This window comes from Stenella coeruleoalba (assembly GCF_951394435.1).
Source record: "Stenella coeruleoalba genome assembly, chromosome: 8".
Classification (NCBI taxonomy): Eukaryota; Metazoa; Chordata; class Mammalia; order Artiodactyla; family Delphinidae; genus Stenella; species Stenella coeruleoalba.
Window position 1 is genome coordinate 65,898,639 of NC_137154.1, and position 129,188 is coordinate 66,027,826.

The window sequence follows — 129,188 nt, forward strand, 5'->3', positions numbered from 1 at the left end:
CTTTGCTTTTAATAATTTTCCTACACATTCATTCATTTGTTCCAATATATTTTTGATGTCTCTCATATCCTTAACCAGGTGTTTCATCCCTGGAATGTGGCTGGGAAGAGGACTAACGTTGGCCTTCACTTCTTGCAGTCTGCAAACTAGAAAAGAAGACCCAAAATCTATTGTGAGTTTTACAAAGAGAAAGAATAAGTTGTTCTTGAGGTCATATTATAATTGACCTAATCTAGTTTGGTAAACTGAGGATTAAAAGAGGAATAGGATTTAGCCAGATGAGTGCAGGGAGAAGAGAATTCTACGCTGCCCTTGAGTTTTGACAAGGACTCTCTGGAAGGAGAAGCCTCTGTGCTTTTTGTTCATGCATTTGGCTGAGTTTCCACACCCATGTATTCTTTAACCTCTAGCAACTTCAGATGGCAAATGAAAAGTACGTGTATCCTACCCAATAAAATAAAAGAGATTACTTTTATTTAAATAAAACAGAAAAGACAAATGTACATCGTTAACATTATTACCACTTTAAAAAATAACGCAGCCATGATATCTCCTGAAGGTAAAATGAAGTTAAACACAGTGAAGTATACTTGATTTTCCCCCATTCTAGAAGTCCCCAGGATAGAAGCCCCTCAGCTATTAGAATTGCCAAGACCTTGGTCAGGTTTGGGAGCTGTTCCTGATCATTTGGGTCCACACCAAATGAAAGGTCTGAGAGGGAAAGAGAAAGAGCGTGAGAGGAAATTACAAATGAGGGAACTTCTGGCAACATTAATAAAGCTTATTATACCACATTCATAATCTAGAAACACCCCTATCCAGCCCTGGGGTCTTTGGATATAGTGGGGTAAGAGTGGGCATGTAGAAAAGAGACTGAAATGGTCCTCCACGCTGACACACAGAAGTAGAAAAATATCCTCAGAGTTAAGTAGCATATCATTCCTACTTGTCCAGGATTCATTGCAAAGTCCTATAATCCAGGTGCGAGAGTTTCCCACATTCACCTCCCAGTAATGTTTGCCAGTGGTGAAGGTCTGAGCACCCCATGAAGGAGTATTCTCTGAACTTGCTGGATTACGGGGCATGTCTTGATGGTCAGGACTGCACTGCAAACGTCTCAGGTCTTCAGTCAGAGCCACATGACAATTTCTTATTTTATGATCCAACGTAACATACACTTCAGTAAAAAGAAAAGAGCAAAGTCAAAGAACAGAGTTTTAAAGTTCTGAGGGACGGACAAGTGTGGCGGTATTGTGGCAGAGGTTTAGCAACCAAATCTCTGGAACAAAGCAAAGCTGGTTTGCCTTATTTGCTGGGAATATTCCAGCCCACCGTGACCATTTTCAAGGTGCCAGCCATTCAGTAATTGCTCCTAAAATTCTGGAACTTGTAACAATTCGCTCCCATGAGTGTGTCAGTACGAGCTAGCTCCAGAACACCCCTTTACCAAAGGTGACTAGACAGAGTGTGTCACTGGAAATCCAGAGAAAGAACAGGAAGGGCTTCTTGTCTATCTAAAGAGCCAGAAAATCTCTAATCGTACAACTAGATGAAGAAAAATTTTGAGAATACATAAAGATGTGGGATATCAGGCTCTGGCTTATTTTTACTAACTAACTCCTCAAAAACTGAGGAGTTCATTCATAGATGTCAAGAAAATAGCAAAACAACAAAGAAAAAAAAACCAAAAAACAAAAAAAGAAAATAGCAAAATGGCCCTTAATTCACTTAAGTCCTCTCATTAATCCACTCTCACAAAATAAAATAGTAATAAATATATTATACATTATACTTTAAATATGATATTGTTTTTATTTTTAGTCCTAAATAGTGATCACATTGCTTAACATTTAAGGAAGCAAAAATAAAATAAACCAAAACCCATCTGTGCCTTTTTTTAGAAGTGATTTCTCTCTTAGGATTTCTAATGGAGCCACCGCTGAATCAGAATCCAGCTCATCCCATCTCAGGCCTGCTTCTCCTTTGTCTGCCAGGCTCACCCTTCAGTTGCATTTGTCTTAAGGGGCCCTCTATGCAACAAATCATGGGTTCAATTTGTTTTGTGGTTGTACTTGTTGTATATAAAAATACTTTTAAGCTTTTTAAAAGTCTTGTGATTTTTCAAATGTAATTATTACATTCAATATTCAGATAAACATTTAAATAACAACATTAAGGTGATTCTAAGAATCTGAATATCCACATATAACCACAGTTAACTACAAGATGAAATACACTGAATGGATATGCAGTTTTATAGGGCAGAGTGTTCTTTTTTTTAAAATTTTAACTCACCACAAGTAACTATATAAGAAACTGTCATATTCGATTGATTGTTTTTGACAGACTTCAGTCAGCTTTCTCTGACTGATAATTAACAATAAACTATAAAGTTAGTTATAAAGCAGTGCCTGCTTCCCTGTTCTCTGCAAAGAACAGACAGAGCAATGAAGAGAGATCACCAGCATGTATCTAGCCATGAAGGAAATATTACTGCCTTCACCCAGAGAGCTGCCTCTTACCTCGGAAACTGTTAAGCCTTTCCAACATCCCAGTGATGGCCCATGTACTGAGCTGTGGGTCCATAGGCTGAGGAATGTACAGCTGCATTAACTGACTCCTGTAAAAAAAAAAAAAGACCCACTTACTAACAGGGCCAAAGGTACCATTAGCAGTCCACTGATGGGGCTGCATCAGAATCCTCATAATTAGGTGTGAAGGGTGTGAATTTAATTCCTCAGATGGAGGAACACTACAGTTGCTATTATATTTTACAATCTGTTTCCCTGCTCTTAGCATGTCAATCTTAGAATATGTCACCTCAATCATAATTGTGTGTTTCCTCTCTTCTAGCTTCCCTAGGGGATCCACAGAGCAATTCCTGAAATCTAATAGGTGGCAAATAGTTAGAATTTGCCATCTGATACATATGGATCCTCAGCACTATCATATGTTCTTTCTTGATGATTCTACCTCCCTCCTCGTCTCAGCATCCGCCTACCTTCTGCCTCTCTGAGCTTATCTGCCTTTCCCATAGATGACCAGAAATAATCCTCAAATATCGATAATTAGAATTTGGAAATTAGGGGGGCAGGAAAAATAGTTGTCTCTTTGCAACTTCTACAGTAAGGCTTGCAACTGAAACTACACTCCCCTCAACCCTACTTTCACCTAAGGGTAGACTATATAAAACCTGGCAGACTTTTAGAGAAGGAAGGAATAAACGCAGACAGAAAGAAGCTTCTCATTAAAAAGGGAGGGTCCATCTCAACAGAAATAGCCTGATCACTATCACAATTACCATGATTTGAATAGGGGGCAAACTTACCTTTTCATTGTGTCTCCCACATCCTGTAAAGAGAAAGACAGGAAGGCTTAGCTTTCAGCAAAAGCTCTCCTGTTTAGTCTAGTTTGAGGATATGAGATTATACTGGGAAATTCACTATCTCCAGTTTTCTTCCTTGGGGAAAATCATTTGCCATTTCCCTTATCCTTAAAAAGATGAAACCCAGTCTCACATTTACATACAGTTGATAAAATCATACTCTTGATAAAATTGAAAGTCAGAAGATGTTCTTAGGGTGCACGAATGGCTGTGCTTTGTTGTAATCTACAGCAGGATTCACAGCGTTCCCCAAAGTTCTTATAAGGGTGTGAAAGCTGGAACCTCACAACAGAAAGAAGGCATACATCCCATATTCACACATATTACCAAGTACACATACAAAGTTAAATTATCTGCTCACAAGCTGCTCTCTTGCAGCTGGTCAGAAACTGTAAATATAGTTGTCCCTGAGTATATGAGGGGAATTCATTCCAGGACCCCTTGTATGCCAAAATCCATGGATGCGCAAATCTCATATAAAATGGCACAGTATTTCCATATAATGTATGCACAATTTCCTGTATACTTTAATCACCTCTAGATTACTTATAATACCTAATATAATGTAAATGCTGTGTAAATAGTTGTCAGCATTGACAAATTAAAGTTTTGCTTTTTGGAAATTTCTGGGTTTTTAAAAAATATGTATTTTCCATCGGCAGTTGGTTGAATCCCCGGATGTGAAACCTATAGGGATATGGAAGGCTAACTGTATAGTAGAGGAATAGAACAAGAGGTTTGGGAGATTTTCTTCTGGATCTGTTACTTGAACCTTTCCACACAGTTATCCTTCTTCCATATAAGGCAAAAGTGATGTTTCGTCTCCAGATTATACTGGAGGAGCAAAACCCACCATCATAGAGGCAGAAGAAGAATCTGGACTTTGGAACCAGAAAAATAATGGAGGTCGAAAAGGATGTAACTCCAGTGGATATAAATGCTTTCCAAGCAGGTTGGTGTTCAGCACCCTAACGTCCTTCCTTAGTCCTTACCTGGAGCATGTCCACGTCTGCTTTAAGGCACAGTTCCTTCAGCTCCTCATATATTCTTCTCAGGAGTTTCCCCATATGAACCATTCTGGCTACATTTCTCCTGAGTCGCTGAAAAACAATCTTGCCTTCAATTGCCAACATCTCTAAATGTTTTTGCTTTTCTTCCTGGAGATATTGATATACCTTAGGGTATTCAGCTCCTATCATCACCATCCGTAGATTCACAAAACCCTGCAGTGACATTGGAATAATTAGATCATGTATCTGGATGGTTTTATTCTTCTCCTATCATCTATTGTCTACGTGTTATGTATAGAATACTTGTCTTAGTTTGTTTGGGCTACTATAACAAAAGCACAATAGACTGCATAACTTATAAATAACAGAATTTACTTCACACAGTTCAGTAAGGTGGGAAATCCAAGATCAGTGCCAGCAGATTTGGTGTATGGTGAGAGCCACTGCCTAGATAGCTATCTTTTTTTTTTTTTTTTTTTTTTGCTTAATAATGATTAAAATATATTCTACTTTACAAAGCACATTCACATACTTGGTTTTCATTTTTTTTACCATATGCATGTATCTTTTTTATTGAAGTGTAATTGATTTACAATATTGTATTAATTTCAGGTATACAGCAAAGTGATTTGGTTATACATACATATATATATATATGCATATATCTATATTGTTTTTTCCCAATTCTTTTCCATTATAGGTTATTACAAGATATTGAATATAGTTCCCTGTGCTATAAAGTAGGTCCTTGTTGTTTATCTATTTTTTATATAGTAGTGTGTATATGTTAATCCCAAACTCCTAATTTATCCTTCCCCCCACTTTCCCCTTTGGTAACCATAAGTTTTTTTCTATGCCTGTCGGTCGATTTCTGGTGTGTAAATAAGTTCATTTGTATCATTTTTATTTTTAGATTCCACATATAAGTGATATCATATGATATTTGTCTTTCTCTGACTTAATTCCCACAATATGGTAATCTCTAGGTCCATCCATGTTGTTGCAAATGGCATTATTTCATCCTTTTTCATGGCTGAGTAGTATTCCATTGTATAAGTATACTACGTCTTCTTTATCCATTCATCTGTTGATGGACATTTAGGTTGCTTCCATGTCTTGACCAGATAGTCATCTTTTGGTTGTGTCCTCACATGGCAGGAGGGCCAAGCCTCCACAGGGCTTCTTTTATAAGAATCCCACTCATAAGGACTCTGCCTTCATGACCTAATCACCTCCCAAAGGCACGACCTCCTAACACCATCACTTTGGGGGTTAGAATTTCAACATTTGAACTTGGTCGGGGGGGAGACCCAAACTTTTGGACCATACCTTCTGTTTTCTCTGCTCCAGAAGGATGGTTTCTCAGAGAACTGCTGGTTCACTCCCTTCGCTTCTTTAGATCTCTACCCTGATGTAACGTTCATAATGAGTCTTCCCTGACCAGCATACTTTCTCCCCAAGCCTGTACTATTTATACACATCCCTGCTTTAATTTTCTCCCAAGAACTTTACAAATGTGAGGTATTATAAATGTTACTCTTTTTTATTTGTCACATGACTTCTCTTACTAGATTATAACCAACTGGGGTCAGTGATTTTCTTCCTTTTGTTCATTTCTGTATCTCTTTGTGGGCCTAGAACAGTGAGCAATGCATCATATGCCCTCCTATGAATGAGTGGTTTATTAGGAAATCCATCCTAAATGATCAAGAAAATTTTATTATTGCCTTTGGTATTTTCACAGCACTGTATACAAATTTCTGTTTAATGACATATTCTATACCATAGCCTGTTGATATGTCTTCTTTAGAAGTGATTGAGTTCTTTGAAAATAAAAATGTAGTTTATTTTTATTAAATCTTCAGTTTCAGGTTCCCAGTTCATATATGTGAATCAATGAATGATACAACCCAAAATCCTTAGGTAGACGTTCACAATCTTGCCATGGTTATAATTACATTTCTAGCCGTAACTCTCACTGCCTGCTTCATACCCTATGTACTAATTAACAGGAGCTACTTGCAGGTCCCAGACAATTCCATGATTTGTCTCATTTTTAGCTTTCTTGTCCCTTCGGTGTCTGTGTCATAAATACCCAGGAATTTACAGATTCTACTAACACATTAGCATTGGGATGATTTTTACTTGTTTGAGAAGCTTTTCTTAACATTCAAAGTTTATTAATCTCCTACAGAACTCTATTTTTACCTCCATCGCAGTGACCATTGCATTTTGTTTTGTGATACTGCATTTTCTTGTCCCTGCTAAAGTACAATATTAGTGGTAGACATTGCTTTATCAAGAAAATCAGGAAAAACCTTTTAGTTACATATTGGGTTCATTCAATATGAACCCAATATGTATGTAGCTCTCTCTGATCACTCACTCAGGGGACATTATGATTTAATTCAAGTTCTTCCACTGTAACTTACGAGGATATTTGTCCCAAGCTGGTTCCAGTGGATACAGGGTCTACTGCTTACCTCCCATACTCTGAATATGTTGGTCACTTTTTTTATATTTCTCTGATTTTCTTTTTTCTTTCTCCAAATAGATTTCATTTGCATCAGAAGCTTCTCCTGCAAAATAACTATAAATTGGAGTACTAGAAAAGCAAAGGTAGTACATTTCAGATACTTAAAACAAGATAGAAGTGTATGAACATGGGACAAACAGTAAAGAGAGCAGAGATGTCAGTGATTTTCCTGGGGAACACTAACTGATAAATCAGAGATCAACCAAAAATAGAATGCCTAAATTTAGAAAATGTAATCTATTATCTGAGGAATCTAACACTGATATTGTAGTAACCTGGTCAATTTTCAGAAGTGAATCTTGCTTTATATTTAATTGTGAAATATTAGCCCTCAGTTTTCCTAAGGCACTATAAGAAAATATTGGCCAGTGTTTCTAAATCTGCTATAATTAGAACAGGATCATCGTAATCATAGTTGTAGGAGCCAATGACTGTTACTGAAACTAGAGATTTATCCAGCACGTTACTTACACTGAAATACCAGCACCCTAATTCTCATCAATTTCATCATCATTCCTGTCTTTCAGCCCAACAGAATTTAAACTTCAGGAGAACAAGAATGTTGTCTAGTTTCTTCACTGCTTTATCCCTAGATTTCAAAATAGTGCCTGGCACATAGTATTCAGAAATTCTATTTGTTTCCTACATAAAATAATACAATCAATGTATTTGCCTCATTGCCTATCAGATACAGGGTCGTCCACATTTCAAAGGCATTCAGAGATATCACTTACCCTGTAGTGCTCTGCAACCTGCTTTACTGGATAGTGTTCATGCGTGGCATGCTCGGGGGAATGAGAGCAGAACAAACACAGCAGGCTCTTGTCAGTTTGACAGAAGTAGAGCTTTATCACTTGGTGTATCCTACACATCTGCTTGGCAGAGCTAGGTAACTGGCAGACAACTGATCCTCTGGTAGGAAGAACATGTTCCTTAGCAAAAATAGTGCTTTTGAAGTCCATTTTCGGAGATACTGCCTTGCACACAGGACAGCAAGGACCTGTTTGGACATCTTCCCACAAGAGACAGAGGCAAGGAGTACAAAATCTGTGCCCACAGCTAATGGTGACAGGGTCTGTGAAATTGTCCTTGCAGATGGAGCAGATGAACTCACTGGGGAAACACTGCGTGAAAGCAGATTCCATGTTTCTGAGAAAATAAAAGGAAAGGACATTCTTTACCCTTGGCATGTGAGTTGAGCTTTGAGCCTTCTCTCACTAATACACATATGTACTGTAGGAGGACAGGCCATGTTTTGAATAGGATGGCGAGGCACAAAGAGAGTCCTACAGACTGGTAAAATGCATTATTATTTTCTTACATTGGCCTCCCGCACTACTTCTCATTTCCCTATTAGAAATCCAGGATTTTTCACATATATTATCTCTCTTTCAAAGACAAAGAAATCAGAGGTTCTGGGCTCATTCATAGGCAGTGGGTCATATTGTGTCCAAAACTATCACAATTTTCCCCTTTTTTCCTCTCTCTGATTGGTTAGCACAGGGTATTTGTTCCAATTCTGGCCAATGAAATAAGAAACTAAGACTCCTAGGACAATTCCAGAAAAGATTTTCTTGCTTCAGAAGAGATGTGTGGAATTAAAAAAAAACAACACTGCTTTTTCTGTTTCTGGACATTTTTTGGATACAATACCCATTTGCATAGCCATCTCGTGGTCACAACGTGAACTAGCCTAAGGAGAAAAGACAATAGTCTAAGGATAACAAAAAAGATGGAAAGAAACTGGGTTCTTAACAATGACATTGAACAATAGTTACCTAATTCTGGAGACGCCAATTTCTGACTAAATTAACACAAATCCCTATACTAAAGGCCTAACAGAAGAAAGTTTGTGCTCACTACCACATAAAAAAAGAACTTAGCACAGTATCTACTGTCATATGTGATACGTCAGGGGTTCAACAAAAATTATGAGGCATATCATAAGGCAAGAAAAATGTAGTCTGAACAAAGCAGTCATCAGAACCAGACTTAGATACAACACACTTGTTAGAACCATCAGACAAAGAATTTAAAATAACTGTGATTAGTATGTTAAAGGCTTTTATAAAAAATGCAGACAACATGCAAGATAGGTAATTTCAGGAGAGGGATGAAAACTATAAGACAATCAGATAGGCTAGATATAATATATGCAGAGAATTTTGTGTTTGCGTTCAGGAGTAGTTGCAATACAAGAAAGAAAAGTATCAGTGACCATAAATGGTAGGTCAATATAAAATACCAAAACTAAACACAAAGAAGAAAAACGAAGAGTAAAAAATTAAAACAGAACAGAGCATCAAAGAGCAGAAGGACAACATTAAATGCTGTTTAACATTGTTTAGCATCTGTGTAATTAGATTTCCAGAAGGAAAATAAAGATATAACAGAGCAAAAGAAACATTTAAAGAAATAATTTGAGAGACTCTTCCAAAATTAGTGACGGACACTAAAATAAAGATCTACGAGGGAAGATGGCGGAAGAGTAAGACGCGGAGATCACCTGCCTCCCCACAGATACATCAGAAATACATCTACACACGGAACCGCTCCTATAGAACACCCACTGATCTCTGGCAGAAGACCTCAGACCTGCCAAAAGGCAAGAAACTCCCCACGTACCTGCGTAGGGCAAAAGAAAAAAAAAAACAGAGACAAAAGGATAGGGACGGGACCTGCACCAGTGGGAGGGAGCCAAGAAGGAGGAAAGGTTTCCACACACTAGAAGTCCCTGCGTGGGCGGAGACTGTGGGTGACGGAGGGGGGAAGCTTCGGAGCCTTGGAGGAGAGCTCAGCAACACGGCTGCGGAGGGCAAAGCAGAGAGATTCCCGCACAGAGGATCAGGGCCGACTGGCACTCACCAGCCCGAGAGGCTTGTCTGCTCACACGCGGGGACAGGCGGGGATGGGAGCTGAGGTTCCGGCTTCGGTTGGAGCACAGGGAGAGGACTGGGGTTAGCGGCGTGAAAACAGCCTGACGGGGTTAGTGCGCCACAGCTGGCCGGGAGGGAGTCCGGGAAAACGTCTGGAGCTGCCGAAGAGGCAAGAGACTTCTTCCCTCTTTGTTTCCTGGTGCACGAGGATAGGGGATAAAGAACGCTGCTTAAAGGAGCTCCAGAGACGGGCGAGAGCCGCGGCTAACAGCGCGGACCACAGAGCCGGGCATGAGGCACTAAAGCTGCTGCTGCCGCCACCAAGAAGCCTGTGTGCGAGCACAGGTCACTCTCCACACCTCCCCTCGCGTGAGCCTGTGCAGCCCACCACTGCCAGGGTCCCGTGATCCAGGGACAACTTCCGCGGGAGAACGCACGGCGCGCCTCAGGCTGGTGCAACGTCACGCCGGCCTCTGCCGCCGCAGGCCCGCCCCCGCACTCGCTGCCCCTCCCTCCCCGCAGTCTGAGTGAGCCAGAGCCCCCAATCAGCGGCTCCGTTAACCCCGTCCTGTCTGAGCGAAGAACAGACGCCCTCAGGCGACCTACAGGCAGAGGCGGGGCCAATTCCAAAACTGAGCCCCAGGAGCTGTGAGAACAAAGAAGAGAAAGGGAGATGTCTCCCAGCAGCCTCAGGAGCAGCGGATTAAAGCTCCACAATCAACTTGATGTACCCTGCATCTGTGGAATACCTGAATAGACAATGAATCATCCCAAATTGAGGAGGTGGACTTTGGAAGTAAGATAGATTATTTTTTTCCCGTTTCCTCTTTTTGTGAGTGTGTATGTGTATGCTTCTGTGTGAGATTTTGTCTGTATAGGTTTGCTTTCACCATTTGTCCTAGGGTTCTGTACGTCCGTATTTTTTACTTCAAAAAAATTTTTTTTCTTAATAATTATCTGTTATTTTAATAACGTTATTTTATTTTATCTTACTTTATTTTATCTTCTTTCTTTCTTTCTTTCTTTCTCTTTCTTTCTTTCTTTCTTTCTTAGTTTCTTTCTTTCTTCCTTCCTTCCTTTCTTCCTTTCTTTCTATTTTTTCTCCCTTTTACTCTGAGCCATGTGTATGAAAGGCTCTTGGTGCTCCAGCCAGGAGTCAGTGCTGTGCCTCTGAGGTGGGAGAGCCAACTTCAGGACACTGGTCCACAAGAGACCTCCCAGCTCCATGTAATATCAAACAGCAAAAATCTCCCAGAGATCTCCATCTCAACACCAAGACCCAGCTTCACTCAACGACCAGCAAGCTACAGTGCTGAACACCCTATGCCAAACAACTAGCAAGACAGGAACACAACCCCACCCATTATCAGAAAGGCTGCCTAAAATCATAATAAGGCCACAGACACCCCAAAACACACCACCAGACGTGGACCTGCCCACTAGAAAGACAAGATCCAGCCTCATCCACCAGAACACAGGCACTAGTCCCCTCCACCAGGAAGCCTACACAACCCACTGAACCAACCTTAGCCACAGGGGACAGACACCAAAAACAACAGGAACTATGAACCTGCAGCCTGCAAAAAGGAGACCTCAAACACAGTAAGATAAGGAAAATGAGAAGACAGAAAAACACACAGCAGATGAAGGAGCAAGGTAAAAACCCACCAGACCTAACAAATGAAGAGGAAATAGGCAGTCTACCTGAAAAAGAATTCAGAATAATGATAGTAAAGATGATCCAAGATCTTGGAAATAGAATAGACAAAATGCAAGAAACATTTAACAAGGACCTAGAAGAACTAAAGAGGAAACAAGCAACGATGACCAACACAATAAATGAAATTAAAAATACTCTAGGAGGGATTAATAGCAGAATAACTGAGGCAGAAGAAAGGGTAAGTGACCTGGAAGATAAAATAGTGGAAATAACTACTGCAGAGCACAATAAAGAAAAAAGAGGGGCTTCCCTGGTGGCACGGTGGGTGGGAGTCCGCCTGCCGATGCAGGGGGCGCAGGTTCATGCCCCAGTCTGGGAGGATCCCACGTGCCGCAGAGTGGCTGGGTCGCTGGGCCTGCGCGTCCGGAGCCTGTGCTCCGTGGCGGGAGAGGCCACGGCAGTGAGGGGTCCACGTGCCACAAAAAAAAAAAAAAAGAAAATATAATGAAAAGAACTGAGGACAGTCTCAGAGACCTCTGGGACAACATTAAATGCACCAACATTCGAGTTATAGGGGTCCCAGGAGAAGAAGGGAAAAAGAAAGTTACTGAGAAAATATTTGAAGAGATTATAGTTAAAAACTTCCCTAATATGGGAAAGGAAATAGTTAATCAAGTCCAGGAAGCACAGAGAGTCCCATACAGGATAAATCGAAGGAGAAACATGACAAGACTCATATTAATCAAACTATCAAAAATTACATACAAAGAAAACATATTAAAAGCAGCAAGGGGAAAACAACGAATAACACACAAAGGAATCCCCATAAGGCTAACAGCTGATCTTTCAGCAGAAACTCTGCAAGCCAGAAGGGACTGGCAGGATATATTTAAAGTGATGAAGGAGAAAAACCTACACCAAAGATTACTCTACCCAGCAAGGATCTCATTCAGATTTCATGGAGAAATTAAAAGCTTTACAGACAAGCAAAAGCTGAGAGAGTTCAGCACCACCAAACCAGCTTTACAACAAATGCTAAAGGAACTTCTCTAGGCAAGAAACATAAGAGAAGGAAAAGACCTACAATAACAAACCCAAAACAATTAAGAAAATGGGAATAGGAACATACATATCGATAATTACCTTAAATGTAAAGGGATTAAATGCTCCCACCAAAAGACACAGGCTGGCTGAATGGATATAAAAACAAGACCCATAAATATGCTGTCTACAAGAGACCCACTTCAGACCTAGGGACACATACAGACTGAAACTGAGGGGATGGAAAAAGATATTACATACAAAGGGAAATCAAAAGAAAGCTAGAGTAGCAATTCTCATATCAGACAAATTGACTTTAAAAGAAAGACTATTACAGGAGACAAAGAAGGACACTACATAATGATCAAGGGATCTGTCCTAGAAGGAGACATAACAATTGTAAATATTTATGCAGCCAATATAGGAGCACCACAATACATAAGGCAAATACTAACAGCCATAAAATGGGAAATTGACAGTAACACAATCATAGTAGGGGACTTTAACACCCAACTTTCAGCATTGGACAGAGCATCCAAAATGAAAATAAATAAGGACACACAAGCTTTAAATGATACATTAAACAAGATGGACTTAATTGATATTTATAAGACATTCCATCCAAAACAACAGAATATACATTTTTCTCAAGTGCTCATGGAACATTCTCCAGGATAGATCATATCTTGGGTCACAAATCAAGCGTTGGTAAATTTAAGAAAATTGAAATCATATCAAGTATCTTTTCTGACCACATCACTATGAGACTAGATATCAATTACAGGAAAAGATCTGTAAAAAGTACAAACACATGGAGGTTAAACAATGCACTATTTAATAACGAAGTGATCACTGAAGAAATCAAAGAGGGAATCAAAAAATACCTAGAAACAAATGACAATGGAGACACGATGACCCAAAACCTATGGGATGCAGCAAAAGCAGTTCTAAGAGGGAAGTTTATAGCAATACAATCCTACCTTAAGAAACAGGAAACATCTCAAATAAACAACCTAACCTTGCACCTAAAGCAATTAGAGAAAGAAGAACAAAAAAAAAACCCAAAGTTAGCAGAAGGAAAGAAATCATAAAGATCAGATCAGAAATAAATGAAAAAGAAATGAAGGAAACGATAGCAAAGATAAATAAAACTAAAAGCTTGTTCTTTGAGAAAATAAACAAAATTGATAAACAATTAGCCAGACTCATCAAGAAAAAAAGGGAGAAGACTCAAATCAATAAAATTAGAAATGAAAAAGGAGAAGTAACAACTGACACTGCAGAAAAACAAAGGATCATGAGAGATTACTACAAGCAACTCTATGCCAATAAAATGAACAACCTGGAAGAAATGGACAAATTCTTAGAAACGCACAACATGCTGAGACTGAACCAGAAAGAAATAGAAAATATGAACAGACCAATCACAAGCACTGAAATTGAAACTGTGATTAAAAATCTTCCAACAAACAAAAGCCCAGGACCAGATGGCTTCACAGGCGAATTCTATCAAACATTTAGAGAAGAGTTAACACCTATCCTTCTCAAACTCTTCCAAAATATAGCAGAGGGAGGAACACTCACAAACTCATTCTACGAGGCCACCATCACCCTGATACCAAAACCAGACAGAGATGTCACAGAGAAAGAAAACTACAGGCCAATATCACTGATGAACATAGATGCAAAAATCCTCAACAATGTACTAGCAAACAGAATCCAACAGCACATTAAAAGGATCATACACCATGGTCAAGTGGGGTTTAACCCAGGAATGCAAGGATTCTTCAATATACACAAATCAATCAATGTGATACACCATATTAACAAATTGAAGGAGAAAAACCATATGATCATCTCAATAGATGCAGAGAAAGCTTTTGACAAAATTCAACACCCATTTATAATAAAAACCCTGCAGAAAGCAGGCATAGAGGGAACTTTCCTCAACATAATAAAGGCCATATATGACAAACCTACAGCCAACATCATCCTCAATGGTGAAAAACTGAAACCATTTCCACTAAGATCAGGAATAAGACAAGGTTGCCCACTCTCACCACTATTATTCAACGTAGTTTTGGAAGTTTGAGCCACAGCAATCAAAGAAGAAAAAGAAATAAAAGGAATCCAAATTGGAAAAGAAGAAGTGAAACTGTCACTGTTTTCAGATGACATGATACTCTACATAGAGAATCCTAAGGATGCTACCAGAAAACTACTAGAGCTAATCAATGAATTTGGTAAAGTAGTAGGATACAAAATTTATGCACAGAAATCTCTTGCATTCCTGTACATTAATGATGAAAAATCTGAAAGTGAAATTAAGAAAACAATCCCATTTACCATTGCAACAAAAAGAATAAAATATCTAGGAATAAACCTACCTAAGGAGACAAAAGACATGTATGCAGAAAATTATAAGACTCTGATAAAACAAATTAAAGATGATACAAATAGATGGAGAGATATACCATGTTCTTGGATTGGAAGAATCAGCATTATAAAAATGACTCTACTACCCAAAGCAATCTACAGATTCAATGCAATCCCGATCAAACTACCACTGGCATTTTTCACAGAAATAGAAAAAAAAATTCACAATTTGTATGGAAACACAAAAGACCCCGAATAGCCACAGCAATCTTGAGAACAAAAAATGGAGCTGGAGGAATCAGGCTCCCTGACTTCAGACTATACTACAAAGCTACAGTAATCAATACAGTATGTTACTGGTACAAAAACAGAAACATAGATCAATGGAACAGGATAGAAAGCCCAGAGATAAAGCCATGCACATATGGTCACCTTATCTTTGATAAAGGAGGCAAGAATATACAGTGGCTAAAAGACAGCCACTTCAATAAGTGATTCTGGGAAAACTGGACAGCTACATGTAAAAGAATGAAATTAGAACACTCCCTAACACCATACACAAAAATAAACTCAAAATGTATTAAAGACCTAAATGTAAGGTCAGACACTATTAAACTCTTAGAGGAAAACATAGGCAGAACACTCTATGACATAAATCACAGCAAGATCCTTTTTGACCCACCTCCTAGAGAAATGGAAATAAAAACAAAAATAAACCAATGGGACCTAATGAAACTTAAAGCTTTTGCACAGCAAAGGAAACCAAAACCAAGACAAAAAGACAACCCTCAGAATGGGAGAAAATATTTGCAAATGAAGCAACTGATAAAGGATTAATCTCCAAGATTTACAAGCAGCTCATGCAGCTCAATAACAAAAAAACCAAAGAACCCAATCCAAAAATGGCCAGAAGACCTAAATAGACATTTCTCCAAAGAAGATATACAAATTGCCAACGAACACAAGAAAGAATGTTCAACATCATTAATCATTAGAGAAATACAAATCAAAACTACAATGAGAATCATCTCACACCGGTCACAATGGCCATCATAAAAAAATCTACAAACAATAAACGCTGGAGAGGGTGTGGAGAAAACGGAACATTCTTGCACTGTTGGTGGGAATGTAAATTGATAGAGCCACTATGGAGAACAGTAGGGAGGTTCCTTAAAAAACTACAAATAGAACTACCATATGACCCAGCAATCCCACTACTGGGCATATACCCTGAGAAAACCATAATTCAAAAAGAGTCATGTACCAAAATATTCATTGCAGTTCTATTTACAATAGCCAGGACATGGAAGCAACCTAAGTGTCCATCATCGGACGAATGGATAAAGAAGATGTGGCATATATACAATGGAATATTACTCAGCCATAAAAAGAAAGGAAATTGAGATATTTGTAGTGAGGTGGATGGACCTAGAGTCTGTCATACAGAGTGAAGTAAATCAGAAAGAGAAGATCAAATACCGTATGCTAACACATGTATATGGAATCTAAGGGGAAAAAAAAAAAAAGGTCATGAAGAACCCAGGGGTAAGACGGTAATAAAGACACAGACCTACTAGAGAATGGACTTGAGGATATGGGGAGGGGGAAGGGTAAGCTGTGACAAAGTGAGAGAGTTGCATGGACATATATACAGTACCAAACATAAAATAGATAGCTAGTGGGAAGCAGCCACATAGCACAAGGAGATCAGCTCGGTTGTTTGTGACCATCTAGAGGGGTGGGATAATGAGGGTGGGAGGGAGGGAGATGCAAGAGGGAAGAGATATGGGAACATATGTATATGTATAAAACTGATTCACTTTGTTATAAAGCAGAAACTAACACAACATTGTAAAGCAATGATACCCCAATAAAGATGTTAAAAATAAAAAAACATAAGTAAGGAATGAAAAAATAAATAAATAAAATAAGATATATTAAAAAAAAAGATCCACGATTTTCAGAGAATATGAAACAGAAAAATACAAAATGAATAAGCAAACAAAAAACACACTCAGGCAAGTCATATTCAAACTGAATAAAAACCAATAACAAAGAGAAATTCTTGAAGAGAGCCACTGAAATAGAAAAAAGAGAAATGAAGATTATATACAGAAGAATAAAGACAAAAATTATGGCAGAAAGTTTATCAGAAACCATGCAAGCAAGAAGACAGGTAAGTGACATCTTTAGATTGCTGAAAGAAAACAACTGTCAACCCACAATTCTATATCCAGTGAAAATATACTTCAACAGTAAAATAAATATTAGAATTTTCCAAAAAAAGACAATGAGAGAATTCAGTTCCATCAGGCCTAATCTGTAAGAAATACACAGCGAAGTTCTTCAGCAAAAGCATATGATGCTGGGAAGAAAACTGATCTACAAAATGAAGAACACTGGAAATTCAATAAAGACAAAACATATGCTCTTATATTTTAATTTTTTAAAGATAACTTACTGTTTAAAGCAATAGTTTAACAATGTATGTGTTTATGAAACTTATGACAACGATGACACAAGAAATGGAAAAGAGGAATTGGAAATACTATAAGGATTTTACATTACATGAAAAGTAATATAGTATTACTGAAGGTGGATGAAGTTTGTTTAAAGAGGTATATTTTTAACTATATGTATTCATAGATGACATGACTGTGAGTGTAGAAAATTCCAAAGTATCTACTAAAAAAATCCTGGAAGTAATAAGTAAGTTTAACAAGGTCAGAGAATAAAAGGTCAATATATAAAAGTTGATTTCATTCCCATATACAAGTAATGAAAAACTTGTATTTTAATTTTTTTGAACCTCATATTTATAATAACTTGAAAAAGTGAATTAACAAAATGCAATAAGTTCTAGAGGTCTGATATACAACATTATAGCTATACTTAACAATAATGTATTATATAATTAAAAATGTGTTAAATGGGTAGATCTCATGTTAAGTGTTTTTATACTACAAAAAGAAGATAAATTAAAGAGGCAAAGGAAACTTTTGCAGGTAATGTATTGATATGTTCATTGTCTTGACTGTGATGGCGGCTTTGTAAGTGTTTACATATATCAAAAGTTTGTCAAATTGTACATTTTAAGTATGTGGAGTTTATTCTTTGTCAATTATGTCTGAACACATAATTTTAAGTTGTAAGAAAGTGAATTAACTAGTTATCATTTTAAACAAAATATGTGCAGGATCAGCATGGCAACAGCTACAGAACATTGATGAAAGAAAAGAAAGATCTAGATAAACGGAGAAACATATCATGTTCATACACTGAACAATTTAATACTGATAAGGTGGTAATTTTCCTATATATGATCTATCAATTCAGTGTAATCTCTAACAAAACTCTAGAAAAATTTTGTAGGTACCCACAAGATGTTTTTAAAATTTGTTATGGTATACCAAACAAATAGAATAGCCAAAACAATCCTAAAAAATAAAATCAGAATACTCACGTTACTTGATTTTAAAACTTAGTGGAATTCCACAGTATTACAACAACACAGTATTGAGAAAAGGATAGACATACTGATCGTTAGAACTAAACAGAAAGTGAAGAGGAGACCTGCAGAAATACAGTCAGCTGATTTTTTACAAGTGTAATGGCACTTCAATGGAGAAAGAACAGCCTTAGATAAAACACCAAAAGTACAACCCATGAAAGAAATATAGATAAATTTGACTTTATCAAAATTTAAAACTTTCACTCTCTGAAAGATATAATTATAAGAATGTAAACCAATCCACACTCTGAGAATATATTTGCAGTCAAACAACTGATAAGGAACTCATATGCAGAATATAAAATGAACACTTAAAACTCAAAAATTAGAAAGCAAACAACCCAATTTTTTACATGGGCAACAGATATAAACTTCACTAAAGAACATATTTAGATGGCAAATGAGCATATGAAAATGTGCTCAAGCATTAGTCATTAGAGGCATTGGAATTAAAACCACAATGACACATTGCTACATGTCTGTTAGAACGGCTAAAATAAAATTTTAAAAACTGACAACATCAAATGCTGGTAAGGATGCAGAGCAACAAGAACTCTCCTTTACTGCTAGTGGGAGTGAACAATGGTACAGTCACTCTGGGAGACAATTTGGCAGTTGACTTTGTTTGTTTTGTTTTTATAAAACTAAACGAAGAATCATCACACAGCTCAGCAATTTCATTCCGAGATATTTATCCAAATGAACTGAAAAGCCTGACAAGACAGAAGACAAGACTTCTCTGGATCCACAAAGATCACAGAAATGTCTCACTCTTCCTATTAAACCTGGAACTACTATGAAGGGAGACACTGCAGAGGTTTCTCCCCTACGAGTCAATAGGGAACCCCCTCAAAATTTGCCCCACCTCCTCTCCTGGCTTCCTTAAGTCTCAGCAAAGCCTAACCATGAAGACATTTAGCCTGAGAATTAAGATACTATATCCTAAAGAAGCTGGGAGAATTATCCAGCATGTACTTGAAGAAATTGTGAGAGTCCCCTTAGGACTGGATTTTGAGCATGCCTGATCAAGGGGGCTAGAACATAAAACAGGATAAAAGAGAGTTTATTGGTCTGGGAGCACCTTCTCAGGATATAGGATATAACACTCTGGAAGGATATTAGAAGATTAGAACATTTGTGGCTTGCAGGCTCCTACAAGCCTGGAAAAAGCAATGGCCCATGCTTAGTAACAATGAAATGCATGAATTGCTCTGTAAGATGGGACAGGACGGGATTAAAAGGCAAAAGAGGCTTCCCTGGTGGCACAGTGGTTGAGAGTCCGCCTGCCGATGCAGGGGACACGGGTTCGTGCCCCGGTCCGGGAAGATCCCACGTGCCGCGAAGCAGCTGGGCCCGTGAGCCATGGCCGCTGAGCCTGCGCGTCCGGAGCCTGTGCTGCGCAACGGGAGAGGCCACAACAGTAAGAGGCCCGCGTACCGCAAAAAAAAAAAAAAAAAAAAAAAAAAAAGGCAAAAGGGCATTTGTATCTTGGAGTGGATATATTATGAGGTCAGAAGGTCAACCATAGCACTGTGTTTGTCAATAAAGAGAATACGCTATTCACCAAGGTTATCACAAATGTGCCGGTGAGAGGGATCTAGCATCAGAAAGAAGTTCAGTGGTAGCTATCCTCTCCAGGATTGGGATGATGATAAAAGTGCTTACAGAGCTTGGCTACTGATATCACTCAGATGATAGGGCATTTAACTGCCAGATGCCAGCAGACTGCATTTTTGTAATGGCCAGCAAGATTAAGCAGGAACCAAGATGGCTTGGCCCACATGGAATTGCAGAGATGGTTAATAAAATGAATAGGATCCCCGGGGGCAGAACAGATACAAGAGAAGCCAAGAATACTGCTTTAAGATATAATCAAAAGAAATCAAGAAAGTGTGATCAGGAGGCAGAGGGTTGTTTTCTCCAATTAATGTAATGATCCTTTTTTCCAGTTCCCAGGACTGAGACAATTTTCAGACTTACAACTCCTTGATTGATGAGGTGACCACATCCCTAGGCGTAAGTTCCCTGTGACACCATGACACAGTATTATATACTGTAATGATTACCCAGTCCTAATCCAAAGGGACCTATGGCTAATAACTCAAGTGACTGTTCATTAGGAAAATAGGAAGATGCATACATTTAGATTTCATACAGGGTATGAGATTTCATTGATACCTGGAGACCTGAAGCGTAACCCTCACCTCATGTTAGACTGGGAACTAATGAGAATCAGGTAAGAAATGCAGCTCTGGAAAATCCCAGAGCATAGTGAGTCTGTTGGGTCTGTAGACCCACCTAGTGGTCATTCTCTTGGTAACTGAACATGCACTGGAAACACAGAAGACCTCACGCACAAGTCTGGCAGTTGACGCTCTCTGAGTTACCTCAGCTGGGGCTGTTGCCCAGAATATCTTCATATAACCTCTTCATGTAGTTGTTTGGGGGCTTCCTCACAGCATAGTAGTTTGCTTCCTAGAGCGAGGATCCCATTACTGTCAGATAGAAGTTATTCTACCTTTTGTGCAACACAGAGTGTCTTATCTGTTATTGCCACAACCCTACCCATGTTCAAAGGGACGGAACACTTTCAACGGGGAGCAGTATTGAAGTTACATTGTAGGAAGAGAATGAGGGATGGGATATATTGTTGAGTCTATTTGGGGGTAAGGAGGGGAGGAATAAAACCCGCTATATCTGCTCTTCCTAAGAAGCTGATCTCAGGGATCTGCATCCAGAGAGTGAGGGCCCTGGATATAGTGGATTCAATGAGATAGCTCCACACTTCAAGCTCCAGATTTCTATTAAATGCATCTCTAGTTCTCTGGAAAATTGGCACAGTAAATATTTCTTCTGTTGTGGGGTCCTTCAAGGACAACTGGACAATTACTCTGAATACAACATAGTAAAAGAGTGTTGACACAGATATGCACAATACTGAGTGGGAGAGATGTTCATCTCCTCATACAGCACCAGGAAAAGACTTGGTGATTCTAGGACTGAGTGGTGAAGAAGGTCAGTACCTCTCCTCTGCAGGAAACCCCTTCTGATGTCTCCATATTTCACTGAAAGTCTTATTAATATGGGCCTTGTGGACTTCTGTCCATGGGAGTATTTCTGAGTAGAGGGTGGCATATCCTGCCTTTAATAGACAGATGTTAAAAACCCATAGCTGAGTCATCCACTGGACTTTACCAGTAACTGTGGCCTGAAGAGACTGAAACTTGCCCCCACTCTCAGACAGAAATTGCTCTATTCTCACAGTCCCCGTGCCTCCCATACTCTGAAGGGACAGTCAGCCTAGTTCTTGTGGCCTCCCACTCTTCTGGATTGTGGAAGTTTCTGATGCTGGCTCTGAGACATGGCATCTCTTTGCAAAAATCTAGTGTCTATATTACCATTCTGCTGTGAAGGAACAGGCCCTGTCCTTGCCACAGGCTTTTGACTGTCTTCTTATATGCACCTCTCCTCTGGCCCTACTGAACCACGATGTCTGACAAAATCACTCTGACATCTTTCTCCTTCTCCTTCAGTCCTCTGTCTGGCCCGGATCTCAGTACAAAAGTCTGGAATGTCTCTACCCACATTCCAGGGCTCCGCCCTTGCTCTTCACTTTCATAACGAAAGATGTGTTGATCATCTAAATATCCCAGAGTGAGAAATGGCTGCTGCTTGTTCTTACCTGAGACCCAGCAATAAAGATGTAGGATCAAAGGGAGGAAGTGGCAAAAGAAGTTTTCCAGAATGTTCAGTCACGTTCCTGTGATGTGGCCTCATTTCCAGAAGCTGAAGTGAAGGTTCTCCTGTCCTGACTGATTCCACAAACATGTGAGGAGGTCATGCCTAACAGGACAAGGGGTATTTGGGATTATGTAATAGGAAGAGAGGAAGAGGAAAGTAAAGTCCAGGTGAAGGATCAGAGATGAGACTAGAACAATAGAGACATGAGGAGTAGAGAGGAACTTAGAGAAAGCAGTGCAAAAGAGATGCATTTGTAGAGAAATTAGCATAAAAGGGTTACTGTGACCCTGCGGGCAGATATAGAGAAAAAGAGGTTCAAACAGTGCCTGGACCAAAGTAAACTGTCCTTACTTTATTTGATGTGCCAACAAATCCAAAAGAAAGATAATCCTTGGGGAATTTCAGCAGGGTTGTAGACAATATGAGATACGGATATGGGAGGCAACAGGCAAAGCTTCCTGCACATTTCAAAATTATTCTCGGTGGTAGAAAATCCCATTTCAAGGAGTTGGCATGAAGCTTCTGCTGTTTCTTAACACCCAAAGTGAAAAAGACAGTGGAGAGCACTGTGGCCCGTGGTTAAGAGCACAGGCCCTGAAGCTAAACTGCTGAGTTTGATTCTCAGACCCATTGTTCACTAGCCCTGGTCAACTTGAGATGACATGCGACCATGTTCCCATTTGCAAAACAAACTAGGTACCTATCTCAAAGGGGGGTAATTGGATCAGTGCCTTGCAGAAGTTTTAATTACTACTATTATTGAGTACATGAACAAAATGACAACAAAAGAGAGAGGGAGCTCACTCACGAGAAAAGCAAAAATACAGGAATTGAAGCAAAGGTAATAAAAATCGAGCAAGAGAGAGAGAGAGAAAACCCGAATGTGAGACAGTAGTTGATGAAATAGGGAAAGCATTTAAAAAATTTTCAAAACTTTAAAATTTGTTGTAGAAGAATGATGTAGGAAAACAGACATATCTGTATATAACCCAGAGTGGAGATTTCATCTGTTTTTCACACTCAGCATTCTAAGTCCCACCCCCACTCTCCATATTATGACCCACAATAGTAACAGATCTCAAGTATCTCTACTTGGAGCTCTTCAACCTGGCTTAAAAGACACAGTAGGAAATGGCCAAAGGTCTCAGCTAAGGAACTCACAATCAAGGAGGTGGGCTTTAGTTAGTTGGACCTTCTTTCATTTAGTTCTCAATTTGTAGGGTAGCAGTAAAATGCTTTCTCATGCTCCCACACCTCCTAAAATGAATCCCTAGACGGCTCCACCACGCTCTTGAACCTTGGTGTGGCTTTTAATAAGAGTTTCTCAGAGCCACAGAGGGTCTCAGCTGCCCTTAGAGGTAGATGACATCAGGATCCCTTTAGGCTCCTAGTGGAGCCACAAAGAGATGGGAGACATACTGAAGCTGTGTGAGGACTCTAGGCATAGTAAAGCATGAAGAAGTGAGTTCATGAGTCCTGGGATCCTCTTTTCCCCCAGAGACCCAACTCAGCCCACAACCAGGACTCAAGTTTCCTTTTGCTTGATCATGCCATAGCCTGCCAATTGTCTCTGAATACAGCTCCCTTAGATTAGCGAGTTCTGCATCACAGCCCCCGTTCTAGCATTGAGAACAAGCACCCTACTATTACACAGAGCAGAGCTTCTCATAGCTTCTCCCCATTCCTCATTCTTTTGGAGATTTGGCCACTGCAGCATGAGTACAATATTCCTAGGTGGGAATGCCCACAAGCCCCATCCTGGGTTTACATGAAAATAGACATTTAAGAAGCCTCCTGGTGTCAAAGTTTCTAAGTGGGGCTCTTCTCCCCTCTGTTCCTTGAAATAAGTAATAAACTCACAGAAACAGGGAAGGAATAACCACAAGAATGAATTGGATGAATTTCCTCCTTTATACAAACCAGTTCAGTGAACGATAACAGTAAAAAAAAAAAAAATCTGTACTATTCCTTTCAAAGCCATTATATGAAATCTTTCATCAATAATCACCCCTGCTTAGCCTATCACTTACCTGAAACCAGCTTCTCACAATTAAAAAAGAAAAAGAAAAAGCAGATAAAAGAGAAAAAAAATTTCCCAATTTCATTTATCCTTGAAAAACATGGCCTCTTTTTCTTGCTATTTTTCTCCAGAGACAAGATCCCCTCAAAGACTAAAAAGTCTTTCAGAAGGGTGGGAATATCTGACTTTCTTCTCTCCCCTTCTCATTTGCATGTGTGCCTGTAAGCTCACACACACTCAGAGGTTTTCAAAAATATACAGAAATTGCTGTGATATGTGAAATACATTTGAAAACATCATCTAATCCCTAGAAGATTTGCTTCTGAATTTTTCCCAAGAAGGATATCAACACTGCAACTGATATCACACCATGTGGATATTTTCTTTCTCTTCCCCTCAATCCTTCTTTCAATATAGATAAAAGCAATCTTACCAGTCAATCCCAGTAAATTTTGTTGGCTAATTTTCTTAATAAAATTTTCTCCAATGGAACACAAAATTTAAAAAAAGTATACAAAAATATTAACAAAATCATTAATAAAGGCTACTTATGTGTTCTGGGTTAAAATAGTTTATTTTTGTTATTTTGTACTTTACAAATTTTTTGCAAGTAGCAAAAATATGAGTGCAAGATTGTATTAGAAGAGGAGATGTAGTTGGTTATCCCTATAGTACCCACAGACATTTGTAGGAACTATAATGAAGCCTCTTTCATTAATAGGAGCAAACTCAGAACCTGCCAAAGAGGGGAGGGGAGTCTCCAGGTGCAGAGGCCAGTTCTCACTCCAATTCCACTTCTTTGAAGGTTTTCTGGATAACCCCCATTACCATCAAGGTGACCACAGGTGGGTTTTTTCCATATAATATGGTCCTGGTCTAATTTTTATTCAAGCAAGGGGCAGAGATGAGGTTGGAACTTTGATTAAAGGCTTAATTCAAACTACAGGGAAAGACAAACTAACAGTAACCAGAAGCAAGGTAATTTTGTTTTATACAACTCACTTTTCTCACCTTCTAGTTGATGCTTCGTCTCAAGGAACCCCTGTTGCCTGATTTTGTCTGTCCCCAACACCAGGAACTGATTCTCTGTATCCCTGCCCACTGTCCACATTCAGGAAGGGGAGGAGACGAGAGAGGGCAAAAGAAGCTGCCCTTCCCAGCTGTGCTTTGTTTCCTTTATAAGAAGGGATCCTAGTCAGATTTGATGTTAATTATCAAGACTGACTTAGCCTAGTAGGTGCATCAGAATCACCTGCAGGGCTTGTCAAACCACAGCTTGCTAGGCTTCAACCACAAAGATTCTTTTTTTTTTTTTTGTGGTACGCGGGCCTCTCACTGTTGTGGCCTCTCCCGTTGCGGAGCACAGGCTCCGGACGCGCAGGCTCAGCGGCCATGGCTCACGGGCCCAGCTGCTTCTCGGCACGTGGGATCTTCCCGGACCGGGGCACGAACCCGTGTCCCCTGCATCGGCAGGCGGACTCCCAACCACTGTGCCACCAGGGAGCCCAACCACAAAGACTCTTGATTCAGTAGATCTGAGGTGGAGCCACAGAGTTTGCACATCTAACAAATTATGAGATGCTGCTGTTGGTGCTGGACCATAGTTTTAGAATCTCTGACTGAGCCCATATTCATTAAAGATGATTCTTTTAGAGACTTCCCTGGTGGTGCAGTGGTTAAGAATCCACCTGCCAATGCAGGGGACACGGGTTCGAGCCCTGGCCCGGGAAGATCCCACATGCCGCGGAGCAACTAAGCCCATGCACCACACCTACTGAACCTGCGCTCTAGCCCACGAACCACAACTACTAAGCCCACGTGCCACAACTACCTAAGCCTGTGTGCCTAGAGCTCATGCTCTGCAACAAGAGAAGCCACTGCAATAAGCCCACGCACCACAATGAAGAGTAGCCCCTGCTCGCTACACTATAGAATGCCCACACGCAGCAACAAAGACCCAATGCAACCAAAAATTAATACATTTATTTTTTAAAGAAAAGAGCTTCTGTGGTTTCTGGGGTGGAGGGTCAGATAAAGTCACATTTAGCAAAGTCTTCAGTCGTCATGGGCTCACAGATTGAATACCACGCATTGGTGGGGAATTCCTCGCAGGACTCAAGAGAGGCAGGTGCCTCTAGCTTTAGCCCCAGGGGATCACAGTCAAGGGTGTGCGGGAGACTGGTCTCTGCAGCTGGGACAAGACTCTCAGAGGAATATGATTGGTCCAAACTTAAATCCTCACAGAAGTTCACGGGGGCCCTGCAGTTCCCAGCATCGTCCCTGAGAAACACTCTCACAGTCCCAGGGACGTAAGGAGGAATCAAAGGGAGGCTGTCAAGGACACTGGATGTAATACCCTCCAGAGATGGCAGGCATGGGCCAGGGTGCATCGGATTTTCGGGATCCAATGGAGGACCCAAGGGTTGAAGATCAGGGGCGCAACAGCACCCGGAAGGCTTAGAAGGATGCTGCAGCCATGGGCTCAGCAATGCAGGGTTGTCCATCAAGGGATCGCCAGCAAACGGGAGCTGAGCTTCTAAGTCCAGAGATGGGTGCGTTGTGTCTAAGGACAGGCGCCTCTTAGTCCGGGCCCGGACAGTCGGATCCTGAGTCCCCTCTTCCCGAGGACGACGACGAGGACCGTATTGTCCTGGTAGGTGGAGATCCGCAGCAGATGGACCTGCGGTCAGCGGCGGAGTCAGGCCGGGTTCCGCGGAGCTGTAGGCAGCCGCAGCCCCGAACTGGGCAGCAGAGCAAGAACCCCGGGCCGGCGAGGGGGGCGGGGACGCAGGATCCACAGGGGCTCGACAGCGGGTCCCATGGCAGGCGGCCACGGGCGGACGGCGGTGCGAGCCGCTGCGGGACGGACAGTGCCTCCGGCGGAGCGCGGGTCCCCCAGGCGCGCGGACCTCCCTCCAGGCGTTCAGGAACTGGCTGCTGGGCTCCGTGGGCTGCGTGTGGTCCACCACGGTCCGGTCCTGCCCGCGTTTCCACAGCTCGTAGCGCTCCGGTTGCAGGATGCGCACGAAGGCGTCCATGGAGAAGGCGACCTGCGCCTCCCCGCAGCTACACTGCGATGCCACTTTGCCGTAATCGATCCAGCGCGGTGAGGCGAAATTGATGGCTTCCGCGCAGTTGAAACCATGGTTGAAGCCGGAGTGGTAGCCATAGGGAAACGTCACTATGAACTCTCCAGCCTCCTGAGTGACCCGACCGAAGGGGATGCCGTTGTCCTTGAGGACTGTGGGCGAGATGAGAGCCACCTTGTGCCGCAGGAAGGCCTTACAGCCCCGCGAGCTGCCCGGGAAAAGCTCCCTGGCCAGGCCTTCCAGGCGCCGGCCGTGCTCCGGGGGCACCGCGTACCAAGTCTTGGGCTCCCCGAAGTGCACGTAGTTGATGCTGTAAAGGTCCATGTCCTCCGTGTGCCAGGCGAAGGCGGTCTTCCACATGCCAAAGTAAAGGTAGGGGGTGTTGACGCCTTCGATGACCACTCCGCACTCCTGTTCCAGCAGGTCCTGAATGGTTCCCAGATGTCCAAGGTTCCACTGCTTCGTGTTTTCATTGAATAAGGAGCCACTGACGTCCGCACCATATACTGGTGAACCATAGGGGCGTGTTTTCCAATATTTTCGCTCCAGATCCTCAAAATCAGAGTAGAATGGAGTCTGGTGTTTTTCACTGTTTGCCAAGCGGCGATACTCGCTCACAGTCATGGCTTTCTTCTTTTTGTGGTGCTGAGTAAACACACCTGCCTGCCCAGAAATCACCTGCTGGAGGGGAGCGGCTATTAAGATGTCATCGATGTCATCATAGGTCTCTCTGGCTTTCCAGTCCTGGGGTGGAATGATCTTAGCCAGGCCTGCTCGGTGTGCACCTTGGGATTCCATATAAGCAATGTATTTATTGAAATCATTAAACTCTTCTTTGGTTGGACGAAATACCATTATGCTACAACTTGGGTTCTGGGCCCAGTTGGACTTAGACTTCATAGCTTTCATTAATAAGCAAGAAACTCCCAAGTTTTTACTTATGTTCTGGATAGGTGAGGATGCTGGTAAACACTACTATTTCAAAAATGGGTTGGAGTATATCAGCAGGAACCCCCAGCAGACTTTAGTGCAGTGAGTTGATAATATTTCTTAGGCTTGCTGATTCTACAGGGGACTCCATGCTGGGCAGAAGCCTTGCTCAGGACTGATGCTGGCTGAGCCTGCAAGTCTGTGATGTCCTTGGTTGACACTTGGCTCTGGTCTCTTGAGCTCTAGTGAATCACCACCCAGCCCTGGGTGGGTATCCCAAATGTGTCTTCAGGGCAGTATTGGAAACAAAACCTAAGAAAAAATACAATACAGACAGGTTGCAAACTAATGTTTGGAGATAGTTACTAGGGAACTACAAATAACACACCACCATGGAATATAATTGCATATCCAAAGAAAGGCTAAAATTTCATAAGATTGACAGTACAAGAAATGGTGTTGTTGTGAACAGTGGAAATTCCTGTACTCTAGTAAGGAGAATGGAAATCATTACATTCACTTTGAAAAACTATTTGGACAGTATCCACTAAAACTGAACTTACCCATGTGCTATGATTCATGCCTAGGATATGTGTATATCTGTGCAATGAAAGTCAAGTCCAAAAATGTTCAGAACAACATTATTTCAGTAGCCAAACACTGGAAACAACTCAAATGCCAGTCAACATTAGAATGGTTAAGTACATTGTAGTGTATTCATACAATGGAATACAATACAGCAATGAAGATAAACAAGAACTACATGAAAATATAAGAATAATTCTATAAACAGAATACTGAGCAAAATTATCCAGACCCAAAAGAAGACCTATTCATTGCTTCCATTTATATAAAGAGAAAAAGGAGGCAACGTAATCTATGTCAGAAGTCAGAGTAGTGGTTACCTTTGTGAGGGAGAGAGGTTGTGAGTGGGAGTGTGAGGAAGTCTCTAGAATAATGTGAATATTCTATCCTGAAGCCAGGTGCTGGTTACACAGCCATCAGAATGGCTCACTGTCATAAATCATCAAGTTATGATGATTTTTACAAATTTCTGTGAAATAAAAAAAAATTTCTGTGAAATAATTTTTTTTTATTTATTTAAATTATTTAAATAAAATTTAAAATATAGTTTAGGGTGAAAAGCATTAAAGGAGACAGATATCTTTCATTGTACCAAAAGGAAAAGGAAGGGTGATTGAAAATATATGAACTAAACATTCAATTGAAGAAGCTACAAAATAGAAGAAGAGAAAGAAGGGGTAGGAGTAAAAAATAACAAAGAATAAAGAAAAGTTAATGAAAGAAAACACATACAACACCAAATACTGATGACCAAAGTTATTCTTGGAAGAAATTAAGCATAGCAATAAAACATGGGCATAACTGCGCCTAAGAAAGAAGGGGAAAATAAACCACTAGGAATGAAATAGTGTAAAAGAACTTTTAAAATCTCAAAAGAGAATCTTAGGAGAAACGTGACAGCAAGATTTTCAAAAGATAAGAGAAAAGAATAATTTTCTGGAGAGGAAACATATCCAAAATGGATCCAAGAAACACCAGAAAGCTTGAATAATACCCCAGTATAAGAAGCTGGTTCAAAGTACGACACCTGAAAGTCCAGGGAACACATCATTTTATATGTGAATCTAGAAAAGTTGAAAGAAACAGTTAACTCTTACTGTGCAAATTGTCTCAGAGTACAGAAAAAGTTGGAAAGCTACTCAGATGAGGCTATTCTTATCTCTGATAGCAAAACGAAAAAAGGACAATAAAAAAATTAAGCTACAGGCCATCATTGTTTATAAGCATAGATGAAAACATAAACTGGAATGTCATCCAATGAAATACAGCAATATAATAAAAGAATAATACATCATGACCAAATAGAAAGGAAGGATGATTCAACACTGGAAAATTTAATGATATAATTCAGAATATTAACAAAGTAAATGAAAAATACCATCATCTTATAGGTACCAAAAAAGCATTTGATGAAATGCCAAATCCATTCACGATTTTACATTCTCACTTGCAAAGCATCAAGAGAAACTTGTTTTGTAAGATAAAGAATTTCAAGGTAAAAAATAGCAAGGATCATTCTTAACAGTGAAACAAATGTAACATTCTCATTAAAGTTAGGAAAAAGAGATGCATCAACATGAAAAGCTTCTCAACATCACTGATTATTAGAAAAATGGAACCCTTTTGCGCTGTTGGTGGGAATGTAAGTTGATAGAGCCACTATGGAGAACAGTATGGAGGTTCCTTAAAAACTAAAAATAGAATTACTATATGATCCAGCAATCCCACGACTGAGCATATACCCAGAGAAAACCATAATTCTAAAAGACCCATGCACCCCAATGTTCATTGCAACACTATTTACAATAGCCAGGTCATGGAAGCAACCTACATGCCATTGACAGATGAATGGATAAAGAAATCGTGGTACATATAAACAATGGAATATTAGTAAGCCATAAAAAAGAATGAAATTGCATCATTTGTTGAGACGTGGGTGGATCTAGAGACTGTCATACAGAGTGAAGTTATTTGAAAGAGAAAAACAAATATCATATATTAACACATGTATGAGGAACCCAGAAAAATGGTGCAGATGAAATGCTTTGCAGGGCAGAAGTTCAGACACAGATGTAGAGAACAAATGTATGGACACCAAGTGGGGAAAACTGCGGTGAGGTGGGGATGGTGGTGTGCTGAATTGGGCGATTGGGATTGACATGTATACACCGATGTGTATAAAATTGATGACTAATAACCTGCAGTATAAAAAAGAACATAAAAACAGCTAATACTAAACTTTCTTTAGGTTATTTGTATGGAAATACGTTAAAATAAATGTTTCAGACATTACACGAAACTTCTAAATATCTTATATGTTCTGGTATAATATTATAAGTCATAATAGTAGTTATTACTTTAAAATGTATATCTCAGAAATAACTAAATTTCCTTGTCAGTTGCATTATTATGAACTTTCAACAAACCTTCAACCGTGGTCATTTTTAAGTCTTTTGTCATTTACAGAGAGTACTGCGGTACTCTGATGCTTTTGCAAAAATATTCCTATGAAAGGGTTTCATCTTCAAGGAATTCATGGAAAACACTCTGACAAGTACAGGTTTTTGGTAACTGACTATACTGTGTAACTGAATGAATAAGCATTTTCAGAACTCTAATGGCAAACTGATGAATTCATAAAAGTGCCTTACAAAACATCAAGAAGAATAAAAAATTAGTTACCTGGGAATGAGTGAACTGATGAGGATGATTATAATTTTTGTGACTTTCTGTTTGAATAAAAAAAAAAAAATCCCACAAGAACTCAGAGGCAAAAAATATACAAGTCAATTTTCACTGCAAAGTAAAGGAGCTGTTACAGTGGAAGATTACTGGACTGAATGTCACTATTATGACATAGTATGAGTGTGTTTCGTGTTTGGTAATTGCAATCATTGTTGCTTTTCTTGTGGTCATCCATTTACAATGCTTTGTGTCAGTTTATTTCTCTCTTGTAAAACTAAAATACAGTGTGTGTGTGTGAAAAAAACATATAGAAAACAATGTCAAAAATAAATTTCACCATGTATACTCCATGTTCAACTTGAACTCTATGGAGCATATGTAATAGTTATAATTTTAGGACAGAAAATACATGTGTACCAATAAAGAAAAAAAAACAAAGCAAACTATCTCATTAACCCAATTTCAAGTGCTCCCTTAATACTGTTTCCTAATCCTCTTAAGCTCCCTTAATTTCCACCATTCAAATATTCTCTTTCACTTTTCCCTGTCCTCAAACATCAGGCACACCTATTCCACCCCACTTAGAATCCTTCGAATGTCCTAAAAGTCCCTAAGTGATCTGGCCCACCAACACCTCTTGACCTCACCCCTTTCTACCCTGCTCCTTGCTCTCTCCTTCCAAACACATTCCTGTCTGTGTCTCAGAAAAGGCCGGTATACTCTTGTCTGATGGTCTTAGCACCATGGCAACTCTCAAGCCTCAGCCCAAACATCACCTTTTCAGTGAAGTCTCCTCTGATCCTCTTGCTTTGGATAAAAGTAGAGACAATTTGCCTTCCACGAAAACAGGTACTCTCTCAAGAGAACAGTTTCAAGTGAAACTTGAACTGATGGTCAGTACCCATGTATCTCTCCCAGATTCTACTCAACTCAGCCCCACCCTAACTGCATCATTCCTGAAGCCATCACAATTGAATGGCATCAGCTCTTCCAACTGTCTACTAAAAGGCTTCATTTTTAAAGTTATCAGCCCACAAAACACAGGTATTTTGCCTGAAATTTTTCCTTTAAGATTTCTTACAAGAAAATATATGGCATCTAAAGGTTATACAAATGTCAGGGTCCTTTTAGATACAGAGGGACTTCCCTGGGAAAGCTGCCAGAATGGGCGGAGCTAGCACAGTGCTCAGGGCATTAAACACCACTAGTATCTGGTCAGCACAAGAACCAGGGAGAGGAGAAGAAAACCACGCTAAAGAAATCGGTGAGGAAGAGCTCAACTGCCTTTAGAGAACAGAGGCATTGAACCTTCATCACCCTGTAGTCTCCCCAATAAGACTAAGATCAGCTGGCCTGCCATTGTTCCAAGTAATAGAAACTCCCCACATCTCCTATGGTCTGCAAGAGGTGCCAGAGGTCCCTATATGTTATCTGGGGTCCATTCAAGACAAGAGGAAGCTGGGGCTGGGGCCCAATCCTCTACCACCTCTCTCCCCAAAGAGACTCCCCAAAGCCACTATTTGGCTTAAACATAACACCTTTATCCTTTGGGTCTGGGATCAGGGACAAAATAATAACCAAGGAAGGGCTTGCTCTCTGTGACCCCTGCTGGTAGCTTTTGTAAGAGTGCATCAAATGCAAGAGGGAAGAGATATGGTAACATATACATATGTATAAGTGATTCACTTTGTTATAAAGCAGAAACTAGCACACCATTGTAAAGCAACTATACTCCAATAATGAATAAAAAAAAAAAAAGAGTACATAAAACGAATGTTTCCTGCAGACCAGAATACTGATGGCAGGGGCCCCTTGAGTGAGCAGTAGTAGCTCTTTATACCTCTGCCCTGGAGCCTCATGCACCATGGAATATGCAGAAGGTAGGTAATGGAGGATCAAAAGAATTCGCTTTTCTCCTTTTCTAACTTTAATGTCAACGACAGAAGAAACAATCTCGAGGTCTCTACAGAATGTATTGGTAATAAATGGTGGGGAGGGGAAGTGGTTGACAATCTAGCCTATCCCTGAGGGAGTATGACAAATGCAGTTAACTTAGCCTCTAAAGATTGGGTGGAAGTCAAATAATATCTCTCTTCCTATTCCAGAAACACCTGAGGAGCACTCAAGGGTCTTGGGGATAGATTGTTATGAAGGAGAAGCATTGTTCAAAAATGACCCTAGATGTTCATCCTAAGATGCTTGAACAGCAGGCTAGCCTAGACTCCTTCCATGACTGGACGGCTATAGCATCCAAAAGGGCCCAAGGTCCCCAGGTGCCTCCTAACGTACAGGGCTGCTGGCTTTCCCAGACAGCTCCTGTAAATGGCTGGCATGATATCTAGGCAGCTTAATTCCCCAAGCAGTCTGAAGGTCCCTTTCCTAATAAAGTGGCTGTCATCAAAGCCCTATATGAAGGAAGAGCAATGGGGAAGGGGCCTCCACTACAACAAAGCCCTCCTCCACATGGGATGCCCCTCCATGTAGATGCTGAAGAAATGCAGAGCCTATGTGTGCCTTGGTCTTGATGTGTTTCCTGAACTCATATTGTATGACTTTGTGGAATTTTCCTCCAAGCAGAAGGGGACTCAAAAGATGGGAAGAAAGCAAATAGTACGGTTTCATCAGGGTTAGGCTTAGGGTTTTCCAGTAAATTTATCCTGGGTAAAAAAGGAAATGAGAACATGAGGGCAATGACGGAGAATGAAACAGTGTTTGATTCATGGGCTGAATGTCTCCATTAGGTCAAATACTTCTATTAGAACACTAGGAAATGTAAGCTAGAAAGAGAATGGGATGCTTGAAACATAGGTGGTACTATCTTATTCCCATTTTATGGAGGAAGAAACTGAGGTGTAGAAAAATTTATATTTAAGCTAATAGCTTGTGTTCTCAATCCCTGGAATTATTTTTGTACTTGACTTATCTTCCATTTAAAACTACTTTGAGAGCATTGTCTAGGGCTTTTTCATCATCATATTTTCCAAGGGATCTTGGTACTTCATATAGTGCACACTCCAAAAATGTTTATTAAAAAAATAAATAACTAAAATCATTTGGTGCCCACTGCAATCTCTCTCCTCTTGGTTACACCCCATCTTTCTTCCTACTCTCCAGTGTCAGGGTAAAACAAGATACTTCCCCTCTCCAGAGCTAATCTTGCCATTTAAACTCCTTAAATTGACAACTCCCATGCATTCCAAAACTATGGTCAATCAAATGATCACTATCACCTCTGTAAAGAGTTAAGTCATCAGTCATCAGTCTGCTGATTTAAGCTGCATCCATTCTCTTACCTTCATTTCAATACCCAACATGTCAAAACATAAACAAAAATAATCTACGTTTACAAAAGCATTTTCTCATCTCTCTAGGCTTCTGATTCTGACCCCACTTCTCCACTGTAATTCATCACTGTAAATCATCACATCGTCTCCCAAGTGCTGCTCTGTGGGTTACACTTTCTCTCTCTACATCATTGATTCATGGCACACCTCCTTCCTCCTAAAATGTCTCTGATCTCCAGGGCACTGATAGTCTTCTCCGGTTCTTCTCTTTCTCCTTGGTTCCACTTCTTTTTCTACTATACAAATGCAGTCTTATTTCAAAGCTGAATTCTCATCTCTCTTTCAACTCTTTTTATTTCTCCCTTTAAATTTCCTTTTTATGTTCACGGCTTTCTTTAGTATCACACTCTCTCTCTCTTTAAAGATATTATTTAGTGACATAGCTTTCTCGAACAGCACTGACTCTCTCCTGCGCTTCTGATTTGCTTTTCCTTCTTGACTGGCCACTGAGTCCCTGAAAATCAACTTGTTCAGTACAAAATGATCATCTTTATCCTGAAATTAACTTCTTCCTTTAGAAATCTTCTTTTCTAAGGAGGGTAATACAGTATCCTAGTGTCCGTTGGCTATTACATCTCCCTCTCCCTAGACATAGAGCCGCTGATGTCAGGAGATCCCATGACAGTCTACTGTGAGGCCTCAGGGACATCTGTATACCCCAGGGAGGCTTCCTGTGCTCTCCTTCCTTATATAAGGAGCCAAGGATCCAGCTTGCCTTCCTCTCCTACTTATAGCTGTCACCACTCAAGCTAGACCCTGAGGATCTACAAGTACTGCTCATTTGTATCATGTGATAATCTCCCCATCTCACCCTAATTTATAATCTTAACAATTCTTCTACAATGATTTTATTTAAAACTATATAAAAATATAATCAAATTCTTCATTCTATATGAAAACTTCCTCTAAAGAAGTGAAAAGAGAAGAGTGAAACAATTTAGAAGGAAAATTATGTCAAAAATTTAAATACCATGCTAAGGGTCTTTCCTCTAATAAACAATAAAATGCTGATTATGAATATCACACAGGTCCTCATTTCTTATTGAATTATTAATAGACAATGAAAACAAGCCTTGAGTTGAGTTTTTGTTTTTGTTTCTTTTTGGCTTTGCACGTGGCATGTGGGATCTTATTTCCCTGACCAGGGATCAAACTCGTCCCAAGGCAGTGGAAGCACAGAGTACTAACCACTGGACTGCCAGGGAAGTTCCCTGTATTTGTTTTATAAACTAAATTATTTCCTTTTTACATTTCTAAGGATCCTAGGAGGAATGATGCCAGGCTACCATGTATATAAAATAAATAATCTAGATACACATTAGTCTTCAGATATTGAGCATCCAAAGGAAATACTCTGATTTTGTAAGTGTAACTCTGTGCTCTCAAATCAAAACTTCTCAGAATTTGCCACGTACAATTCCGGTGATCCTTCAGTGCTCCAGACAAATGTCTTCTCTATGGGTCTCAGATGGTTGCTTTTACTGTGAAACCGCCTCCATGTTTCTTTCAATTGGAACCACAGGTACTAGTTGAGAATAAGTACCCTTTCGTTTCAGTTACTCTTCCATTTTACCCTTATTCGTGGTAACCCCAGTAACAGAAATTCTTCATCTAAGGAAACTTGACAATTCTGACAATTGAAGAAAAGTATTTTTAGCACAATGATTAGACTTGATGGACTTCTGGAAATTTGGAGTCTTTCAAAAATAATTCCTCCAAGCTTTCCTGGTGTGTGTGTGTGTGTGTGTGTGTGTGTGTGTGTGTGTGTGTGTTAAACTGGGGAAGGTAAGAAGTGAAGTCAGTTTAATAAATCCTCTCACTGTGGCCATTGTCCAGTTTGCTTATTGTACAGATTGCTCAACAATTTCAAGACAGCAGGAAAGCCTTCTTGTCTTTCATATTCCGTGCATATTTCAAAGCTATCATTTCAAATGAGGATTGTTGACAGAATGCCTCAGACCTTAGCCCTTGTTTCTGCTGACAGTCAATATCTAAATGCTGTGTTTAATAAATTTCCTCTCAAGTTAGAAAGTCTACTTACTGTTTATTGAAAATAATTATAACCATAATATTTGATGGCTAAATAAATTCTATTTGATGGAGATAAGTGACTCAACATTCCCCCTATTATTGGACAGTTATTTTGTTTTTTACTTTTCCACAAGTATTCCTAATCCCTTATAAATATCCTATATTTCAATACCTAGATCAGTATATTTGGTAAAACATTAGTTAAATAATGAAATTCATTGGATTAGATTTCTAGAAATGGAATTACTTCATTGCAAGATTTAAACATTTAAAATCCTTAACATGTATTGCCAAAACTTTCCAGAAACATACACTTTACATCCTCAACCATTAACTTTACTCTGAAAAACAATCTTTAATAATTTGTTAAGAAAATTATTGTGAAAAATTTTGGTGAAAAACTGTAGCTCAAGTGTTAATTTATACTTCTTAAATTACAACTAAGATTGACTTTTTCGTCTTCAGTGAATCTAGCCATTTGTGTTCGTTCATATCCTTTGCCCATTTTTCTCTAATATGGTTCTAGTGTTTTTTCTCATCTACTTACATGAACATTTTATATATTATGTGACTATTTCGCATATTTTACACAGTATATGAACATTTTACGAATTGCTCATGTGAATACTTTACATGTTAAACCCTTTGTTTAATGTGTTCATAGTTTTTTTCCAGTTTGCCATTTCTTCAATTTATATTTAATTTTAATTTTAAACAGTTTTGGCATATGTTTCAGTTTAGTATATTAAAATGTTGAGTGGGTCTTTTCCTTTGCCAATGCCTTTCATGGCCTTTATGTTTAGAAAGTTAGAAAGTTATTTGCCCATCCAGAGACAGAGAAATATTATCTTATGGGGTTGTTCCTCTTTCCATGTTAATTGTACTTTTAATTTGGACTTCAGTTATACCTTTAATTCTAACTGGGGTTTTTGGGTTGGTTTTATTAACTTTTTTATTGTTTTGTGAGTATGGTATGAGGAATAAGGGAGATGTAAGTGTGATTCCTAGTCCTAGTGTGTTGTGTTCCTCTCTATTAGTTTATAGGAGCTTTTCTTTGTCTCAGTGCTCTTAAATTTCTTCCGTCTCAAAATTCTTGTTCTTTAGTTTTATGAAAACTTTTTAGTTCCTTATTTGACAACTTCCTCTAGTTTTTCTCTGTGTACATTTTCTCCTGTATTTGGATATCAGACCTCATGGACTGGACCTCCAATTCTTGTGTCTTTTCTTCTTCCAATTTTCTATCCCCTTATCACTATGCTTTATCTTCTGAAATTTTCTCTCATCCTTATCTTGTAAACCTACTCCTATTGTCTTTTTCATTTCTCCTATCAAACTTTTAATATCTAACAGCTCATTTCTGTCCCCTTAGCTTTTTCAAGTGTATATAGCTTTCTTACCTGCTCCCCACCATTGTCCTACTTTTATTTCACAGGTGCACTTATTTCTTCTCTCAGAAAATACTAAAACCCAGACCCATATTGAGAAAACAAGCTTCATGTAACAATCCTTATGCTTAAAATTGATACTGCAATCTAGTATTTCTGCTGTGTTCAATTTTGTTCCCCTTTAAAAAGTATGCTGCTGGTAACCCACAAAGTTGTTTCTATGACCCACTAATGGCTCATGTCCTGCAGTTTGGAAAGAAATATTATATAAATCATGTTGAGGCTTTTGATCTTTCAATGTCTGAGACACAATCACATTTGTTTTCTGTGCAGAAATGGACAGACTGGAGTGGCCCAGAATAAATGAAGACAAACATTGATAAAGATCCAGATGAGAGATGGTACCTTCACTGCGGTGGTGGTAGAGACACAAGCAGAGAGCCTACTAGGGTGCATTCACTCACATCGTATTATTTAGTCATATTTCCTCAGTGTGCCACGTGGGGAACTGGACCAGAGCGTTCAGATGCTTGTCCAAGATGGCATAATCAGTGAGTCCTGAGCCAGATTTGAGCCAGGCCCGTCTGCTTCCTAAGCTTGGCCTTTCCTCTAAGTCACAGCAAATCCATGAGGTGAGCCTATAAAATAGGAGAGAAATTGTCAGAAGAGCACATTTTGGAGCTTCGGAACCAATTCCTTGGAGGCTTCAATACCTGAAAAGGTTGACTATGTTTGGCCCCTGAAATGAAACCTAAATTTATTTCTTAATTAAAAAAACAAAAAAAGGCACATACAGTGTGATGTCACAGTAACAACCTGACTTGGAGTCCCCTTTGATCTGGAGTTGATGACCCTGGTCATGTGGTACTTGTCCCTCAGCCAGGTCATCCTTACCCTTGTACGCCTCTGCCATGTCCTCCATGCGAGGCTGTGAGGATTAGGGTTTCCATGGGATTTTTTAATATTTATATTACTATCTAGGATTATACATGTTCCCCAAAGTCGATTCATGTTGTCAACTCTAAACACAATTAAACAACTAGAAATCAATCCCTCTCTTTCTCATGTTCTTTATACATGCTCTATTATACTACTTGTCATGTAAGGGTATTAATCGTTCCTCTGTCTTCTCTACTAGATCATGTACTTTGGGGGACAGGGTGGTCCCTTCTTAGTCTCTGGGTCCCATTGGCTACCACAGAGTCTGGAGTGATAGATGTCAAATTTGATAATTATGTTGTGTTTGAAAAAATGCAGAATATATAAATAAGTTCTCAGTTTTTATGACTAAAGCATTTATATGATTTTAATTCACTGTTTTTCAAACTTTCTTGATCCCTGCCCCCCCTCTTTGATAAGCATAATTATCTCTGCCACTACTCCCCCACCCTCTTCGGCAAATTCTAGTTTTTCCCCAGACCCCTGTCAGTGACCAACACGCACACAACACAGAACATTTGCACATCCCACAGCCAGGCTGATTTTGTCTACTTTAGTTCCTTTTACTTTATAGTACAAACAAGATAGCTTCTTTTTGTTTGCCTGCTTTCCAAAGAGAAGTTATATGATGATATTGAGTTTACTATTGCAAATTACAAATGTCCTCACCCCAAGATTCTAGAACACAGTACGTCATGGGAGTACCTTGATCTAATTAAAGTTTTTACTGACAGCTCATTCTAGGGGAAGCCTGTCTTTCCCAGCATCTTTCTTAGCAATAATTGGCTGTCTCCATTTGATCACCTCTGGTCCCTTTTCTTTGCCACTGACTCTCTTCTCCTGCAGACGAGGTTTCAAACCAGATCCTCTTAGGCCTCTGCACTCACACCCATGCCAATCCAACATGTGTCAATAGCTGTCAGCAAAGACCTGAAGGGGAAGAATAATGGCTGATGTGGAATAAAATGACATTCTACTTGGATTTCAGTGGTTTTGTTGATTCTCTTCCAAGCTGTTTGAAGACATGAGTCAAACTAGACCCTTCTGCAGCCCTTCAGTCCTCACCACCTCATCTCTCATACCCAGTTTTGAATCCCTTCATCCCCGCCAATCCATTCTGCAGCTGGAGTGACTTCCTAAAATAAATCTGATGACATCATTCTACTCTTACAGCCCATCAATCGCTCTCCATTTGCCTTAGGATGAAACCCTGCTCCCTACCTGACCCCCAAACCACTGAGATCTGATCCCTTCCTCTTGGGCCTCACCTCTGGCCTGTGCCACCTGGTCGTCTTTGCTCTGAGCAGTACTATTCAACTTCTTGCAGTTTCTACCAGAGACAGTGCTCTCTCTTGTCCCTGAGACTTTGCATCATAAAATACTTCCCTTGGCCTGGAATTCTGAGCTTGTGTTCCCATCCCTTCAACTCTTTCATTTATCTTTTTTTAAAAACACAATCCAGCTAAACATTAGGTCCTCAAGCCATCCATCTTCCTAACAAGCATGTCCTCAGTCACCCCTTGCCCTCCTCCTGCCCTACATGATGTTAAGGGCCCTTTCTGATTGTGCCTTTTTTTTTTTTTTTTTTTTTCTGCAGCTTGTGGGACCTTAGTTCCCTGACCAGGGATCGAACCCAGGCCCCTACAGTGGAAGCACAGAGTTCTAATCTGTGGACCACCAGGGAATTCGCTGATTGTGCCTGTTAATCCCAGCATTTCCCCTGTATCTAATTGCTACCTTCCCCCTCAGACATATACATAGTGTCTATTATACAGTAAGTCTTCAATACAGTGAGTAAATAAATGAATAAAAGAAAGGGAGAAAAACCCTTCCATGAAATTTCATTTGGAGTCTCATGGCTCTAGTTCATTCATCCATTTTCAAAATGTTTTTAAAACATCTACCATGAGCACTGGCTAGATGCCAAGTATTCAGGGAGGAACGAGGTTAGAATTGATCCCTGCTCTCATGCCAGCACCTCGCAGGGCTCCATGGGTAACCAGAAGAGAAAGCAGAATTTAACTGATGCTCTGCCTTAGGCAGGGAAGGGCAACGCTGGGGAACTTTCACGTCACCAGTGAGTTCTGTAACATAGACTTCATGCTGTGTCACCTCTAGCCCAGGGCAAGACAGATACAGAACTTTGTACCACAGAACTTGAAGTAGGTAGGGAAGACAGACAGACAGACAAGGAGTTCCGATTCAGTGTGAGAAGTGCTCTTTAAGAGAGCTATGTGCTATGAGGGCAAAGAAGGGTCGCTGAAGCTAATCTGGGGAGAACTAGCTCTGGAAAGGCAGTAGCAATGGTGTAAAATCATACTTAACGATGAGATATGTTGAAACTGTGGCTTGTAAACTAGAATAATGATTAAATTTCTAGCTCCCTGAAGCTACTTCTTTGTCACTCCTCTCTGTTGATTGTCAAACCCTTGTATGAAATTGACAGGTAGTGAGGAAATGAACCCCATTTGGATTATCCCTTAGAATACTGTCGCGTGATGGAGGTGGTTCGAGTGTTAGAACAGAAGTCGGATCTGCGGGCATTGTGCGCGGGTCTTGGTGAGATTCAGTGCTGAAAACAAGGGCGCGGGCCGTTAAGCCAGCGGGGATTCGCGGTACCTTTGTGCTGCGATCTCATCTCGGGCTCTCTTACCTAGCTCTGCCGGACCTAAGCCTTCTTCCTGGGCGAGGCCCCAGGGGGGGTTCTTTACTCAGAGGGTCCTGTAGGGACCAGGGACCGCTCAGGGAAGCCTGGGAGCTGCCCAGACATCCCAGGCCAGGTGCAGCCGACAGGGGGCAGGCAAGAGGCAATAAGGTGCTCCCAGCGCTGGTGTTCCTCTGGGGTAAATACAGCTGGGATTTCCTGATTTTTTTTTTAAACTCAATATTATAATAACTTAATTCATTTCTCTTAATAAAAATGTGTTAAGGGGGCTTCCCTGGTGGCGCAGTGGTTGAGAGTCTGCCTGCTAATGCAGGGGACACGGGTTCGAGCCCTGGTCTGGGAAGATGCCACATGCCGCGGAGCAACTATGCCCGTGAGCCACAACTGCTGAGCCTGCGCGTCTGGAGCCTGTGCTCCGCAACGAGAGGCCGCGATAGTGACAGACCCGCGCACCGCGATCAAGAGTGGCCCCGGCTTGCCACAACTAGAGAAAGCCCTCGCACAGAAACGAAGACCCAACACAGCAAAAATAAATAAATTAATTAGTAAACTCCTACCCCCAACATCTAAAAAAAAAAAAAAATGTGTTAAGTTCTGACTGCCATATAAAATATGAAGAAGTGAGATAGCACCAAATTGCTGGCAAGGATGTGGAGTGACAGAAACTCTCATTCATTGCTGGTGGGAATGCTAAGTGGTACAGCCACTGTGCCAGAAATTTTGGCAGTTCTTACAAAACTAAACATGCTTATGTCCAGCAATCTCTCTCTGTTATTTGCACGAAGGAGTAGAAAACATGTATCAAACACCTGTTCAAGGATGTTTGCAACAGCTTTATTCATAATTGTTAAAACACGGAAGCAACCAAGTCTTCCTTCACTAGGTGAAGGGATAAATAAACTGTGGTACTTCCAGACAATGGAATATTATTCAGTACTAAAAAGAAAGGAGCTATCAACCACAAAAAGACATGAAGCAACCCTAATTGTATACTACTAAGTGAAAGAAGCCAATCTGAAAAGGCTGTATACTATATATCATTCCCACTATATGACATTCTGGAAATGGCAAAACTATGGAGATAGTAAAAAGATCAATGGTTGCCAAGGGGTGGGAGGAGGGAGGGTGGAGCACAAAGGATTTTTAGGGCAGTGGAAAAAAAAACATTATGATAAACATTCTGTATACACTTATTCAAACTTACAGAATAAGTCAGTATACATTTATTCTATTCAAATAGAATATACAGCAACCAGTAAACGCTAATTTTACACTATGGACTTTGGTGATGACATGCAATGTAGTTTCATCGACGGTAACAATCATTGCTTGTGAGGGAGGCTGTGCATATGTGGGAGCGCAGGGCGTATATGGGGATCCCCTTGCTCCACTCAATTTTGCGGTGAACTTACACTGCTCTAAAATATAACATCTATTTAAAAATAAAAAACAAAGCAGCCTTAAGAAATAAAGTGTATCAATGGCCTCAAAATTCTGGCCACATTTAAGACAATAACTTCCTTAAAAAGACAATGGGATAGTGTACGGTCAATAAAAAAAAAAATCAACTTGTTTTTCCACATGTTTTGAAAAATACATATGTACATTTGTCTGAAAAAATATCACCCAGATATAAGTCATCGTTAACCATAATATTCTCCAGTCCACCACAGGTGCATTTTAATGTAATATTTCCTTAAGAATGTGTACTCCAAATAAGCAATCTCCAGCCATCCAGAAACAAATAGGGAATTTTTTAAATGCCAAAACACAAGCACAAATAATAAAATTAGTTTAAAATCCGTTTTCTTTTCATTAAAAAAAAAACTTTCAATACTACTTAGAAAAGATAGACAAAGGGAGACTTCTTAAGATGGAGTAATAGACACTGGGTTCACCTTCCTGCATGAGACAAAAACCGAAATAATTCATGTCTCGTAGATGTATACCCACATTACAATGAATATAAACACAAAAAAATGAAGAATACCAGAAATTATAACTGCATGGGTAAATATATAAGACTTTTTCTTGTGATATAAAGCTCTTTTAAAGTAATTGATTACTGGGGAATTCCCTGGCAGTCAGTAGTTAGGACTCAGTGCTTTTACCGTGGTGGCCCAGGTTCAATTCCTGGTCAGGGAACTAAGATCCCTGCAAGCCAGGGATATAAACAGATATATATATATATATGTTTTTGTGCAAACATAAACCTATTTCATATCTCTAGGATAAATGTCCAAGAGTTCCAAAGATGGGTCATAGGGTTAGCACATATTTAGTTTTGTGGGGAACTGCCATATTCTTTTCTAGATATATTATACCATTTTATATTCCCACCACAGAATGTGAATGATCTACTTCCTTCACATCCTTGCCTGCATCTGATGTTGTCACTATTTTTTATTTTAGCCATTCTGAAAGGTGTGCTGTGACGTAGCATTGTGGATTCAATATGCATTTCCGTAATGGCTAACGATTTTGAATATATTTCCCTGTACTATTTACCATCTGTATCATTTTCAGTAAAAAGTCCATTCATGTCTTTCACTTATTTTTTAATTGAATAGCTGGTTTTTCTTACTGTTGAGTTTTCAGAATTCTTTATATATTCCAGACTCAAGTCCTTTGTCAAATATGTGGTATATAAATGATTTATCCTGGTCTATAATTTGTCTTTTCATTTTCTACAGGTTCTTTTCCATGGTAAAGTTTTTAATTTTGATGAAGTTCAATTTTATAAATGTTTTTCTTTTTGTGAATTGTGATTTTGTTGTCAAGCCAAAAAATTTTTGCCTAGCACCAGGCCCCAAGAATATTTTTTTCTTTTCTTTTTTCTAAAAGTTTTATAGTTTTACATTTTACATTTAAGTCTGTGATCCACTTGAGATAATTTTTGCAAAAGCTGTGAATTTAAGTCAAGGTTCATTTTTGTGCCTATGGATATCCAATAGCTCCTGCACCATTTATTGAAAAAACAATTCCCCCTTTGAATTGCTTATGCACCCTTTTAAAAAATCAACTGGGTATGTTTGCATGGGGCTACTGTTTTTAATAAAATAAAAACTTAATATTCATCAGTTATCAAAGTTTAATATTTTGTAGAAGGCATACTTCTGAAAGCAGAATAAAACACCTTCCCAGGTCAAATGGGTCAATGTGCATAGTACTACTTCCTTTAAAATATTAAAATGATCAGCCAAGACTATAATAAAAACTTACTGCGTGAAATTCCTTTTTTTCTATACATTAGAATGAGTTTTAAAAGGCCCATTATAACCTTGAATCAGTAAAACCTTAGTTCAGAGGCTGAAATGGATGCATTACTGCCACCTTGTGGAAGTGTTCTCCCTTTACAGTCTATCATAAAAAGCAATGAGGGTGTGTGATCCTTGCAAGAGCCATTTTCCGCTTTCCCAATTTCTTAAATATGATGCAACTTCTGGCCTTTTTCCCTTTCTTAAAAACACTTGTAGATATTTGCCTCAAGAAATTGCATTTATGATAATATATTTTAATAGATAGTTTAATTTGTTAAATAACGTGTCAGATAATAATAATACTGATTAAAATTAAAACTACAAACCAAGCAGGTTTTTTTTCCTGTGAAATTAAAATTATAAAAAATATTCCAATTAATCTTGAAGAACACATTTTGAAGGACTTGTACTCAGGATATCCACTTATTTTAAGAACTTGAGTCCCATTGGAGTTTGTATGTTTTCTAGACCAGTGCATATCTAAATTAAGGTGCATTTAAGTTACCATGTGTCTTGTCAAACTGCAGATCCTTACCGCGTAAATCTAAAATGAAGCCTAGGAAATTCCCTGGCAGTCCAGTGGTTAGGAATCGGTGCTTTCACTGCTATGGGCCTGGGTTCAATCCCTGGTTGGGAAGCTAAGATCTTGTAAGCCACATGGTATAGACAAATAAAATAAAATGAAGCCTAAATTGCTCTAAGGTGATACTGATGCTGCTGCTCTTTGACCAAACTTTCAGTAACAAGGTTAAAGACTAGTGGTTTGCAGACCTAGCTGCATAGTTACCTGGGTAGTTCTTTTTTTTTTTTTTAAAGGAACATTTATTTATTTATTTATTTATTTATTTATAGGCTGCATTGGGTCTTCGTTGCTGCGTGCGGTCTTTCTCTAGTCGTGGCGAGCAGGGGCTACTCTTTGTTGCGGTGCATGGGCTTCTCATTGCGGTGGCTTCTCTTGTTGCGGAGCACGGGTTCTAGGCGTGCAGGCTTCAGTAGTTGTGGCTCATGGGTTCTAGAGCACAGGCTCAGTAGTTGTGGTACACGGGCTTAGTTGCTCTGTGACATGTGGGATCTTCCCAGGCCAGGGATCGAACCCTTGTCCCCTTTGTTGGCAGGCAGATTCTTAACCACTGTGCCACCAGGGAAGTCCCCGGGGTAGCTCTTAATTATACCAACACCTGGGATCAGACCAATTAAATTAGAATCTCTGGGACTGGGCTCCAATCACTGGCATGTTATAAACTCCCAAGTGATTCTAATGTGCAGTCATTATGTTTGAAACCTAAGAAACCCCATATGTAGAAAGAAACAGACATCTATAAGTTTACTAACTGTAAGGGATATCATTGTCTCTAGCCTCCTCTTGGAAACCTCAAATGAATGTCAAAGTTGAGATAGGATCATACAAAATGATCCTGAAAATACCTAACATTGAACACATTGATAGACATTTGTATACAACCTGACCCATAGGGCGTGAGATCAGTTTCCTCAGACCACTATCAAGAAAAATGTCTAATAAATAAATGGAAAGGTATCCTGTGTTCATGGATTAGAAGAATTAATACTGTTAAAATGTCAACACTGTGAAAAGCCATCTATAGATTCATGAAATCTCTATGAAGTTTCCAAGAGAAATTTTTTTTACAGAAGTAGAAAAAACAATCCTAATATTTATATGGAACCACAAAGATCCTGAATAGCCAAAGCAACCCTGAGAAAGAACAAAGCAGGAGACACGTCCTGATTTCAAACTATACTGCAAAGTTATAGTAATCAAAACAGTATGATACTGGCATTAAAAACAGACGAATAGGGCTTCCCTGGTGGCGCAGTGGTTGAGAGTCCGCCTGCCGATGCAGGGGACACGGGTTCGTGTCCCAGTCCGGGAAGAGCCCACATGCCACGGAGCAGCTGGGCCCGTGAGCCATGGCTGTTGAGGCTGTGCGTCTGGAGCCTGTGCTCCACAACGGGAGAGGCCACAAGAGTGAAAGGCCCACATACCACAAAAAAAACCCCACAAAAAACAGAGTCCTCCTGCAGATGCAGGAGACACGGGTTCATGCCCCGGTCTGGGAGGACCCCACATGCCGCGGAGCGGCTGGGCTCGTGAGCCATGGCCACTGAGCCTGTGTGTCCGGAGCCTGTGCTCCGCAACGGGAGAGGCCACAACAGTGAGAGGCCCGTGTACCGCAAAAAAAAAAAAAAAAAAAAAGAACAAGTAACGGGTGCCCTTGCTCGCTTCCCAAGGGTGGAGAGCAAGCTGGTTCCTTAAAAAAAATAAATAAATAGGACTTCCGGGAAGATGGCGGAAGAGTAAGACGCGGAGATCACCTTCCTCCCCACAGATACACCAGAAATACATCTACGCGTGGAACAACTCCTACGGAGCACCTACTGAACGCTGGCAGAAGACCTCAGACCTCCCAAAAGGCAAGGAACCCCCCACGCACCTGGTTAGGGCAAAAGAAAAAAATAAACAGAGACAAAAGGATAGGGACGGGTCCTGCACCAGCGGGAGGGAGCTGTGAAGGAGGAAAAGTGTCCACACACTAGGAAGCCCCTTCACGGGCGGAGACTGCGGGTGGCGGAGTGGGGGAGCTTCGGGGCCGCGGAGGAGAGCACAGCAACGGGTGCGGAGGGCAAAGCGGGGAGATTCCAGCGCAGATCGGGGCCGACCGGCACTCACCAGCCGAGAGGCTTGTCTGCTCGCCTGCCGGGGCGGGCGGGGCTGGGAGCTGAGGCTCCGGCTTCTGTCGGAGCGCCGGGAGAGGACTGAGGTTGGCGGCGTGAACACAGCCTGCAGGGCGTTAGTGCACCGCGGCTAGCCGGGAGGGAGTCCGGGGAAAAGTCTGGACCTGCCGAAGAGGCAAGAGACTTTTTCTTCCCTCTTTGTTTCCTGGTGCGCGAGGAGAGGGGATTAAGAACGCTTCTTAAGGGAGCTCCAGAGACGGGCGAGAGCCGCGGCTAACAGCGCGGACCACAGAGACGGGCATGAGGCACTAAAGCTGCTGCTGCCGCCACCAAGAAGCCTGTGTGCGAGCACAGGTCACTCTTCACACCTCCCCTCGCGTGAGCCTGTGCAGCCCGCCACTGCCAGGGTCCCGGGATCCAGGGACAACTCCCCCGGGAGAACGCACGGTGCGCCTCAGGCTAGCAACATCACGCCGGCCTCTGCCGCCGCAGGCCCGCCCCGCACTCCGTGACCCTCCCTACCCCCGGCCTGAGTGAGCCAGAGCCTCCGAATCAGCGGCTCCTTTAACCCCGTCCTGTCTGAGCAAAGAACAGATGCCCTCCCTCGACCTACACGCACAGGCGGGGCCAAATCCAAAGCTGAGCCCCTGGGAGCTGTGAGAACAAAGAAGAGAAAGGGAAATCTCTCCCAGCAGCCTCAGAAGCAGCGGATTAAAGCTCCACAATCAACTTGATGTACCCTGCATCTGTGGAATACATGAATAGACAACGAATCATCCCAAATTAAGGAGCGGTGTGGATGAAAGGCTCTTGGTGCTGCAGCCAGGAGTTAGTGCTGTGCCTCTGAGGTGGGAGAGCCAACTTCAGGACACTGGTCCACAAGAGGCCTCCCAGCTGCACATAATATCAAACGGCGAAAATCTCCCAGAGATCTCCATCTCAACGCCAGCACCCAGCTTCACTCAACGACCAACAAGCTACAGTGCTAGACATCCTATGCCAAACAACTAGCAAGACAGGAACACAACCCCACCCATTAGCAGAGAGGATGCCCCAAATCATAATAAGTCTACAAACACCCCAAAACACACCACCAGACGTGGACCTGCCCACCAGAAAGACAAGATCCAGCTTCATCCACCAGAACACAGGCACTAGTACCCTCCACCAGGAAGCCTACACAACCCACTGAACCAACCTTAGCCACTGGGGACAGACACAAAAAACAACAGGAAATACGAACCTTCAGTTTGCAAAAAGGAGACCCCAAACACAGTAAGATAAGCAAAATGAAAAGACAGAAAAACACACAGCAGATGAAGGAGCAAGATAAAAACCCACCAGACCTAACAAATGAAGAGGAAATAGGCAGTCTACCTGAAAAAGAATTCAGAATAATGATAGTAAACGTGATCCAAAATCTTGGAAATAGAATAGACAAAATGCAAGAAACAGTTAACAAGGACCTAGAAGAATTAAAGATGAAACAAACAATGATGAACAACACAATAAATGAAATGAAAAATACTCTAGATGGGATCAATAGCAGAATAATTGAGGCAGAAGAACGGATAAGTGACCTGGATATAAAATAGTGGAAATAACTAATGCAGAGTAGAATAAATAAAAAAGAATGAAAAGAACTGAGGACAGTCTCAGAGACCTCTGGGACAACATTAAATGCACCAACATTCGAATTATAGGGGTTCCAGAAGAAGAAGAGAAAAAGAAAGGGACTGAGAAAATATTTGAAGAGATTATAGTTGAAAACTTCCCTAATATGGGAAAGGAAATAGTTAATCAAGTCCAGGAAGCACAGAGAGTCCCATACAGGATAAATCCAAGGAGAAATACACCAAGACACATATTAATCAAACTGTCAAAAATTAAATACAAAGAAAACATATTAAAAACATCAAGGGAAAAACAACAAATAACACACAAGGGAATCCCCATAAGGCTAACAGCTGATCTTTCAGCAGAAACTCTGCAAGCCAGAAGGGAGTGGCAGGACATATTGAAAGTGTTGAAGGAGAAAAATCTGCAACCAAGATTACTCTACCCAGCAAGGATCTCATTCAGATTTGATGGAAAAATTAAAACCTTTACAGACAAGGAAAAGCTGAGAGAGTTCAGCACCACCAAACCAGCTCTACAACAACTGCTAAAGGAACTTCTCTAGGCAAGAAACACAAAAGGAGGAAAAGACCTACAATAACGAACCCCAAACAATTAAGAAAATGGGAATGGGAACACACATATCGATAATTACCTTAAATGTAAATGGACTAAATGCTCCCAGCAAAAGACACAGATTGGCTGAATGGATACAAAAACAAGACCCATATATTTGCTGTCTACAAGAGACCCACTTCAGACCTAGAGACACATACAGACTAAAAGTAAGGGGATGGAAAAAGGTATTTCATGCAAATGGAAACCAAAAGAAAGCTGGAGTAGCAATTCTCATATCAGACAAAATAGACTTTAAAATAAAGATTATTAGAAGAGACAAAGAAGGACACTACATAATGATCAACGGATCGATCCAAGAAGAAGATATAACAATTGTAAATATTTATACACCCAACATAGGAGCACCTCATAAATAAGGCAAATACTGACAGCCATAAAAGGGGAAATCGACAGTAACACATTCATAGTAGAGGACTTTAACACCCCACTTTCACCAATGGACAGATCATCCAAAATGAAAATAAATAAGGAAACACAAGCTTTAAATGATACATTAAACAAGATGGACTTAATTGATATTTATAGGACATTCCATCCAAAAACAACAGAATACACATTTTTCTCAAGTGCTCATGGAACATTCTCCAGGATAGATCATATCTTGGGTCACAAATCAAGCCTTGGTAAATTTAAGAAAATTGAAATTGTATCAAGTATCTTTTCGGACCACATCACTATGAGACTAGATATCAATTACAGGAAAAGATCTGTAAAAAATACAAACACATGGAGGCTAAATAATACACTACTTAATAACGAAGTGATCACTGAAGAAATCAAAGAGGAAATCAAAAAATACCTAGAAACAAATGACAATGGAGACACAACGACTCAAAATCTATGGGATGCAGCAAAAGCAGTTCTAAGAGGGAAGTTTATAGCAATACAATCCTACCTTAAGAAACAGGAAACATCTCGAATAAACAACCTAACCTTGCACCTAAAGCAATTAGAGAAAGAAGAACAAAAAACCCCCAAAGTTAGCAGAAGGAAAGAAATCATAAAAATCAGATCAGAAATAAATGAAAAAGAAATGAAGGAAACGATAGCAAAGATAAATAAAACTAAAAGCTGGTTCTTTGAAAGGATAAACAAAATTGATAAACCATTAGCCAGACTCATCAAGAAAAAATAGGAGAAGACTGAAATCAATAGAATTAGAAATGAAAAAGGAGAAGTAACAACTGACACTGCAGAAATACAAAAGATCATGAGAGATTACTACAAGCAACTCTGTGCCAATAAAATGGACAACCTGGAAGAAATGGACAAATTCTTAGAAAGGCACAACCTGCCAAGACTGAATCAGGAAGAAATAGAAAATATGAACAGACCAATCACAAGCACTGAAATTGAAACTGTGTTTAAAAATCTTCCAACAAGCAAAAGCCCAGGACCCGATGGCTTCACAGGCGAATTCTATCAAACATTTAGAGAAGAGTTAACACCTATCCTTCTCAAACTCTTCCAAAATATAGCAGAGGGAGGAACACTCCCAAACTCATTCTACGAGGCCACCATCACCCTGATACCAAAACCAGACAAGGATGTCACAAAGAAAGAAAACTACAGGCCAATATCACTGATGAACATAGATGCAAAAATCCTCAACAAAATACTAGCAAACAGAATCCAACAGCACATTAAACGGATCATACACCATGATCAAGTGGGGTTTATTCCAGGAATGCAAGGATTCTTCCATATACGCAAATCAATCAACGTGATACACCATATTAACAAATTGAAGGAGAAAAACCATATGATCATCTCAATAGATGCAGAGAAAGCTTTTGACAAAATTCAACACCCATTTATGATAAAAACCCTGCAGAAAGTAGGCATAGAGGGAACTTTCCTCAACATAATAAAGGCCATATATGACAAACCCACAGCCAACATTGTCCTCAATGGTGAAAAACTGAAAGCATTTCCACTAAGATCAGGAACAAGAAAAGGTTGCCCACTCTCACCACTCTTATTCAACATAGTTTTGGAAGTTTTATCCACAGCAATCAGAGAAGAAAAGGAAATAAAAGGAATCCAAATCGGAAAAGAAGAAGTAAAGCTGTCACTTTGCAGATGACATGATACTATACATAGAGAATCCTAAAGATGCTACCAGAAAACTACTAGAGCTAATGAATGAATTTGGTAAAGTAGCAGGATACAAAATTAATGCACAGAAATCTCTGGCATTCCTATACACTACAGATGAAAAATCTGAAAGTGAAATCAAGAAAACACTCCCATTTACCATTGCAACAAAAAGAATAAAATATCTAGGAATAAACCTACCTAAGGAGACAAAAGACCTGTATGCAGAAAATTATAAGACACTGATGAAAGAAATTAAAGATGATACAAATAGATGGAGAGATATACCATGTTCTTGGATTGGAAGAATCAACATTGTGAAAATGACTCTACTACCCAAAGCAATCTACAGATTCAATGCAATCCCTATCAAACTACCACTGTCATTTTTCACAGAACTAGAACAAAAAATTTAACAGTTTGTATGGAAACACAAAAGACCCCAAATAGCCAAAGCAATCTTGAGAACGAAAAACGGAGCTGGAGGAATCAGGCTTCCTGAGTTCAGACTATACTACAAAGCTACAGTAATCAAGACAGTATGGTATGGGCACAAAAACAGAAACATAGATCAATGGAACAGGATAGAAAGCCCAGAGATAAACCCACGCACATATGGTCACCTTATCTTTGATAAAGGAGGCAGGAATGTACAGTGGAGAAAGGACAGCCTCTTCAATAAGTGGTACTTGGAAAACTGGACAGCTACATGTAAAAGTATGAGATTAGATCACTCCCTAACACCATACAAAAAAATAAGCTCAAAATGGATTAAAGACCTAAATGTAAGGCCAGAAACTATAGAACTCTTAGAGGAAAACATAGGCAGGACACTCTATGACATAAATCACAGCAAGGTCCTTTTTGACCCACCTCCTAGAGGAATGGAAATAAAAACAAAAGTAAACAAATGGGACCTAATGAAACTTAAAAGCTTTTATGCAGCAAAGGAAACCATAAAGAAGACCAAAAGACAACCCTCAGAATGGGAGAAAATATTTGCAAATGAAGCAACTGACAAAGGATTAATCTCCAAAATTTATAAGCAGCTCATGCAGCTTAATAACAAAAAAACAAACAACCCAATCCAAAAATGGGCAGAAGACCTAAATTGACATTTCTCCAAAGAAGATATACAGAGTGCCAACAAACACATGAAAGAATGCTCGACATCACTAATCATTAGAGAAATGCAAATCAAAACCACAATGAGATATCATCTCACACCAGTCAGAATGGCCATCATCAAAAAATCTAGAAACAATAAATGCTGGAGAGGGTGTGGAGAAAAGGGAACCCTCTTACACTGTTGGTGGGAATGTAAATTGATATAGCCACTGTGGAGAACAGTATGGAGGTTCCTTAAAAAACTACAAATAGAACTACCATATGACCCAGGAATCCCACTACTGGGCATATACCCTGAGAAAACCATAATTCAAAAAGAGTCATGTACTAAAATGTTCATTGCAGCTCTATTTACAATAGCCCAGAGATGGAAACAACCTAAGTGTCCATCATTGGATGAATGGATAAAGAAGATGTGGCATATATATACAATGGAATATTACTCAGCCATAAAAATAAACGAAATTGAGCTATTTGTAATGAGGTGGATAGACCTAGAGTCTGTCATACAGAGTGAAGTAAGTCAGAAAGAGAGAGACAAATACCGTATGCTAACACATGTATATGGAATTTAAGAAAAAAAAATGTCATGAAAAGCCTAGGGGTGAAACAGGAATAAAGACACAGACTTACCAGAGAATGGACTTGAGGCTATGGGGAAGGGGAAGGGTAAACGGTGACAAAGCGAGATAGAGGGATGGACATATATACACTACCAAACGTAAGGTAGATAGCTAGTGGGAAGCAGCCGCATAGCACAGGGAGATCAGCTCCGTGCTTTGTGACCGCCTGGAGGGGTGGGATAGGTTGGTTGGGAGGGAGGGAAACGCAAGTGGGAAGAGATATGGGAACATATGTATATATATAACTGATTCATTTTGTTGTGAAGCTGAAACTAACATACCATTGTAAAGCAATTATACTCCAATAAAGAGGTTAAAATGAAAAAAATAAAATAATATGAATTATATTGCTATTATCATGAGTTATACTGCCCTTGGTCACTCTAGCTGGTCAAGAAGAGGTACCAGTCTCAGCTCACTGAAGGAAAAACATGAAATAATTTTAGCTTTTCCAACAACTGCCTCCAATTATAAAATTGTTGAAAACTGCTTTTTTGTTATTTTGTGTTGTTAGCAAGCCTTGGACAATACTGTAGAAGAAGGCCAGGAATGCCCTTAGCCACTGGCCATTTACCAATGCCTTCATCTGTAGGCATATGGACGTACTACACTAGCGCTTGGAGAGCACAGTACCACAGGCCTCCCTTGGGGACTGCCTGCTTCTTTGTGATGCTGGTGATCTCTGCTGATGTGGTTGTTTCCTGGTCTCTATGCACTTGGTCTGCATGTGTTTCCTTAGTGTTGTCTTCCCTTGAAGGGAGGCAAGCTTCAAAAGCTAGATCAAGTAGGTTTAGCTGCCACTCTAAGGAGTCTGAATTTTGTTTTTAAGTTTAATGAGAAAGCTTTGAAGGATTTTAATAATAACATGATCTGATTGACTCCATAGAGTTTTCTTCCTAAAGTAACAACAGGAGCAACAGTGGAGGAAGAGCCCCGCTAGGGGTCTGTTGCAGAAGTCTAGATGAGAGATGACTGTGGCTAGGATTAGATGAATACTGGTGGAGCAGCTGGATTCATGATATATTTTGATTGCAGAGCCAATAGAACTTACTGGTGGATTAGATGCAAGATGTGAAAGAAAAGGAAGAGTGAAGGGCCAGAGGTGCACCAAAAATCTACAAGACAGCTGTTAAAACCATTGCAGAAGGTGGGAGAATATCTTGGTGCTCAACTGGGGACGATGATGTGAATAAGAAGCAGATGATATAATCAGAGGGTAGTAACTTCAAAAGAGAACACCCAGTGATTTATGAAGTCAGAGCAAAGGTCCATCCTTCCTTTCTGACCCCATGAGTCCCTATGTGAATCATTCCTACTTCCCCATGAAGTGGATTTTTCTCTGGTTTTAGGACAAGGGGTATCATAAGTAAAAACAGGTGTCAGGTAAGATGGAATAGAGAAAGTGCTGTCAGAAGGAAGATCAAAAATCTGGAGAGGGCTTCGCTGGTGGCGCAGTGGTTGAGAGTCCGCCTGCCAATGCAGGGGACACGGGTTCGTGCCCCGGTCCGGGAAGATGCCACATGCCGCGGAGCGGCTAGGCCCGTGAGCCATGGCCGCTGAGCCTGCGTGTCCGGAGCCTGTGCTCCGCAACGGGAGAGGTCACAACAGTGAGAGGCCCGCGTACCGCAAAAAAAAAAAAAAAAAAAAAAAAAAATCTGGAGAGATTTATTCATAATCTAATGATAGGGAAAGTACACAGGGACTGAGGATGTAAATGAGGATAGAGGATGAGAGTGTTGGAAGAAAAAGCATGAGTGGTCCCCTGATCCTAGCACTATTACGTACAAGCTATCATGGAAAATAGGCTGAAGTTACATGTTAATTATAAGGGATGAGAAATACTGGATAGGAAAACATGGTTTAAAGGCCAAATAAATATAACTTACCAGCGCCAGGGTACCACCTGGAATGTTAGCATCATGGTACACACACCCTGTATTGATAGGAGGACATGGGTGGCAGCCCTCTCTCTGTTTTACACTTTAACTTGGCGGATCTTTTCTAATTTCTACACTTACTGTTGAGTAGAGTAATTGTGACATCAGGAGGAAATCATCCAATCATGGTTTTCTGCTTTTCTTTTAGAATTTCTTCTCACTTACTTTTATTAGTCTTTTACACTTTTCACACTACACTCCTGTCTCACTTCTCACCTGCTTTATGTGTTATGGTTCATTGTACAATATACTAACATTCTCACATCTTAAGTTTGAAACTAATTTGGGGCAGTTTTTGGACCCAGGATTTTAGAAATACTCAACTGGAATGTATTTTTTGTCATGAATCTCAGCCATCATGACATTAACTTTTCACTTTTTTGGGAAGAGAATGTTGCTATCTTGATGACCAGATCATCCTATCACCTTGTGACATCATTAATGGCATCATGTCTATATCTGTACAGTGAGCATCTAGGCGATCCCTCTTTTATGAAAGATAATGCAACATCTTCAGGGAAAATGTGAAATTTGACACTAGATATTATTTCTTCTCTATTAAATCTTAATTATTGGTATGTTTATTAAGAAACTTACATATACTGCTTTATTAGTACACAAGTCACACTTTGTTTTCCAACCTTGCTGTGACCCATTTGATAGAATTTGGACTTTGAAGTTACAAGATTGCCTCTTCTAGGATGTGAGAGGAGAAGGGAAAAAAGGATTATATAAGAACAATTTAACTTCATGAATGGAGAAGATAGTGAGATCCTGTCATGTTAGAGACTCTGAACACTGAGCAGATCAAATGTGTTAAATACTTTTACTGAGAGATTGATTTTCCAATACTAGAAGTTTCCTATACAGCTTTTAGCTTTGCAAGAAAGACTGAAAGGGGTTGGCATAAATCAAACAATGTTGCTTTGTTAAGTGTGCTTTGTACGATGCAAATATCTTCTAAGATGCTAATAATTAGAAACTGTGATAGCAGCATTCTTTTATATGCTTAATTAAGAAGATGAAATAATGACTCTGTGTCTCTATTTCTACAAAGGTGAAAGGCTTGCTGAACCAGCTAACTGGACTATTTACAATGGATTGCCAAGATCAAGATTGCAGATGCCACCTATTAAGGCAGCGACAACCTTCACATTTAAGGTAATACTGCTCCTTCTTAGAACTTCTTACATTTAATTACCTATTCAATATTTGCCTTCTCATTGTTGTAGGCTTCCTAAAGGCAAGGACCATATCTTCAGAATTTTTCACAATGTCTGGAATGCCATAGCCTCATTGAATGAACGAATAATCTAATTTTAATTTGGGAATATTGATCAAGTTGGGAACTGATCTCTTCTATTAGTCAACATATAATTAGCTATAAAAATTGAGATAGGAGTAGGAAAAAACAAATTTCACAAATAACTTAGTCATTTTTTTTTTTAACATGTATAGATGGGAGAGACCCAGAAGAATTGAGTAATTCCCCGAAATGGCCAAAACCCTCACCTTAAATACCATCTTTAGCGAAAGACAAAAGGGGGAAGTAGTTTGGGACTTCAAAGGGGAAGAAAGTAATTCACATGGAGATAGAAAGCAGATGTGTAGTAAAAAAAAAAAGTTTGCTGAGCCAGGCAGAGACAATGGGACAGAGAGGAATTTTAACAGATTTTTCCAGGTTCCTTCCAGTGTACCACACTTATTCATCCTATAGTTATCTACTTGATATCTCCATTCCTGCAACAGGTCCTCTAACTACATTCTTTTAGGCAGTTAGGAGGAAGATCAAAGTTTATTCCTGAGTCTTTGGGGCCTTGATTGTTTTCATCTAGAAATAGTACGCATGCCAAAGAGACATTTTGAGGTGGCAAATTTTGCTCTACTACAGTCCTGCCTTTGAAACTTCTTTTAAGAGATTTCACAGTCCAGAAGTTGGGTTGATAGATTGCTTTATCTCACTGAGCCAGTTTCTTAGTTCTGACAATAGGTCAGATCAGTTATTCATTTCAGGAGGCAGTGATGCAAGTGGGCTCGCAACGTTAGCCCTATAGGGTGTAAGCAATCAGGTATTTAATAAGATGCATTTCTACGGAGACAAAAGAAAAACAAATGTTAATGGTTGGAGCAAATTTTAAACCCAGTGTCTGAGTCCTGAGAGTTGCCAGTGGAGAAGATTTCTAGATCTTAAGGTTGAAGCATCTTTTGTAGTTTGAAATGTCTCTGATGATGTCATCAGGTGTTCAGGTAAACTTTCTGAGTGGCTTACAAAGTGACAGGCACAGAGATTGTCTAAACATGGGCTATTGTGGTGATCTCTCTTAAGTTTATATCAAGTTGTCAGCTTTAGTTCTAAATGATTCCAAGTCAAAAGGGGGAGAAAAATTGGAAACATTAGTTTGAACAGTTGTTGCCAAATATTTGAGGAGACTAGAAGAATTCAGAACCCAGTCCAGTTTTTAGGTGGAAGAATAAAACTTCAAAGATGATTGATAGGGCTTCCCTGGTGGCACAGTGGTTGGGAGTCCGACTGCCGATGCAGGGGACACGGGTTCGTGCCCCGGTCCGGGAAGATCCCACATGCCGCGGAGCGGCTGGGCCCATGAGCCATGGCCACTGAGCCTGCGCGTCCAGAGCCTGTGCTCCGCAACGGGAGAGGCCACAACAGTGAGAGGCCCGCGTACCGCAAAAAAAAAAAAAAAAGATGATTGATAGAACACAAATCTAATATTCATAACTGTGTATTAGAGTTTTTGCTGAAACGCATTTTTTTCTCTTTAAAATCACTCTCATTTCTACCAACGAAAGCCAAATTAAAACTAATTTGTTTGCAAAATAAGTTTAGTTTCATTAAAATTGGCCGATTATTTACTTAAGTCTAGCAAGAAGAGCAATTGAGCACATAGGCTTTTTTTTTCGCCACACAGCACAGCATGCAGGATCTTATTTCCCCAACCAGGGATCAAACCTGTGCCCCCTGCAGTGGAAGCATGGAGTCTTAACCACTGGACAACCAGGGAAGTCCCAGACTGAATTTTTAATAGCTCTCAAGGCCAGCAAGCCAGGCCAAGTATTTGCCATCACACTTGCATGTAATACTTATAGATTTGGGAGAATTTCTCTCTTCTTGAGGTTCCCAAAATATCCTGAGGTTCTTGCATCTGCCAGGAAGCGACCATTCTTACTCACCCGGTAAGGCTGCTAGGAACACTGTAAGTAAGCAAGGTACCAGGCTGGTTTTCTAAGGGGCTTTATAGCTTCATAAAATCAATCTTAGTTCCTTAAAGCTGTCTGGTCATATCTGATTCAATGCATATTCTCAAATATTGCCTTCCAGTCAAAGCCTTGTTAATGTAAACAGTGTTTCCAATTGTGCCCTGTTACAAGGAGAACAGATTATTAGTGACTTTATGTAAATACAAAGATATTATACAAAAGTATGATTTACCAAATTGCCGTGTGTCATTACACAAGAGGAAAGGTTTCCTCATATCTGAAAATGAAAGATTAAAAACCCAGTAATATTTCAAACAAAAAGTCATAAAAATTATAATAATATTCATCAGTTCATTCAATCATTAATGTAATTGATTCTTGTTGATCTTGATCTGCTGTTAGCAGTTTTAGGAAGCCATCAGTTTTTCAATTAGAGTTCTGTAATTTGTTACCCAGTTCAGTAGTATGGTCTGACAGTTATCAGAAACCTATATTTCTTCTACAAAATTTCTGAAGGAAAAACCATCAAATACATTTATCAACAATTGCAGTGCAAGAAAAAGAAACTAGACCCTTCTGGCAACTTTTTAGGAGCAAAGAAAAGTGCCTTATCTAAGATTATCCGGGTCTCAGACAATGCAGTGAAGATTGGGGGTATAACTGTTACTGAAAAAAGTTCCTGTGCCTGATACACAGTGAGGCCAAATAAACCGAAATTACAATTAGTCACAAATACAGCCCTCAAGTGTTTTTGCCCATACACATGAGTATTGTCTAAAACGTGTCTTCTCTGTAGCAGCTAGGCCCTGCCACCACTGTGCTTGGCTGGGCTCACAAATCTGTTGTAACCTGTAGCTTCCCTGTCACTTCTCTGGCTCTCCTCTCCTGCTAAGCTTTGTTTCCTGGCAGTAATCAAAACCTTCTGCCACTGTCACAGCTACTGCTGCTGCTGGAACCACCACAGCCACCTTGGTTTTGGGGTTTGGCAAAGTATTGGCCTCCACCACCATAGGGGCCAGAACTTCTGCCTCCAAAGTTTCCTCCTTTCATGGGTCCAAAATTTGAAGATTGATTGTTGTGACTGCCAAAATCATTGTAGCTTCCACCACCTCCAAAATTGCTTCCATCATTACCAAATCCATTATAGCCATCCCCACTGCCACCATATCCACCACCACCACGGCTGCTACCAAAGCCACCTTGACCACTGAAGTTTCCTCCATGACCAAAGCTGCCATTCCCACCAAAACCCCCTCCACGACCACCACCAAAGTTTCCAGAACCACTTCGACCTCTTTGGCTGGATGAGGCACTAGCCATCTGTTGCTTAGATAGGGCTTTCCTTACTTCACAGTTGTGGCCATTCACAGTGTCTGAATGACAGTCTTGTCTACAGAGTCATGGTCATCAAAGGTTACGAAAGCAAAGCCTCTCTTTTTGTCACTGCCTCGATCAGTCATGATTTCAGTCACTTCAATCTTCCCATACTGTTCAAAATAATCTCTTAGGTGATGTTCTTCAGTGTCTTCTTTAATGCCACCAGCAGCAATCTTTTTCACAGTTAAGTGAGCACCAGGTCTTTGAGAATCTTCTCTTGAGACGGCCCTCTTTGGTTCCACCACTCTTCCATCCACCGCGTGTGGCCTTGCATTCATGGCCGCATCCACCTCCTCCACAGTGGCATATGTGACAAACCCGAAGCCCCTGGAGCGCTTGGTGTTTGGATCCCTCATTACCACACAATCTGTGAGCGCTCCCCACTGCTCACAATGGCTCCTCAGACTCTCATCGGTTGTTTCAAAGCTCAAACCTCCGCTGAAGAGCTTCCGCAGCTGTTCGGGCTCTTTGGGTGACTCTGACTTAGACATGACGGCAGTGGAGGTGGGGGGAGACATCAACGATACTTACTCGGCGGCGTCCACGAGCAGAAAGGAGTAATCTACCGAACGTATCTCCCGTCAGTTTTGAGGTTATATGTGGTTAAGAAAGTAATGTGTTATCACAGAGCAGCCAGAACCAGAAATGCTGCCCAAGTGTGACCAGTTATAAATTAGTCAGAATCTGGCAGCAGGGCAATAAACAGGGAAGAAAAAGCTGCAGTCAAATGCATCTGGCAGCTCCTGGAATGAGGCTGGTAAGTAGAGTTCTTCAGGGAACAAGCAGGGACGTTTTCAGTAGTCTCCCGGAACGCAGACTTTATCCAGGATCAACAGAGTGGGCGTTGCCTGCCAGCAAGCAGAATGTGTCCTCCTCCTGCTGGGCTTCCTCTCTCCCCTCGAGGCCCCCTGGAGATCGCAGGAGCCAGGAGTTTGGGGCCGGTTTCCATTCGCCTCTGGACCCACCAGGAGAGCAGAGGCAGGGCTTTGAGGACGGTCAGCGGAGGCCACGGTCTGCCGCAACCTGGGCGTTCCCCGCGTTCCCGGGCGCGCTCTCCCTGTTCGCCCTCATTCCCGAGGCTCGCTCCGGGAGCCGGCACCTCCTGCTCAGTCCCGAGGAAGCCATGGCCAAGTCCAGGGGTCGTCTACACCTCTGGGTGTGCTTGGCTGCAGCGCTGGCATCTTTCCTGGGTGGATTTATGGTGGGTAAGTGTACCGACCCCTTCCCCGGATCCCTCCAGCCTCCCCGGAGGAAAGCGGTAGAGCCTGGGGCTGAAGAGCTGGGCTGCGCGCTGGGCGCCGGGCCGGCTGAGCTCCTTGAATTTCAGCCCAACCGGAAACTGAGTGGAATGCATTTCGGCCTTCCTAATAAAGTGTGCCAGAAATTCAAATTCATTAAATGCTCGCTGAGTTCAGGGTACTGTTAAGGGCTGTTAAGACAATTTAGAGTTGTCACTATCCGCAGGGGTCAAAAAGATGATTTCATTTCCAAGACCATTAATGAGTCAAAACTTTCAACTGCCCTTCTGTCATCATTTATTACATAAATATTTGTCGAATGCTCCCTGTGTGTCAGGCACTGTGCTATGAACTTAACCCCTATGGGAGAACAAGAAAGGTAAAGACCCGTGCCTTGATGCATAACTCATGGGAAAGTGAAAAGAATAGCCCTCACCTAAAACTCGTTTAACCAACTCAAAGTTACACATCAGAATTTGAAGGTTTTCTGCATTTGGTATGAATTTTTTTGTAAAGCTCACCATGATCTGTTTCTTAGGTAAGGGCTTTTTTTTTTTCCTTCTTCCCCTTTGGCTTCTAGTTCTTATAAAAGTCAAAAGCAATTTCTTGTGTATGTAGTATGTTTATGTGTATGTATTCTCCTCCCAGGCTGGCTTAGTAAGCCTCTCAAAGAAACAGCCACTTCAGGGGACACTCACCAAAATCTAAGGTGGAAACTGGTGTCTGAGATGAAAGCTGAAAATATTAAATCATTTCTTCGGTAAGTTTGTTTCATATACTTGATCTTAAAAATAGTGTTTAAAATATTGCAGAGTGAGAACTGTATGCAAACTGATTTTATTCATGTGGGCAACCTTTGTGTGAAATTATATGATATCACATTAATGTGATACCACATCATGGTAGTTTAAATGTTCCTTTATTCCACTCTTGGAGTCAAATCTACTTGAATGTTGAAGGAGCCTTTCTTCCCCAACTTCATCTGCAGAAAAAGTATCTGGTTACTTTATTAAGAGATGTTTCAGCTTCATGTACTTTGGACTGCATGTACTTTGGACTGCAGCTCAATGTTATTCTTTGTTCTCCGTGCCTGGGTTTAATCAGGAATTTTATTTAAATGTCATATTCTGCCAGGAAGAGGAAGATGGTTGTAAACTCTGATTTAGAGGAAAGGAGATTAAAGTTTCAGATTCTGTCCACTACAAATTAAACCTTTATCCCGTGTTGCAAATTTAAGTAACACAAATAGGACAAAGTGAAAGCAAAAGGATCAGTGCAAACCCACCAGTCTCTTGGCAAGAGGAGGAGTGACATTCATCCAGGGGAGTGATTATGAATTCCTTGAAGGCAGTTATGACATTTATTTCTATATTCCGACTCTTTCAAAGGAGTATCACTAAAAAAAATTTATTGAATCATAATTTACGTAAAATAAACTGCATCCATATAACGCCTATGATTTGAGAGTATTGACAGATGCACAATATACTCAGCAAACCACCTCCTCAATTAAGATACAGAAAATTTACATCATGCCTTTGCAGTTTATTCCTCCCTTCAACTCCCTTCCTTTGGACTCCTTTATATTTTCTAGAACTTTATATAAATAGAATCATACAGTATGTGCTGTTTTGTGTCTTTCACTCAGCATAATGAATGATTTTGGAATTCATCCAGGTTGTTGCATGTATCTGTAGTTTATTGCTTTTTATTGCTGAGTAGTATTCTATTGAATGGAGAGACTCCAACATGTAGTTGATGGATCTGGGGTTGTTTTTAGTTTTTCATTATTGTGCACAAAGTTGCTATGAGCATATGTTTACATATGATTTCATTTCTTTTTGAATGGCTGTGTTGGATGATAAGCACGTGTTTAACTTTTTGAGAAAATGGCAAACAGGTTTCAAAAGTGGTTGTACCATTTTACATTCCTAACTAGTATTGTCAGTTGTTTTCATTTTAACCATTTTAGTGGGTGTGTACTAGTATCTCATTGTGGTTTTAATTTGCGTTTTCTTTTTTTTTTTAACACCTTTATTAGAGTATAATTGCTTTACAATGGTGTGTTAGTTTCTGCTGTATAACAAAGTGAATCAGCTATACATATACATATATCCCCATATCTCCTCCCTCTTGCGTCTCCCTCCCAACATCCCTATCCCACCCCTCTTCTCATGCACTTATTGGACATTTGTATATCTTGTTTTATAGGGTCTCTGTTCACTTTTTTAAAATTTTTAAATTGTTTTGATTTATTATTGAGTATAGGAGTTCTTTCTTTATACATTCTTTTGTCAGACATTTTTGTGAATATTTTCTTCTGTTCTATGGTTGGCTTTTTTTGTTTTCCTAGTGGAGTTTTTGAAGGGCAGAGATATTTAATTTCGATAAACTCCAGTTGAACAATTTTTGTCTTATGTTTCATACTCTGTGTCCTATCTAGGCCTATGAGAAGTTGTGAAGATTTTCTTATATTATTTTTTTTTAGAAGTTTTGTAATTTTAGTTTGCACATTTAGGTCAATGATCCACTTCAAGTTAATTTTTGTGTGTGGTATGATGTAAGAGTTGATGATTTTTTAAATACAATTATTTAATTATTCCTGCAAGATTTGTTTAAAAACTTTTCTTTCCCTGTTGAATTGCCTTGGTACTTGGTCCAAAATCACTTGACCATAAATCCATGGCCTGTTTTTTTGATTTTATATTTTCTTCTATTGATCTATTAATCTATATATCTCAGTACCACACTATCTGGTTTAGTCTAGCTTAATAGTAAGTCTGAAAATCAGGTAGAGTTAATCCTACAAATTTTTCTTTTTAAAAATTGCTTTGACTGTTTTAAGTCATTTGCATATCCAAATAAATTTTAGAATCAACTTCTCAATTCCTACCAAAAAAAAAAAGCCTGCTGGAACTTTGATTAAAATTGCATTGAATCTGTAGATAAATTTGGAAGAGTCTTTCAGTCTCTTCATTCATCATAGGGATGTACTACAGTTTAACTTTTCACCCACTGAGGGACATTTGTTTTGCTTCCACTTGTTGGCTATTATGAATAAAGCTGCCATTAACATCCATGTACAGCTTTTATGTAATCATAGGTTTTCATTTTTCTGGGATAAGTACCCCCGAGTGAAAATTGCTTGTTTGTAGGAAAAGTACACTTTTAGTTGTTGAAGAATCTGCCAAACTATAGTATGGCTATATCATTTTATATTTTTCATTGGAATTATTACTCTTTTTAATTTTACCCATTCTGACAGGTACATAGAGATACCTTATTATGGTTTTAATTTGCATTCCCTAGTACCTAATGATATTGAACATCTTTTCCTGTGCTTATTCACCATCTGTATACCATCTGCAGTGAAATGTCTGTTCATGCCTTTGACCTATTCACTATTTGGATACTTTTTTTTTTTCTACTGAGCTTTGAGGTTTCTTTATATTTTCTATATACAAGTTTTTTGTTGGCTTTGTGGTGTACAGATATTTTTCCTAGTCTGTTATTTGTCTTTTCACACCTTAACTGGGTTGTTTGCACATCAGAAGTGTTTAATTTTAATAAGGTCTAATTTATCAATTTTTCATTCTATAGATCACGCTCTTGGGTTCATGTCTAAGAACTTTTTGTCTAGCCCTAGATCCCTTTTCTCCTCTTTTTACCCCCAAATTTTATAGTTTACATTTTACAATATATTTTGTGATTCATTTTAGAGTTAATTTTTGTATAAGGTGTAATGCTTGGTTGAGGGTCATTCTTTTTTTACCTGTAGATGTCCAGTTGCTCTAGCCCCATTTGTTGAAAGGCTATCCATTGCTTTTGCTCCTTTGTCAGTAATCATTTGGGCATATCTGTGTGAGTCTCTTTGAGTTCTCTGATGCTCTGCTGATCTATGTGTCTACTCCCTGCCAGTACCATGTTGTCTTGATTACTGAAGTTATGTAGTAAGCCTTAACAATGCATAGGATGATTCATCCCACTTTATTTTTCTATATCATTTGCTATTCATATAAAATATAGAATAAATATATCTATATCTAGAAAAATCCTTGATGAGATTTTGATAAGAATTGCTTTAATCTTACAGAGCAATTTAGGGGCACTTCGCAGTTTTACTATGTCTCGACTTTCCATCCATGATTATGGTAAGTCTCTACAATTATTTAGGTCTTCCTTTAACAACATTTTGCAATTTTCAGGATGCAGATCTTGTATATGTATTGTTACCTTTATATTGAAGTATTTCATTTTCTTTGCAGCAGATGTAAAATCATATTGTGTTTAATTTCAGTTTTCACATTTTTGTTGCTAGTATATAGAAATACTGTTGATTTTGCATTCTGTGGCTTGTCTAAACTCATGTGTTAGTTCTAGGAGTTTTTGTAGATTCATTAGGATTTACTTTCTATGTAGAAAATCAGGCCATCTTCAAACAGGGACCATTTTATTTCTCTGTTTTCAAACTGTATGCCATATATATATATATATATATATATATGGTCCTTATTGTGCTGATTGTAGTTCCAGTACTGCATTGAATAAAAGTGATGAGAGCAAACATTCTTTCCCTATGTCTGATCTTAGTGGGAAAGCATTCAGAGTTTCCCCATTAAGTGTGATGTTATATGTAGATTTTTTGTAGATATTCTTTACTGATTAAGGAAATGTCCCTCTATTCCAAGATTGCTAAGAGGTTTGTTGTTTTTTTTAAAATCATGAATGGATATTAAATATTGTGTCAACTGGAAAAGAGAAAAAAGCACAACATGAGAGAGCTGTGAGTTCACTGTTATTTGGGGACTTACAGAAGACTATACCCAGGAGACATTCTCTCAGATAGCTCTGCAGAACTTCTCCCAAGAGGTGGAGGTGGGGATGGGTGGAAGTCCAGGTCCATATATATATGATTTTAGTGAAGGGGGTGCATGCAGTCAAGCGCACATCTTGGTACGCGGTTGCTACTAGTAACAAGAAGGTTGCTGCTAGTCACAAGGAGCAGATACCTCCGTTAATAATTTTAGTGCTTTTCTATGTATGAGAAGATACAAGAAATTGGGTAAATAAAATTTTCTCCTGAAAATATCTAACTATCTGCAGGCCTGTTCTGCCAGTTTTTCCCAGAGCATAGGGTATCTCATTCCTGATCTCCACCCTGAATTCCTTTCAGAGTGTGTTGGAGATCAGCAAATGCAGTGGCTGAGCTAATCCTTGTAGAGCCAGATGGCCAGTGACACACTTTAGTTGGAAGTTGTAAAATGGTTTTGCTCCCAAAATCTTGGCTCCCTGTACATCAATGCTGAGATGAGATACAGAGGCAGAGTTTTGGAGGAAAAAGAAAGGGTGGCTTTATTATTTGCCAGGCCAAGAGGGGAACACAGCAGGCTAGCACCTCAGGAACTGTGTCCCTCTCCCTGGGGAATAGGGAGAGGTCTTATAGTCAGGGCTCCTGGTCAGGGGTATGTGATAAGGATCTAGGCAGTAACAGTCCTGCATTCTTCTTTCTTCTGCAGAGTTTCAAAAGGGTGGGGTTGCTGACAAGATTAGGGTGTGTGCAGGGCCTCAGGTGGTTTCCTGGCTGCTCCTCCTTTGATTTGCAACTGTTGGAAGGTCGTGGAGGCTGGAGTCTTGCCTACAAGAAATGGTAGACAAAAAGGCCTCCGTGCCTGGAAGCCCGTAGGGCCCCGCTCAGTTTCAGTTTTTCTGCAACAATTTATATGATCATATAACTTTTCTTGTTTTCTGCTTTAGCGGATTACTATGGTGATTCCTTTATTTCTTCACTGACTTTTTGGGGGGATCAAATTCTGTCAAGAATAGTGTTACAATCTCCTCCAGGAATGTGAAATTGTCTATTTCCCCCATTAATTCTGTTAATTTTTGCATTATGTATTATGAAACTCATTTATTAGACATATACACATTAATATTATGTCTTCAAGACAGAACTAACCTTTTATCTTTGTGAGATGTTCTTTATCTTTGGTAATAATCTCTATATTTAAGCATATTTTATTTGGTATAAGTTAAGCCACATCAGCTTTCTTATACTCACATTTGCATGATATGTATTCTTCCATCCAGTTGCTTTTAAAATGTACCCTCTATAGAGAGCATGTAATCGCCACTTGCTATTTTATTAATTTTGGAATCTGTGCCTTTTAATTTGAACATTTAGTCTGGTAACATATAATGTAACTTGATATGGTTAAACTTAGGCCAACCCCTTTACTGTTCTCTGTTTGCTCCCTTTATTTCTGTTCCTTTACTTCTCATTTTCTGCTTTTTTTTTTTTTTGGTAGTGGGGAGAGTATTTGAAATTTTATTTCATTTCAATTTATCTTTTGGCTATACCTCTTTGCATTGATTCTTTTTTCTTTTCTAGTAGTTACTCTAGAGATTACATTATACTTGTCTAACATTTCACTATATTTTTAATGTTACTACTGTACAATTTAACATGAAATGCAGAAAACTCACATTTCTATATGTCCATTTACCATCTTTCTATCGTCCTTTATATGATAGTTGTTGAAATTATCATATACACATACAATGTAAACCTAACAAAACAATGTTATAATTTTTTTCTTTGAACAGTTATACCTATTGAAAGGCAATTAAGAGTTAAATATCTGAGAAATGTAAAATATTATTTTTTATTGTTTCCAGTATCTTTATTTGTTTCTGAAAATTTAGGTTATCCTGTAGTATATCTATTTAGTCTGAGTAACTTTCTTAAGCATTTCCTGTAATGTCGGGTCTGGTGTTGACAAATTCTCTTAGTTTTCCTTTGTCTGTAAAACACTTATTTCATCTTAATTCTTGAAGAAAATTTTTCTTGGATATAGAATTCTGAGATCACCTTGTTTTTTCTCCTTTCAGAGCTTTAAATATTTTTTTTTTTACTGTCATCTGGCTGGTAGTGGCATCCGGTGAGCAGGCCACGGTTATTTAAGTTATAGAACATATATCATTTTTGTCTTTAATTTTCAGCAGTTTAATATGTGCCTAGGCATAGTTTTCTTCAATGTATTCTATTTAAGTCTCTCTGAGCTTTTTTTTTTTTTTGCGGTACGCGGGTCCCTCACTGTTGTGGTCTCTCCCGTTGCGGAGCACAGGCTCCGGACGCGCAGGCTCAGTGGCCATGGCTCACAGGTCCAGCCGCTCCGCGGCATGTGGGATCTTCCTGGACCGGGGCACGAACCTGCGTCCCCTGCATCTGCAGGTGGACTCTCAATCACTGTGCCACCACGGAAGCCCCTCTCTGAGCTTTTATTCTTTTATTTTTGGCCACACCACATGGCATGCAGGATCTTAGTTCCCCAACCAGGGATCTTTCACTACTTTAGGAACGCTACTTTTTGTTCTTTCTTTCTTTCACTACTTTAGGAACGCTACTTTTCACTACTTTAGGAACGCTACTTTTTGTTCTTTCTTTCTTTTTTTTTGAAATATTTATTTATTTTTTTGTTTCTTTATTTATTTGGCTGCTCCGTGTCTCAGTTGCGGCATGCAGGATCTTTTAGTTGCAGCATGCGGACTTCTTAGTTGTGCACACGAACTCCCAGTTGCTGCATGCATGTGAGATCTAGTTCCCCAACCAGGGATCGAACCTGGGCCCCCCACACTGGGAGTGTGGAGTCCTACCCACTGGACCACCAGGGAAGTCCCCTGTTCACTATTTCTTGAAAATTTTCTGCAGCATTCTTTCTCTTCTCTCCTTTTGAGACTCCAATTAAACCCTAGAATCAAATGAACAAGGTGAAGTTCATATGGTGTAGTATATTTCCTCCCCATCTGTCCTGTGATTTGAGGTGATCACAAAGTTCAATCTTACTTTTGATGGATGAACTATAGCAAGCTGAAGTAGAGGAATGAAAACAGCTATACTCTTTCTTAGAAATTTGAGCTGATTTATGACTGAGGCACACAGGTATCAGGAAAGCTTAATCAAAATGTCTGTTTTGAGGTGCTTGTTTGGAGATATAGGAAAAGAAATCTATAGGCAGTAGGGTGGATGTCATTTGAAGAAAGACTCATTCTATATTTCTCATGCAATACATGAAAATAGCCAATTGTCTTATCAAGTAAGACAGAATGCTTATATTTAAAAATGTGGGGAATTCCCTGGTGGTCCAGTGGTTAGGACTCAGTGCTTTCACTGCCGTGGCCCGGGTTCAATCCCTGGTCAGGGAACTAAGGTCCTGCAAGCTGCTCAGAGTGGCCAAAAAAATAAATAAAATAAAACAAAATAAAAATTTGTAAAAGACCAGGTAAAATGTAAACACTGTTGAACTGCAGCATATCATAAAGTGTCCAGAAGAAATTACCTAGAAAATTATCAATACATGAGGTGCCAGAAGCAAAACTTGGTGATGCTCTTGACCAAACATTAAAATTTATGTCTTTATTTTCTCTCTCCTTTGCTTTAATGTATAATATAGCATAAGGTGATAAGTTATGTATGAATAGTTTGCATGATGTCATCTTGTTAGAGTTGGCTTTTCTTTTCTTTACATCCAACTGAAGACAGAAGTTGCATACCAAGAATGATGACAAGAATCGAGGTAGAGTGAAATGCGTTGAATTAGGAGCCCAAGACTTTAGTGAGTGAAGAGGGAGTGATCCACATTTTTGACAGCACCTAGAAGGCATAGTAGGTGGTGACTTTTGGTATGAGTTTTAAAAGAGTTGTTATTTTTGAGAGAAGATAAAGGAAAAATATTTGAAAGAGCCCATGGAGAGTAAGCAGGACTCCTCCTCAATGATCATCTGGGCCTGAGGTATGTGGAAGCATGAGCAGGGTCTCCCGAAGAAACCAGTTAAGGCAAAGAAGTCAAGTAAACATTCAGGAACGGGCAGAGGAAATAGAATTGATTGATTATAGAATAGAGATTTATGACCAGTGAAAGAGTCTCCCAGGGAAAGGAAGGTTTCAAGATTGGTTTAAAGGGATTAATGTAGTGGGAAAAAGTTGATTTTCTCCCCAGCCACTTCCTTTTTGACAGAGCCTCAACTGCTCATGTTCGCACTCCTTAAGGGGGACCTGTGTTCAGTGAGGGTTACCTTCCATCCAGCCCAAGAATCTGGTCTATAATCCAATCATTATAACTTCCTTCTGACAAGGGTTAGTTGGAGAAGGGGTATATGACCCTATTATCCCTGATGAAATGGGAGAAAAATTTAGCTGAGATCCTCTACAAAAAGTTTTCCTTTGTTGAAAGAAACACAAAAAAGGAAATAGCTTTTCTTGTTTGTACTTGCTTCTCCTGAATGTTGCAGCATGAATATATGATGCCTGGAGCTGCAGTGTCCCACTTGGGACCATAAAGAGAAATTCAGTAAAGTTATTCCCTGTTGCTTTTTGTTTTTTGCACTTCTGTCTTTCATTTCAGTGGGTTGCCTAAAAGATGGGAGGCAAAACTTCATGGTTAATTCTCCATCTTAAATGAAGGAAATATACTTATTTTTTTGCTAATTGTAAGAATATTATTTGCTCACTACAGAAAATAAAACAATAATGAATTATATGAAGTAGAATTTTATTTTTAAAATAAATTTATTTATTTATTTGTTTTTATTTTTGGCTGTGTTGGGTCTTCGTTGCTGAGCGCGGGCTTTCTCTAGTTGTGGCGAGCGGGGGCTACTCTCTTCGTTGCGGTGTGCGGTCTTCTCATTGTTGTGGCTTCTCTTGTTGCGGAGTACGGGCTCTAGGCCCGCGGGCTTCAGTAGTTGTGGCATGTGGGCTCAGTAGTTGTGGCACGTGGGCTCAGTAGTTGTGGCTTGTGGGCTGTAGAGCACCGGATCAGTAGTTGTGGCGCACGGGCTTAGTTGCTCCGTGGCACGTGGGATCTTCCCGGGCCAGGGATCAAACCCATGTCCCCTGCATTGGCAGGTGGATTCTTAACCACTGCACCACCAGGGAAGCCCTGAAGTAGAATTTTAAATATCCCTAGCCTCAGTGGTTTTACTATGCATGTAAAATAACTTCTGTCTACAAACACATTAGTATTTTTTTACAAATATTGTTCAATATTAAATATCAGTAACTTGCAGCTTTGACTTAATGATATAGAAGTGGAAAGCTTCACAGAGGAGAATATGCTTGAAGAGTCCTAATGGATGATTAATAGCTTACAGGTGGGGAAGGTGAATGACTAGCAGTGGTGATACAGGGAGATTCATGTAAATAGGATGATATTTATGTCTGAGAGAAGATCTTGTGCAAAGGCTAACAATGGTGGTCATTTTAGGAGACCAATTAACATATTAAATGATATAGAGTGAAGAAGTTTATAAGGTGAGTGGTGGGAAATGAAGCTGGAAAGGTGAAACAGTGGATTAGTTGAAAAAGGGCGCAGATGCCATGCCTAGTGTGAACTTTATAATGTAGAAGATAGAAGGGTTTTAAAAGCAGTTGATCAAAATGATCAGATGAATGATTTAAAAATAACACAATTTCTCAAGGTCAGACAACTGCAACTTTCAGATGCCAGCCCTGGCATTTAATACTTAGGAAATTATGGACAAGGTATTTAACTACTCTCTGTTTCCTTATTTGCAAAACGGGGACAATGGCAGAAGGGTGGTGAGGATTGAATGAGAAAGCCCAGGTGAAATACCTGTTCCAGTTCCTGGCATATAGTAAGTTTTCAATAAGTACTGGTTTTTCTTTACTGTCTGTCTTTTTTGGTTGTACTATGGTTGATTAAAAAAACAATCTACGAAAGTATCATTACCCTACTTATGGAGGGAGAGGGTTTGGGAAACTTTTAAAATATTATTTACCTCAAGCCAAGTGAATTTCATTCAGAACTATGTCTGTGAAATCATTTAACTGTTCCAAATCATTTAGACTCAGAACCTAGAGAACATTGCTCACATTCAGTTCAACAAACCTGTATTGTGTAATTCCTGGGTAACAGGCCAGTGTTGAGCATTAGGGAATATACAAATAAAAATGCATGGACTCTAGCTTCAATGAGATAAATAGACAACTGCGTACAATAGCATGAAAACATCAGTAGAAATGTATGTTAACAAGACTGCCCAACTGGTCTCTGGCAAACATTATGATCTGTTTTTCAGAATGTCCTCACTTCCTGTTAAGCAGCAAGAAGTTAGCACCACTGATGTAGACGCATGCCATCCTTCCAGCATGTTTTCTCATACCTGAACCTCTGCTGATTGAATGTGTTCACCATGGGATGTGTTCTTTTCTGTGGGAACATAGTGTGAAAACTGCAGTTACACACAAATATTTAAAAACTGGCATATCTAGAAAGCTCTAGCTGGGTTTTTTATATCCCTGTTATAGAAATGATAACTTAATGCCTAAACCATGAGTTATGCATCTAGAATAGTTCTTAGGTACATTTTCTGAATATAGTCTTTAACTCCTTTTATTTTCATTTTAGTTCTTTTACAGAGCTACCTCATCTGGCAGGAACAGAACAAAATTTGCTGCTGGCCAAGAAAATCCAAACCCAGTGGAAGAAATCTGGACTTGATTCAGCCAAGTTGGTTCATTATGATGTTCTCCTGTCTTACCCTAATGAGACAAATGCCAACTACATATCAATCACGGATGAACATGGAAATGAGGTGATTGTTTTACAATATTGTGTTACTTTCAGGTGTATAGCAAAGTGATTTAGTTTTTTTTTAATATATATATATTTTTAGATTATTTTCCATTATAGGTTATTATAAGATATTGAATATTGTTCCCTGTGTTATACAGTAAATCTTTGTTGCTTATCTACTTTATATATAGTAGTGTGTATCTGTTAATCCCATACTCCTATTTTATCCCTCCCCCTCTTCCCTCTTTGGTAATCATAAGTTTATTTTCTATGTCTGTGAGTCTTTCTCTTTTGTATATAGATTCACTTATATTATTTTTTAGATTCCACATATAGGTGATATCATATATTTGTCTTCCTCTTTCTGACTTACTTCACTTAGCATGATATTCTCTAGGTCTACCCATGTTGCTGCAAATGGCAATTTCATTCTTTTTTATGGCTGAGTAATATTCCATTGTATATATAAACCACATCTTATTAAAACAACCATCTGTTGATGGGCACTTGGGTTGTTTCCATGTCTTGGCTATTGTAAATAGTGAACATTTGGGTGTATGTACCTTTTTGAATTAGATTTTTTGTCTTTTTTGGATATATGCCCAGGAGTAGGATTGCTGAATCATATGGTAGCTATATTTTTAGTTTTTTAAGGAACCTCCATACTGTTCTCCATAGTGGCTGTACCAACTTAACATTCCCACTAACAGTGTAGGGGGGTTCCCTTTTCTCCACACCTTTTCCAGCATTTGTTTTTTTAAAATTTCTTTGAAGTATAGTTGATTTACAATGCTATGCCAATCTCTGCTTTACAGCAAAGTGACTCAGTTATACACATAAAGACATTCTTTTTTTTATATTCTTTTCCATTATGGTTTTTTCAAGCATATGTTTTTTGTAGACTTCTTGATGATAGCCATTCTTACCACTGTGAGGTGATACCTCATCGTGGTTTCCATTTACATTTCTCTGATGGTTAGCAATGTTGAGCATCTTTTCCTGTGTCTGTTTGACATCTGTATGTCTTCTTTGGAGAAGTGTCTATTTAGGTCTTTTGCCCACAAAATGCATTATTCCTTAATAGCAATCTGAAATAATTCTAACTTCATGTGTTTCAATTCTTGCTAGATTTTCAATACATCATACCATGAGCCACCACCAGATGGATATGAGGATGTTAAAAATATTGTACCACCCTATAATGCCTTTTCACCGCAGGGCACACCAGAGGTAAAATAAAAGACATTTTTTATTCAACTGTTTAAATCTTTTTTAAAGAAACCTATGTAGAGGACTAAAACCAAGATTAGGTGGATCATACACGCTAATTCATACTTTGAGGTTTGATGCTATATACAGCCTTCCTAAAAATAATTTTTAAAAAAGAAAAAGAAAAAACTAAAGAAAATAAATACATGAAAATTGGACCCTGATAAGCAGATGCCGCTCTTTGAAATAATTAAGAAACTGCTGAACATGTCTTTAATTCAGTAATGACAGTAGATGGTTTTCAAGCTTTTTTCCTTTGTTCATAGTCTGACTTTGTTATAGATTTATAGATCTGAATTTATAAATCATACCACAGAAATTCTTAAATTAATACCATGGTTGGAAATCAAACATAGTTAGGATTTTAAAAATTACTTTTATTTATCCTATTTCCCATGGCTCAGGATATGCTAATAATTTCCTCAAGACAGAGCACACTGTCTAAAATGTTTTACATACTGTCTTGTTTTTTTTTAAACTTTCAGGATACTGAAATATTTTTAAAGACTTCTACAGAATTAGCATGGATCTGTTTATTAAGCCCAAGGCAGGAAAGATAACTTTTGATGATGCAGTATTGCAGAGCAAACTTATTCTTTGGTTTTCTTTTTAATTATAGCAGTATTATGTATTTTTTGTTTTATTTTTGTTTTCCTACAGGGGGAGCTTGTATATGTGAACTACGCTCGTACTGAAGACTTTTTCAAACTAGAAAGAGAGATGAATATCAACTGCACTGGAAAAATTGTTATTGCAAGATATGGGAAAATCTTCAGAGGAAATAAAGTATTGTGTTATTTGCTTTTCTAGAGGGAAAAAGACAGGATATAACCTGTGAATATAAATGATCAGCTTGCATTATGGTTTCCAAAATTGCTATATATATATACACACACACACATATATATATATGTAAATTTGCTATTTTCGTGGTTGCACAGAAAATCCTGGTTTATTTTTGAGGTTTTTTTGTTTGTTTTTTTGCTACCTCACATATCTAGAAAGGGAAATTATTCTTAATAGTTTTATTACCAAAGCAATGTTATTTTTTATTTAATTGAAGAAATTCTGTATAACCTAAAAAATGAAAATCTCCCATGTATTACTCAATTTCATTGCCCAGACATAATCAATCTTAACAGGTCTTTCCAGGCCTATGAAATATGAATATATTATATGAATATAAGTATTCTCCATATACTCATATTGCATAAATTTTTTTTTACAAAGAGGGCATTAGATACTATATATTGTATAACTTTATTTTTTCTCTCAATAATAACTCAAGGGTATTCTTCCATGTCAACACATTGAGAGTTGTATAATAAAGTGGTTAAGAGTAAGCTAGATCCATACAACCTGGGTTCTGATCTGGTCTGGGCCCCCTATTCTCTAGATCTTTTCCTGTGAGCAAGTTAGTTAACCTCTCTGTGCCAGTGTTTCCTCATATATGAAATAGGAATGCTAATAATAACACTAATCTCTTAGAATCCACAGTAGGATTAATCGACTTTAGGTTTGACAGCGCTTAGGATGGTTACCGGTACTTAGTAATTTCTCGGTAACTGCTTATCAAGTAAATACCTCATTACTTTAGATGGCTATGTAGTATTTCACAGAATTGATAAGCAGTTTATTTAACCATTGCTCTGTTGACAGATCCTTGGCTTGTCTTAAATTTGTTACTATTAAAATAATTATATTGTTGGCATCTTTGTCCATATGTACTTGAACATTCGTGTGAAGATTTTTGTAATATAGATTCATTCCTAGAAGTTGAATGACTAAATCGTAATGCACAGTTGACTCTTGAACAACACAGATTTGAACTGCATGGGTCCACATATACGTGGATATTTTTCAATAATAAGTAGTACAATACTACATGGTTGGACGTTAGTTAAACCCGCGGATGCAGAGGAATGGCGGATACAGAGGGCCAACTATAAGTTATTCTTGGATTAACCCTGCATTGTTCAAGGGTCAATTGTATATTATTTCAAAAGTTTGATGGGCATCATTGAGTTGTGCCAGATTTTATTCTTTCTAATATAAAAGAGTGCTTTCTGAATACTGGAAAGTGTTTAAGTTGACTGATAGTTATCTATCATTCGCTATAATACTTCTGGTAATAAAGAATTCAGTATCTTACAGGAGAGATTTTCCTATTTGTGGTCAGTTTGAATTGTTAGAAAAAATGTTTACAAAACACTATGGGCAATGTTTCACACACTATGTTCTGTGTAGAATTTTATGTTTTATGTTATGTTATTTATTTTTTGACCACACGGCGTGGCGTGTGGTATCTTAGCTCCCCAACCAGGGATTGACCCCGGGCCCTCTGCGGTGAGACTGCAGAGTGTTAACAGTGGACCGCCAGGGACTTCACCTGTGTAGAATTTTAAATTAGTTTAGTTCCACAAATATTTACATCATGCTTACTCTATGATGTACTAAATGTTGGAGGGTAGATAGTTAAAAATGAGTAAGACAGGGTCCCATTCTCAAAAACAGCCTCAATGTAGTAGGGGAGAAAGATGTTTAAAACGTATTTTATAATGCTTTAATCCATCTTGTAATATAATTATATACAAAATATAGAAGACGTACCAAGAAGGGAGACATTAATTTTGCAGTTTTAGTGATAATAGGAATGCTTCACAGAAAAGGCAATAACTTGTTTGGAGTTATGTTGAATAATGAGAGTTGTTAAGTCTACCAAGACAGAAATTGTATTCAAGGCAAAGAGAACTGAATGTGTAACAGTGTGATGATAAAAGTGTGTAAATTTCCTTATGTCATTAAATTGATTTGTTCTTAGATTTGTAAATCAGTCATTTTCCATTTCTACATTATGGATTGCACATTGCTCCTGTAGGTTAAAAATGCCATGTTAGCAAGAGCCAAAGGAATCATCTTGTACTCAGATCCAGCTGACTACTCTGCCCCTGGGGTACAGCCATACCCAAAAGGATGGAACCTTCCTGGAACTGCAGCCCAGAGAGGGAATGTGTTAAACTTGAATGGTGCTGGTGACCCGCTCACTCCAGGCTATCCAGCTAAAGGTAATAGATAAGCCTGTTATGGTCCACTCATTTTTGCAAAAATATTACTTGCCCTTATAGAAGGCATAAAAGCAAGCAAGCATCTATAGAATAACATTAAAACTGTGTGCAATTATATCTTGGATTGCTATTGCTAGGAATTCAAAAGCATTTTCCTTTTATTTCAGTTTTAAATTTTCATGAAGTGAGGACATGGAGAGGGGAAGGGGTCAGTTCAATTCTCTCTCTACCTTTAGTAGAGGTTCAGAAACACAGATTCTTATGTCCAAAGTAATATTACTCTTACCAAACCAGAACTTAGGGTTTCTGAATTGTCTAACGATTTTATTCTTCTGTAGATCATGTATTTCTATTTTTAAAAATACCAATGGATTTTTTGTGTTATTTAATATGTGAAATGTGAAAAGTTTTGACATCTGCATAACCATATCCACAATCAAGATAATGAACATATCCATTACCCAAAAAAGTTTCCTCTCATCTTTTTGTACAGCCTTCCTCTCAACCCTACCCGCTCCCTGCCAATCCCTAGGAAATCATTGATTTTCTTTCTGTCAGTATAGTTATTTTGAGATTCATTTATGTTGATGTCTGTGTCAGTATTTCATTTCTTTTTTTTTTTTTGATGAATGGTATTCCATTAAATGGATACTCTACAGTTTGTTTATTCATTTACTTTTTGTTGGAAATTTGGATTGCTTTAAGTTTTGGATATATTACACATAAAGCTATGAACAGTTGTATGCAAGTCTTCATATGTACATATGTTTTTATTTCTCTTGAGTAAATACATAGAAATGGCACGGCTGGATAATATGATAGATGATTTTCAAATTGTTTTCCAAATTGGTTGTACCATTTTATATTGCAGCAGCAGTGTATGAGTGTTCCAGCTGCTACACCGTCATCAACACTTAGTATGGTCAATCTTGTTAACTTTACGTTCTAATAGATATGTACATCCTCCAAGTTACAATTCTTTTTCAAAGTTTTGGTAGCTATTCTAGGTCCTTCCCATGTGAATTTTAGAACCAACTTATCAATTTCTACCAAAACGTCTCCTGGGAGGTTGATTTGAGATTGAATTAAACCTATAGATCAGTTTGAGCAGAATTGACATTTTAAAAATATTGAATCTTCTGATCCATGAATATGGCACAACTCTCCATTTACTTAGGTATTCTTTACTTTCTCTCAGCATGTTTGTAGTTTCACTGTACAGACCATGCATGTCTATTTTCGCATTTACCCATAAAAATTTCCAAGTTTTATGCTGTTTTAAATTACATTTTAAATTTCAATTTCCAGTTGGTCATTGCTAGTAAATAGAAATGTTATTTTATTTTTAATTTAATAAATAAATAAATAAATTTATTTATTTATGGCTGTGTTGGGTCTTCGTTTCTGTGCGAGGGCTTTCTCTAGTTGTGGCAAGCGGGGGCCACTCTTCATGGCGGTGCGTGGGCCTCTCACTACCACGGCCTCTCTTGTTGCGGAGCACAGGCTCCAGACGCGCAGGCTCAGTAGTTGTGGCTCACGGGGCTAGTTGCTCCGTGGCATGTGGGATCCTCCCAGACCAGGGCTCGAACCCGTGTCCCCTGCATTGGCAGGCAGATTCTCAACCACTGTGCCACCAGGGAAGCCCTATTTTATTTTTAGCAGAAATATATTGATCTTGTATTATGAAAACTTGTTAAACTAATTCATCCTACTAGGTTTTTGTGGATTCTATCAGAGTTTTTGCATAGATGATCATGTCATCAGCAAATAAAGACAGTTTTATTTCTTTGTTTCTAATCTGGGTGCCTTTTATTTTCTTTTCTTATCGTAGCGTCTGGTACCTCTAGAACATTGCTGAAAAAAGTTGTTAGAGCAGATATCCTTGCCATGTTCCTGCCCCAAAGACTGTCCTAGTCTTTCTCTGTTAAGTATAATAGTAGCTGTATATTTTTTATAGATTCTTTTTATCAGATTGAGGAAGTTCACTTCTAAAGTGCTATGAGTTTTATCTTAGCACATTTATCTCATTTCACTTGCAGTATGTATTGGATTTTGTCAAATGCTTTTTAAGATTTTTTAATTTTTGGCTGCTTTGGGTCTTCGGTGCTATGCGTGGACTTTCTCTAGTTGTGGCGAGCTGGGGTTACTCTTCCTCGTGGTGTGCGGACTTCTCATTGCAGTGGCTTCTCTTGTTGCGGAGCATGGGCTGTAGACATGCAGGCTTCAGTAGTTGTGGCTCGCAGGCTCTAGAGCACAAGATCAGTAGTTGTGGCACACGGACTTAGTTGCTCCACGGCATGTGGGATCTTCCCGGGCCAGGGCTTGAACCCACGTCCCCTGCATTGGCAGGTGGGTTCTCAACCACTGTGCCACCAGGGAAGCCCCTTGTCAAATGCTTTTACTGCATCTATTGAAGTGATCTTAAGTTGTTCATATTTGTGTTTTTTTCAATTATACAGATTGATTTTTTTTTTTTTTTTTTTGGCCATGCTGCACAGCTTGCAGGATGTTCCGCAACCAGGTATTGAACCTGGGCCATGGCAGTGAAAGCCCAGAATCCTAATCACTAAGCTACCAGGGGACTCCCCAGATTGATTTTTGAATGTTAAACCACAACATCCTGGGACAGACTCTACTTGGTCACAATGTATTATTCTTTTCATAGTGTTGGTATATTATTGGATTTTTGCTAAAATTTTATTAAGAATCTGTCTTTAGTAATAAGGGATATTGTTTATCCCTTACTGCTATCAATTTATTTTCTTGTAATATCTCTGTCTCATCTTGGTAACAGTAATGTTGGCTTCATGGAATGAATTAAGAACTATTTCATCTTCTTCATTTTTCTGCAAGTGTTTATATAGAATGGGTTTGATTTTTGTCTGTGAATGTTTGTAGAATCCTTCAGTGAATCCATATGGGCCTGGTGTTTTTTTCGCAGGAATGTTTTTAACTACAAATTCAATTTCTTTAATAGATATATGGCTGTTTAGGTTATCTATTTATTCTTGAGTGAGATTTGGTAGTTTGTGCTGTTTAAGAATTTTGTCCATTTCATCTAAGTTGTCAAATTTATGGATTTAGAGTTGTTCATAATACATTCTCTCTCTTTCTCTTTTTCTCTCTTTTTCTGCAGGTACTGGAGTGCTATTCTTGTCTTTATTCCTGATATTAGCAATTTATATCTTTTTTCTTCTTTTCCTGATTTGTCTTGCTAGAAATTTATCAATTTTATTAATCCTCTCAGAGAACCAGCTTTGGATTTCATTGATAATCTCCATCATTTTTCTGTTTCCTATTTCTTAGATTTCTGCTCTGATGTTTAGTATATCCTTTCTCCTGCTTATTTTTGCTTTATTTGCTCTTCTTTTTTACTTTCTTAAGTGGAATCTGATGTCACTTGTTTGAAACCTCCCTTTTTTCTTCTTCTTTTTAAAAAATATTTATTTATTTATTTATTTGGCTGCTCTGGGTCTTAGTTGCGGCATGCAGGATCTTCGTTGTGGCATATGGGATCTAGTTCCCTGACAGGGATCAAACCTGGGCCCACTGCATTGGGAGCTCGGAGTCTTAACTACTGAACTACCAGGGAAGTCCTGAAACCTCCCTTTTTTCTAAGATAGTGGTAATAATGCTCTAGAGAACTCTATTTTGGCTGAAAGCCAAAGTCCCAATTAGGTTTTAAGCCTGACAATACTTTTCATCTTCCTTTAAGGAGAATATTGTTACTGTTTGAGTAAGAACCTTATCACTTATTCACAATATCTCATAAATTCCCTTTAATTTTTTTTTTTTACAATTCTTTCTAGTTTCAGAATCTGGGATGCATTTTCCAGGTATCTGGTTAACTGAAGCTTCTTTAAGAAGGATTTGAGATATCCTTGAGGAAATAAAATATTCTTGTAAAATTCAAGAGAATTACGTGAAATGTCAAAGCAAGTAGGGAGTCTGTAATCCCTATAACTGATTTTATATTAAAGTGTAAATGATTTAATTTCTTACTTTCAAATTAAATAGACCATATTAGATAAAACAATAATTGACTTCTGGGGAACTTTAAATTTTGAATATCATTTCAAACATATAGCTAATTTGCAATAGTAATAAAAGAAATTCCTTTATACCCCTTGCTCAGATTCTTCAATCGTTTTTCTCTTATGCAATTGATTTTTGCAGAGTACACTTTCAGACTTGATGTTGAAGAAGGAGTGGGAATCCCTCAAATCCCTGTACATCCCATTGGATATAATGATGCAGAAATATTATTACGGTATAATTTTCTAGTTGGATTTGAGAATAAGATATTTTACACTAGTATGCCCATTTTCTCTTCTAAAACGAATATGTTTTGTATCAGAATGGCTCCTGAAATTGGAAAAACAGACCACATCTTCTTTTTTTTCCATAAGAGAAGAGCAGTCAGTTTAATGACTAAGAAATAATAAGAATACATTACTTTGTTTGCAACAAATGAAAGTCTCAAAAGCAAAACTATGTCCAAAGATAAAAATACTGATTTGAGATTTTTCAAGCAGTTAGATTGTCTTAGATCTTCATTCGATGTTTGTATGTGACCTGCATTTTAAAAATGTGGTAATGTCTACCACTTACCAGATGTGTGAACTTATACCAGTTACTCAGTCTTTCTCTGACTCAGTTTCCTTCTCTGTAAAATGAAGACAGAAATAGTTTCTCCCTGACAGAGTTATTATGAAAAGTAGATGAGATCATGTATATAAAGTATCTATAATATGATATTCAATTAATGTTTGTTATTATTGTATTGTATAACTGTGTTGCTTTTCAAATCACCTAACTTCTATTTTTGTTTAATGTATGTACCAATACAATTTGGTAATTGCTTTGTGAGTGGCTACTATATAATCAGCAGCTTTTCTAGAAATTTCTTCTCTTTAACACAGTCATGAATTTCACATGTTCAGGATTTCTTGGACCTAATGCTTCCCTATGTAAATAAAGTCAAAAGTAGAAAGGCTGATGCTTCCCATTTCCCCTCACTATCTTGGTTGGTTTTTTTCTCCTTAGCTCTTTTTGTTTTCTTGCCCATGCTGTGGGGCTTGCAGGATCTTAGTTCCCCGACCTGGGACTGAACCCAGGCCCAGGCAGTGAAAGTGCCGAGTCCTAACCACTGGACCGCCAGGGAATTCCTCTCCTTGGCTCTTATCAGTAATATATTAAACATTTTCCTCATTTATCTCAGTTATGGCTCTCTCACTAGAATGTAAGCTCCACAAGGCAAGGAAATTTTACAGTACCTGGCACTTAGTAAATCCTCAGTATATACTTGTTAAATGAATGAGTGAAATATCTCATCACCACACTTTATGATGTCTTCTAAGAAATGGTGATGCTCAGCATTTATCTGTCATTTTTGTGTTCTCCTGACAGCTATTTGGGAGGAACTGCTCCACCAGATGAGAGCTGGAAGGGAAGTCTTAAGGTGAATTATAATATCGGGCCTGGCTTCATAGGACATGATTCTTTCAGGTAATTTTATGTTACTTTAGTATCCTAGAAAAGGTTTATATGTTTAATGGAAAAATGTCAAGATAAATATTCTGCCAGGTATATTTTGCTTATCTTCTTTTTCTCATTTTTTCATAATGAATAATTATTTTATATTGCTTAAGAATTACTTATGGAATGATGTATTAAATTCTTCTTCCAACAGTGATATCACAGCATTTGTTTTGTAAATCTCAAAAATTACATTTGAGTTATAGGTTTAACATTTTAACTTCCCTCTTCACCTAACCTTTTTAAGTTTTTCAGATAACTGTCAAAATGCTATGCATGTGAAGCACTAGGTTAACTTGAGGGAAGGAGTAAAAGAGAAGAGAGAAAGGAGCCAACCTTTGTTGATCACTTCCTGTGTGGGTGGGTTAGATGAGTTAAAATGGGTAAGCAAGTAACTACTGTAAGGCTCAATACACTTAGCATTTTGGGTATTATTGTTATTAACCCATGAGAGCACTTCGAGGAGTGATCACAGAATATGTGTTCATTGAGCTTAATTCTACAGAAAAAATAAGTTTTCCACTGTATCAAGATAGGCAGGAAATGCCAGAGGCAAAGAACAGCTTATACAGAGTTGCAGAACATCATGACATGATCAGAACTTTACGTACTTTGATTTGCTTGAAATGTAGAGAGGAAGGGAAACTTAACACTGATAAATCAGAGAAAATATAGCTGTTTTTATTAAGCTAAAATGATTAAATCAGTCTTGTTTGCTAACAATTTACTTTAACAATGTGAAATTGTATTCTTAGAATGTTTTTTAATTTCTGAACTTTTAAAGTATTAGAAGTTCAATTTTATTTTATGGGGATTTTAGAAATATTTTTATATAAGTGCTTATTTATCTCTATCTCTCAATTAGAATGGAGTTCTTTCAATATAAAAGACTTTATTGTCTAATTATTAATACTGTCTAGAGGCACACAATGAAAGATATAGGCCTTTCTGATTTATAAACAGAAACATACAGACAGAGAAATCAATAAACATATAGCTTCAGTCACAGTTCAAGAGTAAACTCAGAAAGAGAACATTTACTTGGTCAAGATATCAAAAAACTGTTCACCTTCACCATGGGCACAAAATCCTATTTGATTTTAATTCAAAATGGGCAGATATACAAATTTTTTTAAAAAATTGCTAAAAACAGGACTATGTATGTAATTTCTCACCCAAAAGAGATGTTGATAATCTGTGGATCCATTTACAGAGATTGCCAAATGACAAGGCATGAAACCTTAAATTCTTAAACATTGCTACCACAAATAGGGAATAATTTACCTACTGTAAGCAAACTAGAAACATAAACAAAACACAGAATCAGTAGAAAAAAATTAAGTTAGAGATACAGAGTTTCAGCAAAGTTAAAGTTCTACTGCTGCTTGGGATTTACATCTGAGAGCCAAAAGAAGACATGTCTGGTTTTAAGCTGCCCATTCTTGGTTCTTCAAGCAGAGTCCATGTACGTCTCAGTGGGACTTCAAAAATGATAAAGGATTTTTTTTTTAAGTAAAACCATAATTCTCATACAAATATAAACTGAACATGTGTAAAAATTTTATTTAATGCATTAATTAATAAGGGGACCAGAAAGGAGTTAAAACTGGTTCGAAGGAGAATTCAAAGATTGTACAAAAAACGAGCTCCTTAGGAATGCTGAAATGAGTGCGCTTAATAGCTGAAAAACTGATTTCTTCTACATTGGGGGAAGTAAGTCAATTGAACGTTCACTAGAGAAATTGTGCATTTCAGTGGGCATGAATTATTTGTATTACTACAAGTTAAGTTCTGTCACTACAGAGTTGTAAAATAGTCTAGTCAAAGATAATGATAGGCAGAGGTAACTCTGATGGTTGAGCTAAGGTTGTTCTCAGTTTTTCCACACAGGAGTATATTCATTCAATTCACAATTATTTACTGAGCATTTACTATACCCCTGGTACCATTCTGCGTACTGGGGATTCAGCAGTGTACAAAACAGGCAAAAATCCCTGCCCTGTGGAGCCTACATTCTGAAGTTTAGTTTATTTGGAACATGATGAGTTTGAGGTGATAACAAGACAAACAAATACAGTTGACCCTCAAACAACACAGGGGTTAGGGGCACCAGCCCCCCGCCTGTCAAAAATCTGCGTATTACTTTACAGTTAGCCCTCCATATCTGAGGTTTCACATCTGTGTATTCAAACAGCTGCAGATCATGTAGTATTGTAGTGCATATTTAGTGAAAAAAATCCACGTGTAAGGGCACTTATGCAGTTCAAACCCATGCTGCTCAAGGGTCAACTGTAGATAATTCTTTTTTTTTCCTTTGTGCATAATCTCTATTTCAAATATTTGTTAAAATACCATTAGATTAGATCAAGAACAAAGACAAGAGCAAAGACCATACTCTTCAGAAACTTAGGAACTATGTACAGAACTTTAAGGAATAGAGGACAACACTTTAGCTGAAACCTGCCTGCTGACCAGAGAAGGGTGTTCTGAATAGACTCAGCAAAGAAAAGGAAATCAGGCTGTTACCAAGTCTAAGCTCTATCGCTCGCTGTACGACCAGCCAATAATTGAGAGAGGAGCTGCTGGGGCAAGGAATAACTACTTTATTCGGAAAGCCAACAGACCGAGAAGATGGCGTGCCCCAAAGAACCATTTTGCCTGAGTTAGAATTCAGGCTCCTTTCATACTAAAAGGGGAGGGAGTAAAGTCAAACATTTCCTGGTTCCTGTCAGCCTGCAGAGGGGATGTGTTAATTTCTTCCTCCCTGCAGTCATTCACTGGTGGGCCTGGTCAGGTTGTTTCCTGTGAGCTTAAAAAAAGATATTTTAACTTAATGTTCATTACCTGGGAAGCAGGGTTCCCAGAGATGGGCCATTATGCATAATTTAAGCTTATAGGCTACATCCCTTAATGAATAACTTGTAATAGAGTACAAGAAGTTCTTCTCTATTACAAGGCAGGGAAGGAAATTTGCCCATCTGAATCAAACTTCAGTTGCCATCAGGGCAAGTCGTGTAATGGTCACAGATGGGAGGCACTGTGTTTGGAAGGTTCAGATACAGCACAGGGGTTCTATGTGTTTTTATGGCTACACCCCTGGCTGAGATGCCTTTAGGTCATTGTCACTCAAATTCCTGTCCAGCCAAACTCCCACAGCAAAGAGTCCCAAACTGAGGATCAAATTCCTCTGGAAGTCATTCCTATTGGTGGTGAAGCAGTAGACGCCCCAAAGTCAACCTCCCAAGTTGTCCGGAATTTCAGAATTTCGGGAACTTTATTTGCTGAGCCCACATCGTTCACACCAACCCCACTGGAAGCCGTAGCAGCACCTCTCTAGATAATTCTTTTAGGTACTTCTGGAGTCAATGATACTAAAAACCAGAAAGATATAAGTATTAAAGATGTAGATGAGCTTCTTTGAGAATCTGAGCAGATAGTCAGTTTATTTTCATGTTTAGATTAAAATAGATTTTTTTCCTCATTCTTCATTGTTACAGTATTCTTTACTTAATTTTCTTCATTTAATGACATACATCAATGAAACTGGCTTTCTTACTAATAGATCTTAGGCTCATATACTTAGAAACATGCTAAAGAGTATTTTTGCTATTAATTTTTATCATTCTAGTAAAAATAAATCTTTTACTTAATGTCTTAAAATGCAAAACAATACCCATTGATTAGTTTTCCCCCAAAGGCACTTTTAGTTGAATACTGCACATGAATTACATATGCATTCAGAAGCACAGTGTACTTTTAGGGGGAGAAAAACCAGAATTTGCACTTAACAATATACAGGATTTGACTTGTTTGTTCTTCCATTCAAAAATGAAGTACCGGGCTTCCCTGGTGGCGCAGTGGTTGAGAGTCCGCCTGCTGATTCAGGGGACAAGCGTTCGTGCCCCGGTTCGGGAAGATCCCACATGCCTCGGAATGGCTGGGCCCGTGAGCCATGGCCGCTGAGCCTGCGCGTCGGGAGCCTGTGCTCAGCAACGGGAGAGGCCACAACAGTGAGAGGCCCGCGTACCGAGAAAAAAAGAAGTACTAAGTAGGTTCCCTGCCCACCTTCTGTAAGCCCACCATAGATTAAAAACTTTTGTTCCTTTGTGAAAAAGAGGCTCAACATTTTCCCATATCATTTTTGATTTATAAAACGTGAATGGCATTTTTTTCTGACTTTCTGAGCTTGATTGTTCTTTCCCGTGAATTCTAATTTGGTTAATTATAATTGATGAATGAATATTTAAAAGGCAGGCCCAAATCAGAATCAACAGTGATGACCTGGAAAGGTTTCATCGTATAGTTGTCTTGTACATTTTAGCAGGTGCTTCTCAAATTACCATTTAACAATAGAATTTATCATGTTTCTTATAGGCAGCATTCAGTCAGCCTTTAACAATGTACTGATAGACTATTTCAATAATCTTGGAAAATGTTACCGAATAGCAGGAATTAATATAAATATAAAAACACATTAAAAATAATCTTCTTTGACCTTTAATAGATAATGGGCTGTCTCCCTTATTTTTTGTAATTGTATAGGGTGTATTTAAAAATTTTAGAATGAATACCCAAGACATGTTTAATAATAGAATATTTTGAACTTTAAATAAATATCAACAGTAGAGCTATGAGGGAGGAAAAATATAAAATTTTGATATTTGGTTTTTAAAATTTGGCTTTAAGGAGCATGCTTAAGTACACAGGAGTGACCTGTCATGATGTCTGCAACTTCCTTGCAAGTGATTCAACAATATTACAATTATTGAATTTATGTGGTGGGTATTTGGGAATTTATTGTCCTATTATACAGTTTTCTGTACTTCTGAGATTTCTCATAATAAAACAATGGAAGAAAGCTGTTAGACATAATGTTCTATGTGAGGTAATTTGTTCCCTTTGAAATTCTAGGAAGGTTAGAATGCGTGTTCATAACATCAATAAAATCACAAGGATTTACAATGTAATCGGAACTATCAGAGGATCTGTGGAACCTGGTGAGTTGGTGGATTATTTTAGACATTTTGTTCTTACAAAGATTACAAGAGTAAGAGAAGATAAATTTTAGTCAACAATTGATTTTTTTCTGGCTGATGTGAAACAACTAAATTTGGAATAAAAAAGTATAATTCTAAAAGAAGACTCTACCTTATGGTGTTGATTATTTTCTATGGGGAAACTCAAGCGAGAGGAAGTTTAATTTAAAAACAGAAATTACTACTCTTTATAATGTATTCAAAGTTGTAGTTCTTTTGAACACATTTTTTCCCAGACAGGTATGTTATTCTGGGAGGTCATCGGGACTCCTGGGTATTTGGAGGTATTGACCCAACCAGTGGGGCTTCTGTTTTGCAAGAAGTTGTTCAGAGTTTTGGCAAACTGATGAGTAGAGGTAAGTAATGTTTCTTTGGTAGGTGATGACAAAAAGTGACTTCGCTGAATTTTCCTTTGTTTTTAGGCAGGTGTACCTAACTATGTATGTTAACAATGATTACAGGCTGGAGACCAAGAAGAACTATCATTTTTGCCAGCTGGGATGCAGAAGAATTTGGACTTCTGGGTTCCACAGAATGGGCTGAGGTAAATAAGACAGAGAAGTTCTTATTTTCTTGGTCAACAGGGAACAAATATATGTATCTCTGGATAATCGCAGATAGGTTCCATTACCTAATATGGTTTTAATTTGGATAAATACCCAAGAGAATTTAGGAATTAGAGTTTGCTTTTACTATCATATCAGATTGGCAAAACAGAATATCCTCTTAATTATTGGGCTACAAACAAATTTATTTATTATTGTCGAAATATTTTAGTTTCTATTTGTATTTGTTTTGTAAAAAATCTGTTAAGTTCCAAAAGTAGTTAAAACTAGCAGGCTGTTTCTGACAAATGAATTAACTTATGTAAAAACTGATACAGATACTTGGAGTTAATTTTCAAGCTTCTGAAGTTTCCTTGGAGTTCTTCCATCTAAGAGAACATAAGATGTTCTGTTAAGGTGACTATACTTTGATTGTAATTTCACATTTACAGATTCCATGTATAACTGTAACCATAGGTATATTTTACCATTCACAAAAGTTCCTGATTGTTGAGTATAATATGATAATTTTGTAAACTGAGTTACAATTTCAAGGGTTTATTTTTCCTTCAGTTATGATTAATTTTTATTTGTCACTGGGTCTTAATGCTTACCCTTTAAGTGTCTCTCCTAGGCCCCCTCTTTTATCTTCTTCCCTTAGCCTCTCTGTTGAGTATCTCTAAGTTCTTAAATGTGCAAGGTAAGCTTGTGCATTTTTATAAAGGCAAGTGCGCCATAAAGTACTTTCCCTCCACCATCCTCTATTTATCTTTTATAAGTCCAGATATTATAGAATTGTTTTAAAGTATGTCTTATAATTCTTGCCATTGTGTCTAGTTTTTAAATGCTTTCCTTCTGACTCCTTTCCTCTTACTTTACTTTAAAATAATAATATGAAATAAATAAATATGGGAGTAAAATCACACACATACAGTCACTTGTATCACTTTTGCTTTATTCCATTTATATTCCGAGGTTTTACTATTATGTTGGTATTATGAATATGTATTTTGGAATAGACTGTTAATTTAGATGCATCAAATTTCATTAAGGTCATTTACTTTTAGAAATATGTAATTTCTTATGAATACATGTATATATAAATACATGTCTCTGTTCCTATAATTTCAGCAGCTTAAAATAAATCCAAGATATAATATGCCTTGCATTAATTTAAATACATGTGGGTTAAAAGACAGTTTCAATACTGTTTCCAGTTTTCTACCAGATTCTTGATCACATTCACATTCGGATTCTTAACCACTGAACCACCAGGGAAGTCCCACCTTCCTTAAATATAGTTAAGGAATCTTCTTTATTTCTACTCTAAATCTGTTATAATGGGAACGCTTACTCTAGCTACAGCACAGTCAGCTGTGATCTGGCCTGTGTGGGCAACTGTAGAGGCAAGAATCCTCATTTGTGTGATAATCACTCACAGCTTTAAATGATTTTATTGTAACATGTTCTTATAAGGTACAAAGCTAGAGAGAGACAGAAGTAAAGGGGTCTCTCAGCATATTCTCATCTGAGGGTGATGACATTAGTTTTTCTCTGATTTATTTTTCTTGGATGTGTGTGTGTGTGTGTGTGTGTGTGTGTGTGTGTGTGTGTGTGTGTGAATCAGAGAAAGAGAGAGAGAGAGAACATCTTTTTTTATTGTCCATCCTTCTTTCTCTTTTGTTTTTTTCTCAACTCTCCTGCTTTTTTGTTCTTTTTCTTCATATCTTTAAAAAAAATATTTAGATAAATGGAAATTTCCAACTACTCACTTTTAAAATGATAAATTTCCATGGGTGTCCAATTTCAGTGGATCTCACACTCTAATGTAGGTAAGGATTGCCAGGGATACCTTTTAAAAATTATAGATTTCCAGGCCTTACTTTGAGCAATTCTTATTCAGTAGATGTGGGGTGGGGCTGAGATTCCTTGAGGTTTACCCTTCATATTCTGCTGCAGGGGATCAAGGAATGACATTTTCAAAATGCTGTTGCCTCAGGGCTCACTGCTATTGCTATAAACAGTAGCTACAGCATCATAATATTTTTCTTACTTGTTTTAACTGAGTTAATGTTGTCAACCAATCAGATAATTTATCAAAAATTATTGTCAAAGGCATAGGTATTTGATTTCTAAAGGTATTTGCAGACCACTCTTATACTAAATTTTTTTTTTTACATTCTCACAATTCTAAATGCTGTGAGTTAAGTAACACCTTTTGCTTCAACTATAGGAGAATGTAAAATCACTTCAGGAGAGAAGCGTTGCTTATATCAACTCAGATTCATCTATAGAAGGTAAATTTTATTTTGGGTTGTTATTAAATAGTATACCATCATTTAAGTCTGTAAATTCAGCTTGTAAACTTTCTAAGATTATCCTCTCCTATGAGACACCTCTATAATACCTCCATTTTCCATTTTTACCAGAGAGAAAATCATTATGATTCAAATGAATCAATATGATTCATAACTAAGCTATTGATCCTAATTTCTTTAGTATATTTACCATTTGCCTATCTTGGATTACTAGTTAAAATTCTAGTACTTAATTACATTCTTCATGTGCAGATAGTAAAAGGACTGGTCTACAGAATATTTCATACAGAAATACTTCCTGTATGTACTGGAGCAAATTTGAAGTGAGTACAAACTACAGACTTCCTTTTGACCCTGACATGTGACATTTGTATCTATAGGCTTTCACTGTATTATTACTTCTAGATAAATGTTAAAGCACACTTACTAGCTACTGACATGCTGTAGTCTAATGACTTGATATATACTATTGAATTGAATGAATGAGGGAATTCCCTGGCTGTCCAGTGGTTAGGACTCAGCACTTTCACTGACGTGGGCCTGGGTTGTATCCCTGGTTGGGGAACTGGGATTCTGCAAACCGAGTGGCACAGCCAGGGAAAAAAGAAAAAAAGGCAGAATTGAATGAATGAAGAAAGAATACTGTGGGCTTATCACTTCCTTTGCTAAAGTCTCCCTAAGTGATACTGCCTTACTGAAGGATGAGAGCTGCTGCCTTAGCAGCAAAATCCAACTATGCCCTCCAATGTCCTAAGTGTTTACCGCAGCCTCTCTCACCCCTGAAGAATTATTTCCACACTATTTTTAATTCTCTGGGAATGATGCCTTCAATTTGAAGTAATTATATCTTGTTTATAATTAGAAAATAAAGTTAGAATTAAATAGATTGGAGTTTCATTTGGAAGTATTAATATACTCTGCGTGTCTTATTTATTTTTCAGGCAATTATACTCTCAGAGTTGACTGTACACCCCTTCTTTACCAATTGGTGTATAAACTGACAAAAGAGGTATATAAGTAGTTCTGTCTTAATGTTTTCTGATGAATAGTAAGTGAATAACTTGTTTTCTAAATTAGTGATACTTATTTTTAAACTGGCGACACATAGCTGATTTGTATTGATATAATAACTAAGCAGAACAAAATCTTTAATATAATATTTACTTATGTGACATAACTATGAAAATAGTAGCGCTAGTTTCTGTCCTAATAATAGTTCTTAATAATTGTATAAATTTATTTGTCATTTGACAAAATTTGTCATTTTGTCTGGCATAGACATTTTTATAGAACAGAAAGAACGCTGAGCTGGAATGGAAAAGCCTTGATTTCAAAGATTGCCTTGGCTACTCATTCATTCGTTCATTCAACAAGTGTTTATTACATTTTTACTATGTATCAGGCCCTATAAAATGAATTCTAGCAGCAGCAATGATAAAAGGAAAAGATTACTGAATCCAAATACTCTGTGATCTAGAGAGGATACAGACCTATAAATGAGGAACTATATATATTTCACTAGAGTATTGGATACTATATACAATGGAGAACAATTGTGGGACAGAGAAGCTAAAATCCTGGGGCAGCTGGGGAAGTGGGAAAACATTAGAGGATGTTTCCTGAAGAATTAATAGTTGGGCTGTAATACGGAGGGATGTGAAGGTAAGGGAGACGCTTTCTCAGCAGAGGATGCAGTACCTAAAAAAAGATGTGGAGGTATGAAAGAATGTATTTCTTGACCTGTAGGTAACTTAGTGTGACCTAAGCATAAGGTGTTGGTGAAAGGCTGGTACAAAATGGGGCATGACAAATAGGGGTTCAGAAACTTGGTGATGGAGAAATTCAAGAATCTTTAACAAGGTTGTACATTATCATATTTATTCATTTCGAAAGATTACTCTGTATCAGTGTAGTGAATAGGTTAAGCTGCAGTAAATCTAAAAGCAAAATGGAAATAATTCCACATGCTTACTTACCACACAGGAATTTTATAAATATTACTTATTGATATATAAAATACTCTGAAAACTCTAATGTACTCTAAATCTCTAAAAATTATGTAATCTGTTCATTAAATATCTGTGTACATCATTAAATAATTACCTGTTATAGGATTTAACTATAGATGTATTTCTTTCAAGTAGGTATCACGTAGATGACAATGTGAAGTAGGTATCAATTTTCTGTAGGTACTATTTCCCAATCTTCCTTAATCTTGCCCTTTCCTTTTCACTGTTAGTGTCTTTAACATCTTATTCTCCCAAATGAGAGTCCTCTCATTATTCTTATCACAACTCTCTCACTGTATTGGGTAGCTTATGTCCTTGATCCTTTCATTGGAATGTCCCATAAAAACACCTCATCTGAAAGCAAGTTGTAAAGACAATCTTTATTGGGAGAACCCTCCTCAAGGTACGCATTCATGTTCTGTCCTACAGAGGTGGCTCCTGCCTTTGATGTGAGGGATAGTAATAATTTCAGGGCCAATAAGCAGAAGTTTCATTCTATCCCCCCTTTGTACAAAGGCAGATGCTTATCTGTGGCCATACAAAAACCCAGTAGAAAAAGGAGACTTTTATCCTCCTAAACTGTTTATTACAATTTTATCAACCCCTAGTGTGTGTTGGCACGGTCAAACCATGCTGGGGAGTGTGGTGGAGAGGGCTGAGCTTGGAGAGAAGGGAACCTACCTGCCTGATAGAAGCAGGAAATGGACAAGGTGTTGAAATAATGGGGGAGAACCAGCAATTATGACAGTGCATATAGCTGAAACAGAAAATTCTGATCTTAGCTGTACAGGCCATAGGGACACAGTTCTGGCTGGTGCTAGACCTGGATGGTATGATTCCGGAAAATGAAGAGGATTTTGCAGGGAATTCAGTTCAAGCAGTTTGTAGGAACTGGAGCAGGATCTCAGCTGGTGCAAATTGGCAGAAGCAGAGTACAGAGTAGAACCCAGTCATTTGGCTGGAAATGAGCAGAACATCCCTGAAGCTCCCACAGGCTGGTGGGAAGGGGGTGTCTCTGTGGAGTGCTGAGACTGTTTTTAAGCTGAGGACCTCGTATGCTATGATGAGGGAATAACCAACTCTGTGTAAAGGCCTGAGAAGATATCAGAGAAGATATTGTTTGGATTAAGATGGGTACCAGTATCCCCATTTCCACATGTGGGAAACTAGGGTTTAAAGAAAGGAAGCAATACACCAAAAGTTATAATGCTTTCAGCATTTCATAAGTAGTGTCTGTCTTTGGTCCGTTTTTGAACAAAGCAGAGCTGTAAACCAACAAACAAAATGCAGCCAATATGTATGATGATTTTTCTTCTACCACATGCTTCTGCTTTTCTTAGAGTGGAGAAAGAAAAGGAAAGTATAAGTTTGTAAGTATATGTTTAATGAGGGTAATAAAAAATGTTTATGTATATACATAAGTTCTTAAAATTCCCAGCTAGAAACCTGAGGTTATGTAGTTTTTAAAAAACCCATCAAATTCCAACATTGTTTAAACACAGACTTTCTAAAATAACAGTTCCTCCTCACCCCACCTGCCCTACAAAACCAGGACTCATATTGACAATTTCAAGCTCAGCTTCTTAATGTCTGTCTCCTGCCCTAAGGCCTCCCTGTAGGTCATCTTGGACAAAAGCAATTTACTAAAGTAAATATTATATATATAAAGTTTTCTCCCAGTGACTTCCCACTGAAAGAAATCTAAGCTGCCCAACATTGAACTGATGACACTTGTTAAAAATCTGAAATGCTATTGAAAAGTTTACCAGCATAAGCAAGAAATTTTTTCCTAAGGACATGGCAAAATTACAAGTAAGTGGGAATTATAAATGAACAAGAATTTGGGCTGGATTTTTTTCTTGCAATTTGCAAAAACATATTTTTCTGTAAAGAATATGATACACAAATGTTCACATAGATAAACGTAGAAGTCGATATTAACTAACATGTGGTTTTATATTGGAGTAAATTTAGTTGTTCTACCTCTTATTCCCAATATTTGATTTATCTTTCCAGATCTCCAGCCCGGATGATGGTTTTGAGAGTAAATCTCTTTATGAAAGCTGGTTAGAAAAGGACCCTTCATCTGAAAATAAAACTTTGCCTAGGTAAATTACTTGTATGTACGTTTTCTACCACACGATCAGTTGAGTTCCCCTTTGCCCCTTGTTTCTCCAGACAGGCAATTCTCATATGTCTCAACAATTTGAGAGTATTTTTGCAAATTTATAGTAAAAAATTATTAGCCATATTATTTTGCATTCTTGCATAAAATTACATTAAGATATGTATTAAATACATACATTAATTAATAAATACAATTCAAATGAAGTAGAAAAATGAATGATGGATTATTTCTTTCTAAATTTATTAAGGTGCATTATCAGTAACTACCAAGTTATGTCTTTACCTTTAATTAGTTTAGATTTTATGTAAGAATTAACTTTTATTCTCATTTATACAATAGCAGCTTTCTTGTATTTATTTTATATTTATATTTGTTTTCTACTCCTATACTATTTCTAAAACCAGCTGGTGGTAGCAATTTATAGCTTCATTCCATATTGCAAATAAATCTTGTGAAAGTTTAAATGTATCTCCACTATGCTTTTTTTCTTATTACAGGAATTTTAAAAAAAATATTTATTTATTTATTTTATTTTGGGCTGCGTTGGGTCTTAGTTGCAGCACGTGGGATCTTTCGTCGTGGTGCGCAGGCTTCTCTCTCTAGTTGTGGCGTGCAAGCTCCAGAGCGGGTGGGCTCTGTAGTTGTGGCATGTGAGCTCTCTAGTTGTGGCTCACATGCTCAGTAGTTGTGGCGCAGGGACTGAATTGCTCTGCAGCATGTGGGATCTTAGTACCCTGACCAGGGATGCAACCCACATCCCCTGCATTGGAAGGCGGATTCTTTTTTTTTTTTTTTTTTTTGCGGAACGCGGGCCTCTCACTGTTGTGGCCTCTCCCATTGCGGAGCACAGGCTCCGGACACGCAGGCTCAGCGGCCATGGCTCACGGGCCTAGCCGCTCCACGGCATGTGGGATCTTCCCGGACCGGGGCACGAACCCGTGTCCCCTGCATCGGCAGGCAGACTCTCAACCACTGCGCCACCAGGGAAGCCCCTCCACTATGTTTTAAATGCTTATTCAAAAAAACACTAGAGTAGAAAAAAAGATTTAGAAAACGTCCCAAGTTCTCAATCTCAAAAACATGTCTAATAGTTTGGAAGTATATAGTTAGGTTCTTAATGCATATGTAATTTTATATTCTGTTTTACTGACTTATTTTTGAACGAAAATCTTCTATGACATTACATTTTTTTAAAAAGTTTTTATTTATTTATTTAGTTTTGGTTGCATTGGGTCTTCATTGCTGCGTGCGGGCTTTCTCTAGTTGCAGCAAGTGGGGGCTACTCTTCGTTGTGGTGCGTGGGCTTCTCATTGCGGTGGCTTCTCGTTGCGGAGCCTGGGCTCTAGGTGCACAGGCTTCAGTAGCTGTGGCACGAGGCCTCGGTAGTTGTGGCTCGAGGGCTCTAAAGCGCAGGCTCAGTAGTTGTGGCTCACGAGCTTAGTTGCTGTGCGGCATGTGGGATCTTCCCGGACCAGGGATCGAACCTGTGTCACCTGCACTGGCAGGAGGATTCCCAACCACTGTACCACCAGGGAAATCCCATCATTACATTTTATATGTATATATGTATATATTATTTATATATATGTATGTATGTAGTGGCTTCTTAATTATATGCAAAGCAATATATTATAATTAGATTTATTTCTGAAATAAACTAAGGCACTTTTAGAGTCTTCATGATCTTAAATGTAGACTTTCTCATGGCAGTTTTCTTACTAGACTATAGTCCTCTAAGGGCAGAGACTGTATCTTATTTGTTTTTCCCTCAAAACAAATACCATAAACGCGGAAGATATCCTAGTTACCAGGCTGCCGTATTTAGTGTCACTGCCCGACTCTGGTTTCAATCAGCTCAGATTTATAGGTTTACACACATATGAATAGGTGTGGTGGTATACCTTTTCTTAAGTTTTATAAACGTGCCATACAACTCCTTGCAGTTCTTGGGGCAGTTTCATGGTGCCATCTATTTAATTTTATATTATTTATTTATGCATTGATTTCTTCGTGTGCGTGTATGTGTATCATATTTTACATTTAGAATCAACAAGCTGGGATCTGGAAGTGATTTTGAAGCTTATTTTCAGAGACTTGGAATTGCTTCAGGAAGAGTCCGGTACACTAAGAATAGGGTAAGCCATTTTATTATTTTGGATACAGAGCACTTCATCCACATTCTCTTTGTTAGGAATTCTGTCATTTAGTTGTTGGGTACCAGGCACCGAGTGGACATGTGGCCTGGGAAGAATTGCAGGGATAGAGATAGCCTGTAGGTCCCTTTGTAGATGGACTAGGAAATCATTTGTGTTATTTTGTGAATGTTCACTGCCAGGGTTATTCAGTGAAGTGGTAGTTGATAGAGTAATGCCAGGTACTTAGCTGGTTATCACTACCGAGGGGTTTGCATCCTTTTCCTGATGTGGGCTTTGTTGGAAAATCTAATTCTTCTTTTCTGATCTGCATTGCCTGCATTGCACCATTGCCACTCAAACACATTGATGATATGTGAGTACACGGGTTTTGAACCTATACCGTGTTTGTTTGTTATAAATTATGTCATAAACCAAACTGAAGATTACATCAGTAAACTCAAATTTGTCACAGATTTTAATAATTTTCTAATCATAATTGCAGTATGCCAACATCTTGCTTGTCTAGAATACATATCCCTTGCAAATTTGACTATCCAGTATACAACTAACAGAGAAGTAAGCAAAAACAGCTTCAGAATAACCCATAATAAATACATAAATCTGTATACTAATACTCATTACACTTCATACATAAAAGATGCGCTTTACCTCTGTCAAATCTTCTTCACTTTTATACTGTCATCATTCTGAACAAAGTTTTCTAGTTTCTAAGACAATGCAGATTTAAAGCAGAATATCAGATAGAGGGAGAGAGACTGATACAGGGATGCCTTTTAGTGATATTAAAAGCAATAAGAATGATAGCTTTATGGCAAAGTAGCAGATAGGTAAAAACTAAAGTTAGGAAAGGCAGACCTAAGAAGTAAAAAATATTTATGTGGAGTACCACCCTGTAACAATTTATGTTTATAATGGTAACCCTTAATTTTGTAACAAAGGTTAAATGGCATGTGGTTATATACTGTTTGGGAAGGGAGGGAAGGGGCTGAAATGTTGACCTTTAAACAACAGGGGTGCCAACCCTCCCAGCAGTTGAAAACCCACACATAGCTTTACATTCAGGATCGTGTAGTTCTGTAGTACATATTTATTGAAAAAATATTAATGTATAAGTTGAACCCCTGTAGTTCAAACTTGTTAAAGTGTCAGCTGAATAATCCTTCAGCTATAACAATACTTAGCTGCTCAGAACCTTTCATTCTCAATCAGTTGATAGATAATTTTAAACTGTGCTGGTATGCAATTTGAGCATGTACTCCTTAATTTAATTGTCAGCAAAGCAATAGGGAAAAGTTTCAGGAAGCAGTGTTTTGAACAAAGATTATATGAATTATAAAATGAATAATGGTAAAATTTTAAATTGGTGAAAATTTGGTAGTGGGGTTTTAGTTAATTAGACTTAATTTTTTCACTCGTGATAAAACTCAGGGTGCCATATGGTTATGTTTTTTAATACAATCGTTTTATGATTCCATAAAATATTATAATGTGAATATTTAATGTTTGTATATACTCGGTCCCCCCCACCTTTTTTTTTTCAGAAAACAGATAATTACAGCAGCTATCCAATGTACCATACAATTTATGAGACATTTGAATTGGTAGAGAATTTTTATGACCCCACGTTTAAAAAACAGCTTGCTGTAGCTCAGTTACGAGGAGCACTGGTTTATGAGCTTGCAGACTCTAAAATCATTCCTTTCAACATTCAAGACTATGCAAAATCTTTGGAAAACTATGCAACAGGTATCTACAGCTTATCCAAGAAATATGACCAACAATTAAGAGACCATCAAGTATCATTTGGTAAGAAATGGCTGGACAGATATTTTATAATCATCAAGTTAGAGTTTTAAGATATCACCTCCTATTGTCATCCACGCATACCATTTCGTCCTAGAATTTATCCCTGCCTCATTTCTTAATCCTGACTTATAGAAAAAAAACTTTAAACACCTATTAAAGAATGTGATTTAGTTTGATATTTGTAGGATGAATCCATTTTGCTAAGTGCTACAAACATTGGGTTGGTAAATATTTTCCCCATATTGCTGCCTTTAAAAATGTTTTGTTATAAGAACAATACTATTAAAATGTAACAATATTACACAAAGATTGGAAAGTAGAGAAAGCCACCACTTCTACTACATATATGTAGTATTACGTTATTATCACTATTACTGCAGCATTTACCTATTAATGTTTTTCTACATGGAGGATTTTTTACATGGTTTTCAGCATTCTTTCCTTTTATATCTGGCCATTTTGTGGTTGCTGTTCCACATCATGTATCTCCTGCAAAGCAGAAGTGAAATGTGGTGTAGTGTAGTGTAGCAGCATTAAGCATTGGGTCTGGAAGCAGTTTCCTGTTTCAAATCCTGGCTCTAATATTTAGGCATTGTGTGACCTTGAGAAAGTTACTTAACCCCCTATGTGTCAGTTTTATTATGAGTGAAATAGTAAAGTAAAATGTTTCCAAGATTGCTGTGGAGATTCCATTTGGTTGGTGTGTGGAAACAATGGCGACTGTCACTTAGTGCTCATAATGTTAGCTATTATTACTGTTTTATTGCAACCATTTTCTTTTATTATTCTGGGAGTACATATTCTTAGTATATATCAAAGTTAGCAAATATGTACTGAGTGTCTACTGTGTACCAAGTGCTGTGTTATTTCCTGGGAGATATAAAGAAGATTAAGAAATAGTCATTGTGTTCAAAGAGCTTAAATTCTCATGGGGAAGGAGAAGACAAAATGCAGGGGAAAATCTATTAAAGGGGTGCACAGAGGGTACTATAGGGGTGCTGAGAATGAGTAGCGGGTAGTCAGTAAAGTGAGACATATGGACATATGGCATGAACATATATACACTACCAAACGTAAGGTAGATAGCTAGTGGGAAGCAGCCGCATAGCACAGGGAGATCAGCTCAGTGCTTTGTGACCACCTGGAGGGGTGGGATAGGGAGGGTGGGAGGGAGGGAGACGCAAGAGGGAAGAGATATGGGAACATATGTATATGTAGAACTGATTCACTTTGTTATAAAGGCAGAAACTAACACACGATTGTAAAGCAATTATACCCCAATAAAGATGTTAAAAAAAAAAAAAGTAACCTTCAGAAAGTTACGACGAGCAGCAGGCACTAAGATCTAGAAACTGAAGCAAAGAAAATTTAGAAAATTGTGCTTAGATCTATATGAATTGTCCCAATAAGTAAGTATTGAATGAATAAATAAATGAATGCTGGGTTTCTGATAAATTGAGTTAAAAGGATTTTTATGTCTTAAACTCTTGAAATTTGTTATTTCCTTAAGAACCAATTTTGCCATTTTCAATTTGATACATTATTTCTTTGTTACAATATTTTCTAATAATTTCCATGGATCTGAAAGAAAACTCAGTAGAAAAATAGTTTCAACATCTATTTAGTCACAGCAGTCTGGAATGGGGCGGGGTTGGAAAATGAACCTTTGAAATATGAAGCACTCATGCTTACTAATCCCCCTTCTACTTTTCTATTTTTTTTAAAAAGATTCCTTATTTTCTGCTGTGAAAAACTTCTCAAAGTCTGCTTCCGATTTTCATAGAAGACTTTCACAAGTTGATCTGAATAAGTAAGTTTCAAATGTAAAGCTCCCTACTGTTTTGAAAAGCAGTCTGGTTACTGGAATGAACTGTGTACACTTATAGAAGCATTCAACTCTGAATCATTGCTACTCAAATCATGGTGTGCCAGCCAGTAGCATCAACATCACCTGGGAGCTTGTTAGAAAGGCAGAATATCAGACCCCATCCAAGACCTGCTTTATGAGAATTCTGCACTTTAACAAGACTCTCCAGGTAGTTTGTATTCACATTAAAGTTTGAGGGGCATAGCTGTTGAATGATAGACTAAAAACTCATCCCATGGCAAGGGCCAGGGAGACATGTCTTCAGAAGTTTGCATGATAAGAATTCTGACTATTTCTGGTAATTCAACATTCTACGGGTTTAAGTGCATTTGTAGCATATTTTACTACAGTCACAATATTCCTGTGAATGGTGTAGAAGTTCTTTCTTTACTAATACTTTTTTTGCGTTTCATTTAACCTCGTGCCGTTGTTAGGTTGAAAAATAATTTGAAAGTTATACTCAAAGCATTATTTAACAAGCATAATTTGTTCCACCTTACAGTCCATGTCACATTTCTTAATTTTTTTCAGATTTATCAGAATAAGCTTTCCCACCTCCCATCCGGGCAGAAAGCTGTATCAGTCACTGTGAGGGGCCTCTCGCCCTGGGGCTGTAGGACAGCCTAGGGAACTTTTGCAGCACCCCAAAAGAGAGTTGGCAGATTCCAAGTGTGGAAGGGACTCCCTGCCCACTAGGAGCAGCTGTCTCCCTCCTTGCAGACTCCTGCAACTTCCCTTTATTCTGTCTTGTTTAGCCTTTACTCTGCTCCTTTCTTCCACAGTAGAATTAACTGGTTTATCAAGAACAACTTGGTAGTCCACCCTGTCTACCTTTGCAGGAGGCCTGGCTCTCCTCCTACAAAGAATTTAAAATGTCTTTCACTTCTTTCTGGTCTGTGATCTTGAAAAACAAAACAAACCATTTCCCAATCAGTCTCTCTGCTTATTATAAATAATAGAAAAATGCCCCTGCTGTTACATGTAGCTTACCATATGAGCCTTACTGTGTGTTTTATATGCATTTTCTTTAAAAAATCTATGAGTTTAGAAGGTTATTTCCTCATGCCTTATCCTTATTTAATATTTTAAAATGTGGCTGCATGGTAAGGGTTTTAATTATCTATTTCTTATTCTCAAAGCCCCACTGCAGTGAGAATTATGAATGACCAACTGATGTTCCTGGAAAGGGCATTCATCGATCCCCTTGGTTTACCAGGGAGGCCATTCTATAGGTAAGGAGGCAACAGCTGTTCCACTAAAGGACACCAAATATGTCACTGTGACCAAAACCAGCACACCCAAGGTGTGCTTCAAACTCCTGCTATCAGACAAGTGGAAAGTGGATATGTATAGTGAAGGAAATATGGGTGAGATTCTGCATAACAGTATAATTTGTACTATCAGAAAAGTTAATTTCATATCGTGTATTGCTTTGCTGCAGATGTAAACGGCAGATGATAGTTGAAAAAGAACTCTTGTAACAAAATCGAAAAGACACAGCATCTTAAAGGGGATCTGAGAGCTCATGTAGTTCAATTTTCTACATGAATCTTTTCTGTAGGATCTCAGAAAAGTAGTTATCCAGCCACTGTTTGAATCTTCCAGTGAATGGAAGCTTACTACCACATGAGGAAGTTCGTTCTGTTTTAGGAAAGTTCTACTTAATAGAAAGTTTTTTTCATAAAGATATATTTCCCTGTAATTTTCTCCCTCTGACCCTGTTCTGCTCTCCAAAGTCAAAAAGAATTAGTCTAGATCTATTTCCATATAACATTTCAGGTTTTTGAAGATGGATGCCATAGTTTCCCCTAAAGAAATATCGTTGTTTTTTTTTTTTATCTCTATCTCAGGTTTTCTTTCAGTATCTTGGCTGCTTTTGGATAGCCTCCAGTTTTTTTTGAGGTACATTTTAAGCCGTGGTTTCTTGGTAAAAATTAGAAAGGTCCTAGCATTTAGAGTCAGAAAATCTGTGTTCTAGTTCACTTGCACATGTGTGATTTAGAGCAAGTCATATCTAGGGTTTGCTCATCTGAATTAGGATGGTGATAATTGCTATTTTACAAGGCTGTTTATCATCAAATGACATATACAAAAGATATTTCTATGTTACCTTTCTCATAAATATTAGTAATAATTTAACTGATTACAAGCCCAGGCATTTAGAGCCCAGCTCTGCCAAATACTAAATGTGACCTGGGCAAATTTACTTCTCTAAGACTCAGGTTCCTCAGCTGTAGATGGAGATTACAGTGCTTTTACCCCATAGGTCTGTAGGTTTAAGGCATGCAGAAGATTCAGCTCAGAGGGGGTATACCCAGTAAATGGCTGCTATTTTTATAATAGTTTACATAATGTAAGGATAAATGTTTATCAATACAAATGAAATAGCAGCCATCAGTTATTTACATAAATCAAAGGTTGAAAGCTAATCTACACGTTAATGCTCTCTTGCCTATCATTAGTCCATCTTTATATATTTTTTTATTTTTTAAAGTTTTTTTTTTTTAATGTTTTTTTGGATGCATTGGGTCTTAGTTGCGGCACGCAGGATCTTTTGTTACAGTGCACAGGCTCTTCGTTGCAGTGCGTTGGCTTCTCTCTACTTGTGGCGCATGGGCTCCAGAGCTCACGGGCTCAGTAGTTGAGGTGTGGGCTTAGTTGCCCCGTGGCAATGTGGGATCATAGTTCCCCGACCAGGGACCGAACCGGCGTCCCCTGCATTGGAGGATGGATTCTTAACCACTGGACCACCAGGGAAGTCCTTATTTTTTAATTTATATGATTTATAAGCAAACATCTCTTTTTCAAATTCAGGCTCTATACAATTATATAGAATAAAAAGGGACAGTGCTAACACATGGACATTTCTATTATTTCCTTCAGGGAAAATCAGTGATGAGTTTGATGTTAAATTTTGAATGCAGTTATGTACACATGTATAGTTATTTATTTATTCATTTCTGTTTACATAAATGGGACCATATATCACTTTGCAACTGCTTTTGGTAAAAATTTATCTCAGAGATCTATGTCAATATATACAACTTTTTTACTTATTTATTCCTTTGGCTGTGTCAGGTCTTTGTTGCTGCAAGCGGGCTTTTCTCTAGTTGCAGCGAGCGGGGGCTACTCTTTGTTGTGGTGCGTGGATTTGTTGTGGAGCACAGGCTCTAGGCGTGCTGGCTTCAGTAGCTGTGGCTCACGGGCTCAGTAGTTGTGGCTCACGGGCTCTAGAGTGTGGGCTCAGTACTTGTGGCACATGGGCTTAGTTGCTCCAAAGCATGTGGGATCTTCCCAGACCAGGGCACAAACCCGTGTCCCCTGCATTGGCAGGCGGATTCTTAACCACTGCGCCACCAGAGAAGCCCAATATATATAATTTTAGCTCTTCTCATCTGCTGCATAGTGTTCCACTGTATGGCTTTCATGTGTAATTTTTTTAGTCCTTATTGAGTTTTTAATTAGATTTTGCCCCCCAATTATTTAGTATTATGAAAAGTACTGCTATAAAATGTCCCTGAGCCCTACTTGAACATTTGTTTTAATCTCTCTATAATCAGTACCTGAGATTTCAGGGTCAAAGGGTAAACACACTTTTTGGAACTATTAATTGAACATGAAGACTATATTCTAAAGCCAGGGAGAGGTGGTTCAAGATGACAATGTAGGAAGATACCGAACTCACCTCTCCCAGACATACCAAATCTACAGCTACAGATGGGACAGTTGTCCTCTGAAAAAGACCTGACGATTAGCCGAGCAACTCCTTCAAATCAGGCAAAGGAGAAAAAGGCCACGTGGATGTGGGTAGGTAAGGCTGAGGCCCAATCTTGCCACCAAGCCCACTCCTGGGGCAGCAGCCCACAGCAAAGGGTTTGTACCCAAATCAGCCACCTCAACTTTTAGGCCCTGTGCCTGAGAGGTAAGCCTCCCAAACATCTGGCTTTGAGAACCAACAAAGCTGCTGCATCCCGAAGACCAAAGGGATGTACAGAACTGAGAAACTGCTCAGGCTGAAAGGACTGGCTGGAACTCATCTGCACAGGGCCCAGCACAGGAGCAGTCCTTAAAAGCACCCAGATTTAATGTGAAAGAGATTCACTTGCTGATCTTAAAGCACCGGCTGGAGGGACAGGGGCCTGGTGGGATACTCTCCGAGATGGGGGCCGGTGGGTGCCGATTTCCACTCTTCCTCTGCCTTGCTAAAGCTCGTGGGCACTATCTTTCTTTCCCTCCTCTTCCCTGAAGGTGATGATCGTTACGCATTCCCTCTGCTGATCTCCAGAGCACCAGTATCTCTGGAGCGGAGCTTTTATTTGCAGCTGGTACTCTGCCTTTTGCATCTGGTGTCCTGGTTTTTGTAGCTGTCGCCAGGAGACACTCCTTGATTGCTTGGCGCGGGGTAGCGGGTGGGAGGGCTTGCATTCCTGCATCCCATGAGGCTGTAACAACTGGAGAGACAGTCTTGGCAGACTACCATCCCCAAGGTACGAGCAGACTGAAAACACCCCCAGTCTTTCTGAGAAAGAGGCTCATTTGCTTGTCCAGGAGCTTTGGCCTGAGGGGAGGGCTTTCGTTCCGGCGCACTTCTAAAAGCCCACGGAGTGCTCTCTTGAGGAATGGAGGCTGGTGGAAGCACTCTTTGCGCTCTCCCTCTGCCTCACTCCAGCTTGACCTTCTCTCTCAGAAGGGAGCTTATACCCTTTTCTGGCACCCTGATTTTTGAAGCTGCTGCCGGGGATACCTCTACATTGCCTGGCTCTGGTGACCAGAGGGGATTATGCTTGCGGGTGTCATAGGAATAGATATTAAACAGCTACCACTGTCAGGCACAGCAAGAGAGAGGCAGCAGAACCAAGGGCTGTCTTCCAGGGAAAGAAGCCTATAAGCTTATAATCACAGCTGCAGGCCGAGAGGCAGGATTCTGATTAAACACATTACCCATCTAAGGGCTGACTGTAAACTGTACCAGAGACCTAGGAGGGCAGGTGCTGTCTTCATGCTCTCCCTTTGCCACGCTCCAGAGAACGAGCATCTCTCAGGGGAACTCTTACACGTTTGATGCCTCAGCTTTTGTGGCTGCTGCCCAGGGGATACCCCTTCATCCCCTGCCTCTGGCGGCCAGGTGGTATTGCTTTCCTGGGTCCCACAGGGTTACAACGATCCGAGAGTCAGTGCGTGGGAGGCTGCCACCTTCAGGTCACTGCACAGATAGCAGGCGGAAACACCCCCCAACCTTTCCGTAGAAGAGGCCTATTTGCCTGTCCTGGAGCTTCAGCCTGAGGGGCAGCCTTCACGCTTGGCACACAGCTAGAGGCCTGTGGAGCTCCTCTCAGAGAACACAGGCCGGGGAACGCCGTCTACGTTCTCCCTCTGCTCTGCTACAGCTTGCTAGTATATACCAGAAAGGAGCCCCGAGTTTTGACTGCTACCCAGGGGACACCTTCCTATGACCTGGCTCTAGTGGCCACCAGACCTACTCTCGTGTTCCACAGGATGGTATACATTTGCATACTTTAAAAGCTGCTGCCTGAGGGCCTGGCTTCCAATCATCCTGAATCTAAGTGCTGCCTGAGATATTCCCCTTTGGTACACTGACAGGTCTTGGCACACACTCAGCTGTTGGGAGCTATTAAAAATAGGTGGCTTGGAGAATCCCAGAGGTTTGAGAGACAACCAAGAGCTAGGGAAAGGTTGGACAGTAAGGTTCATCACATGAGGCTACGCCATCAAGACTGCTGGTTTCTACGCATTAGATGCAAGAGCCACCTCTTCCAGAGAGTCAAGCAAAATGCGGAAACACGGGAATATGTTACAAACAAAGAAAAAAAGACAAAACCCCAGGAGAAAAACAGTTAAACAAATATAAGTAATCTACCTGATAAAGTGTTCAAAGTAGTGGTCATCAAAGAGGCTACTGAATGTGAGAGAAGAATGGATGAACACAGCGAAAACTCTGAGAAACTTGTAGAAAATATAAGAGAGTACCAAATAGAAGTCATGGTGTTAAAGAAAGAATACAATAACTGAACTGAAAAATACACTAGGGTGGTTCACTAGCAGACTAAAAGAAGCAGAAGAATCAGTGACCTAGAACACAGGTGGTGGAACTCACACAAACAGAGCAACAAAAAGCAAAAAGGATTTTTAAAAGTGATGACAGCTTAAGGGACCTCTGGGACAACATCAAGTGAAACAATATTTATGTTATAGAGGTCCCAAAAGAAAAGAGAAGGGGGCTGAAAACTTCCCCAACATGGGGAAACACCCAGATCCTGGAAGCTGAGACAATTCCAAATAAGATGAACCAAAAGATACCCATCTAAGACAAATTATAATTAAAATGGCAAGGAAGGTAGAAATAAGGAGAGAATCTTAAAAGCAGCAAGAGAAAAACAACTTATGAACAAGAGAATCCTCTTGAGACCATTAGCAGATATTCCAGGAGAAATTTTTCAGGCCAGAAGGGAGTGGCATGATGTATTCAAAGTGCTGAAAGAAGAAAATTCCCAACCAAAGTGAATAAAAACCATATAATCATCTCAATAGAGAAAAAACATTTGGCGAAATTCAACATAAACTTATAATAAAAAGTTTCAACGGGACTTCCCTGGTGGTCCAGTGGTTAAGACTCCGTGCTCCTACTGCAGGGGGCATGGGTTCGATCCCTGGTCGGGGAACTAAGATCCCACATGCCGCAGAGTGAATTAAAAAAAAAAAGTCTCAACAAACTGGATACAGAGGCAGTGTATCTCAACATAACATAGGCCATATATGACAGACCCAGAGCTGCCATCATGCTCAATGGTGAAAAACCCAAAACATGACAAGTATGCCTACTCTCACCACTTTTATTCAACATAGTACTGGAAGTCCTAGCCACAGCAATTAGGACAAGTAAATCAAAGACAACCAAACCAGGAAGAAGTAAAACTGTCACTATTGCGGATGACATGGTACTGTTTGTAGAAAAACCTAATGATTCCACAAAAAAACTATTCGAATAAATGAATTCAGTAAAGCTGTAGGACACATAAGCAATATACAGGGACCGATGGCATTTCTACACACTAATGATCACAAAGAAATTAGGAAAACACCCCATTTACAATTTCATCAGGTTTACTTGATTGCTATATCAATAATACTGTACTATACTCTCCCTTTACAATTCTCCAGAAGACGGCATGTATAGTAAGGAATACCTATGACCTGTATCTCTAATCTCAGCTTATATATGTCAGAATATTAATGTTTATAAACAGTTTAGCACATATACCTCTTTTAATAAGAAAGATCCATTTGAGGCCATACTAAAATTTAAAAGCCAAGAACAATAAATCCTGATGTACTTTGGGAAATCTAAATGATTACATTATAAATTTCTCTTTGATCATTAATACAGTGACTTTACATAGAATTCCATATTGTGTCCTACAGTAGATTTACAGCTTGAAGCAGCTATAGGATTTGACTATTGGGCCTAATTCCTGATAAGAGTGTTTAATAAAATATGTACATTTGTGGAAGGCAGAATTCCACACACTGGGGAGAGAAGTAACTTGATCTCTTGAGCTACTTATGAGGTGAAGTAGGAAATCAACTGCAAACTTTCCTTCTAGATCAAAAAAGTGTGTCTTTGTGGGCAACCCATATATAGCCATTTTACCTTTGTGGAATGGGCTTTATTATCCTTGCCACTTGTGATATTTTTGTAATACAAGCTTCTTTAATTATTGCTTTTTAATGTCTGAAGAGTACTGGGAACAACTGTCATTCTTGTTGAATCTCTAAAAAAGGCAATACAGCGGTATTTTTTTAATCTCTTATTAAACATATCCATAAATTATCCATGCTTCATGGATGTCAGTTTGTGGATGTCTAGGCAGTTAGACAACTAATGCCCATAACTTACAGGAAAGAATCTACTTACTTCCAACTGCATGGGATGGCAACATATGATTCACGAGATGCGTCTTATCAACTCCTTTCTTTGCTTAAAACTATACCATTAACTAAGTATCTCAAACCAATTATATGTTTTTATTTTGGAGTAACAAAAGTAAATGCCAGGAGGAGACACAGAATACTTAGTAAGATACGGTCTAACAAAGCAGAATGAATAAAGAAAAAGCATATAAAATGTAATATATGTACACGCTTCAGTTCAACCTGTCCTCTTTGTTTTTTTCTACTAGGCATATCATCTTTGCTCCAAGCAGCCACAACAAATATGCTGGCGAATCATTTCCTGGCATCTTTGATTCTATATTTGATATTGAAAATAAAGCAGATCCTCGTTCAGCCTGGAAAGAAGTAAAGAAACACATTTCAATTGCAGCCTTTACAATTCAAGCAGCAGCAGGGACTCTGAAAGAGTTGTTATAGTAAGGTCTCAGCCAACTAGCTGCCATTAAAAGTCTGAGGATAAAATCCGTCTTTCTTTCTGATAACACATGAAGCCAGAGCATGCTAAAATCTTGCTTTTCATGTCATGTTTTGACTTTAGACTTCCACCTTGTTCATCTGCAAAGAGATTTTTGGCCCTTTGAAAATTCATAACTTCATCATCAAAGTACTAATCCAATAAAACAAACCAAAAAACCTCTAGTCATATGGAGAAAGAGATAAAGTAAGTGAAAGTTCCCTAAAATAAAATATGGCAAGGAACTTGAACTCTTCAGACATTGGTGGCCAGAAAGTGAAACAGTACAACCACTTCGGAAAACAGTCTGGCACCTTCTTATAAAGTTAAATATATACTTATATTATAGCTCTAAAATTCTACTTCTAGGTATTTACTAAGGAAGAGCAAAAACATGATCACCAAAAGACTGTTGCATGTTCATCGCAGCTTAATGTGCAAATAATGCCAATGCCCATCAATAAATGAATGGATACATTGTGGTATATTCACAATGGAATACTACTCAGCAATAAAAACGAAATAACTGCCGATACATGTAATATTATTGGCAGACATTGTTGAGGGAAAGAAGCCAGACACAAAAGAATGCCTAGTATGAGATTCAATTTATATGAAGAAGCAAAACTAATCATGGTATTAGGAATTACATCAGTGATTGCTTGGGTCAAGTAAGGGGCAGGCAGGGAGGAAATGTGCTACAAAGAGCAAAGTTTCTGGGATGATGGGAGTCTTCTGTATCATGATCTGGATGATGGTTACACAGGAATATACAGTTGTCAAACTTCATCAAACAGTAAACTTAAAATGTGTAACAATGATACCTTATAAATAAATTTGATTACCAAGAAAAAAAATGTCTGGCAAGGAGACTAGAATAGCACACCTTCTCTTGCGAAACCATCATGGAGTACAAATGGTAAGGAAAAGTGAGTAACAGCTATACTTTTGATAACTTCAACTCTACTGAATAATATATATCTGATAGGTGAAAACAGTTGACCCTTGAATAACATGGGGGTCAGGGGTGCTGACCCTCTGTGCAGTTGAAAATCCATGTGTAACTTGACACTTGGCCTCTCCATATCCTTGTTTCTGCATGCATGGATTCAGCCAACCATGGATCATGTAGTGCTGTAGTACGTATTTAGTGGAAAAAAATCTGCGGATAAATGGACCTATGCAGTTGAAAGCTGTGTTGTTCACAGGTCTACCGCAGTTGCCACAAATCTTCACACTCTGACTCCTACTGAACAGAAGTATATCAGCATGTGCAAACTTTCATGCAGAGCCTAATGATTCAGAATTGTGGGTAATCTGAGATGAAAGCTTCAGAAAGCTTGGTCGTTTAATTACTTTGCCAAAAAGAGTTGAGAATCAAAATTAAATGAGCCCTCATAGGCAGGCACACTAACTACAAGAAGAAGCTTTAAAGGGCAATAAAAGACACTACTCATGAAGCATAAATAAATTTATAAAGCATATTAAATTAGACTTCTGTGACAAGTTTGTTTTAGCCAATCTATGAATTTAATTTTCTACCATACTATATTACCTTAACATAAGACTTTATTTTAGGATAGAGGAGTAACTGTATTTTAACTTTTGACTTAAAGCATTGTCTTGTAGAGACAATATTGGGTTTTCTACTGTCCCAACTGAGTAAATCACTACATAATTTTGGGCATCAGTTTCTTCAAGAGTAAGGATTGTTAAGGTTCCATCTAACTCTATTGTATCATTTCTAAAGGGGACAAAATACAAAAATTTATAAATCTCTTTTATGTTTTTCCTACCGGCAGCTTTCCAGAAGAAAGATATTCATTGCTAAAAAAGCATGTATGGTTAGAAATATGGGTTTAGAGAAAAATAGTAACCTTTTCAACTTATTGTTTACTTTAATCGGTAAGTTATTTTGTTTTTATCATCTTTAATCAACAATTCACCATTTGAACAGAACAATGATTATGTGGTATGCACTGTAATAAACTCAGGATATTAGATAGAGAATATGTACTACCACATGTTCAACACACAGAACGTGTTTGAACTACTTTTTTAGTCTTTTTCCTGTAGGATTATTTTATGTCTAAGATGTTTATGCTTGGTAACCACATAGCAAAAATCTAGAGTAGTCATGAAACATGAAAAAAAGGGAGACTGAGCAAATCACCGTGGAAAATCACCACTTTACAAAGGTAGACAGAAACAGAGGGAAAAACAAAGAAAGGAGATACAAAACAACCAGAAGACAAACAATAAGCTGGCAGTAGTAAGTCCTTACATATCAGTAATCACTCTAAATAGAAATAAATTCAGTTCACTAATCAAAGGCACAGAGTGGCTGGATGGATTAAAGAGACCTAACTATATAATTTCAGCTCTAGAGATAAACATAAGCTCAGGGTAAAGATGTGAGTGGATGAGGATACTCCGTGCAACTGGAAACCAAAAGAAAGCAGGTATAGCCAGACAAAACAGACTTAATGCCAAAAATGATAAGAGACAAAAGGTCATTATATAATGATAAAAAGGTCAATATATCCAGAAGATACAACAATCATAAATATATATATACACCCAACATTGGCACACTGAAATATATTAAGCAAATTCTAATAGATCAAAAGGGAGAGATAGACAATAATGCAATAATAGTAGAAGATTTCAATATCCCACTGCCAGCAATGACCACTGATCATCCAGACATCAAATCAATAAGAAATGCTGGAATTTAACCATACTGTATAACAAAGGACCTTAACAGACATATCCAAAAGTAGCAGAACACACATACTTCTCAAGTGCACACAGAACATTATCTAGTATAAATCATGATACGAGAAGAAATGAAAACAACACATCTCAACAAATAAGAATACTGAAATCACACCAACTATCTTTTCAGATAACAATCTACGAAACTAGAAATCAACAATCAGAGGAAAGCTGGAAAATCTACAAATACGTGGAAAGTAAACAAGACACTCCTAAACAATCAGAGGGGAACAAAAAGGAAATTAAAAAATTATCTCAAAACAAATGAAAATGGAAATACAAACTATCAAATCTTATGGGATGAAGGAAAAGCAGTTCCGAGAGGAAAGTTTATAGCAATAAATTCATATATTGAGAAATTTAGAAACATCTCAAAAAAAAAATCCCCCTAACTTTTACACCTCAAGGAACTAGAAAGAGAAAGCAGGAGGATCAAAGTGGAAATACATGAATAGAGACCAGGGAGGAAAAAAACAGAATTAACAAAATTAAAGCTGGCTCTTCAAAAGATAAACAAAATTGACAAACCTTTAACCAGACTAAGAAAAAAAGAGAGAAGACTCAAAATTAGAAATGAAAAAGAAGACACTACAGAGATACAAATACTACAGAAATACAGAAGACATATGAGACTATTATGAACAATTATATGCCAACGAGATAACCTAGAAGAAATGCATAAACTTCTATAAACACAAACTACCAAGACTGAATCAGGACAAACAGAAATTCTGAACAGACCATTAATGAGCAAAGAAATTGCATCAGTAATCAAAAACCACACAACACAGAAAACCTCAGGACCAGATGGCTTCATTGGCAAATTCTACCAAACATTCAAAAGAGAATTAACAACAGTCCTTCTCAAACTCTTGCAAAAACCTGAGGAAGAAATACTTCCAAAGTCATTTTACGAGGCCAGCATTACCCTGATTCTGAAGCCAGATAAGGACACTTTAACAATAGGCTAATATCCCTGATGAATGTAGGTGTAAATTTTTCAATAAAATCTTAGCAAACTGAATTTAAGAACATACAAAAAGGGTTATACATCATGACCAAATGGGATTTATCCCTTTGATGCTAAGATGGTTCAACATGTAAATCAATAAATGTAATATATTAATGAAAGATAAAAATTACGTGATCATCTCAGTTGATGCAGAAAAGCATTTGGTAAAATACAACATCCTTTCATGATTAAAAAACGCTAGGCACGGGCTTCCCTGGTGGCGCAGTGGTTGAGAGTCCGCCTGCCGATGCAGGGGACATGGGTTCGTGCCCTGGTCTGGGAAGATCCCACATGCCGCGGAGTGGCTGGGCCCATGAGCCATGGCCGCTGAGCCTGCGCGTCTGGAGCCTGTGCTCCGCAATGGGAGAGGCCACAACAGTGAGAGGCCCGCGTACCGCAAAAAAAAAAAAAAAAAAAAACCGCTAGGCAGACTGGGTATAGAGGAACATACCATAACATAATAAAGGCCATATGTAACAAACCTGCAGTTAACATGATACTCAATGGATAAAAATTGAAAGCTATTCCTCTAAGATCAGGAACAAGACAAGGATGCCCACTTTCACAATTCTTATTAAATACAGTACTGAAGGACTAAATTGCTCAATATAGAGCAATTGGGCAAGACGAACAAAAGGCATCCAAATAGAGAATGAAGAACTAAGTGTTGATATTTGCAGATGCTACAATTTCATATATAGAAGATCCCAAAGACTCAACCAAAAAAAAAAAAAACAAAAAAACCAAAAACTGTTGGAACTAATTAATGATTTCAGTAAAATTGCAGGATACAAAAATCAATATACAGAAATCAATTACATTTCTATATGCTAAGAATGAAACATTTGAAAAGGAAATAAAACTATCCCAATCACAATAGCATCAAAAACAATAAAATACATAGGCATAAGTTTAACCAAGGAAGTGAAAGATTATTGCTGAAAGAAACTGAAAACAAAAGTAATAAATGGAAGGACAGCCTGTGTTTATGGATCGGAATAAGTAATATTGTCAAAATGTCCATACTATCCAAAGCCATCTATAGATTCAACAAAATTCCCATCAAAACACCAATGGCATTCTTCACAGTAGAAAACAATCCTCAGATCTGTATGGACCCACAAAAGACCCCAAATAGCAAAAGCGACTCTGAGGAAAAAGAACCAAGCTGGTGGTATCATACTTCCTGATTTCAAACTATATTACAAAGCTATAGTACTAAAAATGTATTATAGTAAACAATATAACCATATGCCTAAAGGAGGTAGGAAAAGAAAAACAAAACCCCAAAGTTAGTAGAAGGAAATAAATCATAAATATCAGAATAGAAATAAGTAAAATAGAAACTAAAAATAGAAAAGATCAATGAAGTTAAGAGCTGGTTTTTAGAAAAGATAAGCAAAACTGATAAACCTTTAGCCAGACTCATTAAGAAAGTAAAGAGAGGGCCAAATCAATAAAATCAGACATGAAAGTTATAAGAGACACCAAGGAAATACAAAAGAATCATAAGAGACTACAATGAACAGCTATACGCCCATAAAATGGACAATCTAGAAGAAAATGGAAGATTCCTAGAAATGTATGATCTTCCATGATTAAACCAGGAAGAAACAGAAAATATGAACAGACCAATTACCAGCAATGAAAGTGGAACAGTAATAAAAACGATCAGAAAACAAAAGTCAAAACCAGAAGGCTTCACAGGTGAATGCTACCAAACATTTAGAGAAGAGTTAACACCTATTTTTCTCAAACTATACTAAAAACTGCAGAGGAACATTTGTGAACTCATTCTACAAGGCCAGCATCATCCTGATAACAAAAAAAGATACCACAATAAAAGAAAATTACAGGCCAATATCACTGATAAACATAGATGCAAAAATCCTCAACAAAATATAATCAAACCAAATCCAACAATACATTAAAAGGATCATGCACCATGATCAAGTGGGATTTATCCCAGGGATGCAGGTATTTTTCAATATCTGCAAATCAATCAATGTAACATACATTAACAAACTGAAGGGCAAAAACCATATCAATAGATGCAAAAAAAGCTTTACAAAATTAAGCATCCATTTAAGATAAAAACTCTCCAGAAATAGACATAAAGGGAAAAAACCTCAACATAATAAAGGCCATATAAGACAAGCCCACAGGTAACATCATACTTAATGATGAAAATCTGAAAGCATTTCCTCTAAGATCAGAAATAAGACAAGGATGCCCACTCTCACCACTTTTATTCAACAGAGTTTTGGAAGTCCTCCCCACAGCAGCCAGAGAAGGAAAAGAAATAAAAGGAATCCAAACTGGAAAAGAAGTAATAAAACTGTCACTGTTTGCAGATGACATGATGCTCTACGTAGAAAATCCTAAAGATGCTACCAGGAAACGACTAGAGCTCATCAATGAATTTAGTAAAATTGAAGGATATAAAATTAATATACAAAAATCTGTTGCATTTCTATACACTAACAACAAAAGATCAGAAAAAGAATTTAAGGGTACAATCCCATTTACTATCATCAAAAAGAAAATACCTAGAGATCTACTTAGGGAGGCAAAACACCTATACTTTGAAAACTGTAAGACACTGATGAAAAATATTGAAGATGACACAAACAGATGGAAAGATATACCATGTTCATGGACTGGAAGAATCCATATTGTTAAAATGACCACAATACTGAAGGCAACTGACAGATTCAATGTAATCCCTATCAAAATACCATGGGCATTTTTCACAGAACTAGAAAAGAAAATTTTAAAGTTTCTATGGACACACAAAAGACCTTGAAAAGCCAAAATAATCTGGTGAAAGAACAGAGCTGGGGGAATCACACTCCCTGGCTTCAGACTATACTACAAAGCTACAGTAATCAAAATAATATGGTACTGGCATAAAAAGAGATACATCGATCAATGGAACAGGATGGAAAGCCTAGAAATAAACCCATGTACTTACGGTCAATTAATCTATGACAAAGGAGGCAAGAATATACAATGGAGAAAAGACAGTCTCAATAAGTGGTGCTGGGAAAACTGGACAGCTACATGTAAAATAATAAAATTAGAACATTCACACCACATATAAAGATAAACTCAAAATGGATTAAAGGCCTACATATAAGACAGGAAATCATAAAACTCCTAGGGGAAAACATAGGCAGAACCCTCTCTGATACAAATCATAGCAGTATTATTTTGGATCTGTCTCCTAAAGCAAAGGAAATAAAAGCAAAAGTAAACAGATGGGACCTAATTAAACTTAAAAGCTTTCGCACAGTAAAGGAAGCCATCAAGAAAATGAAAAGCAACCTAGTGAATGAAAGATAATATTTGAAAATGATATGATCCAAAATATATACACAACTCATACAACTCAACATCAAAAAAACAACCTGATTAAAAACTGGGCAGAAGACCTGAATAGACATTTTTCCAAAGCAGATATACAGATGGTCAACAGGCACATGAAAAGATGCTCAATATCAATTGTCAGAGAAATGCAAATTAAAACCACAGTAAGATATCACCTCAGACCTATCAGAATCACTGTCATCAAAAAGAATACAAATAACAAATGTTCATGAAGATGTGGAGAAAAGGGAACTCTGTACACTGTTGAGGGAATGTAAATTTGTACAACCATTTTGGAGAAAGTATGGGGGAGTTCTTTAAAAAGTAAAAACAGAACCATCATATGATCCAGCAATACCACTCTTGGGCATATATCCAGGGAAAACCATAATTTGAAAAGAGACACACACCTCAATATTCATAGCATTATTTACCACTGCCAAGATATGGAAGCAACCTAAGTGTCCATCAACAGATGAATGGATGAAGATGATGTGATACACACACACACACACACACATACACAATGGAATACTACTCAGCCATAAAAAGAAAATTTTGCCATCTGCAATAACATGGATGGTCTTGGAGGGTATTATGCTAAGTGAAATAAGTCAGAGAAAGACAAATACTGTATAATATCACTTATATGTGGAAACTAAAAAATACAACAAATTAATGAATATAACAAAAAAAGAAACAGACTCACAGACACAGAAAATAAACTAGTGTTTATCAGTGCAGAGAGGGAAGGGGGAGCAATACAGAGGCAGGTGATTTAAAAAAAGGGTTTTTATGGGATTATATGAAATCATGTGTGAAACTTTTGAAAACTGTAAAGTTCTATAGAATTTAAAGCATGTTCCTTTCAATTAAAAAACAAACAAATAAAATGAACTAGTGAACATAACTAAAAAGAAACAGTCACACAGGTATACAGAACAAACTAGTAGTTACCCGTGAGGAGGGGGAAGGGGCAAAATAGGGGTAGGAGATTAAGAACTAAAAACTACTCTGTATAAAAGATATAACCTACAATGATATATTGTCCAACACAGGGACTACAGCCAATATTTTATAACTATAAATGGAATATAACCTTTAAAAATTGTGCATCAGTATGTCGTACTCCTGAAACATATTGTACATGAACCATACTTCAATTTTTTAAAAAAGTATTATACTGGCACAAAAATAGACACATAGACCAGTGGAGCACATTAGAGGGCCTAGAATTAAACCTCTGCTTATATGGTCAAGTAATATTGGATAAGGGAGTCAAGGGCACCCAATGGGGAAAGGAATAGTCTCTTCAACAAATTGTGTTGGGAAAACTGGATAAACACATGCAGAGCAATGAGAATGGACCGTTATCTTACACCACTCAAAAAAATTAACTTGAAATATATTAAAGATTTAAACATAAGACCTGATACTTTAAAATTCTTAGAAGAAAACATAGGGAAGAAACTCCTCAACACTGGTGGTAGCAATGATTTCTTTGGATATAAAAACACAAGCAAAAATCAACAAATGGGACTACATCAAATTTAAAAGCTTTTGCACAGCAAAAGAAACAACAAAATGAAAAGGCAACCTACAGAATGGGAGAAACTTTTTGCAAATCACATATATGGTAAGGGGTTAATATCCGAAATATAGAGAAGTCAGAAACAAAAATGCAAATAATTTGATTAAAAAATGGGCAGAAGACCTAAAAGACATTTTTCCAAAGACAACAGGTACATGAAAAGATGCTCAATATCGCTAATCATCAGGGAAATGCAAGTTAAAACCACAGTGAGTCATCATCTCATACCTGTTAAAATGGTTATCATCAGAAAGAAAAGAGATAAGAAGTGCCGGTGATGAGAGGTGATGAGAACGTGGAGAAAAGGGAACCCTTGGTACACTATCAGTAGGAACATAAACTGGCACAGCACAGCCACTATCGAAAACGGTGTGGAGGTTCCTCAAAAAATTAAAGATAGAACTACCACATGATCCAGTAATTCCACTTCTGGGTTATTTTTCAGAACAAAATGAAACCACTAACTCAAAAAAATATGTGTACCCCAATATTCATTGCCGCATTATAATAGCCAAGATGTGGAAAAAAACTTAGCATCTGTCAATGGCTGAATAAAGAGAATATGGTACATATATAATGGAATATATATAATGGAATATAATATAATGGAATATTATTCAGCCACGAAGAAAGGAGGGTATCCTGCCATTTGTGAAAACATGGATGGCCTCAGCACATTTTGCTAAGTGAGATTAAGTCAGACAGAAAACAAGTATTGTATGATATTGCTTATATTTGGAATTTTAAAAAGTCAAACTTGCAGAAACAGAATAAGATGGTGGTTAGCAGGGGCTAAGGGGTGGGGGACAAGACTAATGTTGTTTAGGGTACAAATTTACAATAAGTAGTAAAAAAGCTCTAGAGATATAATGCACAGTACAGGGAGTACAGACAATAGTATCGTGTTACAGTCATCAAGCTTGTTAAGAGAACTTATTCCAACTACCAAAAAAAGGATAACTAGGTAAGGTGATAGAGGTGCTAATTATCACCACAATGGCAATCATATTACAATATATAAATGTATCCAATTAACGTTTTACACTTTAAATTTACACATTACATATCAGATATACTAAAATAAAACAAACAAAAAAAAACACTCTAGAAGAGATTGAGTCCTGTACACCCAGAACAGCACCTCAAGTCTCATTAAGCATCAAACTTACACAAACATAGAGAACATACAATAAACTCCCATTTATCCATCTCCCAGCTCAAAGAATCATCCCCCCAAAAAGAAAAAAAAAATAAACCTTTTTTCCCCTAAGCATATCCTATTTCTTGGTCCACATCCTGAGTAAGAGATTATTTCTCATAAGGATACTTGTGAAATAGCAAAGAAATATTTTGCTAGTGACAAATGTTTTATTACTTTTTTTTTTTTTTTTGGCTCTGCAGCACAGCTTGGGGGATCTTAGTTCCCTCGACCAGGACCAGAGGTTGAACCCAGGCCATGGCAGTGAAACCACTGAGTCCTAACCACTGGACCGTGAGAGAATTCCCTGTTGCTGACTTTTAAAATCAAATTTAAATAAGCCATAAATTTCTATTATAATGCAATAATTTGATCATTTAAAAAACCTAAACATGTTGCTTATATTGAGTAATATAAAAGTAAACTAATAAAAAGCATATGAAATGTAATATAGGCATATACATTAAGAAATTCTAAAAATTTATTCTAGAGAAAATTGGAAAGAATGCCAATATTTGTGACAAAGATACTGCAACATTTTATCATGGTAAAAAAGTAAACTAAATATTCATCAATGGGAAACTGCTTAACTTATGGTATAATAGTCATAAAGCTGATAAACTGATAAACATTTTTCATTTTTGGTAAGTTGTCTGTTATTGTTGAGTTGGAAAAAAAATATGTTGATAAAACTGAATGTACAGATATCACACAAGTATCAGCAGTACTTATTACACTGGGGTGGTAGACTTTTAATCTTTGTACTTTTCTGTATTGCTTTAATTTCTTACATTGGAATATATTCCTCTTATAATAAAAACTACAGTAAGGCTGTTTTAACTTTGAAGAGAAAAAAAGTTCTGGGATGCAATAAAGTTCAAAAATAGAAACCTCTTTTTCTATCTTTGTAATTTACTAGTCTTTCTGTTCTGAGGATACAAACAACACTTATTTACAGATGCATACATGGGCTATTTTAATATTTTTCATATTAGCTCAGAATTTCAAAACTATCAATTGACCTTCCAACTTTCAAGTTTATATATGGAGATGAGATACAAGAAAATAATTCTCCTCCAATCCTGACTTTTGAAGTACAGAAATGAGTTTAGTAACAGTAACGTGAGAAATAACTACCACACTGTAATGGATTTTAGTCTTTGTTATTGTCATTGCTTTTTAACTTTAGTCATTTGCTCTTTGTTTCCTCTCTTTTTAGTAAGTCTGTGTTCATCCACTTCTTTCAATCCCAAGTGTGATTATTCTGAATTCACGCCAACAATATCTTTCACTTAAATGATGTAAAAACTTCCTTTCAAATCACCCAACTTCCTTTCCCCTGTTGTATCACAATCATAGTAACTTCAGCCAGAATGATCTTCCTAAATGTGATCATGCTACATTCTATTTACATATTTTCAGTAAGGACTTCCACACTCCCAGGAATGATATAGTAGGTACTGGCAGGCAATCACTCCAGTTCCAGCTACTAAAAAAAAAAAATGTATTAAAGGCACAATATTTTTAGATATATCAAAAAATTGTGGAAGCAATGAAAACTAAATGTACTAAAAGTCTCCAAATACTGCTGAGAGCAACAACTGTTTACTTCCTTGGGGACATTTGCCAATTCTAGGCATGGGCTAAAGGTCAGATTCATCCTATACTAAGGCACTTTAAGGGGAATATCAGCAGAGTTTCTGATGGCTGTATGAACTACCACGACGTACTGGAATCTAGAGGAACCTAAAACCAAGGCTGAGGTGTTTGCTTAGGGGCGAGGGCAAGATAGAAAGCTTTGGGGCTAAGCAGACTAACAAGAGTTTTCTTAAGAGGCCACTGTCATCTCTCAACTCCAGTTCTTTTCACATCCTTGTCTTTCTCCATCCCTCCCTCCTATTTGGTTAACTCCTACCCATTTTTTTTTCAGGACTCTAGTGTCTACCCCTCCAAAAATCCATGTATAAAATCTACCAAACATGCTCTCACAGCAACTCTTTACAGGTTGATCTTCAGCATAGTTTTTATTTGATGACCTTTTGCTTTCCTTGCTGGAATCTTTGGAAGCAGAGGCCAGTGTGTTCGGTAATTATCCCCAGCACATACGAAGTAGCTAAAAATGTTTTCTTGAATGAAATGAAATAATTAAGCAAAGGGATGGCTATAATAATTGAAGATGCTCACAAACTTTTATATCTTACCAAAAACATTAATAAAATCTGTAAATTTCATACCTACCAACTCAGAACAATTCCTTTGGGAGGAAAAAATATTAAGAAACCTAACCTCAACTAGCCTCAAGATTATCTGGCAAAGCATAATAATATATAAAAAGATCACCCATGTAGGCTACAGATCTCTCTTTGGAAGAAGTGTCCTATAATTTATAACATAATAATTTTACATGTGGTTCTTGATTCATTAAAACACTCTAGAGCTCAGGTTTAAGTGTCTTTCCCTGTACTTTGATGGGGACATCTTCCCTAACTTTTCACAAATGAAAACTTCAATCATGTAAAATTAGGTTACGAGTGAATTGTTTGTCTAATGTACTAATACTTAATTTTAATGCATTGCTTCTTTCACCCCATTAAAGTGACATGTTATCTGCCTATGTACATTGTCTTCCAATCATCAACATCTAAGAATACAGATGTAGAAAACTGTTCCAGATTCCAAATGATAGTAAGTCCAAGGTTATTTATATGCACAAGCCTTTAGAACTAACTGCCTGCAAAGGACAAATTCATTGCCGTGGGCCTTTTACAGTCCTGCAGAAGCCATCCCTAATTCTTGTCAATAGCCCATCAGCCCTATAGAGGTCCTTATCAAGAAAGTCAATGGCTCAATTAACTACTGCAAAAGTTAAAAGCACATTATCTTTTCATGATAATTCACTCACTTGATACTAAGGAAGAAAAGACTAAACACTAATAAAGAAATAGCAGTTCCAATGTTAGGTTTTGCATGGTGACTCAGATGTCTTCAGTGTCATGGTGGAGAGTTTAAACAGGACTTTGAAGTTGAAGGCCCTCATTTTAAAATCCAATTTTGCCATCTGCTACCTACTGTGCCCTGAGGCAAGTTATGGAGCTTCCTTTGCCTCTGTTTCTCTATCCATAAAATATGGATAATAATATATAATCATGGGGGTATTCTGAAGATAAAATGAAAAGCTATCAAAAGCACTTAGCAAAGTGCTTAGCACACTTGAATTGCCAACCTATTGAATAAAAAATTAGTCATCATTATGTCTACAGTTCTGAATTACTTGTAACCAGTACTTCCTAAATTCCTACACCTAAATCACAAACAGAATTTATGAAGTATTTTAATCTGATCAATTATAAAGCCCTATTACTATACACCTACTTAAATGGGACAAGAATTCCACCTAACTAAATATCTCTCAATTCTGATTTTCATCATCCTGACATTGGCTTTCTGCTTCCTTATACTGGTTCCCCTCCTTTGTGTCCAACTCAGCCTTTTTATAATGATAATTTAAGTAGCATTATGGGCAAGGGAGGGTGGGGCTGGCAGGAATCATTAAGGTAACAAAAACAGTCCAACTTGGTTTCAGGCCAGTCTGGGATCAGTCTGTTATCGGAATCCAGCTTTCATAATTCAGAAGCCTTTTAAAGTTTTACAAACAATTGTAATTATAAGGAAGCCATCAATTCTAATAAGCCTAATGCATCATTTAAAATTTGTGGATTTTATTTCCAACAAATAATCTTTACATTTTCCTCCACCATAAGAATATATTATGCCTAGCACTAAAATTGTTTAATGATCATACTGACAGAATCAAGGGTCTGTGGTGAATTTATGTTGTTTTTCATCCACCCAGCCTGCCTTCCGCATTCTTCTGGTAAAGAACTTTCCTTTCATCTAGGGGACCCATTACAGGTGGTTTAGGTGGCACACTCTGCACATTCAGGATGGAAGCCTCAACACTCCTTGTTCAGGCTTACTTATCTCAATGCCTGTGTACTCCTGCATGATACAAAGGACAGGAATTGTCACTGCTTTTGGATTAAAGCAAGATGCTCTCAAAAGTTCAGAACAGTATCAACTTTGTATTCTCAAAGTTAGCTAAATGGTATATTTACATTACCGCCTATTTACTTATGACTTCCAAATTCTGAGAGCCAGACATGGGCTCACTGTAAGCGTCAGAACTTACCAATAGCTTGGACTACTTTACCTGGGCATTACAGATTCCTTGGACTCAAGAGTCCTCCGTAAAAAAATCACTTTTTCCAAAATTCCCTATCTTGTTTAGGGGCTCCTTCTGTTTCAAAATCTAGGAGTTATCCTTGAAATTTCACCCTCTAATCCCTAATTCCTTTGAATTCAAGATAAATCTCTTAATTTATCCTTTTCTCTTCCTACTGCTTCTGGTATATTTCACGCCCTCGTCCTAAAGGGTCTTCCTCTTTAAAACACTTCTAATTGCACCTTTCATTATAATGATTATTTTATTTATTTTTGGCTGTGCCATGTGGCCTGGGGATCCTACTTCCCTATCAGTGATCAAAATTGGGCCCTGTGCAGTGGAAGCATGCAGTTCTAACCACTGGACTGCCAGGGAATTCCCTACAATGATCTTTCTAAAATAAAATACAAGCCTTATCACAAATATATGAAAAAACCTCAAAGAAAGAAGTGAGGGGGAAAAGGTGCTCAGCTAACTCTGAGACTGTAGGAGTCTAGAAATATAAGACTACAGGCAAAAAACTACCTAAGCACTACTCCAGTTAATAAATCTGTTTCCTATAGGAGATTAGGTTAAAAATTCTGATACTGCTGTACATGTATACTGAAACTGAACAAGTAAATGGATAGTGGATGACAGAAGCCAGGTTTTTATTGTAGGAGTGCGAAGTTACACATAAGCTAGGGGAGGAGGCTGCAGTGATCTGTGTGGTAACGGAGTAGTGGTGGAGAACTAAGTATGAACTCACGTTCACCTTACTATAGATAGTTACTTACAGAAATATTTATAGATATGTGTATAGACAGGTTAGCATACACACATATATTTCCTTGCTATCAGCTTGAGTGTACCTAGACACAAAGATAAGTCAGCAATGAGTACACCTAATATCCAGATATTGGTTTCTAATACCATTTTCCAATAAAAAGAACCTAGAATCTTTGGAGAAATGACTGACTGGAGCATGCTGGAGTGCCAGAAGGTAAGAAAGTGCTAAAGAACAACACCAAAACAAAACCAAAAATAAACCCACAATGACAGGCCAAGGATATGACAAAGGGACACACAGCCAACTGAAAGGCTACAATAACCAAAGCTGGGACAATCTGAGAAACAAAGTAACACTGGATTATAATTCAAAGTATAAAAATGAGTCTACATTGGTATAAATACATAAATAATCAGGAGAAGAAACAAATCTTCCACACACAAAAATTCTAAATAATTTACATAGATACTCCACCCTTCAGAGGTGGAACATAGCTCCCCACCCCTTTTTAAGTGTGGGCTGCACACAGAAGGAACTAAATGATAGAAGACCGGACAAAGAGTAACTTTACAGTTAAAAATTGACAAACACTACCTTAGCCAGGAGATCAAAATGGTAATAAGCCATGTTGACAGCACGTACCCTTGACAGCACGTATGGGAATGGCACTTTACCCTGTGCTTTTCTTTCTCAAAACACATCGATTTAATCCTAAGAAAAACACCAGACAAATCCCAATTGGGAGACATTCTACAAAATACCTGACCAGTACTTCTCAAAATCATTAAGGATTTTGAAGAGAGTCTGAGAAACTGCCAAAATCAAGAAGAGACCAAGGACAGACACATGATGACTAAATGAAATGTGGTACCTGGATGGGATCCTGGAACAGAAAAAAGACATTAGGTAAAGTACTAAGGAAATCTGAATAAAGTACGGACTTTGTTAACAATAATGTATCAATATGAGTTCATTAGTTGTAACAAATGTACCATACTAATGCAATATATTAAAAATAGGGGAAAATGGGGGTGGAATATATGGGAACTCTGTACTATCTTCACAACTTTTCTTTAAATCCAAAACTGTTCTGAAACAAAAAGTTAACTTAAAAGAAATTAAGTTGATGAAAAAAAGAATGCAAGCCTAATTAGATTTCCACACTGCTAGTGTTTCCCAAACTTATCGTACAACAGAATAAAATGGAAATTCTTCCACAAACTTTTGGGTATCACTCCACAGTTTCTGATTTAGTAGGTCTGACAGGTTGGGGACCAAGAATTTGCATTTTTAACAGATTTCAAGATGCTGACACCTCTGGTCTTGAAGTGGTATTTTGATAACCAATGGCCTGGTCTACAAGATGAAAACCAACAATTCAAATGATCCTTTGCTATTTATCCCCATGTTTACAATCTTATCTGTCCTTCCTCTGCATATCTTATGCTCCAAACACGATTGCTTTAACCAACTCTTATGTTAATGGGGAAAACAAAGATAAGTTTGATGCTGTTTCATTACACATTTTATCCAACACACAGATAACAACAATATCTACAAGCTATATACAAAATACATCACTATCAAAATGGCAATGGAAACGTTTTTGAACTGAGGATTCTGACATTTCTTTGGAAGCTGTTTAGAGAAACTAGAGACCGTAAGAGTTGTCAAAACATAAATGATAAGTTTTTAATCCAGCTATTATTCTAACCAAAACCGTACAGACAAAAGGACTACATCATTTTATAAATTTATTTTCTAACAAAACATATGAAAGTAAAATTTGTTCCTAGTAACTAAACACAGTGTTACTAGTTTTCCATGCTATGTGCCAGTTTTATGGAACCCACTAATTCAACTGACAGACATAAGCAGCATAAAATAGTAGTTAAGAGCACAGAACAGAAAGCCAGGTGCCTGAGTTTGAAAGCTCTCCTTTACAACTCACTAGTTTTGCCACTGGGCAAGTTACTTGTGCCATAAATCAGTTTCCTTGACTGTAACAAGAGAACCTACCTCATAGGTTTGTCATGAGGATTAAGTTCATATTCATAAAACTCCTTAGAACAGTGACAGGCCCATAACAAGTGCTACGTCTTTATATTTACATGAGCCAACCAACTTATCAAGTACTGTACTAGAAAATGGGGACAAAATTGCTGGCCAAAACACAGTCAAGGTTGTATGTGGTCTATAAGAGTATACGAACATTAACAAATTAATCATATAAATAATAAATATGGAACTATAAACTGAAATGAGCAATATGAAGAAAAGGATCATAGTGTTTTCAAAAACATTAATATACTCAGCTAGTCTCATTTTTGGAGGAGGGGAAAGTACTACAGGTTCAGGGAGACTACCCTCTCCCAGGCTTAATCAGTAATCTTACTTCTATTAGCAGTCTTAAAAAAGATAATTTAAGAACTGAATCACTTGAACACTGTATCTGCTTAGTCAAAAAAGATTAACAAATGAAATTATTTTGACACATAATCTTTAAGCAACATAAAAATGTTTAAGGCTGGAAGTTTTATTTCACTTCAGTAGACATTAAACGTGGCCTACTCAATTGGAAAACTAAGAAAAGGCATTAATTAGAATTTAATAAAAACATGCTCTTTAGAAAAACTGTTTTTCAAGGAATTCTTCACAACTAAGAATTATATAAAAACTTAAAATCAAACAACTATACAAAAAAAAAAAACACAAGAAAACCTTTGCAAATCCAGTATTTTAGAGATAACGCCAAATGTTTAAAGCAGCAGGTATCTATCTACACGTAAATAAAATAAGCAAGGCATGCAACAACTCCAGGTAAGTTTAAGTTGTACTCGGGAAGTAAGGAAGCAATCAGGTAAAAAACCAACTTCCCACCTACCCAACAAACAAAAGAAATGAAAGAAAACACCTATTAACAAAACTTAAAAACAAGCTGGACTTAGCTTGCATTCCCGAATTGAGGCTACAGAATTATAACATAGGCAAAAATAAATATCAAATATGTATGCCAGGTCAAAATAATCTGCAATGAAACAAACCAAAAGCCCATTAACATTCTAATAGATAAAAGTACCCGACCATTAAAAAAATAATAAAAGGTTACAGACCTCATAAGTGAGCTTCTAAGCTTCCCTCCCCTCCCCCCGACCCCCCAACCCCAAACCCTTGCAGTGGAAGCACGGAACCCTAACCATTAGACCACCAGGCAATTCCCACTTTTAAGCTTTTAAGTGAATTTACTTAATATGGGTATATGTATGACATGCATTTTTGGGCTGGGCAATGACTGATTTTTTTTTTTTTTTTAAAGCAAGGGGTGGTAAAGCAATAGCCAAAAGTCACCTTAAAATATTTCCAAGAACTCTTTAAGGTTCTCTTCACCCTTAGTTGGTTGAGCTGTCTAAAGAAAACCAAACACAACAAGTTTCACTTAATAAGAATTAAAATCTCTGGCATAAAATATAAATTTTAATAAAATAGATCATTGCAGTACTTTGCCAGTATATGGTTACAGCAAGAAGTTACAACATTGACCTATAGATGTCTATGATAGGTTGATTTCAATTTATATATATATATATATATATATATATATATATATTTTTTTTTTTTGTGGTACGCGGGCCTCTCATTGTTGTGGCCTCTCCCGCTGCAGAACACAGGCTCCGGACGCGCAGGCTCAGCGGCCATGGCTGAGCCCAGCCGCTCCGCGGCATGTGGGATCTTCCCGGACCGGGGCACGAACCCGTGTCCCCTGCATCGGCAGGTGGACTCTCAACCACTGTGCCACCAGGGAAGCCCTCAATTTATATTTTTAATGGCTCATAATTACTGGCTTTAATTACTACCAAAATATTAGGATAGGTCTCAAGAACTACTCTTTAAATCGTGTTCTACTAAAAACAAATGGTCAAAATTAATGTTCAGCTTTAGTTAACAGCATTGTACCAAGGCTAATTCTTAGTTTTGTAAATGTTCTACGGGTATGTAAGATTTTAACGTATAGGGAAGATTAATGTAAGTATATAAAAAATTTTACTTTTTTTGCAACTCTTCTGTAAATCTAAAATTATCTCAAAAATAAGAGGCTAAAAAATAATAAAAGTTCAAATTCTTAGCACTTTTCTCCTTTATACTAGTAAACGTGCCAGGCAAGAAAAATGGTATTTTATGTTTCCCATGTTGAGTCACCTGTCAGATTAGTTGACTGCTTTGCTATAGTAATTACTATGAATGCTAAGAAAGATGAAGCATTTCTAGAGAAACAACTTAATAAAGTTAATAAGCATTTTTCTGAGAGATGATATATATATATACACACACACATATATATAAAAAGGTCAGTGCTTTGTAACTAACTCTTAGGTGAATAATACGCTTGCTTTAAATAGTTCACGGGCACATAACATATAAAGATACTGCTCAGGGGAAAAAACCTCAAGAAGGAATCATCGAAAACGGGTCTACCTAGGGCTTCCCTGGTGGCACAGTGGTTGAGAGTCCACCTGCCGATGCAAGGGACACGGGTCCGTGCGCCCGTCCGGGAAGATCCCACATGCCACGGAGCGGCTAGGCCCATGAGCCATGGTCACTGAGCCTGCGCGTCCGGAGCCTGTGCTCTGCAACGGGAGAGGCCACAGCAGTGAGAGGCCCGCGTACCCCCCCACACACAAAAAAAGGGTCTACTAATCATTACCTCAAATCGAATCAATTATCAATTATCAATCCTTTCCCCTAACAATATACAAGGTTTCATGTCTCCAAATGAACACACGTTCCAAAATTATGAAAGATAACTTTAAAAAATTTAAATACAACCCCAAGTACTAGAAACATATACTCTATTTGAGTCCAA

The 129,188-nt window shown here is 38.3% G+C and overlaps 3 protein-coding genes and 1 pseudogene across 7 annotated transcripts; 1 reads left to right on the top strand and 3 right to left on the bottom strand.

The window, feature by feature from the left end:
* Positions 1 to 652: 652 nt before the first annotated feature.
* Positions 653 to 10,261, bottom strand: LOC307190175 (tripartite motif-containing protein 77-like). The gene is made up of 7 exons (XM_079929217.1): positions 9,797 to 10,261; positions 7,666 to 8,080; positions 6,879 to 6,974; positions 4,378 to 4,608; positions 3,329 to 3,351; positions 2,523 to 2,620; positions 653 to 1,177 (listed from the first exon to the last, which is right to left on the bottom strand). Exons 2-7 carry the CDS (start codon positions 8,074 to 8,076, stop codon positions 684 to 686), a joined length of 1,353 nt encoding a protein of 450 aa, XP_079785343.1. The 5' UTR covers positions 8,077 to 8,080; positions 9,797 to 10,261; the 3' UTR covers positions 653 to 683.
* A 15,922-nt stretch (positions 10,262 to 26,183) lies between these two features.
* Positions 26,184 to 28,154, bottom strand: LOC307190409 (lysine-specific demethylase 4D-like; the record flags this gene model as incomplete). Its single annotated transcript, XM_079929573.1, has 1 exon — positions 26,184 to 28,154. One exon carries the CDS (start codon positions 28,152 to 28,154, stop codon positions 26,184 to 26,186), a length of 1,971 nt encoding a protein of 656 aa, XP_079785699.1.
* A 28,787-nt stretch (positions 28,155 to 56,941) lies between these two features.
* On the top strand, positions 56,942 to 119,775 carry NAALAD2 (N-acetylated alpha-linked acidic dipeptidase 2). 4 transcript variants are annotated; one of them, XR_013829576.1, is made up of 20 exons: positions 61,392 to 61,602; positions 62,284 to 62,395; positions 73,059 to 73,245; positions 74,355 to 74,456; positions 75,156 to 75,281; positions 77,374 to 77,560; positions 81,737 to 81,830; positions 82,970 to 83,068; positions 88,010 to 88,095; positions 88,371 to 88,490; positions 88,596 to 88,678; positions 90,913 to 90,976; positions 91,939 to 92,006; positions 95,023 to 95,114; positions 97,179 to 97,269; positions 98,832 to 99,096; positions 100,825 to 100,906; positions 102,103 to 102,195; positions 109,162 to 110,307; positions 119,540 to 119,775. XR_013829576.1 is itself a non-coding variant. In XM_079930594.1 (19 exons), the coding sequence occupies exons 2-19, from the start codon at positions 62,364 to 62,366 to the stop codon at positions 109,349 to 109,351; spliced, it is 2,061 nt and encodes a 686-aa protein (XP_079786720.1). In that variant the 5' UTR covers positions 56,942 to 56,965; positions 62,284 to 62,363; the 3' UTR covers positions 109,352 to 110,794. The 4 variants fall into 4 exon arrangements, 3 of the variants coding, with proteins under 3 accessions (XP_079786720.1, XP_079786721.1, XP_079786719.1); XM_079930594.1 differs by lacking the exons at positions 61,392 to 61,602; positions 119,540 to 119,775 and adding an exon at positions 56,942 to 56,965 and having other exon boundaries at positions 109,162 to 110,794; XM_079930595.1 differs by lacking the exon at positions 119,540 to 119,775 and having other exon boundaries at positions 61,251 to 61,602; positions 109,162 to 110,794.
* LOC307191017 (heterogeneous nuclear ribonucleoprotein A1-like) lies at positions 59,933 to 60,903 on the bottom strand (annotated as a pseudogene). Its single transcript has one exon. The product of its transcript is annotated as a heterogeneous nuclear ribonucleoprotein A1-like (transcript).
* Positions 119,776 to 129,188: the final 9,413 nt, after the last annotated feature.

Coding starts and splice junctions, on each gene's coding strand:
- LOC307190175 (XM_079929217.1), bottom strand. CDS start 8,076: ATGGAATCTGCTTTCACGCAGTGTTTCCCCAGTGAGTTCATCTGCTCC. Junction 6,975..7,665: donor AGGTTGCAGAGCACTACAGG/GTAAGTGATATC, acceptor GTTATTTTGCAG/GAGAAGCTTCTGATGCAAAT. Junction 4,609..6,878: donor ACATATTCAGAGTATGGGAG/GTAAGCAGTAGA, acceptor ATGTCACTGCAG/GGTTTTGTGAATCTACGGAT.
- NAALAD2 (XM_079930595.1), top strand. CDS start 61,521: ATGGCCAAGTCCAGGGGTCGTCTACACCTCTGGGTGTGCTTGGCTGCA. Junction 61,603..62,283: donor CCTGGGTGGATTTATGGTGG/GTAAGTGTACCG, acceptor TTCTCCTCCCAG/GCTGGCTTAGTAAGCCTCTC. Junction 88,096..88,370: donor CAGAGGATCTGTGGAACCTG/GTGAGTTGGTGG, acceptor ATTTTTTCCCAG/ACAGGTATGTTATTCTGGGA.